The sequence below is a fragment of the Cryptomeria japonica genome, chromosome 8 (genome assembly GCF_030272615.1).
Source record: "Cryptomeria japonica chromosome 8, Sugi_1.0, whole genome shotgun sequence".
Classification (NCBI taxonomy): Eukaryota; Viridiplantae; Streptophyta; class Pinopsida; order Cupressales; family Cupressaceae; genus Cryptomeria; species Cryptomeria japonica.
The window spans coordinates 460580547-460724725 of NC_081412.1; the positions used below are offsets into that span (position 1 = coordinate 460580547).

Sequence of the window (144179 nt, forward strand, 5' to 3'; positions counted from 1 at the left end):
TTGAGCATCCCAGCCGCTTATAACATGCGTTTTTAAGGCAACAAACAAAGTCGGCCTTTTTAGGGTTTTATTACAATGTTGGTTTTCATCAACAAAAAACATCCCAAAATATTTTCTCGAGGGCTGCCGCCCCTGAACCCTCGCCGCGGGCTACCACCTGCATTCCCGGGGCCCGGCCTGGCCCCGGACCCCAAGGAGGATACGTGCTGAGTGTACAGTACTTTGCTGATCAGTTGCCACATATCAACATATTTTGTATATACGACCATGAATTTTGGCAAAATACAATAGTATGTATATCTCATAGGGGACAGTTACCTCAGGTTCATAGTTACTGTTGTCTGATAGGCAGCCTGATCTCCTTCATATATCTTTTTGTAAATAGTTAAGTTCCTCTATATTTAATATTAAAAAAAGTTGAAATTTAGCATTTCACTCTTCATCAATCCAATCCATCATTGTCTTAAGGTATCAATTAACTCATTTCTTTAGGAATATTTTTTTATCAAAACGCGCATTGTATCACTTCATTCAAGTTTACAAGTTCATAGGAAAGTGGACTTGAACTAATAGATGAACTAGTATAATCCAACGATGTAGACTAATGAGACAAATATAAAACATGATTTGGGGGCTTAGAATAATATAATGTCCTCTAGGTTATTTGCAATTCAATTCTTTGATTGGTTCAACATGTATGCATATGTGTAATTACAAACTTGAAACATAACTAGACATCTTTATCAATATATGTTTTTTATTTATTGTGTTTCATAGTTTGATCAATCTACAATTGTCCACTTAAAACTATGATTATTCAAATTTTAATAAAATAAGGGTAATATATAAAATCTAAATAGACCCTAAGGCAAGCTGCCGGCTAGCCATTGTCATAATTGGTTAATGATGCAACCTTACCAGTCTTGCATATTGCCATATTCTTTGCTACCATAAACCCAAAAAAATACATTCATAGACCATGATATAAATGTTGGGTTTTTTTTAATATTCAATTAAATGGAAAATATTCAAGGAAAGCCAAGTAGACTTGGCATCAGTATTACATGTTCCAATGTGATACATGTTAGAAAAATGATGTCTCAAACTTGCAATTATATAAAGTTTTCATTTGTAATAAGTACATTTGAGTACAGATTGGTTCAAAAAAATTCTTCAAAACTATAGTTTGGCTAAATAAGCATATTGGTAAATTCTCATTCAAGATCATTTCTGGATTGGAAAATATTAAAGTTTTTACATTTAAAAGTTCCGAAGTTCAGTTTTAAGGCCTTAAAAGGCATTTTTGGGGCTTGAAAATTGTTGAAACCGACATTACAAGTTATAGCTTGATGGAGCACTTCACAAGTTTTCTAGTGGTCCAAATATTTTGTGAATCAAACTCTCAAATCAAAAATTTATGGCCTCTGAAAATTAGATCTCCTGAAATAGATGTAAAAACATGAACACATAAATGAGTTGCAAAAGGGAGACATGTGTCAGTATGTGTCCTGACACATCATAAGACATCTTGGATTGAAAAAAAGTTGGACACTACTTTTTGAGTGGTTTCATCTCATGATTTTGTAATACCGTTTGACAGTTTCATGTATTGTGTCTCTTATATGTCACGTGCATGAAATGGAGGTTGAGTGTAAAAGTCTTTTAGTTGTTACCTTCGGATATCTTTTTATTGATACTCCAATGAAAAGCTTGTTCTATAACTATATTGTAATTTTGTCGATTTCAAAATGATATATTGAACGGCTTTTGGAGTGGGGTTGTATTCTAAAAGGGTTTTCTCCATGTAAAACACTATGACATGGTATATATGATATTTATGTTTATTTATGTTTAATTTCTATAACTGTTGTAAAATCCTATAAAAAAAATTGCTTATACTCCTCTCAACATTAGTGTAGGAAGTTATTCCACTACTTTAGCTTCCTTACATATTGCATATTGTCATATCCTTTGCTTCCCTACACAAAAATAAATGCATTAATAGACCATGAAATACACAAAGTTGGTTGTTAATTTTTATTTTATATTCAATTAAATGGAAAAGATTCAAAGAGAGCCGAGTAGACATGGCCCCAATATTACATGACCCAGTGTGGTACATGTATATTTTTCTGGAATCCTATCCTCAAATAATATCAGAAATAAACTAATATCAATTTTTCTTTGTCCTTAGGTACTCACCCCACCACTTATTCTGCACCAAGGATGTATTCAGAAATAATGAAGAAACGATGGCGTGCTTACTCTACACATTGAGTCAATGGAAAAATTGAACCAAAAATATGCAACCTGATAGACTTCAAAAAAAGAAAACAAGATGTGCAACTTTTATGAACAAGATGAAATAGCCATTACTGATTTGTTACATTAAACATGACCACATGCCCTGCTTCTACAGATTTTAGGATTTGCATCCATTCCCAGCAAGTTACACAGATTGTGTTTAATACAATAAATTAATTACTGATAACATTTCAGGTTAATTACAAAACCCTTTCTTGTCATTTTCATGTCCCAGGTTTAATACAACATTTGGTAGGAGTTATTCTGTCCTGTTCTTCCCTGAAGAATAAAGATATTTGAGCTGAAAATTACAATACAAAATACCACGATGAAGAATTGTCTTATATCCTAATCTCCATTGGATAGCCAATTTCCACCTATCCAAAGAACGCTTGACTTCTGGTTTCTGAGATAAGTCAATGCATTCATTCCTCTGCAAACAATGTATCCTAAAGAATGTGTTTATTTCAACAGTAACATTGTGCCATCCTTCTGAATGAAGTCTAGACCATTTTTGAAATTGATTCAGCAATACACAATAATCATTGTTTTGTCTCATTTCTGTATCCTGAAAAAGAGCTGATATGAACTGTAATCCATCATCTTCATCACATTTGTCAATTATCTCTAATAGCAATTCATCTTCCTCAATTGTTGTGGGAAGCTTAGCAAGAAGATTTTTACATCTCCCTAGAAGCCACTTGGTGACAGCAATATCATTCTCAAGAGATATTTGCAATCCCGAAAAGGCAAGATGCCCAATTCTCTTACGAAGATTTGGCGGTGTAGCATAAAGCCGTAATGCAACTAACAAGGAAAACGAAGGCTTCCCATCGCATTGAAGATAAAGGTGATTCTTCTCCCACAATCTCGAGGTCAGCATATTTTCATCCAAGTCAATATAAATCTTATCATTTGGATTGTCCTTAAGAACAAATCCATAATGCTCAAGAAGCTCCAGGTTTGTGTATACACCATAGCAAAGAAAGACCTGCCATGCATATATTGGCATCAGACAATAAAAATGAGAATCAAAAGGATGTACAAAGAAGAAAAAAAGAGACACATGATTGAAATTGTTGATATAGAACAGTCTTTGAAATCTCCCTGGAAAGATGTGCAGGTATAGGAAGGATGGAATAGGCTTGTATTTTGGAATCCAAAAAATATGTTCGTCACAAAAACAAGAATTCACCATGCAATAATTTAAGGAATGATGAACAGGCTAAATTCAACCAAGATTGCAAGACCTATTTTTCACATCCCTACACAACCTTTATTTTCTAATGGGTCAGCAAACCTTATTAAACACCACTCCTACACAGCCTCTGTTTTATACCACACCCGCACAATCTCTGGTACTATTTTATTTGAAAGCCCTTTTCCACATGTACAAATGAATCATGCATTAAAAAGAAAAATCAGATAAAGACAAACCCTTCGCATGTAAAATTAATTTCTCTTCGCATTCATTCCCATGCAAATTTGCTTACATCTTAATTGTTATCAAGAGGATGTACGAAAGCAACTAAAATTACAGATTTTTAACTTGTGCTGTACGAAAGTGTGAATCTGGTCTCACAGTTGAATAATTTAGGACTCACGTTATTGGTTCCATAATGCAAGTATCTATATAGCAATAAGTAATCAATTACAGATTAAGGTTCTCCATTAATAGTGGAGTCTATCCCAACAGAATGAGAAGCTGCCTCAACCATGCAGCAGGGAGAAAACAATGTCAAAGAAAGAAAGAGCGGCATCCATCTTAGGACGTGAGCCACCAAACATACAAATGAAGTTGGAAAAGCTACAGCATCTCTTCTTGCATTGAATCACATGAATAGTAGAGTTCAAGTAGGTATCAAGAAGAGATGAATGGTGTTGAAACTCAGACATGGCAAGCTGTTTTTTGACTACTCAGAATGGGTAGAAAATCCCAGCCAAAACTCAGCAATTGAAAGAATATATTTAACATATGAAAAAAAATTGGTTAATTTTCTATTTTCTTCACAAACTCAACCAAGTCTGCCATCTGAGACTCGTGAGCTCACAAGTCTCAGATATTAGACTTGTCTAAGTCTGTGAGTTTTGGTTGCAGACACACCAGGCCTTTTCCAGACCCAGATTCATGAGTCCTCACCAAGACACGTTGAGTCTCAACACAATGATATCATATTATCAACTAAAGAATGACTGTAATTCTTTAACTGATGCAACTAGTTGAAGAAAACAAATGGTAGAATTATCTTGCAGTCACACTCAATCATCAGTGTGTTCCAATACACATCCTTTTTCTAGGATTAGGTGTGCCATTCACCTTGCAAGTCCTAGTAGAGCAATATTGTAATCAGAGTATCAAAACTCACTGTGAGTCAGGCGTGTTTCCCGAGTTGGCGAGTCAAGTGAAGCTCGGCGAGTTTTGGTAGCTCGTGACTCGAACTCGGCGAGTTTTTCGCATAACTCGCATGACTCGCGAGTCAGGCGAGTTATGGACAAATTCGTCGAGTCCGAGCTCCAGGACTCGCACCACGGCAGGTCACGTTTTGACTTGCAAAAAACAAAAAAAAAAAGGTTTTTTTGACGGTTTTTTTTGTATTTCTTTTTCATTTAACCCTAAAAGGTCTTCTAATTGCTAGTTGTGAGAATAAGAGAGGAAGAAAAACAAGAGGCCGTAGGTTTGCAACCAGCAGGGAAGAAGAGAATCAAGGAGACCACAAATCACATTGGGGAGGCCATAGGCTTGCATTGAGAGCATCAAGGAGTCCATAGCAAAAATCTCCAAATTTCAAGGGTTTTTCTATTTCGCTGAGTCATTGCCGAGTCATAGCCGAGTCACGAGTCGAGTCGGCCTTACCGAGTCTGAGCCAAGTTCGAGTCTGGGAACTTTGATTGTAATACAAGGTAAGACTATATAATCACAAATAGTATTCTCTGTGTATGTCTCCAAAAATCATGGAATGGGACAAATATATGGTAGCTGGAGGCACATGTGGAATGGAATATTCTCTAGGACAATTGGCAATATTGATTGTAAGAGGCATCATGTGGGAGATTGCATTGTAAGGCATTATTGGAGACTTGGCATTTGCATGTATGCACATAGAAAGAATCTATCACAAAGGGTTACATGTAAGACAATCATTGTGGAGATTACATGTCTTCCACCAAATGGGGTGCTTCGATTTCATCCCTCACCTTGTGGCATTATATCAGACCATGCTCATCCCGTTTAATCCTTTTGTGAGGCTTCTTTTTCCTATCTATAATATGATGTCATTTTTGGGGGGGGAAGTGTAGGACCTTCTAGAAAGACTCATGTAACTCCAGGACACATGTCATATGGTTTTGTAAAACCAATTCATGGTTTTGTGCCTTGCTTAGTCTATATAAGCATGCACATGAGTAGTGGTATTGTGCAGCAGGTAAATGCATTGGTTATGCAGTCAGATTTCCTCCAGGATTAAAGAGTGTTGATCTCATGTTGCTCTATGCTGTGATTTAGCAATATGGTGATGGATGCATGGTTGCACGTTCTTGTAACAGATTTCTAAAGTGATGAGACAATGCTTGACTAATCACAGGTCGAAAAGCATGTGATAGAGATAATGATTTTCTCTTGTAGAGCATGGGCAAAATTCTCATTATATTATAAACATGTTTTGATGTTAATATGACGAATTTTAGAGGCCAGGTTTTTCAACTTGAAAGGGTTTTCCAATGATATATTGGTCTCTAATCTTGTGGGATGTGCTTCTATTTCTTATCTGTCATTCTCTATTCTTGATCTTTCTCGTAAGTGTCATTTACAAGCTATTAAGCTGCTGAAATTTTGTTAGATCTGAAAACTCATAATACTCTCCTGATAGGATTAATGTGGAAATTGTTTCTTATTTCCTAACACCTTACATATACAACCTTAATTTGTTGATGGATAGGAATGGCCGATTGGAATTGTGTACTGTTATATATTTACCATTGTTATTGACTAATGTTGTTAACAGTGCATAATCGATATTCTAATTCCATCTAAACCTCCTTGTATTGGAATTTATCCTCTTGAAACTGCAGGCTCTATTGTCTTGATTGGCAAATTGTGATAATATAGATGTTGATAACATCCCATGGTTGCCAGGAGACAGTACTGGTACTGGTACCGGTGCGTCTATTTTGAAAATACGAGACTACTTGGAGATGCCATTTTTTTTAATATAATATAATTTAATAATTAATAAATTTGTTAATTTATAATTTTATACATAATAAATATGCAAGATGTATACTGGACCTGCACTTTATCATAACAGCTTTTGTAATCCTGATTAGAGGTATCAGAGCAAGTTTCATAATTTCATTATAGTTTATACTTGTGTTTCTTAGTATGCAGGTGAGAGTTGAATTTAATGAAAAACCCCAGAGGTACTATGATACTTGCAGCAGTATAGGAATGGGAAATGCTCACAAATCTTTTCTTGAGAAGCATTGATTTTTCAAAGTCCATTACAGTTGCATATGTAAGTTTTTAAACAAACTTGGTATAATTTGTTTTGGCACACCATATAGTTTTTTCAAATCAGCTTGTGTCAAATACGTAAAGCTCCTGAAAAATGAATGTATTTAGGTCTATACCTGTGGCTGTTGGCATTTTTAATGGCTTAATTTTTGGGGTCTTCATTTTAAGTTGGGGGAGACTCAAGAGACGACAGCAGGATGTCCCCTGCAAGCAGAAATGTATCCGACCACATTTCTGGTACTGGAGACACGTCCCAAGGGGTCGGAGACACATCCCCTGCTAAGATATAACATCCTACTGTCTTAATTCTATGTGCACCTAATAGTGAGGATATCCAATAGGTCTATCCTTTTTGTTTCATATCATTGTCCTTCAGTAAATTTGCCTCTTAAAAATTTTCTAGTTGTGTCAGTTTCTTAATTTGAATTGCATCATCAAAATCAATACTTTCTTCAATCTGATCAACTGTAATTATTATGAATTATCACTTCCTCACTCTAGGCTAATACCTCCTTGCAATCATCTTTTTCCTAGAACATGGCACTAAACAAAATCTTTGTGTGTAAATTATCAATGTAATAAACATTACTAAGTCACATTTAATGTTAGGCTGAGTTTCATATCAGAATGTTTAAGCAAGAAGAATGAAGCAAGTTAACATTACCATCCACAAATGAACAAAAGTAGGTGAATGGGACTTGAATTGAGCATTCAGTTCCAATAGAGAAGCACTAGGGTAAGAAGACTGTTATAAGAATAGCTGAAACCAGTATATATTTATATCATAATCAAATGTCTATGCTGCAATCAAATCATTTGAAACATTATTTTTATTCTTGTGAACATTGTTCAACTCCTATATATGCATATGCAATGTAATGTCCCCTCTCCAATTTAAAACCCTGATTACACAAAAATACATACAGACCGTTATTAATAACAGTCACATCTATGGCCTGTGAGCATGATCAGGTGTAGAAATATATGTTATAAACATGGCACCTGTGTATTCTCTAGCATAGTGCGATTACTAGCCTTAAGGAAGAATTAAATAATATTATAAAATAAAATTATAATTAAAGTTTTTTTTTAATAATAATAATCAAAGGACATTTCAAGAGGTATGTCTATTAGAGGAATAATCTATTTAAGAGAGTCCAAGCAAGGAGGAGGCATCATTGAGAAAACATTTATTATATCATTTCTACCCCTTGTGGAGCATAGAACTAAGGTTCAATTAACTAGAGGACAAAACCCCTCTAGGACTGGAATTGGGGGACAATAACCTTCAATTCCTTAAAAGTGATTTCACATGATGATCACCATTGCACAAATCTGATCGATCTCATATTGAATTAAAATATCCTTTCAATCAGCAGCAGGTTGTGGCATTCTAACGTGGATATCAGGCAGATTTGGAAGCATTTCATTAAAAAGTAGAATGCTGCAGGCTTAGAGACAAATTAGCAGCTGCTGCAGAAGATAAATTTGGTCTTTCTGAGCTACATTCTAAACATTATATCTGAATTAGATAATGAACTATTAAAATTTCTGGGTCAATTTCATATTAATGTTTAATTGTGCAAACAATAGCCTGTAATGGCATGGTTGATTTGTGGTGTTGTGGTTCTTGCCACCAAGGTTCAAACCCCTGCTGGGGTGATATTGTTGAGTGTTCTGTAATATCCACCCCTTGGACACTACAATTTTTTTAGTTTTTTATCATTCACAAGTACCACTTAATTAAACAAACTTATGCTTAAGCTCAAAGGTGGTAAGCTCTTGAGGTCAGGGTCCCTATTAGACCTAGACTTAAGCCTCAAGAGTGCATTCCAAACTGACCCTGCCTGCGTATCCCATCGAGGGAAGTCAAAGGCTACGTAGTTCGTTCTTCAATTTTAGAGGGAGATCATTCTCTCCTCTCATATGAGATCTTTGATCTCTCTTTGAACCAGGACTATGTATTAAAATTAGCCCAACGATAATAAAGCAATATCTAATTGCCTCCAAGTAGTGTACACACATACACAAATACACAAGGGTTATTACCCTTTCAAGATTCCCAATTCCGTAGAGTGACTCGAGCATTCTTCCCATAAACATAAGGTGGCTAGCTCGCACACATCACACATGTGTTGACTAGCTTTGACTTAAGTCACATATACAACTGTCTAGCTCTAGCATACATCCCATATTCATAGGGACTAGCTTCAATATACATCTCTCATAAATAGTGACTAGCCTCAGTAGGCATTCCATATCTAGTGACTAGGATTTACACAATGAGGAACTGGCATATCTTAAACAACTAGCTACCACTTGCCCATAGTGCATCCCAGATAAAAAGAAATGTTGGCGCACTATGCACTACACTGTGGGACACATTCTTCTGTCAAGTCTTTTGCACCAATGAGCAAGTGGGAACAAGGCTCAATGTATCCCATACTACACTGGCTGTCTATCCTCATCCTATTTTAGCCCGGGGACACGTCCTCGGGTTACATAGCAATTAATTAATACATTGTCGGGTAACAAATATTATCAAACATAACAATAGACAATTATCAAACATAACTACATCATCCCCCCAAAAGAAACAGTTGTCTTCCAGACAACAAGTAAACATCAAGTAATATCTAGAAAGACCAATGATAGACAATGACTTGGACCAGACAACCCCATTTGTAGTGTACCTACCAAATCAAATGGAGGTTTGGGGGCAACGCCCCCAACGAGGATCCTGGGGCAACGTCCCTCACAAGGTCCCGGGGCAGCACCAAAACCAAATTAAGACCATCAAAGCCACACGAAACTTCATGGCACACATCATTTTTCTGACTTTTTAGGACACCAAAAACAATGCTGCTAAAGCCAAAAAATAGCAATTTCATATCAAAATATTGTCCAAGTCGTACTCTCTAATGGTTCCAAGGTGACACGTTGATCCACCATGTGCTGAAGACGTATGGAAGGGTGGCACTGAGATGAGTGTACGGTGTATGACCCAAAAATCGTTACCACATGATGTTTGGTGGGGTCTATCTTGTTCGACCTAGTCGGCACCTCCATATATGACATAACGCTTCCTCACGTATGGCTCGCTCACGTATGGTAAAGGTCGTATGACTAGACTCCCTCAACAAATGGACTCTTCAACTTGTTTTTTCATACGGTGTTTGTGTTCATACAGCATATTTATATACGGCTTGGTGACCTCTTTCATGTACGGTTTTGCTTCCTCTCTTGGTCTTGGCTTTGCCCATATGGCGTACACCAATCTTGTGTTTGTACGGTGGATGACTTATGCCAATCTTGTGTTTGTGCGGTGAATGACTTGCTCCTTGCATGACCCCTTCCTGCCTTCCATACGGTGTATGGAAATAGCCTCATAGCCAATCTTCGTGTTCCCTATACGGTGTACGGACTTTTTGTGTAGTGTTCTTGTATTTGACTATACAGTTCCTTCTGTTTAATTTTTTCTCTCAATTCCATATTTTTTGATAGTACACTTGCATACGATTTGACACTATACAGGTATGGTTTCCTTTCATGCAAGCTCCCTTGTTTGTACCGCACATTTGCATACGATTTGACTCCATACAAGTATGATTTCCTTTCATGTAGACTCCCTTGTTTGTATCGCCTTTGTTCTCCTTCGTGGGCTTTTCCCTTCCACCTTCCATCTCCATACTACCAAATGTATCATCCATAACTTTAAATGCTTTCATCAGTTTCTCTTCACCGAGAGTTGTAGCTTCCAAAAAATTATACTTGGTAAAAATACCTCGCAGTCTTCCATTTGTCAGTGGAATAGTCAATTCAAGGAACTCATCTCATCGTCAGAGCAATCTTCCAACTCGAGCACCCCTTCACTGTTAGGTTCCATGCCTTTTCTCCCTTTGTCCATTCCTAACTTTCCACCCTCTAACTCTGAGTCGGAGGATGCCAATTCTTTACTCACCGCCTGATTCCTCAAGTCAATGACGTACTTCCTCCTGTCCCTCTTGATCGAGAGTGTGTTCCGCTTCCAATTATGATTCATCTTGGCAACAATCAGCCATCCCCTTCCAAGGAGTGCATCGTACCCCTTCTACAACTAGAAGATGACAAGTCCAACAGAAATTGTTGTGTCCCAATCATTACTTTTTGTGCCATCAACATCCCCAATGGCTTGATTCCATGCTAGTCGGCAGCCACAGTGTTGGTCTTCCAAGGCATTTCCAAGTTTCCTTCGGTAGCACATTGACTCTCAAGCCAGCGTCGAGGATGGTATTTCTTAACTTCCTCCCCATTATCTCCATCTCAACAACAGTCGACTTCCTCCCAAAGCTAACCGCCAGCAACATGGAATCACTCGCCTGGTTATCATCAGGTGATCGTTCCACTACCAACTCCTCTTGCAGCTTACATTCATTCTGGCCAACTGTGTTGTCATAGACAGTGTTGGTAATTGCTATGCTCAATTGTGGCATAGTTTGAAGAAGGTCTAATAACTTGATGGGTATGGTTGTCTGTAGCACCTGTTGAACTATATTCTTCTCTAACTACCACAATGATGTACCTACAATTCCATTGGAGGTTACTCGTTCCTTCGCCAACACTTGTTCTAGTTCAGCTTTGGCTTCTCGAAGTCGTTCCTTCTCCGTACAAGCATCTGGGTACATTGCCTTCTTCATCTATGCTATCATGATTGCTAGAACTGCCCTATCTTGTTCCTCGACGCATATTGATACCCTTCTACTTCGGGCATTTGGTGTCTTCATGGTCACCTGGTCCACACCATTTGCACAATATTTGAACATTATCTTTCTTGTTATGGCAATCTCTTGCAAAGTGTCCCTATTCGCTATATTGTCGGCACTATATGATAGGACGTCCTCTAGAGTCGTATTGTATTTGGTTTTGCCCTCGTTGATTTCCATTGCCACCAGGCGATACATTTTGTGGTTTCGATGGGCTAGACTCTCCCTGTGTGAAGAGTACTTGCGTACTTCTAGTCTTCAAATTATATGGACACTACTTATTGAATGACCCATCACTTGACAAATCTCACAAAACATCTTTTTAGGACAATTACCTTTCGTGTGCCCCTCAATTTTACACCCAGTACACCATGGTTCATTACTTTATTTATTGGTTCCTTTCTCGGCCTTCAATTCTTTCATCATTCTTAACATATCCCACCAAAGGGCCTCTACGGTTTTGGATTCTTCATTAGTGCTATCTTTGGTGCTCTCGTCGTCGTCGGTCTTCCTCTTCCCTCGAGAGGAGGTTTTGTTTTCACTCTCGATGTCCATCGCCCGATTGTAAGCATCAGCGTACGAGGATGGAGGCACTACTATCATCTTCTTGCATAGCGAAGGGATCAATCCCTCAGTGAAACACCTCTTCTTCAACTCGTCGACTGGCTAGTTCTCCATCTTGTTCAACAATTCTTTCAGCCTACGATTGTAAGCATGTACACTCATTTTTTCCCTGCTTGGTATTATAGATTTCTACTACAATCTCGTTGTCATCCCTCAAGAGTTTGAACTCCTTGAATGCCTTATTTAGATTAGTCCATCTCGCCTTGCGCTTAGTGTCAAGTTTTGTGTACCAATCAATGGCAATCCCCTGAAAGGTGGCGGGAAATGCCTTCAGCTAGTAGTCCTTGTCATTTTGGCCATTCGCCTCCCATATCATTATACATGTCTTGCAATGGCGTACGAGGTTCTCTGATCCATCCCCTGTAAATTTCGGGAGTTTCTGCTTCTCCTGGGTGTTCATCATTGTTTTCACTTGGAAGGTACCATGTGTATTCGCCTTGTGTGCCAAACCTGGGTGGGCTATCTCGACAGCTACGTTCTGGTGTTTTCCCTACACTGTTAGCCACGCAGGCATCCTCTACACATCCACCTTCAATGTCCCCAACACTCCGAGTAATTCTAGGTGTGTCGGACCTAGGTAGACTGCTTCGACTGCTACGTTTCGACGCTTTCCTTGCACTATACGCCACGTGCATGTCCTCTACACTTCCACCTCCAACGTCCCAACACTCCAAGTACTTCCACTCATTCTTGTGCTCCCTTCGGCCGAGGGTCTGCAGATCACCTAATCGCTTGGTCTTGACCACCCTATGGCCTCTTCTCACCTCTAATGGGGTCTATAGGCATGAATCACTCAAGGCCCACCCGACTTCTTTTAAGGCAACAACGCCAAAATGTTTACCGCTACAACTGATAAATTAAATACAAGTAATATTAATAATGTACATGACAAAGCATGCCAAACACAGCAGTAAAATATATATTTATTCGCACATACAATTATTACAGAGAAGAAACCAAAGATGGTCAGCCAAGGATTACAATAGATCCAACTATATTGTACCTCCTTCCTTGGCAGTACATAACATATTTAAAGGACCCAACAGTTGTCGAGAGGAACACAACTGTCAACCAACCGACACATAACTACCCGAGACTGACAAGCCACTTAATACAATTAATTAATACATTGTCAAGTATCAAATATTATCAAACATAACAATAGGCAATTCATGTCGACTACAACAAGCAAGCACACACACCGTTGATGCAAACACACAAGTAGGTCAAGCTGGTCAAGCTCCTCAAGCAAGTTAAGCACCTCGAGCACCCAAGAAGGCAAGCAGCTCAATTAAACTTCAATAAACTTCAAAATTAGCATTGACATCAATGACAAAAATTCTAACACACTTCTCAAGAGTTGTTCAAAATTTTGGTTTAGAAAGTTATCAACACCCCAAGCCTTATGTTTTATGTTGAATCAAAGAGGCCAATGATTTGCTCATTACTAGGCAATATAAATTTAAGTTTGTTGTTAACCAAAGTTTTGGTGTAGTGAATGTAAATATTGTTCCTTTGGATGTGTCTGAAGTTGTATTTGGCAGCCCCTACATGTATGACAAAAAAGTTGTTTATTACCTAAAAGAAAACAAGTATAGATTGAACAAGAGTAGACAGAGCTTCATGTTGAATGCTTACAGAGGCAAGCAGCGACCCTGTAATGTCCCCTTCCTAATTTGCCCTAAAATCACAACTACAACAAATCAGGTTAGGGTTACATCTTACCAAATAAATCTCTCTTTAATGATGCAATCCTAGATTTGAATCCTTCAATCACAACATGAACAACATATGCAAATATACACATATATATGTTTAATCATTAGGATTAAGCAATTACATCATATTCATAGATTATCAATAATGCAAGCATATTAGGGTTTGGGAGAAGGGACACGATGGGTCTGCCCAAAGCCATTTCTACACCAAGCCCAGGAGTGGATGTCTACCACAGCCATCTTGCTTGGTGGCTTGTATTTACTTTCTCCATCAATGTCTCATCTCCCTAAAGACACTTGATATCTTGTGGAATTTGGGCAGGGGTCATAAGTGGATTACTTGGCTCTCTACATAAGTGTCCTTTGGTCACAGGAGCCATTTCGGTCAACTCTAGAATGACCTACTTACTTAGCTTTGTATAACCCTTTTGCTTACCCCCAAGCCCTTCCTACAAGGTGGGTTTCAGTCAATCAAGCACATCTCATATTCTATCATAAGGACGTACACTTAAACATTCTTTATTATGCATAAACAACATGTATACATATATAAGACAATGATTGGCAGAAATATCAAGTATACCACTGAATATATGTTTGATAATAATAATCTGAAATGACTAGAATTCTGGTGTAATGAATTGGGACTGGCTTTTCCTTGTGATTGCTGCTTCTATCTTATGGAAATGCTTTTGCTGTCTGATCTGCTTAATGGATTTGACCTGCTTTGAAAGGTTCGATCTGCTGGACTGATTTGATACATTTTTAATGATTTGCTGATCTGCTGATATTAATCCTGATGTTCCTGAAGATGTGTTTTGGGATGATTGATGATTGATCTTAAGTAGATTATTATTATTAATTGGTTCTATCCCACTCCCTATTTGGGGATTAGATTAGAATTCCTTGAGCAGATCAAAATATCTTATTTCTTCCTTCCTTTTTTGGTTCCTTGGAGTCGACCTTCATTTATATCCCCCCTTCCATCAAATGAAGAGTCTTCTCCAAAGATAAGTCACATCTTATCAAAACAAATGACTTCTCCTTTAGTAATTGCACCTCCTCTTTTAATAATAATTATTGTTACCTTGAATCAATTGCTGTCACATAATATGAAACAAATCCCTCTTCCCATATGAAATCGCTGTTGATTTTATAGATCAGACTGAAAGCAGCAAACAGAAAATAAAACAAGAACACAGCGGTACCCTGGGAAAACCTCCCTCTTGGAGGTGAAAAAACCCAGCAATGAATATCTCAAATTAGATTAGATCAATCACAGTAGCAGATTTTACAATATCCCTGATTAGGGCAGATGCTAGGGCAACTTATCTTGCGCAATATACCGAAGGGTTTGACCTTGAACACCTTGCTGCTCTATACAGTCACTGTCTATAGATTCGGCAGCCTAGAGGACAAGTTCGCCAGCCTTGAGTGAGGTTCGCTCAACCAAGGATTAAGTTCGCTCTGCTCAAGATGAAGTTCGCTAGACCAATGAAGAAGTTCGCTCGGCCTTAGATATTATTCGCCTGACTGAAGACACAGTTCGCTTGCTGAAGTTTGCTGATTAGGATGTAGATCGCTGACTATGAATGACAGAGATAATTCGCTGATGATTATATCTTGTGATCCTTGGTTACATTGTTTATATATGATATGATGCTCATCATTATCCCTTGGTCGGCCTTGCATATTTTGGCACCAAGATATAATTTGAATTCACAAGTTACATATGGGTCAGGACCCATCTACAAGATACATATCAATGAGTCTTACAAGTTACAAGTTAAATCAATCACCCAAATAGGGCCTGCCCCAATTTGAGTTAACATACAAAGTAAGCTGCCAAAATGCTAAGGCCGACAGGCCAATTAGCATTTAGGTGTACTAGGTCAGCCCTAGAAGGGATCCGACCTAGCTACACATAAACAATCGCACCATTTGCCTCTTCAATAAATCATGCATTATGAAAATTAATCTTAGCATGCCACCATATTATTTATGGATATATGAATTGTATAAAATCGCTGCCTGTAAATCACATAGCCATTTCCTATGAAAGCGCTGCCTCTGAAAATGTAATCACAACTGTCACTATCTTTTGTAATGACTCATTGTAATCACTACATTATAATCTGATCGCTTTTTGATTCTATTAATGCTTATCTTCTTTGTAGTTGGCCTTCATTAACATATTTAAGTTTATTTCACTTATGAATATATCTTTTTTATGAATGGGGTCAACTAGACCAAACATATTAATCAACTGCCTTCACTGTCTTTAGTTTATGAAGTCACACTATCGGCCAGCATGTTGATTTGTTTGCCACCTTTCTTATCACTGCTCTAACAATGGTTTATCTATTTGCTGCATTCTATACTTTAATCTTCATCACTGAGTTTTATTAATGCTTGATCGCTCCACAAACATTGCTGATGTGTATATCCTTATTCTTCTTAATACTATTGACCACATCTTTAAATAAAGAACCTTCACTTAATATTTTCATTCAGGCCATGTGACAACTGACTTATGTGCCATGCATTACTGTGTAACATATTTGCTGATCGATTAATTTTCTGTTTCATTGATTTTAGTTTTACTATATTATTCTGTCTTTTAAGAATGATTTTAGGAGGTATTAGGCAGGAGCATGACAAATCCAAGGTCCTGAATCCTCAAGTATGGAGGAAGCTCAATAGAAGCACCAAGATCATTCCTCTTAAGTTGAGAACAAAGAGACTGTTGTTATAGTTTCTCTAGCGACTTCAAGCTTTTTAAGTTTAACCTAAGTTACCGGGTCTGCCCTTGGACCCCCCTAGTACCGGTCCTAGTTTGAACGGGTTCCTAGTTCGGGTTTGGTTCGGACTGGGTTCGACCAGGGTTCGAAAAATCCAGAGGTGGTCCGTCCTTGGTCGAACCCGGTTCGAACCCAGGTTGAACCCAGGTCGAACCCAAGTCGAACCCAGTCGGACCCTGGTCGAACCTAGTCGGACCCTGGTCGAACCCAGGCGGCTGGGCGGCCTATTGACGTGTTTTTTATGACGGCGTCCAACACAGAATAAAGTTGCCAAATGGTCACTTCACTCTCTCTTGATCAAAGTACGATTGCATGCTGATATAGTAGAAGAATCAGACAACCGACTCCAAGGTTCCTTTTATGCTGCGGATGTGACTCAGTTGGCTGATGTGATTGCTGGTAATCCAAGGGGCCTTGCGTATGTTGAAGAAATCTATGCAAGCTCGAGAATTTATCGACGGATGATTTGCAATGAAGCTCTAAGTTTTAGATTTTCGGACTATGAAATATGCAGAAAGTAAATGGGAATAGGGTAGAGGGAAGCTAAACTAAAGGTAATCTAATCCTAGGAACAAGGAGACGGGATAACTTGTGCAAAATCCAACCGCGCTTCGCTTCGCCAGCAAAGCACAACTTACACGAAAGCAGTGCAATCTTCAGGGGGAGTGCTAAAGATTTTCAAATTGTCAAAAGAAACCATCAGATAGAACAATCTCTCCTAACAATCGAAGTTAGACATACACTTATAACGAGGCTCAGACTAACTTTGCACGGTATGCAACAATCAGCTACACACCAAAAGTATGAGCAGGGACTTGGCAACAAGCGATCCTATCAAATCCAGTTCATCTAATTGCATGAAAACAAATCTAGTCTATGAAGAGAATGAGACCATGCAAGTTATGAAACAACACAAGAACACACCAACAATTGAACAATGTATTAAGTGTTTGCTTCAAAAACTCCTAGCAACAATCTCTGACTATAGTCTCTCCTCCTTGCAAATGAGGGAGTCACCTTCTTATATAGGCCTCAAGCTCAGATTACATGCAAAACCCTAATTAGGGTTTGCCCAAAAGATTCCCCACACATGATGCAACAAGGTGGGAATCTGCATTAACTAACCCATTATGCCCATTTACAATAAATTTAAAAGGGCCTAAAATAGCGCCCATGATGATGATCATGCCCGAAATATAACTGACGTCGTCATAAATACCCATCATCCTTCAAGCGACGGCGACATGCAAAAAGAATCCGTCATAAAACCATTATGAGGGGACGACATGCAAGAAGATTCCCTTATCCTACGGTGGCATGCGTTGACCGGTCCTGTGCTTAGTCAATTGTTCCCTTCAACCATAAATACGCCATCATGGTTCAGTCAAAAGACTCTCGTCTAAAAACGGACGGCCATTATCTCGCTCATTAATGGCGTAAGTAATGAACCTACCGACGACGGCCTCCAATTCTCCGATGGAGACACTTGGCACATTCTCGATGTTGAATTCCATCAAGGCAATCTCCTCTTCACTTCTGGAAAAGAAACTTTCCCAATCTGTCATGGCTTCTTGTGTTTTCTTCATCATACCGGAGAATGAAGAAACATTTGCAAAATGTTCCTTGGGAAATGAACCGACGAAGAAGAAATCATGCAACTGGGATTTCAAAGAATTCACTGTTATTCCCCCGTCGCTGAGTTTTCTTGAAAATAAAGCTTCCATGGCACTGAGGATTTCTTCCTGTATCCCTCTGATGGATTCCTTCAAGGTGACGGAATCAATGCTGAATTTATCAAGGGTGTTTTTCCCTGAACAGATGGCGTAGAACCATTGGGGAAAGTCGTAGGCTTCATTCTCCTGGATTACTTTCCCGTCTACCAGTGTTTGCCTTGGAGTTCTCATCAGAGCCTTGAGTCGAGAAATGGTTAAATCTTGGTAGACATCAACGTCTTCCCATAGTCCTTCCGCCGTTTCCAATCTACTTAGAAGAGCCACGAACCTTGGATGGAGCTGCGCTAGATCTTCTACAAATCTCCCTGCCTCAGTATAAACATCATCTATCCATTCTCAGGAATTTTGTGCCATTTCCTTTGTAAGTTCCGCATCGTCAATTACTTCCTTAGGAAGGAAGGGAGGGGGAGTGGCTGAAGGACCTGCTTCCCTGATAGGCTTCTTGAAACTCCTGACATACTCGCATAGAAGTTCGTTTTCCTCCTTCAGCCGCTTGCACTTTGCTTTCGCTTTCAACAATTTCTCCTTCATGGCAAAGGAGGAATCGTCGAAATCTCCCCTTACTTGACCAGTGGAAGCATGGCCGAGATCCACCTGTCTGATGACGTAATCCTCCTGCCTGATCTCACTCCTATCCCTATCCACAGCAGGTTCAGCAATGTGCAAAGTTCGGGCTCTGGATTCTTCCCTGACTACCTTGGAAAACTTCCGAGGGGCCTTCCTTTCAGGTGGCTGATCCATCCTTTTCAATAATTCTTCTAATTCCTGAGCAGGATTGGGCTCCCCTCTTGCTTCATTTCCCAATCTGCCTACCAACCAATCCGGCGCAGGGATGGAATGGCAATACTCTCCTGCATGCATCTGCTCTTGAGATTCCTCTTCCATTTCGCCAGGGATAGTCTCTACGAAATTATCCTGGCGAACCTCTTCCAGGTGTGGGGAAACCTCTTGTCTCTGACTCTTCGGCTGATGACGGCCCTGTGAAGCATTGATGCTAAGTATATCAGGTGTTGGAACATTTCCTGGAAGTGGGCCTACGGGATGTGGGAACATTTCCACTTCTTGTACGCTTACGGAGCTGATTGGTGAATGTTCCCTTCCTGTCCTCGTCCTCTTTTGTGGAGGCTCCTCCTGCTGGGCATCCTGCTGAACGTCCTTCGTCTTTGCTATCCTTGGCCTCTTTGGGGCACTCTTTCCTTTGTCTACCCGGGCCTCTCTTCCTGCCTGACCTTGTGAAGAGTCCTCAGTTGCCTCGCTGTGAGAATCCAGATTTCCCATCAGCTGATATGTCAGAGGGACATGGTTTTCAACCAACTTTCTTGTCTGCCTGTCAATCCAGTGCTTAGTGAATTTTAGCACTGGCCTAGCCAAAATGTTCAAATCATCTACCTCCGGCTCCAACCAATCTAGCAACAGGATAGGTTGATCTTTTATCCTCTCGAATTCGAGTTGCATCAAATCCGAGTCTTCCTTCCCCTGGTCTGGCACCTGATGGATCTCACTTATTCTGATGATGTTGAGGGGCAGTCTGGAGTGCATCCTTCTCCGGACCTCAAAGTCGTCCTTGGCACCGGCCCAGTAATCCTTCAAGTGAAATCTGTGTATGAATTTGACACCGGCAACTTTCCTGATCTGGCTGTAGGGATCATATTGGGCCCTGGAAGTGTAGAATGATAGTCGGTAGAATGCCAACTCGCCTGCTGCACTTTTAGCGGCCTCCAATCCTGGACATATCTCCGTGAAATCCCCCAAGACAACTGGAAATTCAATAGACTGCTTCTTCTTCTTCTTCTGCAGCTGGTCGTAGGCAGTCAACTGCCTCATGAGCTCGAGCAATATAAGCTTATCTGACAAATATCTAGGCAATTTGTAAGATTGGAAGGAGAAACCCTGTGTCCTGATGTAGGTGAACTTGGGGAACTACAAGAACATGGCGCCATATTTCTGGACCAAAGCACTTGCTTGCGGAGACAACCTCATGTGCAGCTTATTTTGCATAAGTCGTGTCAGGTACATGGTGAAAGTGTCATTCGCCAACTTGTAGGAATTCACGTTGTGGAGATGTAGCTGAGGATAACATTCATGCACTTTTAGCTAAGCTGGCCCGCAACCCATGATTCCTCTTGCTGGTAGCCCATCGAATCCACTCCTTCGTGCCAGCATATAGAACAGATAGGAACTCATGAAGAAGGACTGAGACTTTTTCTCTTGCAAGTTCTTCAGTTGTTCGTGCAAGTAATGGCTGATCAATCTGGCCCAGTCGATCAATGTATTAGAATTCATGATCTCGCCAATGTAGAAGAACATCCAAGGCTCGAAGTTTACCGTGTGCGAGCATCCCATTACTCTGCTCAACATTTTTATCATGTCCACATACTCCTGCTTGAACTCGAAGATCGTGAGAGTCTTGGGCATCTTGGAAACGTGCACTCTAGGTTTCAGCAACCATTGCTTGTTGATCAAATCAGCGCACCTGGTGGGGCCTGCTTCATAGACTGCTTGGGCTCCACTGCTGGTCCTGTATGTCATGGAGTAATGTGAAGGGATTCCGAAGGCTTCACCAATCACCTCTGGAGTCAATGTTGCCAGTAACTTGCTGTCTGGCGTTGAGATCGTCTTCCGCTCCAGATTGTAACGCGCTGCACATTCCAAGACTAGATCTGGGCATTGAATGGCGGGAGGAAAGCCAGCTGCTGCAACTATTCTACTTCTCACAATCTTGACAGCTGTCAGAGACGGATTGTGTCCTGCAGTTCCGAACATTCTTATCTTGAATGCAGCCCAGTTGAACGTGCCGAAATTGGTATCATTGATCTCTTCCCATCTCGAATTCAACCGAGAATGAGGAAGAAAACACTTTGTCTCTGCTTTAATCATTGCTTGCCTGGAAATGTTAGCTGTCCTGCTAGGTTCCGCCATCCTAGGAATATTTCAAAATGATGAAATAGAGACTAAGTATAGAAAACTTTTCACTTCACTACTCTTTCTTTCTTGGATCTCGCACGTGAAAAATGAAATGTTATTTCCAACTTATATACAATTCCCAAGAGGTACCAAATAAGTAACTGCATTTATGGCGCGTCATACTTTCTTTAATTATGATGACATGCGAGGCAGTTTCCCATGCATGTGAGTTCGAATCTAGAACCTTCCTTAAAAGCTCCCAGTCATGCGTCATATTTTGGAAGATTCCTCCCGCTAACTCGTTGATTCTGTTCTTTCCAATTTTGGAGGGAGACTGCAGGAACTCTCTCGTGATTTGCTCAATTCCACTCCGACTTGTCATCTCGTGCCGTAGAAGGAACTTTCCCAGCTTTTCTCCATATCCCTATTTTTTTAGGGATCTTCCTAAATTTTAGGAGTCAGGTTCATTAGATGAGGAATTTCGTCCTGATTTGGAATCTATAAAAATTTCCATATTTGGCCAGGATTTGATGTCTAAAAATAGCAAAATTGAAAATTCGCCCGAGGGGAATTTCTGTTTTTTAACCTTCCTTGACTCCTTGGATTCCGTGCCTTAGGCAAAATTTCAAATTTTTTGCTTGGGTGAAATTTTACCACGCCAAGGATTCATGAATTTTCTTTCTGTGAATGGCTTCTTGGATTCAACGCCCCAGCCTATGCCCGAGCGCATTTTGGCCCTGTCCATGGAATGATGGATTATTGCAGTTGTGAAAGCATTCCTGGTTTTAGCGCCCCAGGCCTGACTTGGGCGCATTTTTGCCATGTCCAAGGAATGATGGAAAATTGCAGTTGTGAAAGCATTCTTGGTTTTAGCGCCCCAAGGCTGACCTGGGCGCATTTTTGCCATGTCCAAGGAATGATGGAAAATTGCACTTGTGAAAGCTTTCTTGGTTTTAGCGCCCCAGGCCTGACCTGGGCGCATTTTTGTTATGTCCAAGGAGAGGAGGAAAATTGCAGTTGTGAAAGCATTCTTGGTTATGTCCAAGGAGAGGAGGAAAATTGCAGTTGTGAAAGCATTCTTGGTTTTAGCACCCTAGCCTATACCTAGGCGCATTTTGGAGATGTCCATGGAGAGGTGGATTTTTCCACTATTTCAGGGTCTTCATTAGGATATATATATGAAATATAACATTTAAGTATAAGTGGATACTTTAAGTTATATTTCATATATACTTTCAGGATGTTTGAGAGTGGTTTTAGGTCCATAGGAATCATAATGCAAATTCTGGATTTTGGAAGATCTTCCAAATTTCCAGACTTGGTCAAATTTCAGGCCATTTTCGGATCAGGATGACATTGGTGGATTGATGTGAATTTCTGGACTTGGATGATCATGCTTGCTTTCCTCTTCTAGAATAGGAGATCCAAACTTAGCCAAATTTTGACCACTGTCTGTACTGAGATGCCACTTTGGGATTTTGAAGGTGGATTTTCCAGACTTAGAACAATTTTGTGCCTTCCACTTTAGGGATGATTCTCATACTTAGCCATTTTGGACCCCTACCTGTCTGCTTTCAACTTTCCAGATTTAGAAGTGATTGTGCATGTTGATTCTTCGCTGTTTTCTAGCCTGATCCTACCACAAATAGACTTTCCCGAAATAGAAACTTTCCAAAATGTCAGAGTAAGAGCCTAAAACAGGACGCAGGAATGACTTACTATAAATAGAAACTTACTAAAATAGAAATTACTAAAAATAGTAAGTTTGATTTTTGGCGAAATGGCGACATTCTGGGACTCGGAAAAATCCCTAAAAAATAGGGACTTTCTAAAAATAGAAAGTAACTCCGTTTGGGCTCAAATTTTGCTGGGAGGTCCCCTGAAGGGTCCCGACTCCATTCGTATGTTCAGTTTTTCAAAAACCCTAACAGGGACCCCTAAAATCTAGGACAGAAGGCAAAACCCTAGAAAAAGGACAAAACGGGCCCTAGACCTCACAGAATTTGCTGGACAAAGAAGCAGATTAACCCCAACTGACTCCCAAACACCTGCAACGCAGAGAGATTGAAGAGATTGCCGCTAACACACGAAAACGAAAGCCAAACGACCAAAAGGGCCAAAAAGCAAAGAGGGGCCCCTATCTGGGATGGGGTGATGTGTGATTAGGTCACAACACGGCCCAAAAATGCAAATTATATGCAAAATTTATTTTATTTTTTTTAATTCCGCCTACTAAAAATTGAAACTTTTATCCTAAAAGTGACTTCTAAAACATTATATTCACTCATTTCACCTCATTTGTGTTGCAAACATATGTTTTATGAGAGCAGGTTGAAGAAAGGGTGAACAAAATTTGGCTTCCAAGATCAAAGAGGAGTTGAAGACTAATGTTTGTTTTGTTGTTTATATGATGCTATGTGACATCTAAGTCACCAGGTTCGAATTCAAATTCGAAGTTCAACAACTTTGAAATTCGAATGAGGTTCGATGAGGGAAAAATTCGAAATGTATAAAATTCGAATTAAATTCGCCATATGTAATTTTTAAATTGTTTTAATAAATATATGTAATATATCTATAAAATTGCCTAAATAGTTTAACATCAATAAATAGATTTGAAATCGTTACAAAAAGATGACATATTTATAAAATATAAACCATAGGAAACATATGCTAGGGCACGAACGACAGGCACTATCACGGGTCCGCGACTACTTCTCCTGCAGGCCGCGACTCACGACAGACTGAAGATGTGTTTAAACAATATTAACAGAAGAAGAAGGCCAAAAATTTATAAAGAACAAAAATAAAAAATAAATAAATAAAAATAAAAAAAATAAAAAAATAAAAATTTGAAGTTCCACGAATTTCAACGAATTTTTTTTTTTTTTTAAGCTCGGCGAATTTCGAACTTCAAGGATGAAATTCGGCCGAACCTGGTGACTTAGTGTGACATGCAAATTTTTAATTCATGCTTATAGGCTTCACAAATATCAATATATATATACATATATATATATATATATAAAGAATTTACATGTTTTTGTACTAACGACCCCAAACCCCTTTTCAAAATTGTGCCGTACCGGCGTACCGGGTTCTTCGAACCCGAACCGGTAGCTTAGAGTTTAACCATTCAAACGAGATTTTCAATATTTGGTTTAATTACTGGAAGGTTCGGTGGCAGCCATGTCATACGTTGAGGAGGGTTCATCCCTCATTTTCTAGTCTCCATAGCCATTAAGTGACAAAAATCTCCATATTGGCTAGGTGTGATCCAAAAACAGATCACAAAATGAGATAATCATACTATAAATGCATGAAGAAGTAAAGCATAGCTAATAGAACACTTTTGTTTAAGGGAGTAGCTGCCTTTGGACAGAAAATACAGTATTTTTTGGTAGTTGTGGAAAACCATTGGCTCTGATGGATAAATTGCACAACCACCTGTCTAGACCAAGTGACAGTTTCCTCACACAACAAAAAAACAACCTGTAGCATTTCAAAATTCCATACTTTTCAACTTCCTAGAATACTTTCACCACCTAATTTGGCTTGAAAAAGCATTAAAAATATTGTAGCTGCATTTTTAGCATTAGATGGAGGACTTGAAATGAATTCCATGAGGATGCATTTGTTCCAAACAAATAGAATGTAATAGGTGAAACGAAACTGAGAGAGAGTGTTAGAGAGTTGTGAATGAACTTAGGAACTGAACATTGTTGTTTCAGGCTGGCTGTGTGCCCAACACGCCTAAGTTTGTCTTTGTCATTACAGATAGTTGGCAAGGAAATCATTTGCCTCACTTTTGCTGGAATTTGCTCCTAGAATTCAGGTTCTTTATGCTAAAATCCATGTGTCTTCAATTGTCCTGTTGTTTGCTCAGATTTTCCTTCAAGTTCAAATTTATTTGATAACCTAAAAAATACAGTATACTTAAATCTGTATGTTAACGACTGTTGTAAGGTATAACCATCATAGTGTACAGATCATCTATATTCATATCATGCCTTGTTATCATTGTCATCTCTTAATGTTGTGTGGTTGGTCTTTGCATCTATCCTAGTGGTCAATTCTGTTAGAGAGCTATTTTTAGCTTGTAATATTGAACTCTAATTTTCATAAAGCCTTCTTTTGCTCCAAAATATTTCTATTTGGCCATGTAATAGCCTGTTGTTTTCATAAATCATGGAAGAAACTTTCCCCACACTTCATTTGCCACTTAATCATGATGGCTGTTTCTTAGAACAGTTTATCCAATGTTTCCAGTCCATCCCCTGCAGCCCCCAGGTCCAGTCCAGTTTAGACTGGGTTCACAGTCCCAGGCCAATTCATTGTGAGTCCAAACAAGATACCACACACCGCTTGTGGATCCATCCCTGCCGAACACGAGCATACCCAAAACGTGTTTGTGCCCAGAAATTCACTGCTGGCTGAACCCGGGCTGAATTTGCAATTTAAAATTGAGAATTAGGACAAATTTAGGGCATTCCCAATTAGGGGACATTACAGACATGAATATTATAATATTAAAATATTATCTATAGGAATGACATGGACGAAAAGATGATAAAGTCAAAATGGAAATAAACAATTATTCAAAATGAAAACAAAATTATATAAAAATTGACATAAAAATAAGGCCACATCATAAGATAAATGTTACATGTTGAGGAATACAAGAGTTTGGCAGTAGTTTATAGAAATGACACTTTATAGAAATGACACAAGAGGCCCTGTTAGTGAAGCAACCAAGCACCTGCAGAAAATAGAATAGGTATTATGGATCCCTATCCTTTATCTAGGCAGGAAAAAACCTTGTTGAGGCTCCTAAAAGCCCACTTGATTACTCTTCCTCCACCAAAAGATCATAAATCTCAAAAACACAATCCAACAAATTTATCTTTTTTGTGAAAATCATTGCATGCTTGGCCATACCCCTCGTGAATGTAATGCCTTTAAGAGAGAGTCCAAAAGCTTCTTAATGATGGTATTCTTCACATGACAAGCGACATTGAGTTTCCTCTTTGTCTTGTCCATCTCATAATTGATTAAACCCATTATCAATTATGTTGCTCTTCGTTATGTGACATCCATAGCTCTATATGGGGGCTCATTGTCATTCTGTTAGAATGTTGTCATTGATGTCAAAGCTGAGAATGTCATTAGTTGTTAAGGAATTGGATAGTTGTGATTTATATCAAGGAGCTTAACAAACAATCCAAATGGAAATATCGTCATTAATGTCAAAGTAAATGGATGAGATTGTTGGTGTCATTAAGTCAGAAGAGAATTGATGTCACTGAGCGAAGTATAATGCTGCGGTCATTGAAGGAAATGTTAAATGTAATCCCCATGAGCATGATCACATAATGCTTAACTAAGAGAGTCATTTCCCCTTCAACCAAGTACATACCCTGTATGAAGAAATATGCAACCATGAAACTTTTAATACAAATAGTTTGCAGCAAACTTATTGTGGCATATGAACTATTCACAGAATAATTCATCGTGAGAGATATATGATAATAATGTAAAGGAGTAATTTCAATTCTGATTCAGAAGATGAAGATAATGACAAATGCAGTATTTAATTGTAAAGGAGACCAAGACAAATCTGAGAAAATAATTAAGTATGGTGACTTCAAAATAATGGTCGATTCACTAAGGAAATACACAAAAATGAAAAGAATAACGACTTAATTAAAGATACTGGAGTATTCTAGCATTGCTGTATGGAGAACATGGATAGGAGAATCAGAGTGATCTATTTAAAGAAACATCTCACCAAAAATAGTGACTACATTCTGGCAGCAATCATGTTTAAGAAAAGTATCAAAAGCAACTATATTAAAAACAGACTGAAGAAGTGGTTTGATTAGAACAAGTAGAAGAAGGCAGCAAATATATTCTACGAAGAGTTCAAGGAAGAACAGCAATAAAGAGATCTGAAAGAAATTGATATAATGCAGCAATTCCCATACCTTAATGTGCAGCGATTCCTATAAATGTGCGATTTATTTTGAGCAGCAATTATTGATTATCAAGAGCAGTGAACAACATGTATAAAGTGCAGCAATGTGTATTTGTACAATAAAAAGAAGTTATTAATAAGGTGGTGCGACTATTCATAAACATTGGTTAAGTTATAAACAAAAGTGAACATAAATTATAAGTGGCCGTTTAAAGAGTTTAGTTATGTTTAAATGAATAAGAGCAATTCATATTAAGGAGCAAGCCCGACAGATTAAAGGAGGAGCGGTTTGATTAGTATGTCTTATCCATAAGAGAAGTCAGCAAGTAAAGACAAGATGCGACTTGCTTGGTGAGATTCATTTAAAGGTAATATTTTATTAATTGTAAAGGAAATACCTGTCAAAGAAGTGCATGACCTTTTAATGGTCAAAGGTTGCAAATAACAATTTGTAGAAAGGATACTATTCCAAACAACTCAAAGAAAATAATTAATAAAGAAATGACATGACTATTTGAATAGAAGATTGTTTCCAAGAGATATGACTCTTGGAATTCGGTGGTATAAATTAAGAATAATAGGAATGCAAGTAAGCGTGTGATTATGGGTTAAGTAGAGGAGAGTAACGTGTATGGTGTGAGTACGGATCAAGAGCATTTAGTCACATACATCAAGGGTTTCACACATAGAGAAATGAATTGATAGAGCAGATTTATGAGTATATAGAAGACTATTGCAGACTTATTTTGAAGGTTGTATGGCAGTTTTGTATGCAGACATGCAATCAGTTTTGTGGCAAATTTGTTGTCACCATAATAGCAGATTTGTGAAAGAATTCATAACAGATATTGAAGAAGAAATTATGTCAGATTTTAGATTTATGAAGAGATTATAGTAGATTGGTAGAAAATAATACAACAGTTTTGTGGAAGGGAGTTATACTAAATTGAAGATCATCCATCATCCGTTAAAAGGTGGAAATTTGAATGAGGGTTGGTGCCTCTAGTGAGTTGGTGCTCACGAATTAGAATGAGGGGTCGGTGCCTCTAGTGGAAAGGTTCTCACGAATAGAATGAGGGGTTAGTGCCTCTAGTGGGTTGATACCTACGAATTGGTAAAAGAGTTTCTTGTATATAAGGAAGCTATTTTGTCATGGTTTTCTCCTGTAAGGGTTTCCACGTTTATATCTTGTGTTCAATTTGTGTTCATAATAGTTAGATCTCATGTGAATGCTAGTATGCAATGAATATGTTTTGAGATAAAGTTATATGCTCATAATATTAAGTTGAAAAAGAAAAAGTTTGTTATCCTGATTCACAACCCCCCCCTTTCCTCAGTACAACCGTTATACTAAATTGAGAATCATCCATCATCCGTTAAAAGGTGGAAATTCGAATGAGGGTTGGTGCCTCTAGTGAGTTGGTGCTCGCGAATTAGAACGAGGGGTCGGTGCCTCTAGTGGAAAGGTTCTCACAAATAGAATGAGAGGTTAGTGCCTCTAGTGGGTTGATACCTACCAATTGGTTAAAGAGTTTCTTGTATATAAGGAAGCTATTTTGTCATGGTTTTCTCCTGTAAGGGTTTCAATGTTTATATCTTGTGTTCAATTTGTGTTCATAATAGTTAGATCTCATGTGAATGCTAGTATGCAATGAATATGTTTTGAGATAAAGTTATATGCTCATAATATTAAGTTGAAAAAGAAAAAGTTTGTTATATTGATTCACCCTCCCCCCCCCCCCTTCCTCAGACAACCGTGTTCTCAACACATTAATGGCAATACAATCTCAAGTGCAACCATATAGCAAAATAATAGCCTTTGCTATGCCTACCCTCACCTATATATTGGGGGGCAACAATAATCTACCTTGGAGGTGTGCATCCTCTTCTTGAGGATGCCCTTTGTCCTTAAGATATCAGCATAGCAATATGGTAACATCTTAAAGGGGGGAATATGGCCTCCTTTTGTTTTGGTTTTCATTGATGTGACTCCTATGTGGTGGTGGTGGTGTTTTCATGATGCCCTCTGAGGCATGGTTATTGATCTATCTTTTGCAATTTGTGGTGATCTATGAATCACCCAACATAACACAACTTCTTGGCGAGCAACATTCATATGATTCACCTTGATCACCTAGCATAATGCAGCTTGCTAGTTTGTGATCAGTGTTGTTATTGTTTACGCTCCCTAAGGCATTGGTCTATGAATCACCCAGCACAACACAACTTGTTGGCTAGTGGCATTCATATGATTCACTTTGATCACCTGGCCTCCTTTTGTTTTGGTTTTCATTGATGTGACTCCTCTGTGGTGGTGGTGGTGTTTTCATGATGCCCCCTGAGGCATGGTTATTGATCTATCTTTTGCAATTTGTGGTGGTCTATGAATCACCCAGCATAACACAACTTCTTGGCCAGCAACATTCATATGATTCACCTTGATCACCTAGCATAATGCGGCTTGCTAGTTTGTGATCATTGTTGTTATTGTTTACGCTCCCTAAGGCATTGGTCTATGAATCACCCAGCACAACACAACTTGTTGGCTAGTTGCATTCATATGATTCACTTTGATCACCTGGCATAACTCAATTTGCTAGTTTCTGATCGTTATTATTGTTTATGCTCCCTGAGGCATTGGTGGTCTGTAAATCACCCAGCATTATGCAGCTTGTTGGAATTCATATGATTTACTTGATCACGTAGCATAATGGAACTTGCTAGTTGTGATTGGTGTTGTTGTTTACGCTCCTTCGAGGCATTGGTGATCTAAAATCACCCAGCATAACACAACTTGTTGGAATTCATATGATTCACCTTGATCACCTAGAATAATGCAGCTTGCTAATTTGTGACCATTTTGTTGTTAGTTTATGTATCATACAACTTGCTAGTGGAATTAGAAAATGTGTTTTAGCATCCATGGTTTGTAATGTCCACCCCTGACATTTTTTTTAAACATTGAAGTTGCTGCCCTGTTGTTTCTTTTATTTTAAATTAACTATGTTATGATATTTCTTTGTGTTCTTTCAAACTAGATAGAAGATGCACAAAGGGTTTCATGTTTGTTTTCACTCATCATGTTTGAGATACAAGAGATACATTGCATATTCAATTTAGCAATTTCTCTTTCATGAGAAAATCATAACATAAAAGAAGCAAATCATAAAATATTCTGAAATTCAGACTTAAGCATGCAAATTAGACCTGGTACATTCATCCAAGGGCAGATTTTCAGGTCTATACAACAGCAGACCTGATTATGCAATATCCCACAATTGGCACAGCTTCCTAGGAGAGGCGATTTGCTCCTGAAAAATCAGACATTCTCCAAAAACACAAATGAATACTCAAAGATGGTGCTCATCTGTAAGGAATCTTTGGAAACAACACCCAGAACAGATCTTTGATGACCAACGGAGCTACAAACAATTAAAGCTTCCAGCCACAGTAAAAAGAGAATTTACAGAAACATAAAATACATATCAGACCTCTGTAAATGTGTGCAAACACCTCCAAACAAATACCCAAAAGTAGCAAATGATCAAACACACCCCACTGACCTGCAAACCCACTTCAAAAAACACCAAAAATCTTCATTCTAACTCCACCAAAATGATAGAAATCAAGAACTCTGTGAATACCAATGTGACCCCTAAAGTAGAATCACTCCTTCCAGCTAGGGTGGATCTCTCACCACTAAAACCAGCAAGCAAATATGAAGGGTTTTGTCCTCAGCTAGCAGAAAATTAAACCTGGAAACAATCCAGAAACATCCTATTATGTTGTCAAAGAAAATATGTCCAAATGAGAGCCCAAGAGGCGATTATATAGGAGAGGGAAGGAAATTAGGGCAACTGAATTTGAAATTACATTTCCCTCCAAGAAACCCATGCCCAATTCATGAGATTTTTAGTTATTTTTAATTCCTCATGCCTCTCTTACTAGGCATCCACTATTGGAGGCTAAAATTTGGCCTTTGAAAAAGAATTAATCAATCTTATTTCTAGCCATTCCATAAGGACATAACAAGCCCCCTTTTAAAAACAACGTTGTGCAACAACTAGGCCAATGGGTACAAATCACTTAAATCATAAAGTGACAATATAAGAGACTTTGGTGATTAAAATTAAAATATATTTCCCTGAACATAATGAAACTTCACCCAACATCCAAATATGATATATTACACTATTGGAGAAACAAAGGCCGGCCCAACAACTACAAATAGACACTAAAAATAGAAACTGCTAAAAACAATAAGTGTGCCCAAACACCAAACTGGCCCAAATGTAGATACACTAAAACTTACTACAAATAGTAAGTGCTAAAAATGGTCACTACTAAAAATAGTAACCCTTGCCAAAAAGCATCGAAAACCACCACCAGGCCCTGCATAGGACTTGAGTCCCCTAACCAACTCCACTAAGCCTACAAGAACTCTATAATAGGCTAATGGACTACCAAATTGATTAGGTGCAAGAAGGGGGCATTACAATCCTCCCTCCCCAAGATTGCTTGTCCTTAAGAAGTCACAACTCTAGATATTGTAATATCTACTCACTCTCCCAAGTAGCATCCTCCACCGATAAGTTCTTCCACTTCGCTAGGTACTCCTTGACAATCCTCCTCCATAGAGTACGCTATTTGTAATCAATCACCACCTCTAGTATCAATATCAATTTGCCTTCCTCATCCAAACGAGGCAACTCAGCCGAAGGAGTCACATTCGTCCAAGTGCCTTCTTGAGGCATGACACATGGAAAACATTATGCACCCTGCTACCTTCAAGTAGCTCAAGCTCGTAGGCCACCTCTCCAATCCGCCTAATGACTCTAAAAGGATCATAGAAGCGATGCTTAAGCTTCTCTGACCCACTCTTCTTGAGACTGGATTTTCTGTAGGGCTGCAATCTCACATAAACCATGTCCCCAACCTCAAATTCCTGCTCTCCACGATGTCGGTTAGAGTACAACTTTTGTTGATTCTATGCATGTTGTTTATAATCTCTCGTAAATCTCATAATATCCTGGCTCTCTTGCAAAAGATCTCTTGCTTTGGGCACTCTACTATCTCCAAATAACAAATCAATAAAATTGGGAACCTCATAGCCAAACAAAGCCATGAAAGGAGACATCTCGATATACATGTGATAAGTGGAGTTGTAGCAAAATTCACCCAAATGCAATCACTTAAGCTACGCTTTCTGCTGCCCTAAAACAGTTGTGTAGGTAACCTTCCACCTATTTGTTAACGATCTCAGTTTGTCCATCCGTCTAAGGGTGATAACTAGTGCTAGGAGTTAACTCAGTACCACACGACTTGAATAACTCCTGCCAAAACAAGCTCATAAATTTGTTGTCCCTGTCACTAATGATGGTCTTAGGTGTCCCATAAAGTCTAAACACCTCTCAAGAAAAAGTCTGCCGCCTACACCACTGCATAGCTTACTGAAATAGCAAAAAAGTGAGCAAACTTGGCCAATCCGTCCACTACCACATAGATACAATCCTTCCCTTGCACCTCAAGAAGCCCTGTAATGAAATCCATCGAGATATTCTCCCACTTCTAAGTAGGAATTGGTAGGGCCTGTAGTAGACCAGAAGGGTAAGTATTTTCATTTTTATTCTATCGACACACTACATTCACGAACATACTTAAGGATATCATTCTTCATCCCTTTCCATGAGAATCTCTCACAGATTTGACTATATGACTTGTAATAACCAGGGTGATCAGCAATTGGCCATTGGATTGTCATGAAACATTTTTAAGATCAGTTCCTTAAACTTACTTTCGAGCACCAACAATATTCTTCCCTTGTAATAAATGATACCCTCTCTTACCTCATACCTATCATCCCGTAACAAGCCATCAAGGATGCTATTTGCAAGTGGATTCTTGGCATATTCTACTTGTATATTCTCCCTCCAATCTGCTGCTAACTCGGAAAATGAGCATAAATGTGGCCTTCTTGACAAAGCATCAGCCACTATGTTCCTTTATCCCTTTACATATTCAATGTCAAAGTCATAGACTTGCAGCTTACTAACCCATTGTTGCTTCCTCTCATTGAGATCTCTCTGATTAAGAAAATATTTGAGGCTGTTATGATCTGTTTTGACTACAAACCTCCCTCCAACAACATATTGTCTAAATTTGGCTAGGGTGTGTATTATTGCCAACATCTCCTTGTCATAGATAGAGTACCCTTTTCCACCTGCTCTCAGCTTCCTGCTTTCAAAGGCAATTGAATGCTTATTCTGCATTACGAGAGCCCCTATCCCTTCACCCGATGCATCACACTCAAGCTCAAAGGGCTTAGTGAAGTCCGGAATAGCCAAAACGAGGCATGAACTCACCAATTACTTAAATCAATCAAATGCTTGCTGTGATGTTTCAGACCAAACAAATGCTCCTTTCTTAGTCAAATCGGTAAGAGGGGCAGCCAACTGAGAAAATCATTTGATAAACGTCCTATAGAACCCGCATAATCCAAAGAATCCCTTCAATTGCATGAGGTTAGTAGGTGGAGACCAACCAAATGTAGCCTTGATCAACACTAACTCCCTTGGAGCTGATTATGTGCCCAAGATACAGTAAATTTGTCATACCAAATTCACACTTCGACTCCTTTGCAAACAAAGATTCACTCACAAGGATACCCAACACCTTGTCCAAATGCCTCAAATGCTCTTCCCATGTCCTACTGAAAATGAGAATATCATCAAAGAAGATCAAGACAAACTTGTGTAACTACTCCTGAATATACTGTTCATGCATCACTAAAATGTAGCAGGGGCATTAATCAGACAAAATGGCATGACTAGAAACTCAAAGTGACCAAAGTGGCATCTAAAAGTCATCTTCTCAATGTCCTCCTCTCTAACTCTAATCCAGTGATATCCTGATCTCAAGTCTTGGAAAGATACACTGCCCCATGTAATTCATCAATGAGCTCATCTATGTGTGGAATAGGGTACCTATTCTTAGTAGTCTATTTATTCAATGCCCTATAGTCAATACACACGCATAATTCCATCCTTCTTCACCAAAACTACAGAAAAAGCAAATGGACTCTTACTTGGTTTGATATGTGTTCAAATAATTTGAAATTAAACAGAGGAATCGAAGTTAAATAGAGGAAACGAAGGCTCCCTAAATAGAGATTACAAAATGATGTTTCTAAAAAGAAACAATTGGTTAACTAAAGTTAAAAATAGCAACAAGCTATTCTAACTCTAGGACTCTAAAAATAACTTAAGATGACAACTAAGATGACCATTATAAAAATAATATAACATTATATTAATACCCTCCCTTAATGGTCATCGTACTAACTACCCTACAGAAGACACTGCATGTCTCTTGATCACAAATGCAAGGAAGGCTGCCCCTCTCCTCAGAGTACTCTATTGTTGTTGAGAACCTCCTTGGATCTAATGAATGTTAATGACCAAAAGTACCAAAATTTGTCCAACCTAATGTAACCCTCACACACGAATTACAAAACCGTCACACACGAATTACTAAACCGTCACACACGAATTACTAAACCAAAAAAAAACCTAAAACCACGATTTTGAGGAAAAATCAGCAAACCCTCCAAACAGCAATAGACACAATTTTGTCAAAAACCATAAAAAACTTTTGCAAATGAGCATTGAGCCTTGTTCACTCGCCCTAGCAACTCCAAAACAGACTGGAAGAAACCACTATTGCAAATGTTCGCCCCAGCAACTCTAGGTGCAACCCAAAACAAACTGCAAGAAACCATGATTTTTGTGGAAAAAACAATCAAACCCTTAAAAACTGAAGTTACAAATCAACGTTTTTTGAGGAAAAAAAGGGTAAAAACACACAAAAAAAACTTCGCATGGCAAAACATCAGACATCACGCAGCAAAACATTACTCCCTGATTTTTGAGAAAAAAATAAAGTAAAACCCTCAATAATTTTTTTGGAGAAAAATAAGAAAACCTAGAATAATTTTTTTAAGGACAAAAAATTATAAAAAACCCTCTCTTCACACAAACCAAAACGTTGGAACAAATCAGACCAAGAGTCGCTACAAATATGCCAAAAAACCGTCAAGTTACAAATCACGAGCAAAAGCATGAACAAGGCATGTGGAAATACCAGAAATCCATCACAGAGAAGAAACCCCAAACAAATCGCGGAATAAACAGAGACGTGGGCAGGAGGCGCAGAAAAAATTGAAAACATGGCACAAAAATCTGCCGGGAAAATCACAAGTCGCAGATAAAAAACCGGCTTGACTCAAATGAAAAACGCCGAGCGGGAACAAAAAAAATTAACCAGTCGCGCGAAAATCACGAAAAAATACTTGTCACAAGCCCACAAAAACAAGCTCGTGAACCCAAACCCTTGCGCCAAAAAAACAATCGCGACTCCAAAAATACTAGGTTGCACGGGAAGAAACAAAACTTTCATTCTTTTCTTAGATGCAAAAAACGCGCAGAAGACATCATGGGTAGAAGCAAACGTGGGAAGAAGAAATCTTCCGTCGCAAAAAAAACTTCATAAACTTCCGCACAAAAATGAACTTTCAGATGTGTGCAGATACCAAACTGTTATGCCCTCGCAGAAAGTCACGGAAGTCACCAAACATGAACCCCGAGGTCTCACACGATTAAAAAACGCAAATTACAAACTTGAAAAATAACCCTTCAAAACAAATTCTGAAAATTCACACGCAATTGCAAATTATTGAACCCTCCCAAAAACCTAGGCCCTCGTGGACCCAAACTTTCTATGATACCATGTTCAAATAGTTCGATATTAAACAGAGGAGACGAAGGCTCCTTAAATAGAGATTACATGACGATGTTTCTAAAAAGAAAATCGGTTAACTAGAGCTAAAAATAGCAACAAGCTACTCTAACTCTAAGACTCTAAAAATAACTTAAGATGACAACTAAGATGACCGTTATAAAAATAATATAATATTATATTAATAATATGCCCCACCTCCAATAGCTCCTTGATTGCCTTCTCTATTTCATCCTTGTGTCTTTTGGGATGCCTGTTGAAAAATAAATTGAATGAATGATTCAATAATCAGATAATCTATTCAACAATTTACAAGCGTATATAAAGAGATTACAAGGACGACGTTCTCAATTAAGAAAAAGTCGTTTAAAGTGAACTACTAAAAAGCTAAACGCTAAATAAAGCTTAAAAGCTAATTAACTAAAAAGAAAAAGCTAAATACTAAATAAAACTTAAAAGCTAATTAACTAAAAAGCTAAATGACCATTAAACAAGGAACTAAATATAGGTGACTAAAATATAATTAAATATTCTAATATTCTCCCTTAATGGTCATTCTATCTACTAACTACCCTACAGAAGACACTGCAGGCCTTTTGATCACAAATGAAAAGAACACTCTGCTGGGGTGGAGACCCCCCCTGGATCTGAAAAGTGTTAATGACCAAGAATACCAGAATCCATCCAACCTGACGTTGGGTAACCAAACTGAAACCTGAAACCATGATTTTAAGGATCCGCAAACCATCCAAAATTGAAGATACAAATCATCATTTTTGTGGAAAAAAATGGTAAAAACCCTTGAAACGATTTTTGTGGAAAAAATTGAACAAAACCCTGAAACTTCACATGGCAAGACCCAAAACACCACGTGGTAAGACACCAAACATCACGCGGTAAAACATTAGACATCATGCGGGAAAACACCAGACAACATCACGTGGTAAAATAGCAGACATCACGTGGTAAAACAACAAACCTCACGCGGCAAAATAGCAGACATCACGTGGTAAAACAAGACTCCCTGGTTTTTGAGGAAAAATCAAGCAAAACCCTCCCATGATTTTTTTGTGGAGAAAAATCAGAAAAACCCACGCAAGCTTTGCAGATGACAGATAATAATTTTTAAGGAAAAAATTCTTAACCCTGCGAACAATTTTTGAGGAAAAAAAATGTGAAAACCTTGGGACGTGTAGGACGAGGTCTGGCCTAAATCAATCTGATCAAGGCAACGATATTCAGATATCGTGAACATGCACTGTTTCCAGGTGTTGTAGTTGAGGCCACTGAACTTCTGACTGTGTTCCAACATGATGTTGGTCAAAGATGCCATCACGAAAATGGAAGTTGAATGAGGTCGATCTGATTCAAAAATCATAATTGAAGCAGCTGCACAAAAAATATGAAACCCTAGAGGAGAATTCTGGCACGAATTCCAAGGCGCGAATTCCGAGGTTTGGAAGAAACCAAGAAATTAAAAAAATTCTGCAAACTTAAAACAGCATAAATGGTGCCAAAAAAAAACAACAAAAATCCCAACGTCCACAGAAATAGCAGAAATTGTGAACTGTTTTTAAATTTTAAATTCCAAGGCAAATTTGTTGGCACTAAATTAGAGGTGCGGAAAACAAGCACCCAAAAAAATATGAGACCAACCCAAAAAAGCTTTCGAAAAACCCACCAAGAATCTGAAAACAAAATGCAGATCTGATGGCTCAAAAATTGAGGCACGGAAAACGATGTACCCAAAAAAATTTGACAACCCAGTTGAGATCTCGAAAAACCCACGAAGAATCTACAAGCAAAATAAAATTTCGACTTGAACTGAAGGGTCAAAACCCTAGTCGAAAATTGCAAAAACCTTAGTAAAATTTTCAATCTACAAAAAAAAACCTCCAGGCTATAGGCTCGAAAATCTCTAGAACCCTAGAAAAAACATAAACTGCTGCCCAGCACAAAGAAATTCGCCCAAGAACCAAAAACCCTTGAAACCCTCAAAAAGCCTTCAAAAAAGCAAAATCGTTTTTTAATAAAAAAACAATTAAAAAAATCTAGAAAATATTCAAGAAAGAAGGCCATGAATTTTTATTAAAAAAATTGCCAAACTTTAAAGAATCCCATTGACCCGCTCTGATACCATGAAAAATAAATTGAATAAATGATTCAATAATCAGATAATCTATTCAACAATATACAAGTGTATATAAAGAGATTACAAGGACGACGTTCTAAATTAAGAACAAGTCGTTTAAAGTGAACTACTAAAAAGCTAAACGCTAAATAAAGCTTAAAAGCTAATTAACTAAAAAGAAAAAACTAAATGCTAAATAAAGCTTAAAAGCTAATTAACTAAAAAGCTAAATGACCATTAAACAAGGAACTAAATATAGGTGACTAAAATATAATTAAATATTCTAATACCTGTAAGGTGTGGTAATAATTGGTTTAGCTCCCTCCTCTAACTCGATCACATGCTCAATGCCTCTATCAGGAGGCCTTCCTGAAGGGATGCTACTAAATAACTTGCTTCACTTAGTAAGCAAAGCCCGAATATCTAGTGGATATGTCCTCTTAACCTCCTCCATGACTATAGGCATAACAACAAACTCCGCTGGCCACTCAACTTGATCATGGCTAAAAATCCTCTCCATACATCTAAAAGATACAACTCGTAATCCCCCATTGGACATACCCCTCAAGATCACATTCCTACCCTATGATCTGAATTTCAGCTCCAGGGTCCAAAAATTAAGAGTGATCTCACCAAGAGATCGAAGCCATTAAATCCCAAGCACTGCAAACGTATCTCCAGTACTCACCACATAGAAGTCATCCGTGACTTCATAATTTCCTAAATGCATTCTCAATTGTGGGATCATCCTAGTGCAGGTGATTGTGAACCCATCTGCAACCATCACTCTAAATCCATCAACCTCCTGAGTCTGAAGCCCTCTACGTGCAACTATCCCCTCAATAATAAAATTATGTGTATCCCTTGTGTCGATCAAAGTCACTATCCGTTGTCCATTAAGAACACCTCTAATACGTAGGGACTCGTTCTTTTAGAAACTATGTAATTGGGCTAACTTCCCACTGTTCTCTTCAAACTTTTCAACCTCTTTTGTGGTGTCTTCTTCCTCTTTTTCATTTGAATCAGACTGCTGGTCTGATTTTTCTGATGAAGATTCCTCTGCTGAATAGTATTCAATCTTGCTCACCTTTCCCTTTAATGCACATTTATGACCCGGGTTCCATGGTTCCCTGCATGAGAAGCACAAATTCCTCTTTCTCAAGTCATTGAGTATATCTCCATCAAGCCTAGTGACTGATTTTTTTTGCTGGTTGCTATCTTTGGTGAAATGTCTCTTGTCCTTCTTGTGCGAAAAGGGTTTGGATTGAAATTTAGATTTAGGGACAGCCTAATCCATACTCCTTGCTTTCTTCATGGCTTCATGCAAGGTTGGAGGGTCAGAAGCCTTGATCCACCCCTTAAGTGGCTCCATGAGTCCTTCACTCAAAAAACACCACCAATCTCCTTTCTATAATTCCTAAAACCATAACACACAGCCTCTGAAAATTTGCTATATAAGCATCTACTGTGCCATATTGCTTCAGTTGTGCAAGTTCCCTGAAGTGCACCTTAAGGTCCTATTTATCAAATTTCTCAATGAGTTCAATAGTAAACTCATCATAGGTGGTGATGGACTTGTGACCCAAGGTAATGAGACCATGATACCACCATTTGTGTGCAAATCCATCCTAATGCAAGGTGGCAAATTTAATTGCCTCATCTTCAGCCATGGGTTTAAGAGCTAAACAGTTAACCAACGTCTGCACCCAACCTCTAGCTGAGCCCTTATCACTACCATTGAAATGATCAAGGGTGACCTTCCCCAATGCATATTGTAAGTCCCTTTGACAAGCTGGACCTCTATAATCTGCTCTACCTCCTCCCCTTCTTTTCTTTTGTTCCATGAATTCGTTAAAGGTTAGATCATCTCTAACTGCCTCCAGAAGACTCTCACATTCAATGTGGGCATGCATTAATTCATCAACCAATGAAAGAGGTGTCTCGTTAGCAGTTTGAACAGCCTCTCTTTGAATGAAAGTAGGTTGGAGTTGTCTAGAAGGAATACTTGAATCTGCTGTTGTAGGTTGCTTTTAACCATTATTTGGTTGTCTAGAAGAGCTGCTCTCTACATTGTTTGTTTGATTTCTCTGTGGTGCATCCTGATTACCCTGAATATTGTTTGGCATACTTTGATTAAACTTTCCCAACAATCGAGACATTATATCAATCATAACATCAAATTTCATTCCCATTTCAATATTTGGGCTCAAAGAACGAGCTCTCTCCTTGCCTTTATCTGCCATGTCCTCCGTTATGTTCTCACCGTCACTAGGAGATTCTTGATGCATGCCCAAGATCTCTGAAACTGTTTCTCCCTCAGGAACTTGTGGTGGCTGCCAATGCCCTTCTCTCTGTCCTCTGTTATAAAACCTTTGTGCCCTTTCACTCACAGAAAGTATGAGACTGATTGTGACTGATCAACACAGGCTGGCAGGATGTTTTGTGCTCTGATACCAGTGTAATGTCCACCCCTGATTTTTTTTGAAAACACTGAAGGTGATGCCCTATTGTTTCTTTCATTTTAATATACTATGTTATGATTTTTCTTTGTGTTCTTTCAAACTAAATAGAAGATGCAGAAAAGGTTTCATGTTTGTTTTCACTCATCGTGTTTGAGATACAAGAGATACACTGCATATTCAAAGATATAATTTCTCTTTCATGAAGAAATCATAACATAAATGAAGCAAATCAGAAAATATTCTGAAATTCGGACCTGAGTATGCAAATCAGACCTGGTATATTCATCCAAGGGCAGATTTTCAGGTCTATACAACAGCAAACCTGATTATGCAATATCCCACAATTGGCATGGCTCCCTAGGAGGGGTGATTTGCTCCTAGATAATCAGACCTTCTCCAAAAACACAAATGAACACTCAAAGATGGCACTCAGCTGTGAGTAATCTTTGGAAACAACATCCAAAACTGATCTTCGATCACCAACGGAGCTACAAACAATTAATATTTCCAGCCATGGTAAAAAGAGAATTTCCAAAATTATAAAATACGTATCAGACCTCTGAAAAAGTGTGCAAACACCTCCAAACAAATACCCAAAAGTAGAAAATGATCAAACACACCACACTGAAATCTGTGAACCCACTTCAAAAAAACCTGAAAATCTTCATTCTAACTCCACCAAAATGATAGAAATCAGGAACTCTATGAATACTAATGTGACCCTTGACGTAGAATCACCCCTTCTGGCTAGGGTGGATCTCTCACCACCGAAACCAGCAAGCAAAGATAAGGGTTTTCATCCTCAACTAGCAGAATATTAAACCTAGAAACAATCCAGTAACATCCTGTTTTGTAGTCAAAGAAAAAATGCCCAAATGGGAGCCCAAGAGGTGATTATATAGGAAAGGGAAGGAAATTAGGACAACTAAATTTGAAATTACATTTCCCTCCAAGAAACCCACACCCAATTAATGAGATTTTTAGATTATTTTCAATTCCTTATGCCTCTCTTACTAGGCGTCCACTTTTGGAGGCTAAAATTTGGCCTTTGAAAAAGAATTAATCAATCTTATTTCTAGGAGTTCCATAAGGACATAACAGGCCCCCTTTTAAAAACAATGTTGTGCAACTAGGCCAAGGGGTACAAATCACTTAAGTGATAAAGTGACAATATAAGAGACTTAGGTGATTAAAATCAAAATATATTTCCCTGAACCTAGAACTTCACCTAACATCCAAATATGAAATATTACACTGTTGGAGAAACAGAGGCCAGGCCCAACAGCTAAAAATAGACACTTACTAAAAATAGTAAGTGTGTCCAAACACCAAACTAGCCCAAATGGAGATACACTAAAACTTAATATAAATAGCAAGTGCTAAAACGGTCACTACTAAAAATAGTAACCCCTGCCAGAAAGCATCAAAAACCACCACCAGGCCTTGCACAAGCCTTGAGTCCCCTAACGAACTCCACTTAGCCTACGGGAACTCTATAATAAGCTAATGGACTACCAAACTGATCAGGTGCAAGAAGGGAGCATTACATGGTCATCTAACATTACACAACTTGTTAGACCCATGGGGGCTTTTGAAATGTGCATGACCCCTAGCAACAAAGCAAGCTAGTGCCAGAGTACCATAATTTGCTTGCATTCATTGTATTCCTACATTGTGTTTATTGGAGCTCCCGCAAATGTCTTCTTGTATGTGTTTTGTTATATGTCTTGAAAAAATTTCATAGTGTGTTTGCTATATTCTAGGGATGATGCTTGGTATTGAGACAACTTTTCATACCAAGGTCTTTGTTGTGACCTTTTCACACATCGCCCCATTTCAAATGGGGACCCCCTCTTTCTCCTTTCAATTTAGTTGTTTTTTCAGGGTTTGGTTAGTTCAGCTTCAATTTTGAACTCTAGTTGCAAATTTTGCCCTTAGGGTACCACCCGATCGCCAAATCCTTGTTTTAAGCTTGCCATTGTGTTTTAGGGTTGAAGTTGTCGAAGGATGCAAAAATGTTGTCAAAGCATCAAAATTGCAAAAGTTGTCATCTAGCAAGAAGGTTGTACTAGGTGATAAGTTGCTAGGGTGAAATTTTGTCTAAATGTTGAAGATCTCCAAGATGACTTTTGTGCAAGCAGGCTTGCACGAGGCACCCTAGTCACTCCTTGCACCAACATTCAATTTGGTGCGTGCTCTGCTGCACTATGCACCCAAATCAAGGGGAATGAAAATTTGACTGTGTGAAACATATTTGTGCACTTACATGTGCACTATGCACCCAAGATCACCTAAACCCTAAATGCACCCAAATGTGAGTGAATAAAACGCAAGACACGATGGCGATGCTTGGCTTGAGTGAATGACCCGAAATTTGAGGTGATGACATCAAAATTTTACTAAGTCCATGAACTTGCAAATTTGTGCAAGTGACCTTACATAATGCGCCCTTGTTGTGCGAGTCACCTTGCACAATGTGCCTCACACTGGGCTTGCACTTGAACATTGCCTTATGTACTAAGCAGTGAGATCAATACAAAGTTGTGTAGAATCATCATCACAATGCGCCCTAGCGAAGGAGGGGGATGGTTTTGACTAAGTATGGAGGGAGGATCATTTCACCACCTTGTGCAAACATGTGTATGGTGCGCTCATCTTGTGCATGCTCTACTGCACAATGCACCCAAGCTTCTTTACCTCCAAGCATGCTTAAATGATCTAAAACCTACCTAGAAGGCACCTAAGGCAACAAACTTGATCAAGAAGCCATGAAATTTGAGGACAATATTACAAAATTTGGCTAAGTATGCATATGAGTGCATAGTGCAAATGCACATGCACTATGCGCCCAATCTTGTGCATGCCTATATACACAATGCGCTCAAGGTAGAATAGGTTCTCAAGCTATCAAATTACCTAAAGTTCAAGCTTGCCCAAGTAAGGAATGCCTAGCACAAACTCACTCAAGGTGACAAATCTGGCTGAAAAGGGAGCTATGAATTTGATGATGAAATCTCACAAATTTGCGAAGTGTAGACCCCTAGCGCATAGTGCAAACGCATGTGCACTATGTGCCCATGCAAGTGTACCACCATATGTGTAATGTGCCCAAGGAGATCAGGTAGGGTGAAAATTAAACTAAGTCTTGAATCACCCCCATACATCTTGCAAGACAAATTTTGTGCACTAGTGCATGCACAATGCGCCCAAGTCAGGGAGGAGATAAAATGTGATCAATCAAAAAATTTGTGCACGAGCATATGCACTATGCGCCCTTCATTCAACACACGCACTCAACAAGCAAGTAATTTCAAATAGCACAAAGTCAGCTAGGGTTTATTAAATGAAACAAAATGTTTTAACCACAAAGCAAAGTCGGCCTTTGAGAAGTCGGCCTTTGAGAAGAGTGAAAGGACACAACCCTAAGTGCCTATATAATGAAAGGGAAGGTTCATCATTTTGCATCATTCAACAAGCAATTCAGATCCTAAATAAGCAGAGCGATTAGGAGCAGGTCTGAGATCTTTTTTTTTATCATCAGCAATCCTCTTCAAGGCGAATTTGATGTTCAATTTTGTGCAAATTTGTTGAAACATCAGGTTAGAGCAATTTTGAAGGCAGCCTCTATCACTTACTGGTGCGAACTTGCCCTAGTATTTTATGAAAACCCAGACTTTGTAAGCAGATTTGAAGTCTTCCTTCAGCAAATTTATCATCACCATTTAGGTGAATTTAAAGCCTAATCTTCTGCGATCTTGTTATATGCTTTTTAGTGGAAGATTTGTAAACGCTTTTCACCTGTTTTCAGGCCTTCAATAGCAGCAAATTTGCCCCAGCTGAGTGCTAATTCCAGTAAACCCTTGGTAATCATCATGACTGGTGCTGAGTGAGGTCATTTCCAGTCAGTGAGTAATTAAAATTCTGCCTCTATTTGGTGCAATTTTCTCCTAATTGCAAGCAAGAAGGCTGTCTTCATCATCATTTTGCCAAATCAAGCCCAGCTAGAGGTTAAAATCAGTCAAAATAGGTTTGATTAAAGCTAAATTCATTCATTCCTTCACTTAATTTTTTGCTGGTATTATCTTTTTTCAGGTCTGAGTTATTTTTTAGTTTTTATTTTTTATAGTTGATATATGCTGTGTATTTTTTTATGTCATGTTAGGTTGCTGAAACGTGATTTGCATCTCACACGCTCATCTTAAGATGACTTGTGAAGGTGCGAGAGGCCTTGAGTTCTATGGTCATCAACAGATTGTGGAGTGTATAGAAGCAATCCCACACAGAGAGAGCTCTATAAGTAAGAGCATTGATCCTTGATGAGAAATGGAGGGATAATGTGGAATATGTTTTGAATTTCATTGAGCCCATCATGAGCATGATTAGGTATGCTGATACTGATCACCCATGTTTGGGTGAGAATTATGATGACATGGATTGCATGGTGGAGAAAATAAGAGAAGTAATAAAAAGAAAAGTAAAGGACCCAACGAAAACATTTTTCAAAGTTGTGCAGAAAATTGTTGTTGACCATTGGAACAAGATGACCAACCCCTTACATCTCTCAGCAATTGCTTTGATGCCAAAATTTTATAGTGCAGAGATGCTTGCAACACCAAGGAGGGTGCCACCATATAGAGATGCAAAGGTTGCTTCTGGCTATAGGGCTGCCTTTAAAAAGATATATCAAGATGAGGAGACAAGAAATGTTGTCTTGAGGGAGTTTGGGCAATTTGTATCCACAAAAAATCATGATGTTGTAGCTCTCAATGCTAGATATGGGATGGATGCTTATGAGTGGTGGTATGTACATGGTCAAAGCTCCATTTACTTGCAGCCTCTTGCAATTAAACTTCTCTCCCAAGTATGTATCTTTTTATTTTTTATTTTTATAGTTTTCCAATTCCATTTGATGCTATCATATTTTTATTTTATAATTTATAAATTTCTAATTATATTTAACTTTTAACAGGTTCCAAGTTCTTCTTCAGCTGAGCAGAATCAGAGTACATACTCCTTCATCCACTCAATCAAACGTAATTGTTTGGATGCAAAGAGAGCTGAGGATTAGGTCTACGTACACTCCAACCTTCGTTTGTTGTCACATAAGGACCCTGAATATAGTGTGCTCCGTTTACTTGCAGCCTCTTGCAATTAAACTTCTCTCCCAAGTATGTATCTTTTTATTTTTTATTTTTATAGTTTTCCAATTCCATTTGATGCTATCATATTTTTATTTTATAATTTATAAATTTCTAATTATGTTTTAACTTTTAACAGGTTCCAAGTTCTTCTTCAGCTGAGCAGAATTAGAGTACATACTCCATCTACTCAGTCAAACGTAATTGTTTGGATGCAAAGAGAGCTGAGAATTTGGTCTACGTACACTCCAACCTTCGTTTGTTGTCACATAAGGACCCTGAATATAGTGTGGGTGCAACAAAGAATTGGGATCTAGCCCCTGGGTGTGCTGATTTAGATGCTACAGTTGCACAACTTGTCCAAGTCTCTATAGATGAGGCAGCTATGGAACTTGAGAGAGACATGGCTAGTGGTTGTGGCATTCCAATCGGTAGTGGTTCAATCGATGCTGAATTTGAACCACTTGATGACCTTGAGCTTGGGTTGGATGCTTCAAATGAAGATGAATATGGAGTTTAAATCCTATAGATGGTTTGTAATTTGAATTTTTATTGTAATGAACTTTCACATTTTGAAACTTGAATCAATTGAAACGTGAATATTATCTTTTTTGCAAATTATGAATATAATTTTAGTTATTACATTTACGATATATGAATATTTATTGGCATTGGCAATTATGGATTTATCATTTATCATTTATGTATGGAAAGTCACATTGTATATTTCATATTTGTATGGATTGTATCATTGTAATAACCAATAATGGTAGTGATAAATATATATTATAAAATTAATATATATATATGTGTGTGTGTGTGTGTGTACGGACGTACCCATACCTATACCCAAGGAAAAAGAAATTTTGCCGAATCCGCAAATCCATACCCGAATCGATAACTTAGGGAAAGAGTGATTGTTTATGCAGAATTAAGAGAATATTGATAAGATCAATAGCAACAACCTCTAATAATGGCCGCCACACACTTACTATATCGATTACCATCAAATGTTTACAACTCCGCATCCTTTAACTATATTATCTAATTGATAATTAGAAAGGACATAATAATATTGATATTATGGTTAGCGATCTGTTTAAGAAGACAACGATTAGTAAGAAGGTTAATCGATAACGTAACGAAAGGAAGCGGTTAACATAAAGGATCATAATACAGCGAATTAGCATTGAAATGGTGTGATCAGCATTAAAGAAAGGAAATGCAATTAAGACATGTCTTTTGGCATTGTGACTTACCATTCCAATAATATGATATAAGAAGGCATTTACAATCATTCACTAAGGGGGGTAAAAATTTAGTTTATACACTCCTATATACCTGCAGTGCCCATTCGAGCCTACTGTCAACCTAGTACAGGAAGGGTGATAGCCCATTCCATTGCAAGGTTAAAGGTGCATGATTACAAGATTATATCAGGAAAGGCAACAGAAACTCCAAGTTAGATCATACTCAAGACCAAGACATTCGCATCATCATTAAGCTAAAGCAGGGACAGCGATCTTATTTGCTCAAGATCTGAAAACTTTACTTTGTAATCACAGAGAATTTAGATTCATTACAAGAGGCAGCAATCAAAAAGGATCAGACTGTATATTCTTATGCCGGTTATATATCAGGTGAATCATAAGACTCCATAGCACATCTTGCAAATACATTCTCCTAATCTGTAATCACAGACCTTCTGTGGGATTGGAATTTACAATAGGATCTAGATCTAACTTCTCTTAGAACAATACATAGAAATTGGTATCAGAAATTACTACATAAGGAATTAGATATTACAATCTGAAAGAACACTTCAGGCTCACTAATTTGGCACTTATTGGGCTATTCTTCAAATAAGTTTTACATAGCAATATTTCCATCATATATTTCCAATCAAGACCATAAAAACCAGAAGCATAAAAGACTCAATTAACTGCAAATCAGAGGAGATCTTAGAAGGGACACTACAAACCATGTGGCAGACCCATAGTCACTACAGAGCACTGAAGGACCAGTTAAAGAGAGAACTATAGCATAAGCTATGAAGGATCTATTTTGTTTACTCTAATCTGAAGGCCCAGTTGAGCAGCAGCAATTTATAACATTGAGGCACATATTCCAAATATACAGATCAGAGGGAGCTAGCAAGATAAGTTCTATCTTTCAAACTACGCTTAGTATTATAAATTAGATATTATAATAAAATGTCTTCCGAATTGATGAAATTATATTTTCCAATTCTCACATTAAGTTAGAATTGTTGTCTCAGGACCAAATTAAGGTAAATTGTAATGTCCCCATCATTTTGAAATGCAAAAGGCAGTCAAACTCTAGCTTCTTAATTCCCTTGGTTAGAGTTAATAAATAATTAAAAGGGAATAATTATAATTGTTCATTAAGTCATTAAAAGGGGGCCATTTAAGACTTAACATTTAATGTCTAGGCGATGTCTTCATGGGGTGATATTTAATAATTAATGTAAACTTTATATTAATCGCCAAAGTATGGAAGTGTCTAGATGCAATGTATCTAAGGCTGGCAAACAATTATAAAAGGAGGATCAATGCAACAAGGAGGACATTCATGACATAAACTTTTTATAATTTTCTCTGTACAGATTTTGTTCTCAAACCTAAGGACGGAAACCCTGGTGGTTTTGGCTGTTAGGACGAAAACCCAGATCAGCCCACTTGGTGAATTCATCTCAGAATTCACAGTTGCGCTTCATTGTTCAGTTTGGACAGATACGTAGAGTTTCAGAGTTATATCTTCGCAGGTTGTAATATTGCCAGAAGGGTTTTAAGCATCATTCTATGTCATTCTGGTATGTACAAACCTATTGATAGGTTTTATGTGTAATGGCAGATTTTTGAGTTGTATTTGGACATGTTTGGCCTATCTATTTGATTGTAATTGCATGTTCAGAATTTCTGATTTGTAGCAGCAGACTGAATAATCTTGATTCAGATTTGTTCCATATATATGTTTGCATTTAATTAGGGCAGAATTCAGGAAATTATTTTTTTAGAATTATAGTGCATATCCTATTTGGGATATTTCAGTGGTATCAGAGCTGGTGATCTTGCCAGCCTGTTGGGATTTCAGCGTTGCATGTCAATTTGGTGGATACCCAGATCTTGCATGTTCGTTTAGTGAACTTGCATGGCAATTTTGGCAACTACCCAGATCTTGCATGTCAGTTTGGCGACTACCCAAATAGTCGCATGTTAAATCTGAGCAATTCTGGTTAGAAGATTTGGGTTGCATGTTGCTTTTAATCAGTTGCATGTCAAAATTTAAGGTTGCAAGTTACCCATAATCCGTTGCATGTCAATTTGAATTGGTTCTATGCACTCTAGGGAGTCAGGATCACACAGATATAACACAAGGAGTAGGTCGGGGCAACAACAAGAGGTTGTAATTATCCCAGGTGAAGTAGAGATGGGTGAAAGAAGAAATGAAAGCCCACCAAGGGACTTGAATAATCAATTGAATAACTTTCTGACAGCTCTTGCACAACAGCAGCAGCAAATGATGCAACAGTTCCAAGATCGTATGATCACAGCTATGGGACAAATGAGAATGGATCGTTCCCGATCAAGAAGATCTAGTAGTGTACCTAGAAGAGGCAATGTTGGACATGAAAATCAAGACTGGGCAGCCTCTAATGATGTAAGGACAGCAAACACACGGTCTGACAAACCTCTTCGCCCTACTTTTCTACCTAGACAAACTGAAGAAGAGGCGATTCCTGAGGAAGTAGCTAAGGAAACTCATATCACGGATGACATGATGGCTGCATATGATGACTACATGGCACTTCCGGAGCAGGTTAGGGGATTAATGAACCTGAATCAATTCATGGATCAGCGGAAGGAAAAGGCTAGATATCGCATGAACGAACAAAATGGAAGGCCTAGAGGGCAGGGTAGACTTGGTGCTCAACCAGCTGAATATAAGGATGCACTTAATAAAATTCCTTTACCCACTTTTGATGGCAGCGGACAGATAAGTGCCAGATCATGGGTACACAAACTTGACACCTTCCTATCACTCAAACCGATGGAAGAAGATAAGGCCATTCAATTTGCCACAATGCATTTAGAAGGAGTAACGTATGACTGGTGGCATCATGGGCTAGTCTCTCAAAATTATGCACTAATTCATTCTTATGAAGAATTTGTTAACAAATTGATTGCTCGGTTTGATAGAAAAGATGTGGAAGTCTATTATAGGGAGCTAGCACAGCTTAAGCAGTCTAGTCATGTTGAGGCATACATCAATGAATTTCAGAAAATTGCAGTTACGGTTCCTAACATGATAGAAAGGCGTGTTAGAATGCTATTTGTTGAGGGCCTGAGTGACAGATTGCGTGTGTTGGTGAAAGCTCACAAGCCTAGCACATTACATGATGCCATAGGTCTAGCATTGGACTTGGAGACTACACCTCCCTTCCAACCCCAGAAGAAGTTCTTTAGTGGTTCTCAGTCAAAGCAAAAGAATTTTAAACCACAAAAGAACTTCCCACCAAAATCAGATCAGGAGTCCAAAAGTGAACTTCGCAGGAAGAAGTTATATTTTAACTGCAAAGAACCATGGGAGCCTGGCCATCGTTGCCTTGGAAAAGGCAAGGTGCATCTGATTGAGGTGATTTCTGAGGATGAAGAACAAGAAAAACAGGATCATAGTTCTGACGAGGGTTCTAATCAAGGAGATCTGCCACAGATAGAATTGGAGGACTCGGTAGTGTTGATGTGTTTTTTATGCACATAACAATACAGAATAAATTACCAAAGTAATTTACCCTCTCTTGAACAAAATCACCTCAGATGCTAAGGATGAGATCAACTAATGTGATTCCAAGGTTTCTACATGTCAGGTCTTGACGAGTGGGTAAGTTCAGTGGTTGATGTGAATTGCTGTGTTTCACTTTGGGGACTTACGCAAATGTTTGGATTATCATGAATGATGTGGAATAGGTGTGCTGACAACTTAAGATTTATCAATAAGGCTCTGGATTTACTTCTTACTAAAAAAGGGGAAAAAAGAGTAGGGTTCAGGAAATCTATTCTAATCCTAGGAATGTAGGAAATGGTGAATGGATTTAGTGGAATCAAACCAAGCAAGGTCTCACAATCAGGTATTGAAACAAGCTTAGTGCAATCATCTAAGGTATACTTAATGATTTTCAAACTATTACCATCAAACGAAGACACCATCCAAGTTGATGCTTGTCAACGGACGCGTAATAGTTGAAGTTATGCTTACTCCAACTCCAGTTGACCACACGAGGCGCAGTTACCAGCGGAAAGAGGCTAGTGGTATGGATTAAGGATTCCACACAAATATATTCAACAAATCTTCCATTCAATCTAACATACATGAAAATAAATTCTAATCTAACTTGGAGGAATTGAGAACCATGAATGCAAATAAAACACTTGAAGAGCAAAATCACCAACAATTGAACAATGATTAGGATTCAAATAGCTGTAGCATATACCAACAATTCTACAAAAACTCTCTCTTACAAATGAGAGACAAAGGGGCATATATAGAGTCTCTTACAAAATGGATGGCCCAGATTGATCTAAGATCAACGGTCGAGATCATGCCAACAAAACCCTAGAATTGCCCTAATTAGGGTTACATCAAAAATGGTGCCACCAACATATGGCCCAATAGAAAGATACCTAGTCATCATATAGAGAATCTTCTAGAAGATTCCTCCCTGCATCTCTCTCTCTCCTAGCATACTCCAAGAATCTAGCCAAAACTGAATCTAACTCCTCCATGGAAACGCTAGGCAAGGTATCCTGCTGTAAATCAATCACATCCAATGAATCTGAGCAAGCATTCAAAGTGTTCTCCCATTCAGGTATGAGCTTCTGCGAATTATGAACATGAATCAACAAAGAGACCAAGTCATCTATCTGACTCTTCTGCAAAGGGTCCAACTGGCAAAAATACATAAATTTTATCTTGTCTCTTAATTCGGCTAAGTGTAAACCACTAGCATCACTAACATCAACACCCAATAATTCCTCAATCGAGGCAAGGATTTTCATCTGAATGTCCTGAATTAATCCTTCCATCTCCATACAACTCGATTGGGCATTCTCATAAGCTGATTTCTTCAAAGCTAGTGCACAATACCAGCCATGGAAATTATATATGTCTCCACTATGCACAATGTTCTCGCTGACCAAAATGGAATTAGGAACCTTCTTCAATGCCAGGAGGCGTGGAATAGTCTTCTCTTGGATAGGCCATAATTCTTCCCAAACTCCCTCCAAATACTGGATTCTGAATACAAGCGTTGTTGTCTTATCATATGCTTGGGCAAACTGAGTAAGGAAATCATCTGCCTGCCTTCTTGTGCTTTCAATCCACTTTTCCACCTCGGAGTGTGTACCTCTCGCTACCTCGTAGTGTGAATGTATTCCATGGTCAGCTGCAATAGGGGAAATAAGGGTGGGATCCCCACGCCTTGTCCCTGCAATATACTCTCTGAGTCTAATATTTTCTTCTTTGTACCTTTCATTCTCCACAATCGCTGTGTCTAACTTGGCATTGATTGCTTGGAGGTTGTCACCAATCTCCTGAAATTCCTACCCTGCGGATGGACGACCAAGGGCAACTGAAGTGATCTGGAAATCCATGGGAGTAGCAGTGTCCACTGTCACGCCTTCTCTAGGAACAGCAATCTGCGCAATCCGCATTCCTGTCTCATCTCTAGCTATGTGCGACAAAATCTCCGCTCTCTTGGGCTCTTTCTTCTTAGCACTCCTAGCTAGGTAGTCATCAATATCCTCAATAGGCTGTACTTCTATCATTTGTTTACTTTTTTCCATACTCTTCCTCAACCATCAGGAATAGCGGTCATCTCCATACCATCATCAAGACATATTTCTTGATCAAGGTCCTTCAGTGCTGAGATAACTTCATCATTATCATCAGGATTATTCTTGGTCCAATCATATACATCATTTCCCAAACTAACTTCCAAAAGGACAGTAGGGGATCCCGACTGGTCATCATTCTCATTAGGAGGTGCAGATGTTGCTGTGGCATGAAATTCCTGAGTATTCTCTGGTAGTATCACTGTGTTGGAACACTGCTGAGTCTCCTTATTCTGTTCTGTTACTTCAATCACTTCGATTGATGAGACATTGGGAGGGGGTGAAGGAATGATAGTCTTCTGTTTCTTCTTCACATCCTCAATCTTCTTCTCTCTAGCCTTGACTTCTCCATGCATGTTTTTCCTTCTTTTGGGAGCTTGACTCTCTTCGTCTGCATGAATCCTGACATCACTGACAGTCCTCTGATTATCCTCGGAAGTAGACTCTTCCGTCTTCATCCTCTCATAAGTGAAGGGAACACCCATGTCAACTAATCTGTTCATCTGCATATCTACCCATGTGCGGGAGAAATTCAAGACTTCTCTCATCAATATATTCAGATCAGTCTCCTCTGACTCTGACCAATTTGGCAATAGGATTGCCTTCTTCATTTCATTCTCATAATGTGGGTGTGTATGATCTCTATCATCCAATACCTGAACAGGGATGAGGAAAAGTCCACACTTCCTCATGAAATCCACAGACATTCTGGACCACATTCTTCTCTTTACTGCTTGTTCATCCATTAAGTTAGCCCAATAATCCTCTATGTCAACCTTGTGAGTGAACTTCTCTCCTCTGATCCTTCCGACCTTCTTGTCTGGATCAAATCTTTCTCTTTTCTTGTAGGTAGCGAATCTGTAGAATGCAATCTCCTCACCTGCAGTGCTGGCAGCTATGGCGGATTGGCAGACCTCTGACGTCTTCCCAACTGAAATAGGGAATGTCATTCCTGCCCTGTGCTTCTCTCTTTGGATAACATCGAACTCTAGAAGCTGTCTTACCACTTCCAACAATATCATTCTGTCAGTAGGATACCTAGGAAGTCTGTAGGGTTCAGATCGAAACCCATGAATCCTGAGGTATGTGAAAGTGGGAAACTGTATATACCACGATCCATATTTCTCTATTAACTCTGTTGCCTCCTTGGACAATCTTCTGTGGATTCCGCCCTGCAGAATCCGTGTGATGTACATAGTGAATGCATCATTCACTCTTTTATAGTCTTCAATTCTGTGCATACTCAACTGGGGGTAGCATTCATAACTCTTAAACTGTCCTTGCCCATTCCCGACTTCACCTTTGCATATTAATCCTCTGTATGAAACAAACCGTGCAAGCAGGTACACCAGGTAAGAAGTCATGGCGAATGACTTGGACCTCTCTACATTCCTCCACTGAAAATCCAGATTGTCGCTTATGATCTTAGACCAATTCACTAGTGTCCCTTTAAGACAATCCTGGATGAAGTAGAACATCCATCCATGAAATATTGCTCCCTGCGGCATTCCCATCACTCTATTGAGTAGGAATATCAAATCACTATATTCCTCCTTAAAATCTACGCACATAAGTGTCTTGGGAGCCTTGGAATGATGATTTCTAGGTTCAATCATCCATTCTTTATTAATTAAACTCTTGCATACACCCATCTTCTTCGTGTATCTGTCTGCATAATCTTCCTTGGTCACATCCTTCATGTCTGTACTGCGTGCAATTCCGAATACTTCGGCAATGGCATCCTCAGCAAGGTAGGCGATGACAACACCCTTCGGACTCTTGATCATTCTTGTGAGCGGATCGTAACATCGTGCACACTCCAGGATCAACTCACTGCACTGTATGGATTGTGGAAACCCAGCGGCATGGAAAATGCCACTCTTCATAATATTCGCATATGCTGGAGAAGGAACCTGATCTCTGGATCCGAACATCTGACGCTGCATCTGGTCGAAGTCCAAGAAATGCATGTTGGTATCAGTGATCTCCCTCCATCTAGATGAAATCTTGAACTCTGGATAAAATCCAATCTCCAACGTCTTCAGCAGCTCTTTACTTTCCTTGTATCCTGACTTCGACATCGCACCTGTACGAAACTGGAAGTTAGTCCTAGGATAAAAATAAATACTTGTAATAAAATTCCTGACTTTCTAGAGATTTAGCTAGTTTAGAGCATGAAGTCAGGAAAATAATCCATACACTTGGTAAATTTTAGCAATTACGTTCAATGTGTGACAACACTAAGGCATGGAAGCCTTCCATAAAAATTCATTTATACCTCCTTACGCTTAGAAAATATGCAAGCAAAGAATGCAAAGGAGTATACCGGATTGATGATGACTTAGGAAAGGTGTGAAAGGTTGTGTTTTCACACAATGAATGTCTAAAGACACCTTCCGCGGTCAACAATGGAGGTCAAAATTCTGAAGACAACCTGAAAATTCAGACTTTTAAAATATGTTGTAATCTTCAAAATGTGCATAAAATCAATAGAAATCAGTTTTATTGATGAAAACAATCATTTTCTGGAATGTAAGTATGGCTGGTAAAAATTAGTTTTCTGAGGACAACTCTGAAAATCGAACACTTCAGACTTACCAGCACCTTGCAAAGTGGTTTAAATCCCTGAAAATGATGAAAAAAGGCTTAGGAAACAGCCCCAAGCAAATTCGCCAAAATTGGTTAGGTGGCTGGAAATGGAATTTCTGAGGACAACCGCCTAACAATGGAGTTTCAGACCTGCAACAGCGATAAAATGGTCTAAAAAAGTGCACAGAAAACTCCACAAAATGTCTCCAAATGCTAAATATTTAAGTTAGAATTGGCTGGGCAATAAAAACTTAAATCTGAAAATTAATGGCAGCCATTAATGGAGGTTAAAATCTGAAGCAAACCTCAAATTTGAAGCGAATCAGCAGGCTGAAAATGATGACAGCCAACAAACATGCATGAAAAATCCACCAAAAATGTGGCCTCCAAGCAAAATCGAAATTTTCCCAAGTCTAGAGCTAAAATGGAAATCTGAAAATTGATGCCAATGGTAGCTCGGATCTGCAATAATGGAGGATGGCAATAATCTGGAAAAATCGCCCAAGTTGGGATTGAAAACCCCAAACACAAAAATTTGCCTTCCTTAGCAAAAAAAATCAAAATTTTCAAAATTCTGAAAATTGTTGTCAATGGCAGCAATCTGCAGAAATGAAGGTCTGAACAACAAGCAACAATGGTGGAGGAAAAATCGCCCAAGGTCTCCAAACACAAATTCGCCAACTTTCACCAAAAATTGCTAAATTTGGAAAAAATCGCCAAACTTAGCAAAATCGAAAATCTGAAACTGGTCTTTAATGGCAGCCAAGAGGAATAAATCAGCAAGCTGGAAAAAAATGGAGGAAAATGAATCCTCAATCCCACACTTCACAAAATGCCTTGCTAAAAAAAATTCGCCCAACTTGAAAAAAAATCACTCTCATGGAGACACCTGGCAAAAATAATAATAATATAAAGCTGAAGTTCCTCTCATATACTTGCTTTCAGCTCCAACTTTCACCACACAAGCAATGTGGGATAAAAAAACACTTGTATAAATACTTGCTTGGTGAAACCCTAACTTGCTTCTAGAAGATTCAAACATTTTATAATTATTGCAAGTTATTAAATTTGCTTTTAAATTTTAAATAATCATTTAATAATTATTTAAAAGCAATCAAAATGGGGCTTTTATTTAAAATATTGCAATTTAAATCCAAAATAAAGCCTCCAGGGGAAAATTGCTATAGGTTGGGATTAAAAAAAAATCCCTTCAAAAATCACTTAAGTGTCAAAATTTGCCCCATAGGGGAAATTCGACCCATGGTTGGATAAAAATCCATGCTCAAAATCATCAAAATGCACATAAATCACCCTCCAGGGGAAAATCGATAGGAGTTTGGACAAAAACCCAGACAAAATTGCACTCAATTTGCAAAAATCACCCCCCAGGGGAAATTCGATGGGTGTCTGGACAAAAATCCACACTCAAAAAATCACTTAACTTGAAAAAAAATACCTCCCTGGTGGAAATTCGACCTCAGTCATGGAATTATCCTTGCACTCCAATCCGCACTCCCAGGGGAAATTCGATGGGTGTCTGGATAAATCCTGACACTTAGCCAAATTTTAGCATTCCCAAGGGAAAATCGCTCCAGGTGTGGATAAACAGTGGGGGAAATTAGTGGCCAGTATGGATTCCAGGGGAAACCCATGTGTAGTATGGATTTTGAGTGGGGGAATGGGTTGGGTAGTCTGGAATGTGAGGGGAAAATCACCTCTAGCATGGATTTTGACCCTTTAACCCTTGGAATATGGATTTCCCTTAGGATTTTAACATTTTAACCACTCAAAATTACTCAGCGACTTTAAATTTAACTGGACTTAGACTAATTTTCCAAAAATATGAGCGAAACGCCAGGAAAATGTTGGAATAAAGTGCGAAACCAACTTAAATATTACCTTAGGAGCGAGAAAACAACTTCAAAAGGTTTGTGAATATCTTAGCACTTTAAAATTATTGATGCGCATGTTTAAAAACACGTTAACGTTCAAATGCTCAAACACTTAGCAAAACTTAGGATCATAAAAAAAATATCATCTTTTGCAACTTGATCCTAACACTTCAAAAACCCTAGACGGCACTAGGCATGATCAAAACTCTGAGACTCGGGCACGGAAAACGCAAAATTGCCCACTAAGCAGCCAAAACCCTAACCTAACGACACAGGAAGCTAGCAAAGAGGGGGTCCCCGTTAGCAATGGGGCGATGTGTGAAAAGGTCACAACAGGTAGCTAAGGAAATTCCACACATTGTTACTCTATATGGAGTTCCACGTAGCAGACCTTTCAGGTTGAAGGGTGTTCTTAAGGGACAGAGGATGGTATGTTTGGTTGATAGCGGAGCCACGCATAACTTCATTGACGAGGGATTAGTAATGAGGCGTGGGCTTCAGGTTGAGGGGTTTCCTGGATTCAGCGTCATAGTGGCTGACGGTTTTCCGTTGACATGCACTAAGGTAATTCCTCAACTCAGCATACAGTTTGGTGACTACACTTTGACAAGAGATTTCTACGTGATTAACCTCAGTAACATAGATGCTATGTTGGGATTGGAGTGGTTGGAGTCACTTGAACGTTATGTTCAAGACTTCAAACAAATGCAGCTAGAGTTCATGGTAAATGGGAAAAAGACAATACTTAAGCCAATGGCAGATGGTGGACCTAGGGTGGTGTCAGCTAGAAGGATGGAGGCCCTTATCAAACACGGAGATGTAAATTGGGCAGCACAGTGTTTTGTTTCTTCTAAACTGATCTCCAGTGTGAAACCAGAGTACCATGTGGACATACAGACAGTGTTAGATAAACATAGTGCAGTTTTTGGAGACATACCTCTTGGACGGCCATCGGACAGAGGATTCGAACATGTGATTGAGCTGGAAGAGGGCTCAAAGCCCGTGATCACCACACCTTATCGACATCCACATCACTTTAAGGAGGAGATTGAGAAGACAATCAAAGAGCTTCTCAATATGGGACATATCAGGCCCAGTTCGAGCGCATTTGCCTCATCGGTAGTTTTGATTAAGACAAAAGTTGGGATGATGCGCATGTGTATAGACTATAGGGCATTGAATAAGAAGACTATAAAAAACAGGTATCCCATACCCAGGATCGATGAGTTGATCTATGAACTACACAAGGTCGTGTACTTCTCCAAAATAGATCTACGCTCTGGTTATCATCAGACATGTATCAGAGAAGAGGACATTCACAAAAGTGCCTTCCGTTGTTATTACAGGCATTTTGAGTTCCTGGTCATGCCCTTTGGACTCACAAATGCACCGGCAACATTTCAGTCTTGTATGAATCACGTGTTTCGGGAGCAACTAAGGAAATTTGTTTTGGTCTTCTTCGATGACATCCTGATTTACAACAGAACTTGGAGTGACCATTTGCATCACTTGGACGTGGTATTGGGTATTATGGAGGTACAGTCACTTTATGCAAAAGCCTCTAAGTGTGAATTCAGGATGACAAAGATCTTATATCTGGGTCATATCATTGGCACTGATGGTGTGAAAGTGCATCAAGAGAAGATTCAGGCAATCTTAGACTGGCCACCACCTACAAACATATCTGAGTTGAGAGGTTTCTTGGGGTTGTGTTCATATTACAGAAGGTTTGTGTGTGGGTTCTCTCAGTTAGCTTCTCCACTGACTAACTTGACTAAGAAGGGTGCATTCTCATGGTCAGAAAGTGCACAGTTAGCTTTTGATAAGCTTAAGGATGCTATAAGCTCATGTCCAATGCTGGCATTACCAAACTTCACGCAGCCATTTGTTTTGGAGTGTGATGCATCGGGGCAGGGAATTGGTGCAGTGCTAATGCAGAACCGGCATTTGATCACTTATGAGAGCAGAAAATTGAGGGACAATGAGAGACTTTATTCCACATATGATAAGGAAATGCTAGCGAACATGCATGCGCTAGCTAAGTTCAGGCAATACCTGGTTGGGACTCGTTTCATAGTGCGTACAGATCATAACAATCTCAAGTATTTCCTAGAGCAGAAAGATTTGAATGAGCGGTAAGCAAGATTCAAGCCTATGATTTTGATGTGGAGTATGTAAAAGGAAATAAGGATGTTGTTGCGGATGCTCTCTCTAGGAAACCTACCCTTTGTTCCCTCACAGAGATCGCAGTTGACTAGAAGACATAGTTATTGGTTGAGTATCCAAAGGATTCTTTTGCTTGTGATCTTACTGATGGTAAGGTGCAGGATGACAAATATGCAGTGATGGATGACATTATCTATTTTAAAAACAGAATCTATCTTGTACCTGGTTCCAAATTGAAGAAGAAAATATTGGAGGCACTACATGATTCACCTACGATAGGGCATCCAAGTTTCTTCAAAACTTATCGTTAGATTCGTGAGAGGTTTACCTGGAAAGGATTGAAGGATGATGTGCTCCAACATGTTAGAGAATGTCTGACTTGCCAGCAGAACAAGTCAGAACACACATTTCCTGCAAGTCTTCTACAACCTTTGCCGATTCCTGAACAGAAATGGGAAGGGATACCAATGGATTTTATCACAGGGCTACCACGTGTGCAGGGGAAAGATTGTATCTTTGTGGTAGTTGACCGGCTTACTAAATATGCACACTTCCTTCTTGTTCCTACCGACTCCTCAGCATTGCAGATTGCGGAATTATTTTTCAAGGAGATCTTCAGATTGCATGGATTGCCCATGCCCAAAACCATTGTAAGTGATAGAGATAGCAGATTTATGAGTATGTTTTGGCAAGAATTGTTCAAATTGGTAGGAATTGAATTGACACCCAGCACCAGCTACCATAGTCAGACGAATGGGCAAACAGAAATAGTTAACAAGTGGATTGAAGGCTATTTGTGAAATTATGTTTCAGGGCAGCAGCATGCCTGGGTAAGGTGGCTCTATCTTGGTGAGTATTGCTACAATACCACCTATCACATGTCCATTGGCATGTCACCTTTCAGAGCTCTGTATGGGTATGAAGCTTTATCATTTATGGATTTAGCATTTGAGGACAGTAAGGTCCCACGGGCTAAGGAGACTATACAAAACTATCAGGACATCCTCAAAGCACTCAAAAATAACATACATCATGCCCAGAACCAGCAAAAGATGTATGCTGACAAGCACCGAGTGGAGTGGACTTTAGAAGTGGGGGACTTAGTCTTTCTACGTTTGCAGCCATATAGGCAGTCTACATAGAAGATGAGTGGAGCAGAAAATCTGAAACACACTTTTATGGGCCCTACAAAATTCTGAAGAGAATAGGAGAGGTTGCATATGAATTGGAGTTACCTGAGGGCAACAAAATACAAAATGTGTTTCATGTCTCATTTCTTAAAAATGTTTTGGGTCAGCATACAGTTGCTTCTCCTGAATTGCCACCTCTAGATGAAGAAGGGAAATTGGTCTTGGTTCCATAAGGCATTGCAGATTGGAGAGAGAGGAAGTTGAGAAACAAAATGGTGCGTGAATATTTGATCAAATGGAAGAATTTGAGGATGCTACATGGGAAGGAGAAGAGATATTACAACATCCTAACTTGCAATTGCTGGAGGACCAGCAATTCCAGGAAGGGAGGACTGTAATGTCCCCATCATTTTGACAGGCAAATGGCAGTCAAACTCTAACTTCTTAATTCCCTTGGCTAGAGTTAATAAATAATTAAAAGGGAATAATTATAATTGTTCATTAAGTCATTAAAAGGAGGCCATTTAAGACTTCACATTTAATGTCTAGGCGATGTCTTCATGGGGTGATATTTAATAATTAATGTAAACTTTATATTAATTGCCTAAGTATGGAAGTGTCTAGAGGCAATGTATCTAAGGCTGGCAAACAATTATAAAAGGAGGATCGATGCAACAAGGAGGACATTCATGACATAAACTTTTTCTCTCTACAGATTTTGTTCTCAAACCCTAGGACGGAAACCCTGGTGGTTTTGGCTGTTAGGAAGAAAACCCAAATCAGCCCACTTGGCGAATTCATCTCAGAATTCACAGTTGCGCTTCATTGTTCAGTTTGGAGAGATTCGTAGAGTTTCAGAGTTATATCTTTGCAGGTTGTAATATCGCCAAAAGGGTTTTAAGCATCATTCTATGCCATTCTGGTATGTACAAACCTATTGATAGGTTTGATGTGTAATGGCAGATTTCTGAGTTGTATTTGGACATGTTTGGCCTATCTATTTAATTGTAATTGCATGTTCAGAATTTCTGATTTGTAGCAGCAGACTGAATAATCTTGATTCAGATTTGTTCCATATATATGTTTGCATTTAATTAGGGCAGAATTCAGGAAATTATTTTTTTAGAATTATAGTGCATATCCTATTTGGGATATTTCATAAATCCCAAAAGAGGACATTACGCTTAGTCTGCATTGTGAACCTTGGGGTTTTCTTGATTGATCTTAGCCCTTAGTATTCAAGATTTCCCTGTTCAAGAGAGGGTAGGATACTCCGTATTCTCTTTTGTGTATGAGGTGCATAAAAACATATCAACAAAATCCTTACCACACTAACTTGAAATCCTTGTTTGACCTGTGTATTTTCTTTATGTTTTGTGTGTCTTCCATGTGTCTTCCATATCTTTTGTGTGTCTCGCATGTATGCTTTGTGTTTGATCCATGTCTGCTTTGTGTTTGCTTCAAGTTGTGTATGTTTGATAAGTGTCTTAGCCTTGATTGCTCTATACTTTAACGTGTGTGAGTGGAAGCTCATACCCCCGCTAAAGTGGGGGCTAAATGTAATGTAAATTGTAAGCCCTTATTTTCATGTTGTGCTTAGCACCCATTTTGATGGTTGTGCCTGAATCTGTACAAAATGGCCTATCCCGAATCCAAAGCGACAATATTGGTCTCAACCCTAGTGTCTAGCCCTTTGTGTAGCCAAAAAGGCCAAGACACTCCTAATTTGGCTCCAAATTCAATACTTGAATGTCATCTTCAGGCCCTTAACAGCTGTATTCCTGTTGTCGGCCTCTCCTAGGTAATTGTTGGTGAAAAGGTGTAAGTCACATATAGAGGTGACTCCCTCCCTCATTTGAAAAGAGCTAACACTCTCTCTCTAAGGCTCTAATGATCCACCTTATCAAGCAATAAAGATCAGTCAAGTATTGAAAAGTCTAAGGATACTATCAAGCACACTATTATCTAAGTATTGAAGTAATTTCGATTCTTATTTGATTGGATTATGTGTTGTACTAACACTTGTTGTACTTCATCACCAACTTGTGTGGAACTCAAGCAAGGGCTTCATACCTAAGGTATCATTGTCAACATCCATTGTTTATTTGCCTCTGCTCCCCTGAAAGTATGCACTTGTTATTATCAGTGTCGTTGTTGTGGAGGTGGGAACACCAACACGGGGTTTGACTTAGGCAAGCCCCTATACAACACAACATTTTTCTCCTCTTTTCATGTGCACGGGTCCAGATCTGAAGATTGATGACAATCAGAAATTACAAACAAACAAAGCAAGTTACCTCAATCTTAGATTTTGAACAATGAAAAACCCTTAAGACACTAGTGCTAGGCACTAGCATCCTCCTAGTTTTGCCCCATTTTTTTAGGACAACAACCTAGTAACCTCCTAACCCCATTTCTGCCACTAGTATCTACAGAAGCCTATCTCTGGACCCCAGTGCCCAGCGCCCCTGTCTGGCACAATCCTCTCCAAATTCCTATCACAGATCCTTCTCTGCGTTTTACTTTCAGAGCTGCCCTCTTCTTCTGCAGTTGTGTCTTGTATTTTCTATATCCTCGTAAACTTGTTCAATTTTGTCATCATTAACTTAGTTTCTTGCACACGCTCAACCAACCCCAATCACACATAGCACATAACAGATTAGATGTGGATCCAAGACTGTTTGGCTCTCCCTTGAGGACTGTAGTCAAACCCATTCACACATATTCTAAAGATTTGTGGTGAAAAGGAGATTGATTCTAGGTTAATGCATATGTTAGCCTAGGATCACTTTTCCTACATATCAGCACTCCAGAAGTGAGTTTGGTCAGCTTGCCACCTACTGTGTTTTCTTTTCAAGTCGTTGCATTCTAGTTAGAGGGTATGGTCCTATACTTTGTATGCTATCATCTTGCCCATCTCAAGAACTGGGTGATCAGGAAGTGATAAGGATATTGCATTGCATTTCATTTTCAATTGAAAAAAATTTCAAAAAAAAAGCAGGGGTGTTTACTACACAGCAGCTCATTCAGATTACCAGGCAAGACTACATCAAGCCCTAATGGCTAGGCACTTCCCTAGGTGAAGCCCTTTCAAAGACCCCTGCTGCAGACAGGAGCCATATGCAAACGATCCGGGTGCTAAACCAGCAGGTTTCACACCTTAGGAATGCTGGAAATTTCATAAAAAGAATCTCCTGCACACAGATATATAAATTCCTTGCATTTATAATTGCTGTGTCATAACTGTTCTAGATCTCATGATTGTACTGATAAACTAATGTAAGCAGCATAGTGAGTTTAACTTCTATATATTTCATTTTGTGAAATTCAACTTCCACTGGGTTACTATTCTTCTTATATCCTTGGCACAAACTGGAGTTGAATTAATTTGTTTCAAATCTGTGATTATTTAAAATTCTGATGTAAACCCTAGATATTATTGGACTAATCAGCGGACCTAGCAAGAAAGGCCAAACATATATCAGTAATTCTCTGTGTTTTTTTTTTCAGTATAACTGTTTGACTGATTGAAACCCTAGTCCCAGTGGACATAACAAATAGGAACCAGAAGAGAAACTCTAATACTTTCTGCACAACTAAGTAAAGAAATTGGACAATATAAAAGGTAATAGCTTATTGGCAGCACAAATGAGTGTCAATGACAAGATAGATGGTCAAAAAACACAATGCAAAATTAGCTGGCATTCCAGTAACTTAAACAAAACTAGTGCTGAATTAATTAACTCTTAACATATTATGAACCATAGTTAAAAAACTCAAATTCAGCAGCCCAGAGATTTTGCTCAGACTTGGGACTTAGTCAAAAATACATAGCAAAAACTCAGCCATAAAAAAGGTGAATAAAATGAGTGAAAACTGAAACTGGGCATGCAATTTTTTTATCTTTTGGCTGCAGAAGAGTCTAGAAACTCAAGAAGACTGGGCCAATTTTGTAAAGAACTCCAACTGGACTCAGCGCACAAGTCTTCAAACTATGCTATAAACCTTGAGAAAATCAATGGATAAATAAAACAAGATGAAAATAAAGCGAAGGGAAGCAAACCTGTTCTCCTTGCAAATATCGCTTCTGTGCATAAAAGCAATATGCATCCAGTTCTGCCTCATATCCACCATCTGTCAGTCTTCCATTGAAGTCATTCCATCCTTTGTTTTCAATTTCAGGTGCTTCCTTAATGTTTTCTTGATGCAAAGAAGAATGACTTCTGCCTTGATAATTATTTTCGTTGGATGACTCAGAACTGATGGTCTCCCTTTCAAGTGTAGAATCATCCACAACTTTCCAATTAGCTCCAGGAGCAGCATAGTTGAACAAGTCACCAACTGGGCAAAAACAACCGGCAGCATCCCATGGTACATGCAGTGTACGAGAAGATACCTAGCAGCGACAGAGAGATTAAAAAATTATTTTTATGCAGAGTAAAAGAAACTAAAATTTGAAGTATTAAATTACATAATAAAGATAGAGAAATAATGGAGGGTCAAAATATTGCCACTCACTCACTGTTGCAAATGCCCAAAGCCATGATTTGAAATTCATAAATCGATGTTTTAACCCTATTTCATTCATTAGCACTTGTGCCTCCTTCCATTTCTGGTGTACTACTGCAGTGGCTCTTTCTGCAACCTGCACAGCATCCTCTACCTGGAGGATTCCATTAACAATTCAGCAATCTAACTAGATATAGAACAGCAATGCTAGAATACTATAATGCAAAGGATACAATATTATCACTGCATTTTACTTTCCTTTTTAAGAAATCCAAGACATACAAAAATACCTTAAAAAATGAAGCAAACCTGCAAAGCTTGTGATTCAAAATCAATAAAGCTGGCCAAAATATCATAACTGCGTGGCAACTGTAGCAAATAAGGATGCCACAATGAATTTTTCCCTCTTGCAACCTCACTCAATAAATAAACAACCAATACCTGTGAAAAAATGCACCACAGGTAACATAAGTTTGACATATGCAGCAGAAAATGAAATTTAGATACATTTCTTTCTATTTGCCATACTCATGAAAAACATTTAAATAAAATGAACAAACTGCTGAAGATGGAATACAATGTATCAAAACCTTATAGTGTTTCATTTTATAATGTAACAATGCATGTCTTTAACAAACAAGAGTTCTGCAGAATAAGAAGGTAGGGGTGTCCAATCTCACAAAAGCCTTTTATCTAAAATGCAATAAATAACCAGTTGGCTGATAGGACTTTTGTGATACAAAAGCAGATTCGGTAGGACTGTTAGAACCTTGTTTCATGTACTGAAAATGCATGTTACCACAGCACCCTATATATTCATGCTCCATACATACATGGCATCATAGTTTTAGGACTTGCTGAGTACTCTGCAGGATTTGCCCAACTTGCGAATCCTCAGGGCGGCCGAGGCGAATCGACCAGGACTCCTGAGCTGTGCCTGGCTGAGTACTCACGGCGACTCCCAAATCTTAGGCTTGGACTCCCAAGTCCTAAGCCTGGACTCTTCTAAACATTGTTACTGAAATTTCAAATTTTGAGAGTACGTGGGCCATATGACAAGTGTAATGTTTGAATTATGACAAATTGATAGTCATATTAGACTTTTATGTTCTTAAATGCATTGATTTCTTTTCTTTGTGTAATTATGAGGTTTTTTCTTTTGCCAAGTCTGTGCCGAGTCCCAAGTCCGAGTCAAAATTTTGGGCTGCTGAATAGAGTCTTTTGTGACAACAGCTGGTGATCAATTAGGATAGAAATCTGTGCATATCCTTGGGTAGTTTTATTAATGTTTTGTGCAAGCACAGGCAGGGAAGATCACCATTTCAGTCTGGGTGCAAACCTTATTTCCCTTCTTTCATGCATTCCCTCTTTCTCCTTTTTCCTTGTCAAGCCAGTAGAATAGATTTTATCAGTGTTGGGTTGGTTCAACAATTGCATTAGATTGAATAGGAAGCCGGCCTTCTCCGGAGTCTCAACCTCACTCTTGCAAGTCCCACACTTGGAAGGTTGTTCCATGTTTCACAAGGTTGATGATCAAGTCTGATCATCACAGGGTGCAAACTTTTGTGACAATAGAATCCAAATCCGAGTTTTCAAACTTTGCATGGCAAAATCATCCAATTTACTTAGGTATGCAATGTTCATGCTGAAATCAATCCTCTACATCCATGCTAAAATAATTATGATATTACAGATAAATGCTGCAAGTATTATTACCCTGAAAACAGATTTAGAAATGCATGCCACAATCATCATGATGCCACAATCAAAAATAGAATTACATTATGCTGGTCTTGTTGTGCAAATCAAATTAAGAAAATAAATATTTGGTATGCATAGCTGGTTGTAAGACTGCCAATATGGATTGAGAATAACCCAATTTCAAAGTTATGACACCTATATGGCATAGAGTCACATGATGCGTAGAGAGTGCACGTGAATTTTGCTCAGCATTTAAACAAAAAGACCAGATGGCAAATCAACTGCTAGGTACAAGGTCTTAAAAAAAAAAGAAAAATCCATTCCAAAAAGAAAAGGTCACCCCACACGGTCCCATTCATAAATTAAAACAAAAAGTTAGATGGCCCTCGATCAAAATGTTCAAAATACACGTTTTGAAAATGTTAAATGTAAACTAACAAAATGAATGCAAAATAAACAAAGATTTCAGGAATAGCTTCAATAAATCGGTTGCCTCCAATCAAAGAGCTATGACTTATAGCATATCAAAGGCACTATGATGTAGGATTCACCAGACGGTCTTCTAGAAGCATGACTATTATTTGCACCTAATGTGCACACGCAAACCTTGTTTTGCTTTCTCCTTGGCCATAAACTTAAATGCATTGCCAAAAAGTAATCATGTTTTGCAGTTCAGTCGATCTTCAACGATGAGTATATTTTACACACAAACCAGAAGCATGAATAGAGGCCGATTATACCAGTCAATACAAAGATAGCATACAAAACGAGTGTAATGTAGCCAAAGTAGTGAGTACTAGTGACAGGCTTAGTAACCTCCAGTTTGGTAGACACATCAGTGACCATCACTTCAAAGTTCAAACTCAAACCCCTATGACTTTCACATCAATGTTTTCTACAGCAAGAGCAGCGTAGGGCCAAAAAACGTAGAGCCGAGGTCATGCATTTCGTGCCATGGTTCAGTGCCCCAAAATGGCCAAATTTGTGAGCGCATGTGAGTGCATTCTCAGGGAGCTCAGAAACCAGCCCTTCGTTCAATGTTTGCTGGAGGCGAAAGGCCAGGCCGAGATTCATTGTCACCGCTCTTGTCTCTGAAAAATGAGGGCCTGCATTTCACCAGCATGACTGTCAACCATGACAGTTACAGGGATTTGCTCCACTTGCACCTCAAGATATGGGTGGACAAGCAAGAGTTCAGTAAAGCCATTGTCAGGTGGAGCGACCATATGAAAAGGTTATGGATGACTCTCCAATGGCTCGCCTCTGCCTTGCCGGAGAAATGTGCAATGTGTGACGTGGTTCAGGAAGGAAGTGCAAGTGTATGGGCAATTTACCAACCAAACAGAAACTCCCTGAGCAAGCTTTGGAAATATCAAAAACAGGTGGCAGCATTAGTGTCAGACTCCTCCTTGTCAGTAAAGTTATATGTTGCACATATTTTGTATCCCTTGTGTTTTGATCTCGTTGCTTAGCTCGCGCAAACTTACCCTTGGCAATGAAAAACAACCATGCATATCACCAAACCCCGGTGAAGAACAGTATCCATGAAGACTCCAAATGCTGGAAGGAAAAATTTCAGCACAGTTGTATCCATATGCATTCTCAGAAAACCTACCATTGTGACTACAGATTCTAGCATTTTACCCATTTCGAGAACAAAAAAGAACTAGAAATTTCAGTTGGATGGAAAATACTCGAAAACAAATGAGCACCTGTATAGAGGACAAATTGGGGTGATTTCCCACACATTTAGCGAGTTCTCCACCATCTGCCAGCAAGCTGTGTCTGCTCATCAATGCAGTTTTGGGGACTTTTAATATCAATTCCCCTTTCTCGGTATCCCGAGCTGCAGCCAGCCCTCTCCTGCCATATAATTTTACACAACAAAAACAGGCGTATTTTAGAGATTCCAGCATCTTTCCGTTATAAAGCTGCAGTTGGGTGATTTGGATTGTCATAACTTACCCACCAGCGTCGGGAAAATTAGAAAGAAAAAGAGAAGAGCCCAAGCAGGAGGTGTTATTGGGTCCGTCTGAGATGCCAACTGTAGCTGCCCATCTTAGAAATTTTTCTGCTTCGGCCGAAGAAGCCATGATTAAACAAATTTCTTCTTCAGTCTCGTCAACGAAAGACCATTTAGAAGATCATTACAATATCGTAATGGTGTTGGACAGAAATTTCTCTGTGAGGTCAAATTTTTAAGAGTAATAAATTTAATAAAATTTAAAACATTATTTATGGAAAGGTTCTTATTAGTACGTAATGAAAATTTATTTGTTGTTGTTATTAAAAAAAAATTATTTAGATCAATGAAAAGCAATTTTTTATTTTTTTTAATTTTTTTAATTTATTTTATAGTATAAATGCACATTTGTTAACATTATAATTTACAAAAATTATTTTTGTTGCAAACGATTGGCTAATATCATAATCTCAGGTTTTTAGGAATCACCACGCATTTTAAAATTATCTACCTTCTTTAATTTGAGTTTCTAAAAAACTTATATACTCCACAATCTTGTGAATCTAAAATAAGTGCTTAAATTTTAACTTCATTATTTGTTGTAATAGGTAGTTCTTTTAAGTAAACAAATGAACAAGATTAAAAAATATATATATTTTAAAAATATGTATTATATTTAAAATATTATTTAATTTATAACCAAAATAAACTAAATTTCAATAATATTTTTTTGACAAAAAAGATAAATATCCATATTAATTTAATCTTTTATTTAATTTAAACATAATAATTTATTAAATTTAATATAAAAGTAAACAAATAGAAGAAGGATAAATATTATGGACTTTTCTATCAATTTATTTTAAAAAAATTAATATTTTAAAACAAATTTAATAATATTAATATTTTTTTATCTATAGCTTTTCATTATTTAATTACATAAAAATAAACAATTATATTTAATTTGTATTTCTTATTTAATTTAAACATAATAATTTATCAAATTTAATATGATATTAAACAATCTTTCTAAACAACCCACAACATTTAATTTCTCCTTCATCCCAACCTATCTATACTTCCTTTTGATTAGTATCTTCATACTAGTATTATCTTTGTAAACACTTTTCCCTTCAAATTTCTCAAGTGTTATAACTATTATAACCTCTTATATTTATATGTCTACTATCTATGATAATAAAATCCAAAATAGATTAGTAGCAATATACATTTTTAAAATTCCCTCAATTATCTTGTCCTAATGTCTAACTTCCTTCCCTATTCATATCTTGATTATCCTTTCTCATCCACTTTCCATTTACATTCTAATTAGCTTGTCTTATTTTTTCAATGATAAGTAAGTAGTTATTTTTTATACCCATGTTATATTGATCACATGAATGTTCTCAATCTTTTCATTATATCTAACTTTCAATTTTCTAAGGATTAACCCGGTACACTGTAGAAACCAAGGGTTAGATGTAACATAATCTTTAACTTCCTCTTTTCTCTTGACCAAGCTCGTAAGAGTATTTTTACTGTAGACCTAAACAACAAATGAAATAGGGTATTTTGTGCTCTCGTTCAAGAATTTTCACCCATTGAACCAATGATCCTATAATCAAGGTTCCCTTACTTCACAATTTGTCTAAGAGGACGAGGATCAAATGCTTTAGTTTGATTGTCCCTCCTACCATTACTTGGTATCGTATCTCTGCAGCAGACTTATGATTAGTTTCAGTTAGATTCTTGTATAGTCAAATATGACATATATATATATATATATATATATATATATATATATATATATATATAAACAAATATAAGTCACTTTGTTGTTGCATTTGCTGAAAAGTTAATTAGTATACGACATTTGGACACCAAAGATCATAAAGTCTTCATCTATACACTATAGTGTACAACCTCCACATAGCACAATTCAAATATAGTTGTTAATGTGTTATTCACCAAATATTTTATAATTATAGCCACATTAATGTTGCACTAAGAGAAGCCCTCATGTCACACAACAATGATCTAAAGTGGCCCAAACTTTGCATGTATTATGATAGAGTTTATAATAGACATAAAAAATACAACTCATGCATCTAATAGTAAAACTATTGGATGCTTGCACCATATAAACGCTATAGGACTTCTACGATTTGTAAAATAATCACTACTATATACCTACTCCCTAACAAAATGACATTGAACAACCAAATATTTGATCCTCGCATAGCAAGAAGGTTATCTACCAAAAAAATTGTAATTTATCATAGTCCAACACTATATTAGTTATATAATTAATAAAAAAAATCAATAACTATAACAAAAATTACTATTTCAACTACAAATCAAGAGGCAAGTACTCGCCACTATGTGGCACTTGTTGTATTAGTACTTACCTATTAGTACTATTGCAATCGGTTGTATTGTTTCTTTTTAATTCATTATTATTCAATTAGAATTATGTATTTTTGTTTTGATCTATGTTTTTTAATTTTTATAAAGTTAAAATGCGTCATTTTTAAGTTTCTAAATTATTTTTCTTGGAAAATTTACATCTTATTAACGGATTTTCCGGATTCACTATCTGAATGAACTTTTTTAGGCAATTTTTTAGGTATGTTAAAATAATATTTAGCATACTTAAATTTTCTTATCAAATTTATTTTGCACGTCCGCCAAACAAATATTTAACTCTTCCTAAGGAGATCGCCGAAGAGGTCAGACAAGATTGTGTTGTAGCTTTACGGCATGCTAAACCCCTTAGGAGTAACATTCTGAGGATTGAGCGTCTTGCCTTTAATGAGCTCATAAGCAATAATGACTTGATCATTACTAAAGACAACAAAGGCAACGCCACTGTTATTATGGACAGGCAAGACTACATCAATAAGATGTTGTTTTTACTCTCTGACTCTAAGAGTTACAAAAATTTATCGCACAACCCTTGTGCCAAAATCTTGAGAGAAAAGTTAAGTTGGCAATTTTCGCTTCCTCCTTCGATGTTGCCACTAAGAAACATTTTATTCCCACTAAGGAGGTGACCCCTCATATCTATGGGGCTCCCAAGATTCACAAACCTGATGTTCCTCTTAGGCCCATAGTCGACACCATAGGCTCCCCCACTTACAATTTGGCCTCTTTCCTTTCCAAATTAATTGCCCCTTTAGTAGGTAATTTTGAGTCCTTCATCAAGGACTCAAACCATTTTGTCCAATTTGTCAAGGACAAGAAATTGGATAGCAATGACCTTTTGGTGAGTTTTGATGTCGTTTCCCTCTTCACGAAGGTGTCCATCCCCGATTCCATAGAGATAGTTAAGTGCAAATCTAGTGAAGAGATTGCCACCTTGGTTGAGTTATGCTTAAGGTCAACATTTTTCTCCTTTCAAGGTATCATTTATGAGCAAGTTGATGGTGTTTCTGTGGGACCCCCTCTCTCCCCTACCATTGCCAACTTATACATGGTGAACTTTGAGGAGATCACCTTGCACTCCTTTCCACTCAAACCAAGGTGGTGGAAACGATATGTTGATGACACCAATTTCTATTGGCCGCATGGTCCTGACAAGTTGGAGGAATTCCATGCACACCTCAATAGCATTGTTTCGTGTATATCCTTCACCATGGAATTGGAATTTGATAACCAACTTCCCTTCTTGGACATTTTGCTCATAAAGAAATTTGATGGCTCCCTTGGGCGACGAGTGTTTCGTAAGTCGACCCACACTGACCTATACCTCCACTCCTCCTCTCATCACCACCCAAGCCATAAAATTGGGGTCATTAAAACCCGTGCCATGAGAGCCTACCAGATTTGTGATGATGAAAACTTTGTGTCTAGAGCTTGACCATCTTCGTCAAGTGTTTAGACTGAATGGATATTCAAGCAGACATATATCAAGAGCCCTCAACCAAACCAAGCTTCATTTCTTATCCCAAGCCAAGTCATCCCAGCCTTTGGCCCCTCCTTTGGTCGCCTTGCCTTTCGTTGATGGTATATCCCAGAAGATCTCCAAAATCCTTCTCAAGAAGGACCTTCGTTGTTCTTTCAAACCCTTTTCTACCTTGAGGCTTCAGACCTCCCCCCTCAAAGACCCGATAAACATCTTTCTTGACTCTGGTGTTTTACAAGATCGTCTGCTCGTGTGGAGTGCCCTATATAGGTGAAACAAGTAAATATTTTAACACCAGACTAAAAGAGCATAGTGTCGATATCAGGCATGATCGAGTCCTTAAATCAGCCCTAGCAGACCACTCATCCACAACTAAGTGCCACATTTATCTGGAGAGCCCTCAAATTTTGGCCAAAGAGGATAACGTTTTGAAGCACAAGCTTAAGGAAGCCATTGAGATTAGCAACCATCGATCCAACCTCAACTGTAATGAAGGTTGGACTTTGAGTCCGTCTTGGCAACCCCTTCTTTCTTTTCTTAGAAACTGGTCTCTACCCCCTTAAACCTCTGGCCTCTTTTTCTCAATCTCTTGGCTCTCTTGAGATCGACGACTTTCTCAAACTCTGTGCTCTCTTGTTTTCCCTCATTTCCTTTCCCTTTGTCTCTCTTGCTCCCCTTGTTCTATTTTCTCCCCTCTGCTTGGTTTCTCTCTTTAGGTCTTTGTGCTTAATCTTAGTTGGGCCTCCTTTCCTTTTTCTGGTTTTGTGTTTTTGTTTTATCTTCTTTATTCTTCTTTATTTTTTATTTTTGTTTTTAGTTCTTTTTAGTTTTGTCATTATTATTTTTTGTTGCTTTTGTTATTCTTATTATTACTTTTTGTGTCTCTTTTTTCTTATTGTTATTCTTTTCTTTTTAATTCCGTCTCTTTTATAATAACAACAACAACAACAACAACAACAATAATATTTATTATTATTATTATTATCATCATTATTATCTTTCTTATTATTATTGTTGTTGTTGATGTTGTTGTTGTTTTTGGTTTTTTGTTTATTATTGTTGTTGTTGTTGTTGTTGTTGTTGTTGTTTTTATTATTATTGTTATCCTTTTTTTTTAATCGATAAAATGCCATTTTCTTTATTATTTATAAAAGTAAGATATTGCATTGCTTCATTACACCCATCTCTGACTCTTTGAGGAAAAAAAACCAAAGCCCAAATGCTAAATATTCATCAAACCCCCATAACCATCAAGACCACCATTCTCCCATAATCGGCAAAAAAACTAGAATCAATTGCCATGCTCGTTTCCATCACACAAAAAAATGATACACTCTATCTGCAACTACAACATAATACATAGTAATGTTCATACAGCCTAATGTATAGATTTTCACACAAAAAACTGGAAAACCCCAAACCGCAAACCCAAAAACAAAACCCACTCCATAATCACAATGACATTTACACATTTATAAAGAGACTTTCCAAAAAGAAAAACTTTTTTAGTTTTGTTAGTAGAGAGTCGAAGCAAGATCAATTCCTATCACCTCTCGAGAATTAAGGCCAATTACTGCCCTCGCACCCTCCTGTGCTGACGTCGAGCATGACCATGATCACCATTTGTATTCCTACCACTCGCATTCACCACTGAAACCAAAGCCCCACCACCCATAACCATCCTTTGTCACAAAAGGTTCTTCAAAGAGTCCCACACAAGCACCGCCTTCGCCCTTCATTCGGCTTGATTAAAGTTGGTCGGCCACCGCATGAAGGTTCGTCATCCATTGGTCTGCAAAACACTCATTGACATCAAAGCCTGCTCCTAGAATGGCCCATTGCAGAATCGAGTTCAGACCCACCAACCACTCATCATCCAGTATAGCCTGCACAACCCATTCCACATTCTTTGTAGAGTCGCCCAATTCTAGCCCCCATGCCACCACCATAGTCACTACATCCATATTCGAATGAAACATGTGTTTCACATCCAGAAACACCTCCCCAAACATCAACTTCATAATATGGATGAATTCATCATCCTTAACCTTGAACAAATGCTTCATTCAGAGCGACGAAACAAAGTTGAAAAAAGCAGCCTGCGGCCTGTCAATATAAAGAGGGAAATTCGCCTCCATCCTCGCCAACCACCTCAAATTGTTGTCAAGAGAAGGAATGAAATGAATGCCATAATATCCACCGACTGTTGATTTATCAATCGTCCCACATGTGTTATCTTATCACTTAAACACATTCCTCTGCCATTTCATAAATGCATCATAATGAGAAAGAGTGCCAATTCAGAAATCCTCGAAAAACACGGTATGGAAATCTTCCACACGAGCTTCATCGATCTCGTTAAACCCAACCGCCCATTTTGACAGAGTGTCAACCATGTCATTTGCTGACCTACAGACATGACCCACCCAGAAGGATTGAACATCTACCAACTCATCTCTAATTACAGAGATTAATTTACTCAAGTGACATGCCTGGCATTCACCCACAATAATAGCATTAACGATTATCAAAGAGTCACCTTCGATATGAATTTTGGATAAGCCCAAGGATTTAGCAAAACGGATTGCCATTAAAGTTTCATTCCTTCCGTAGAATTATTAGTTTCATTCTCAATTCTTTGAGCCTGAAAGCCAGAATATCTCCCCTCCAATCTTGAGCCACAAATCCAATCCCCGATGGCCTCAGATTGACTTTAGAGTCTCCATCGAAATTAATTTTTACCCATCCTTCCTCTGGTTTACACCATTCTTCCTTTAGCCTACTATCGTGAATCGGATCCACCCGACCAAGCCCATTCACGGGCCATTATTGTTATCCTTATTATTATTATTATTATTATTATTATTATTGTCATTATTGCTATTAATATTATTATCATTTCTTTTTTCTCTATTTTCTTTTTTATTAGTTTTGCATTCTTGTCTTTGTCATCTTCATTATTATCATCTTTTTTATCTTTATTGTTCTTTTTTAATCATCTTCTTCGACATTATTATTATTATTATTATTATTATTATTATTATTATTATTATTAGTTTTATTTTCATTTTTCATTTTTATCTTATTTCATATTTTTGTTTTATCATTTTTTCTAGTTTCCTTTTCTTGTTATTATCTTCCTTGTCTTTATTCTTTTCATTATTTTTCTTTTTTCATTTGTATTATTAGTGGTTTATTATTTTATTATTATTATTATTATTATTATTATTAGTAGTAGTAGTAGTAGTAGTAGTAGTAGTAGTACTAGTATTAGTAGTAGTAGTAGTAGTAGTACTTGTCGTTAGGCAATACTATTGTAATGGAAATCCATTTGACATGTTTAAATGGTTATTAAATAAAATTATTTAGACCAATGAAAATAAAATATTTTCTTTTCTTTAATTTTTTAAAATTTTATATATGATATAGATGCATGTTTTTTAACTTTATAATTTACCAAAATTATTTTACTTGTAAATGATTGCCTAAGATTCTTTTGGCTCTTATAACCGGGTTTTTTGGAAGCACGCTCCATGGAAGATATGAGTATTTAATCTCGCCTTAAGCTTCTTCATATTGATTTTTAGCTTGTTTTGTATCACATTGTTTTCATTGTTATTCAGGATTTTTGGGATAATCTATGTTATTTTTGGGAAAGTTCCACTTTTCTCGATGCCACTCCTCCTTGTTAAGCTTTGCTCTTTTGCTTTGTTGTCTGCCATGCATAATCTTTTCCCTTGACTATCGGTGTTTCATTTTCTGATTATCAGAAGCAGCATAATCTTGTTTCCTGGAAGCAACATTATATCTCTTATTTTGCGGGCAATTCCATTTTTCTGGATGCCACTCCTCGCCATTGCATGCATAATCTATTTGCCTCATAATCGGAGTTTTATTTTGCTATTTAAACTGCTTATTGGAATCATATTTCATTTAGAAAGCTTCATCGATCTCTGCAGGGAATACAAAATGTAAGCCTTATAGTACAACATTTTCAAATTTATTAACTTTCTCGTAATACTTTCTTCTGTTATTTATCTGAACATTGTTTACGGTTTGTAGATCTTGTTTTACTTATATTCTCAGCTATTGTTTCTATTGCATTGTTGTTTAGGGTTTCTCGAAACCAAATGATGCAGTGGTTCACTTTCTAGCTATGTTGTATCTTGAACTACCATGTCGCCCTCATTTACTAAGCCGATTTCTCTAACTTCGCATATTTTTCTTATTAGTCAATTTATGGGCGGCTCTAAGGTAACATAGTCTACCGAATGCTAAAAAGCATGGCCCAACTGGAACTCGAACTTATGACCTTCCCTGTGGGCATGGTGAACACACACTCAAAAATGCAAATTTAATACGCACAAAGATCTTGCTTGGGTTTCAGATGGTTTCCTGCTATCTTTCAAATGCGATTACACTTAACAACATGCTTGAGTGTTTCATATTATTGCTCATTTTTCATATGGTTTCCTTCTGTCTTTTCAAGATAGTTCTTTTTTACATTTCAAGTTTGTCATAGTCCTTCAGGATCATCTTTCAGGCATGAGGTTTTATGTTTGGCCCAATTACATCAAGAATTTCACCCAGCCTCATCTGGCTAAATTTCAAATTCTAGTTATAATTAATGAATATTGTTAATAAATGCATCTAATTGAAATTTAATTGACATGTTTACACTTATATATTTTAATTACATAATTCTTATGTTCACTATTTTGTATACAAATTAATAATGCATCACCTCAAATGAGTATTAGTTACATTAAACAAATACAAATTTTGTTAAAACTCAAATTAAAACTTTTGCCTTACCAATATTTCACTAAATTTCAAACAATAAAATAAAACAAAACAAATTTAAGAAAATAACATACTAGTTACAATAAATAAATATTTCTAATAATTATAACAAATATTATTATTAAACTAAAAATTATTAAGGCAAGTACTCACCACTATGTGGCACTTGTTATTATGGTTTTTGTTTTTATTATTTTTTCATGATTTGGGTCATCTTTTTTCTTTTTTAATTTTCCTTCTTTTCTTTTGGTTCTTTCCTCGATTGATGTGCTACTTATCTCTCTCCTCCCTGTCCTTCTATATTTACCTGCATAGATTTGCAACAGTCCATTTTTCTACTCCTTGAGCTTTCTGTTATCATCCTGATGATGGATCACAGAGTATGATCTGAAACGTCAATGCAAAAAAACATACACAATCAAAACCAGAAGCGAACAAAATTAAATTCTATAACTTTTAAAAAAGAATTTAAATTTAAATTTAAACAAAACTTTTTTCAAACTTTTTAAAAATTAATATATAATATATACAACATTAAAATATAAAAATTAAATTGGGGTAAACCTTATGTAATTTAGTAATATAATTTTCTTAAATATAATGAAAAGAATTTCATTAAACATTATATAATATTAATATAATACTGGGAATAGCATTAAGGAAGGATGGAGCGAGCGTGAGAGTTGCAGGTCTAAGCTAGGGCATTAGAGCCCTAGCCCGTGGGGGGTCTGAGTTGGGTTGTGCACAGAAGGAGGGGTTGTTTGTTGCTTTCGCGAGAGTGGCAGTTTTTGCAGAGGTGACCGATGGCTGTGTGGTGTGGCATGGGTAAGAGTGTTGGAGCAGGGTGTGTAGGGAGTCAAGAGTTTTGTGGTGACGAGGGGAGGAGCTTGTGGGGTGAGGAGGGTTGAGGTCATTTTCTCTCTTTGGCAGAGTTCGGGAGGAGTGTGTGATGGGTAGGGTTTTGGGGAGTGGGGTCTTTGTGCTTTTCAGTGTTTGGGGAGTGGCTTTAGCTGTAGCGATGGATGTCATCCCCTCAAGGGGAGACCTTGAGGGTAGCCCCTGTTTTGGATTTTCCTACAGCTTTGTGTTCAAAACTGTCGAGCCAAGGTACCAAGTACTTCAAAAATTATCTATTTGTTATGGAATTGGGGCATGTTGATGCAAATATTCCCAATGGGTTACGTATTATAAAATTTAATGGGTGTCTTGAGTGATGCAAAGAGAGGTCCAAATTGGTTATTCCTCTGGAGATGACTATCGAGGATGTTGAATACTTTTCTAAGCATTCATTGTATTGCAAATTTCTGGGAATGAGGGTTTCTTTGCAGTTTCTAGAGACTTTGGCTAAACAGACTTGGGTGTCGAAGGGAGAAATGGGAATTATGGTGTTGGAAAACAATTACTTCATGGTTACATTCAATTGCTTGGTTGATCGCAATAGGGTTTTTGAGGGTGGTCCATATTTTACACTTAGGTGGGTTTGTTCATCAAGCCTCGACATGCAGGATTTAACCCTTATGAGGAGCTTCTGAACTGTGTTCTGGTGATGGTTAGGTTACCTCAGCTACCAGTAGAATGTTGTTAGGAGGATGTCTTGCGCATGCTAGCTTCATTGCTTGGGAAACCTGTTGGGTCTTCGACGCAAACCTTTGGGAGAAAGGTAATGACTTTTGCCTGAATCTGTGTTGAAATTGATCTTAGTAAGCCTTTGCCTGATGTTATAGATATGTGCGTGTGCTCTTATTCTTGGGTCCAACAGCTTGACTATGAGACTTTATCCTTCTGGTGTCGCCTATGTCATGAGTATGGTCATTTGCATTTGCAACGCAAATGTTCTAGGTCTAAACCGGTTGAGCATCAACCTCAACAGTCCTCTTGTAACCCTATTGGGGCTAATAAAGGAAATGCTTCCATGCCTGGAGAGGCTATGGGTGCAAGGAGTTTCGTTCCAGTTAAGACACGAAATAGGAACCGAGGTCAAAAGAGGACTTTGAAGGAGAGGCAGGAGAAGGATTCCTTTAACAAATTTGAAGCTTTGGATGATCTTAGCTAGCAGGAGGTGAATCCAAGAATGCTTCTTTTGGAACAAAGTGCAGAGGGGTTGGTACCTGGTAATGTGATCTTGGATACTATGCAGGCCCAATAGGAGGTTGGGAGCCAACAAATTGATATAGATCATCAGCTAGTGGCTCAAGAGGGACCCCCCTCTATTGTTGAAGTGAAGATGGTTGATGGGGAACCTTCTCCTACAATACAAAAATTGGGCTCTGCTGGGGTTAAAAGTAACAAGATTTCTCTGCATATCGGCCTTCTTCAGAAGTGAAGATATCTAAGGCCGATAGAAAGAAGGACTTAGACAAGATCAAATTGATGGGGGAGAATTTAGTTGGTTCGGGGTCAGTAAAGACTTTGGATTCTCATTTTTCTAATCCCTTGAAATGATTGTTCTCTCATGGAATGTTAGGGGCTTGAACAATAGCCCTTGACAAAATGTTGTTCGGGAGTTGATTAAGAGTCATTCGCCTGATGTCATTTTCTCGCAAGAAACTAAATTATCAGTAGAGAGTATGTTTGGTTTGTTGCCCAAGTTGTGGGGTAGAGATGAAGGTCAATGTATTGGGACTTATGGTTCTTCTAGAGGTGTGGCTTGCCTATGGAACCCTTTGAGGATCCATACCATATGGCGGGTTTCCTCCAAATCATCTTTATCTGGGATTGCTTCTAGTCTTGAGACTAGGGAATACATTTTGCTTACTAATATTTATGCCCCTACTGATCTTCATGGTAAGTAGCAATTGTGGTTTCATCTTTCTTTTATGTGTAGTTTATTTCTTTTTCATCTGTGGATTATGGTCGGTGATTTCAATGCTATCGTGGAGATGTGTGAGAAGAAGGGTGACATTATGCGGTTGGAGCCTTCTTCCATCCTTCTTCATGATAGAATTTCAACCCTCAATCATGTTGACATTAAGCCCAGTAATGGCTTATTCACTTGGAACTGATGAAAACTAAGAGCGGGGGGGGTGAATTAGTATGCCGAAAAATACTGAACTTAAACACTTAAACAGTCTAGAAGTAAACTGGTAAAATAGTTTAACAAACAAACCGGTTAACACACATGAAAACCAAATAGCAAATAAGGCATTCACCCACAAGAGCAATAACACCATAACACAAGATATTTGACATGGAAACCCAAATGGGAAAAACCACGGTGAGATGAAACTCACAAGTAACTATCTGGAGAATAGAAACCAGACCGGTTAAGGTCATACAATGTTATTTACCAGAACAGATCCTGTTAGGAATCTCAATCTCTGTTAGGAGATAAGTCGATTAAAGACTACCTTGCTGGAGGATTTTAGATCCATAGATGTGAACCACCTCGTTAGAGGATTTACAAAAGGCTTTATGGGCCTACCTGGTTAAGGGCTTCAGACTTGCCGAAGATGTCAGTAATCAACAAGTGAGTGATCTAGCAGATAGCACAGATTGCTTGGTTAGATCTTTGATAGCTCATTCTTAATGCATTCGAGCATTACTTCAATCTTCAACACATTCACACTCTACCTTCTCGTGCAGACCTAAACTTCTCTTCATTGATCGCACTTACAAAAACTCATCAACCACTTTCAAAAACCTAACAACTACATAAAACCCTAGACATGATGTCCTTATAAAGGAATCTGATTTCATGTCGGTCCAATAGGATTACAATACAATTTCCTAGGTTCAGTGCATCTAGACATACGACACAAAAAGCACCACCAAAGTGTTAGCACCGCCAAACAATCGGTGGATGGTAACTTATCACAAAATGTCGGTTGGTAACTCATCACCGAGTATTACCGGTTTATACAAAATACCAGTTTACGCAAAATACCGGTTGCTGGTTTGACAAAAAATGAAGACTGGGAAATATGTGTTCTGCCACTTTGATCCTTCGTACTGCTTGAGATCCTTGAACCGCTTGAGATCGGTAAACACTTTCTGCAAAACACCAATAGTCTAAAGACTAACACATGATACCAGTTGGAACAAATACTAGTTGAGCTTAGATCATACATAAAAACATGTGATCTCAAAGCAAGTGTGTGTCCATCAATGACAATCACGACATCAATCATCAAAAATGCCAACAATCTCCCCCTTTGGCATTGATGGCAACACTTAGGAAAATTTTGACATCTAAGTGTTTTACAACAAAAATACGCCATAATCAAAATTACTCCCCCTAAGCATATACACTATCCCGTTTGCAGAAAATACAATGTATACTATTCCTTATCAGAGATAAACATGAAAGTATACATCAAAACATCAAAAATTTATATACTTCTCCCCCTTTGCCAATAATGACAAAAACATTGCAAACTAACCCTAGTTTCATTAGTATTAAAATAATAAATGTTTATGACAATAAAGAGTAAAACTTGTCAAAAACCGATTTAAAGTCCTGCAAAAATTGCTTCATGGATAAGGACCATGACTCAAGTAGGGAGGTAGCCACCTCTTTCTCTGTCTGCATCTAAGAGACCTGTTCTTCCATGGCATCTATCGTGCTCATCTCTTGAGTGACCGCTAGGGCATCTAGATTTAGATAGCATTTCTGGAGAATTTGCAGTCGTGGCAGTAGGATTAGTTGAAGTTCTTGCAAGTTATGTGTTTGGTTGCTTATCTCTGCCTCAAGTCTTGCAGACTGGAGTTGAAGCCGGTGAACAGTTTGACCATATGTGGAAAAGGAATCATATGGCATCTTGAAGGTGCTAATAAATGACTGCATATCAGATTGCAGTTTGTTCTTCTGAGTGAGCATATCATCACATAATAAATGAGGTTGACAAATCTTGCTGAGTAGTAGATTGCCCTCATCCATTGCATCTCTGATGTCCTTTTGTTCCTTCTAAAGTTCTGACCGAAGCTCATTCAACTTCTTCACCAAGGCAATGTTCAGAGTCTTTTCATGCTCCTTTTTGGCATTTGATTTTGCAACTTCTTCCAGGCTTTGGACCTAGTCATCCACAACTGTACATAGAAGCTTTAATTGGGCAAGTGAGGAATTGGTACTGGGGAGGTTTGTACCGGGTATCAGATTGGTGAGTGTTTCCACCGCAGTTTGGATAACATCTTCCTCCTTTTTCCTCCTTAGAGCATCCAATTGCTCTTGAGCAAGTTTAATGCTCTGCAACAGCTCTGATTTGTTTGCAGATTGGAGGTCAATGGGACTGGTAATGTTAGCCGGGTTGGCTTGACTACCAGTTGCCTTTGGAGTCTCCATCTGAGTGCTATGTGCCGCTTCTCTTTTCTGCCTTCATTTTCTCCTCCTCTTTCCACTTCACTTCATCTTCATCCTTCTTCTTCTTCTCCTCTTCTTTCTTCTTTTCCTCTTCCTTTTCCGCTTCCTTCTTCTTCTCCTCATCTTCTTGTTTCTTTTTCTCCTCTTACTTTTTCTTTTCTTCCTCTTTCTTTTTCTTCTCATCCTCTTTCTTTTTCTTCTCTTCCTCTTTCTTTTCTTCCTCTTTCTTTTTCTTCTCACCCTCTTTCTTTTTCTTCTCTTCCTCTTTCTTTTCTTCCTCTTTCTTTTTCTTTTCTTCCTCTTTCTCCTTTTCCTGTTCTGCCTGTTTTGTCTTTTCCATCTCCTGTTTCGTCCTTTCCTCCTTTGCCTGTTTTCTCTTGTCTTCCTCCTGTTTCTCCTAACCTTCTATTTCTGCTGGTGCATCCGAAGTAACATCCTCTACATCCAGAGTGTCAACATCAATAGTGTCTACCGGTTCAGTAACCGGGTTTCCTTCATTGTCGAAGACCTCGTCTGGTTTTTTGATTTTTGGTTCCTTTTCAGCTTTTCGGTTTGCCTCAGATACTTGATGCAATCTTAGAGCGGCTTTGGTATGAGAGTATCTTTCACCACTTTAGAGGTTTTTCCTTCAAGCAACATGAGTCTTCTTCTTCTCACGAAGAAGAGGCCTTTAAAGTTCTCCATGATTTCATAGAGATCTGAATTAGATACGTCAGGAAAATATTATGCAAATATTTCCTCTCTTATTTCCCATTCTTTTTCAATGGCAATGCGCCATTTGATGTCTAAAGAATTATACAAAGAATCTAGTGTCATAGATTTGATGTCTGATGGTGACCGGTCATTAACACATAAATACTTAATGATTTCCTATTCAACTTCTTCCTTTTCATCATTATTGAAATCATCAAAATGATCTATTAAATCATTCAACAATTTTCTCCTAATATTCTTAATGGTTCTTTGACAATGTGTCAAAGATTTGTAAGAAGACATGTCAATATTTACCGATGCCGATGTTGTCGGTTCATTCTTAATCTTTTTCTTGGCTTGCCTAGTCTTCTTAGGTTATTCTTCAGACACAGTATCCTTTGAGTCTGGTGAATTGTTCTTTGTCTTCTTCTTCCTCTCGAAGACTTTGGCAGGTGCCACTTCCGATTTTTTCTTTAGTGGTAACCGCTTGGTCACTTTGGGACTTGTTGGGGTAACCGGTGCCGATGGTGAAGGCACTGCCTTTCCCTTCTTTATTGAGGGTTCTTTAACTGATGTAACCCTTTCTAGATAGTTGTCGGTTCTCTTTGCCTTTGGATCAAGAGGCGAGGCAAGTAGGATAGAGGCATACCCATCCAGCATATCATTCATTACCTCATAACCCATTGGTTCCACTTCTTCCTGTCTAGGCTCAACTGCCTCCATTATGCACACATCAACTTTGATGGTGAAGCAGATGTCCTCCTCATACTTTTTGACTATATCATCGGATATTCTTATCCTTTGGCTCATCTTACGTTTGAACTCATCAAAGTATTTGTTCAACACTTCCGGATAACCTGTTCCAACCGCTTGTAGGCTTTCCTTGATTTGCTTTGACACCGATTGGTCGGCAGACCACTGAATATCTCCGACTCCTGGGAAGTAACCTTGGAAGTAGAAGAACAACCCAACCAATAGTTGTCCAAACTCAAATCTCAATGTATTGTCCTGTTTGATCGACTTGAGGTTCAATAGAAGTTGTCTTTGCATACAAGTGCACAGATCAAACGATGCATCTTCCTTGATCATCCTGTAAGTGACATTTACTATTGTAGCAGAGACGGAGTTAATTTTGCTAGCAGAGAAAGTCTGGTAACCTATCACCATGCAGGCATACTTGACCAGATTGTCCTTGATTGAGTCGACAGTCATTCCACGTGAGTCACTCACTAAACCGGTGATCTTGGACATTTCAGTCTTGTTGACCTTCCTTGGGGCTGGCACTTCCCCAATGTTACAGAAACCGGTGACAACATGAATCGCTTTTGGTGTGATGTCATGCGTCCTCTCTAAATACATCTTATCACCGTGAACTCTGCTCAGAATGATGCGAATGTGATCATCTGAAAATTCTTCAAGAAAATAGACTGCGTTGTGGAGTTTCTTCTTTTCCAGAATGCTAAATTCTAGTTAAATCTTCTTATCCTTCTTGCAGAACAAACTCAACTGGGAATGGATCACAAGAGACCCTAGGTCTTCAATTTTACAGTCTATGTAATCGAAAATGCCTTCTTCCACTATAACACCAGCGGGTATTTGAGATAGGGCATTGTATTTTGACTTCTGTTGAATGAAGTCTATAGAATCAATGGGTGCACTAGAACTAGTATGTGATGTGGAAGTCGTGATAAACAGAGAATTTTGAGAAATACCTTCGTTAATCAAAATTTAGGGCTTCACAATTTGAATTTCGCCACACACTCCTTCGGTTGCTGAATTGTCACTTTGTGTTCTACACTCCTCCAACATATGTTTGCTTCAAATTCTTCTTTAGGATTTTGATAAATTCTTTGAATCGCAGTGTAAATCGCTTTTCTTCGCTATGCACTTGAAAAACTTATTCGCTCAAAAAATGATAGTGAGAAATTATTTGAAAATTCCTTTTAAACAACTTCTCCACCTACCATAATAAATGCTCCACTATTAGGGCATAAACCCTAATTTGCCTTTTACCGTTTCCGATCTTCTGCTAATCTAACAGGTATCACATACCGGTTAAGGTCTTTTATCAATGTAAACCAGGGGTTCAAAACATTTCATCATTTGCTCCCCCTAATCTTTTTCGATGCTTAGTTTGTCGATTCTGAAATTTCCACACTAGGTTCAGAAACCGGTTCTTCTTACAACACTCCTGGTTTCTTTTTCCAAGTTTTGTTCATATCCGCTTGAACAATTTCAACATCAATCTTTCCTTCCGGAGTGACCGATATGTCATCTGATATGCTCTTTCTATTTCTGCAGAATCTTGCTGAATGACCCGGTTTGTTGCAATGATAGCAAACCATTCTAGGTGCTCTCCAAGGTCCATTATTCATGTTTCCATTCTTCCTTCTGCATGTTGCAGCAGTGTGACCATGACCATGACAAATCCAATAGTTTTCTCTCCATCCGATTGCTGCTTGATAGCCATCGCTACCCAACTGATGATTATAGGTATTAAACCGGTTTGGGTTCCGGTTCCCAGAGGGTTCAAGAAAAACTCCTTGATTCCTTTGAGGATACCTTCTAGTATTGTGCATGACAGACCTTCATTCAAATGCTCTATGCCCAAACTTGTTGCATGCATAACAATTACCATTGTATCTATTGGATCTAGGCTTATCATTTAGAAAATAAGGAAAATTGTTGTAAGCCTTACTTCTACATACATTAGCAGTGTGTCCTTCCTTGAGATAGTTAAAGCAAACAGGTTTGAACTTTTGCTTACCTTTATCCTTTGATGCCGGTTGTTTCTTTGATGCTCCATCTTTTGTTCCAGAGGTCTCACCTTTCTCATAATCAGAGAAACCAAGCCCATTGGTATTCTTTATCGGTTTAGCTGATTCTAGCTTCTGCTCTAGCTTGATAGTGCTCTTATTGAATTTGGCAAGTACTTCCTTTGACTCAGTGAGTTCTTTGGAAATAGCAGCATTGGATTCCTTCAAGGTTGCATTCTCAGAGATAGCCATGTTTAGTTCACTTTGTACTCCTTTTTCCATTTTACTTTCATGAAGACTAGTGGTAAGTGCACTGATCTCTTGCTTCAACTTAGAGATTTCATGATCTTTGTCTTTTACCAGATCTTCAGCTTTCCTTTGATTCTCAAGCTCTTGACATATTCGGATAGTCAGTCCTTCCAACTCCTTTCTCAGGTTGGAATTGGATTCATTCAACTTTTCTACTTCTTGAATTAGGGCTTCCATGTCCGCTTCATCAGAAGAACTATTTTTAGATAGCTCCATCAGTTTTTCAGCATACTCTCTTCTTTTTGCCTAAGAGGACTTATATTTGACCATAAGTTCATCATAGGCTTGCTCAGACTGAGTGAGCCGATGAGTAAGTTCCCTCACAGTGTATTCCCCCATATCTCTTTCCAAATAATTAGACTTATAGAAAGGTTGGCTCTAATACCAATTGATGAATACTAAGAGGGGGGGGGGTGAATTAGTATGTCGAAAAATACTGAACTTAAACACTTAAACAGTCTAGAAGTAAACCGGTAAAACAGTTTAACAAACAAACTGATTAACACACATGCAAACCAAATAGAAAATAAGGCATTCACCCACAGGAGCAATAATACCATAACACAAGATATTTGACATGGAAACCCAAATGGGAAAAACCACGGTGAGATGAAACTCACAAGTAACTATCTGCAGAATAGAAACCAGATCGGTTAAGGTCAGACCGGTTAAGGTCATACAATGTCCTTTACCAGAACAGATCATGTTAGGAATCTCAATCTCTATTAGGAGATAAGTCGATTAAAGTCTACCTTGCTGGAGGATTTTAGATCCACAGATGTGAACCACCTTGTTAGAGGATTTACAAAAGGCTTTATGGGCCTACCCAGTTAAGGGCTTCAGACTTGCCGAAGATGTCAGTAATCAACAAGTGAGTGATCTAGAAGATAACACAGATTGCTTGGTTAGATCCTTGATAGCTCATTCTTAATGCATTCCAACATTACTTCAGTCTTCAACACGTTCACACTCTGCCTTCTCTCACAGACCTAAACTTCTCTTCATTGATCACACTTAGAAAAACTCATCAACCACTTTCAAAAACCTAACAACTACATAAAACCCTAGACATGATGTCCTTATAAAGGAATCTGATTTCATGTCGGTCCAATAGGATTACAATACAATTTCCTAGCTTCAGTGCATCTAGACATACGACACAAAAAGCACCACCAAAGTGTCAGCACCACCAAACAATCGGTGGATGGTAACTCATCACAAAATGTCGGTTGGTAACTCATCATCGAGTATTACCGGTTTATACAAAATATCGGTTTATGCAAAATACCGGTTGTCGGTTTGACAAAAAATGAAGACTGGGAAATATGTGTTCTGTCGCTTTGATCCTTCGTACCGCTTGAGATCCTTGAACCGCTTGGGGTCTTCATACCGCTTGAGATCAGTAAACACTTTTTGCAAAAACATCGATAGTCTAAAGACTAACACATGATACTGATTGGAACAAATACCGGTTGAGCTTATCTCATACATACAAAAATGTGATCTCAAAGCAAGTGTGTGTCCATCATAAAAAATGCCAACAGGAACAACCAAAGGATAGGGGAGAATTGGATTACGGAGAGAGTGGATCATTTTGTGGTTTTTGGTTTTTGGGTTGGCAGTGGCTAGTCCACTTGCTCTAAGATCTTAGATTAGAGAGGATCGGATCACTGGCCCATTCAATTAGTGTCCTCTTCTGCTGGGGTTTCTCGAGCTCCTTCATTCAAATTCCATCTTATGTGGTTGCGAGACTTTTCTTTGCAAGAATGTGTTGCAGATTGGTGGAAGAAGGGGAGGCCAGGCTATGGCACTACTATGTGCACTTTTGCCAAGCAGCTGCAATTTGTTAAGTTTTAGCTTAAATGGTGGAATCACCAGTGCTTTGGTAATATTTTTCATGCGAAGGTTGTCACTCAATTAAATTTGGATGGTGTTACAAGAGAGATAAGGTAGCATGGATTGTTAGAAGCCTTGCTTAGGGAGGAAGCCAAGGCAATTAAGGATCTAGAAGAATGGGAGCTTAGGGAGGAGATTTACTGTAAAAAGAGAACTTGAATTGATTGGCTTCAAGAAGGGGATAAGAATACTGCTTTCTTCTTCAATTCGGTGAAAGCTAGAAGGCATGGTAATTCTATACTGATTCTTGTTAATGATAAAGGTGAGCAGTGTTTATCTTTGCAAGAGATTTATAGGGAGTCTATGCAGTACTTTCAATCCTTATTTAGTGAATATTCTCAAGGGGAATCTGAAGAGGAAAATCAGGTTCTTGCATGTATTCCTTCTATAGTTACTAGGGAGATGAATGAGCACCTTATGGGATATATTCGATTGGATGAACTAGAGAGGATTGTTTTCCAAATGAAGAAGGGGAAAGCTTCTGGACTGGATGGCTTTTTGATCAAATTCTATCAAGAGTTCTGGGATATTATCAAATTGGATTTATTAGAGGTAGTCCAAGAATCCCAGAGGAATAAACAGATGATTTGGGCTTTGAACACAACTTTCATTTCTCTCATTACCAAGTGTGATGAGGTTGATTGGTTAATTCAATTATGTCTTATATCTATCTGTGATTTGATTTAAAAGATAGTCTCTAAGCGGATAGCTGAAAGGTTGAAGAAAGTGGTCATTGCTACTAAGATCATTCATTGTATGGTTGCTTCTAAAGAAAAAGCTATGTTTATCAAGTTGGACATGGCAAAGGCTTATGATAGAGTCTAATGGTCCTTCCTCTAGAAGATTATTTGGGCCTTTGGTTTTGTTTCTAAATGGATTTAATGGGTAATGAGTTGTATTTCATCTACCTCTTTCTCGGTGCTAATCAATGGAGATCATACTGAGTCGTTTGGTGCTTCCAGAGGTCTTTGACAGGGGGACCATTTGTCTCCATATTTATTTATCCTTTTGGCAGAGGGTCTAGGGAGACTGATTAAGTATAATGTGGAAATGGGTATTATTCGCGATTGGAGTTGGGGCAATGATATACCTCCACAGTCTCATTTGTAGTTTGTGGATGATACAACCTTGATGGGATTGTCCAGGATCAGAGAAGCCATAAATTTGCGTAAAGTCTTGGATGTCTATCTTACTACTTCTGGCCAGTCGATCAATGAAGATAAATCTCCCATCTTCTTATTCAACACACCAGGACCTATTCAGTTGAGGATAGCTCACATTTTGAGATTCTAGGTTGGTTCTCCTCCTTTGACTTACCTGGGTATTTGTATCACTACTGGTAATCCTCCTAGGGACTCTTAGCAGTGTATCCTAGATAAATTTTACATGAAGGTTGAACATTGGATGCACAAATGGTTATCCTTTGCTAGGAGGGTTCAACTAATCAAGTCGGTGGTTCATGTTCTCCCAATTTATAAGTGTATGCTCTAAGTGGCCCCAATATGGTTTGTGAAGGAATTGGATTCTTTGGTAAGGAAATTCTTATGGCCAAGCAACTTGTCTTCCCTTAAATGTAGTCTTGTCAAGTGGGACAAGGTGTGTAGCCCGAAACAATTGGGTGGGCTTGGCTTAAGGTGGTCTACTTTATTTGGGGTGGCTTTGGGGACAAAATTGTACTGGAGGTGGTGTGTGGAACAAGATAGAAGTTGGGCTAAGACTTTCTCCTATATGTAGAGAATTCTAAAGGAGGAAATCCCAATATATCCACTTGTGGGAAAAGGTTTTGCGAATTTAGAACACACTTAAGAAAGGGGTTGCACTGATAAAGAAAGGTCTATTTTGGATTTGTATGAGGGGGGAAGAGGCATTTTTTTCGTCAGATTATTGGGATGGTTACCCTCCCATTACTAATCAATTTCCTAATTTAGTGAATCTCTGCCAGAGGTTCCTTGAGGCAGGGTGGTCAAGGGTGAGCGATTTTAAATCGGTTTATATGTGTGAGTAATTGGAGATGGTGCGGTGGAATGTGTCTGATGAATGACCGACGATGGGTATGGAGGAGGATTGCGTTGAGCTTCATGGCATTTTGATTAGTAGACACTATAACTCCCTCAAGGATAGGGATAGGCTAGCTTGGTCTCCAAATCCTAAGGGTGTTTATATTGTTTCCAGTGGGTACCAGGAGTTGTTGTCCCATAGATTGGAGGGGAGGGAGGTTTAATGGTGGAAATATGTTTGGAACAAATTCTCTTAGCTGAAGTGTAACTTCTTTGCTTGGAATTTAGATTTGAATAGATGTCTGACCTAGGATAATATCTGCAAGTGTGGGTTTCATGGTCCCTCCATCTGTGTTTTGTGTGGCAATGTTGAGGAGGATTCTACACACTTGTTCTTCAGATGTCCCTTCTCAATGCAGATTTGACATTATTGTTGGGGGGTGTGGAAGCATCCTTTTGTTCATGTTGATTATTTGGTGGAGTTTTGGAGTAGTATGGGTAAGCCCCCTACCTTGTCCTCTTTTCTCCAAATTGTGTGGCACATTGGGCCCGTCTTCATACTTTGGCAAATGTAGCTGGAGAGGACCTGAAGGATATTTCAGGAAGATAGGTTGATAGTTAAACAAGTATAGTATAGAATAATAGGAATTATCCAGGAGACGATGGAAGCTAAATGTGAGGTGAATTATCCTTTGGATAGAGGAGAGGATGAAATTGTGAGTAGGTTGGGTTTGCAAGAGTTGTCTCCTGTCTTTGCTTGTGTTAGGAGAGGTAGACGTGATATGAAGAAGGTTCAAAGGGTAGGAAGATGGCTACATCCACAAAATGATTTCATAAAGAACAACACAAATAGATCCTCTCGTGGCAATCTGGGTCCTGCTGGGATTGGAGGTGTCAGTAGCGACCATCTAGGTGATGTGACTTTCTTCTTTGTAGTGCATGAGGGTAGCATGCTAATAATTATATGGAGGGATTAGCAATTCTCTATGCCCTAGAGCGGGCTTATGCGTTGGGATGGCGTAAGGCTATCTATGAATTAGACTCATAGATTATTGTTATTTTGTTGATTGAGCAAAAGGTTGTTGGGAGTAATTGGCAGTTGATAGGGGTTGTTCACCAGATTTTGCAGATTAGTGTTATGATGGAGAAAGTGTCTTTCATCTACATACCTGGTGAGAGGAATAGAGCGTTTGATTGTTTAGCTAAGTGGGCTTCAGAACATGTTGGTGATTGGAAAGTTGAGGGCATCTTCCTCCTGATTATTATCAGGACTTACATAGGATCTTTGCTAAGGATATGGAAAGTTATGAAGTTGGATGATGGCTTTAATTGCTTGTAGTTTTCTCTTGGAGCCTTGTGACTCTGGGTTCTTATGTAATGTTTGTTTTTTATTATTAATAAAGTTTTTACCCCTTTATTCAAAAATAATATAATACTAGAAAAGATGCACGCAATAATATAATATAATATCTTAACTTTAACTATTTCTTTTCAATTTAATATTTCTAGCAAATAAATTTTCACAAACTTTAATCAATTAATTAATTAATAGTCAATTAATCCTTTTAGGTTATTGTCTTATTCAATTACATTTATACACTTTGGTTCTAAAAAATTGATGGCATGCAAGTTAAATTTTTTTTATTAAAAATGCAAAATAAAAAAATCATATTTTGGCCCACTGTTATAGGGAATAGGTTTTTTGTTTTCCCTATACAATATTTTGTTCAATTTCACATCTAATGCTTACATACTACACTATACAAGTCTAACTTTAATAAAAAATATATATTTACAATATCTTTTATATAAACAGATTTACTAAAAAAACATTTTAATAAAATCTTCATTTATTATTAATCAATTTCTCACTTAATGGTGTGCAATGTCATATAACTAGGTATCTATTGGTAACTCTATTTATCATAAATTACTTTCTTCATCATAAATTACTATGTTGAGTTAAAAGAACTCAAAGATAATAAATTTTTAACCTTTCTCATTATATAGTGATTTTACAATATTTTACAAAAGAGTTAAATTTATTAATCTAATAGATATGTCAATATGTACTTTGTCTTTCCAATCAAGAGTTAGATTGTTAGGTTAGGCTTATGAATTTAAGATTAAGATTCTGTTCAACATTAGGGTCAAGGTTATACTTAGATTTGTATAATTATGTTCAATTCATGTTAGGGTTACAATTTAGAATACAATTATATAAGGGTTCAATTAAAGTTACACTTAAGATTATGGTTATATTAGAAACGAGTTTTATGCATAATTTTTTTAAGTTCATTTACTTTTTAATGCCAATGGTGAAGATGATAGTACTTAAATTTATTTTTTTCAGTCAATAATAAAGATTTTTATTAATATATAAAGAAAGAAGTTAATATTACAAAAAAGGGCCTAACTTGTGCCCAGAATAACCCATACACTATTGACTGTCTACAACCTACCCATTTACATAACATAATCATTGAATTTAGAATCTGCACCCTATACCCCTTACAAAATCAGAACTTAGACATAAAAAAATAGGTTCCACTATCCTTATCGTTAAACTTTCCTAATATTGTCATGTGTCCATATCAATAGAAAAACAAAATCACCCTTGAGAGGGCTAGAAGCTTCATCTGTGAAAAAACCAGAGAACCAAAAGCTTACTGACAGACACCCTCCTATCCAGTCGAAGAACAAAAAAAACCCAATTTTATAGACCTCAACCCTGAGCTGGTCGTTGTCTCACACTTCGTCGTCGCCTCAGAATGAAGCTCAAATACCATGGTCTCTGATTCTCCCATGCACGGTAGTGTGCTCTTATAGCTTCCATCAATGAATTCCATTCGACCCGGATATGACTCAGATAAAGTCTTTGGTTTACCATATTTGGCCATCACAGAAAAGGAACAAAACCCAACTCTTCCACCACAATCTAGCTCTCAAAGCATTTGCCAAGATCAAACCTGTGTTTCGGGTGCACCCATTCCAGGATAGAGTCCATTCCAGTAATAAAATTATGCTCGAATAGTGAATTCATAACCCAACAAATGTCCTCCTCGGTAATCCCCAATTCAAGGTCGCAGGCCAAAATCATCACTACAATATCCACATTGCACTTCCATCGGTGAGTAGCTTGCTGGAAGAAATAACCCAGCGTCCCCTGCACCGCATTTATCAACTCCTCTGATGGGCATTTGAGAAGGAGCTTGAGTCTATGATTCTCAACCGAACCATAAAGCACCTTCTGTTGCTTCTGCATTTGGAAGGTAAACATGGCCTCCATCTGACCACCAAACAACACCTGCACATAAGAACAAAAAAACAGCCAAATAGAAAACTGAAGATGAAATGACAAGTTTTTCTTCTTTAAAAAGAAAGTCAGTCCGTGTGAGTAATCAACCCCATTATTGTTGCGATCCCTGATATTAAATGCTCGACGCTGATACAATCACATCACCACCTTCTCTCATAGGGTGAGTCGTCATAACAAGGAACTTGTTGTAAGAACCCACATGTTTTGGTTCACATCACTGCCGCCACTGCCATCATGTGTGCACACCACTTGCAAAAAATGAGGAGAAAACAATTAAACTGCCAATCACTGCAAAAGCAAGGAATAAAAACATAAATTTTGTGTTACACAAAATGCACACTTGCACCCAGAAACCAAAGTCTATCGATTGTTGTCTGTATAAATATGTTGACACCGCCTTGACAACATATAAGCATAATTTTGGGGCAATAGTAAATAGAAAGAATTATTCTAAATCCAGCTCGCCATCAAAAACTTCAAAAAATGCATCCTCTTCTTGATTGAAAGACATGGCCCATTTAGATAATTTATCCGCCACTGTATTACCCTCCCACCTGATATGACTAACCACTACATCTTCAAATTGATTCAAGTCCTCTAAGATCAGAGAAATAAAATTTTGCAATGTCATGCTTTAATTTCACCATTTTTAATAGCTTGGATTATGATTAGCGAATCCCCTTCCAGATGTAATTTTTTAATCCCCATATTCTAAGCACATCGAGTTGTGAGCAATGCTGCATATGCTTCCGCTTCATTGTTAGTGCCCTGCTTAATACATTATGCCCCAATTTTTACTAAACTACCACTATGGTCCTGAAACACCACTCCCACACTAGACAAACCCCCTCCAAGTTGAGAAACACCATCAAAATTTGCTTTGATCCACCCCCTTTGGGGTGGAACCCACTCTATGGATGAATTGAACTTCTTACTCTTCTTCCTATTAGTCCAAGCCCCATGCTTTACTTTTACATTAGGCCATGATTTTTGGATTTTCATGTCCTTTATAGTAAAGGGGATACTCGTAGAATGCATCTGTGAAATTGCAGCCCCCAATGATTCCTCAATTGCTTGATCAATTCTACTAAACAACCTCCTAACATCCTTAGACTTGTCTTGGAAGATCCTATTCACATTAAAATTCCCTGAATTAAGTTTTTGATCGGGTTGATTATTTTGCCTTTTCAGCTTTACAGTAGTGCAAGGTGTGCAAGCCAATTGTCAGCTCGACATTACCTCGACGGCCCATGTTTTGCGTTTTGGTTTTGGAGTAGCGCGATGGTGACAAATGGAAGGATGTTGCTAACTGGGTTTTTTTTGGGGCGCCCACCTTGTAGCGTCGCGCTTTTCTGTTTGAAGAGATTTCATAGCCTGCTGCATTTTCCTCTGCGTTTAGAAAAATCTTTTTGGTTTGTGCTTGTATGAAGATCGTTGCCGATAGAGATTGGAGTCTTGGGGTCGTTTTGCTAGGTGTGATTTGCAGGGTGACACGGCTGGAGTTTTCTATTCGGGGTTGTGCCTGTTTGGCGTATTTGGGAACTATTTCCAGAGCCGCAAGCTTTATTTATGTTTGTTTTTCTCCCTGTTGTAGGGGTTCATAACTTTAGAAAAAAAGCAATTAAGTTTTCTTAGCAGGAATTTTGGCCTTTTAAAACTATTATTGTTTTCTGAAGAAAATTAATCAAACTGTGCCTATGGCCTTTGTGATATTTCTTTCAACATGCTCTGATGTATTTTTCTGTGCTTTCTATTATAATTTCAATAACTTTGGAAATATATATCTAAGATTCCGTCGATTAAACTATGTTTTGTACTTGTTATTGGGTAGATGCATGATGGGTATTTCTTTATGTTACAAGAAAATTTAATTGTGTCTCAATAGCGTTTCTGATTCAGATTTGTAGATTGTTGAATGGGCTCAAAACCATATGTACTTGGGTTTTTGTATGCTCATCTCTTCTTAAGAAAATGCTATGGCGCATAGCCTTAGTAGTTTAGTTTTTGTTGTTTTGAGTGTTTCCTCCCTTTTCCCTTTTCTCAAAACCACAAGGAAGAGTCAGCTTCTCAATCTCAGAGGTCATTCAATGAACCCTGCGCAATTGGTCCCCCATCACTGAATTTCCCATAAGGTTGTTTGTTTCCAAGGTAAAATTTAGAGTCAATAGTTCTTTTTCTGGCACGCCCGGTGGGACCCGAAGTTCAAATATAATCCTGAGCTAGTTTATGAGTCATAAGCCTGTCACCAGGAGTCAGACAACTTTAAATCCTCACCTTCTCTTTCCACCTCTGGTGACCATTCATTCAGCCACAACGCCATCCACACAGAGTTTTCCCACAGTCGTCCACGCTGCAATGGCACACGTTCCCCCTAGAAATTTTGTGACTTGGGATAATGGGAGCCCTCTCATTCCCCCAACTCCGCCTGTGGTCTGGGGAGCCATCCCGGCAGCTGCGCTCAAAGCCGTACCCAAGTTCACAGGAGAATGTCATAAAACTCTCGAGGAACATTTGCAGGATGTAGCCACTGCCTGCACTGTCCATGGGATTATTGAACAGAATGTGGATCTAAGATTGCTCGTAGCCTCTTTTAAAGAAAGAGCTTTGGATTGGTTCAGGTCCTTAGGCCCCAACACTATAGGAGACTGGGATCATATGGGAGATCAATTTTTTTCAGAGATTCTCGGATAAGGCCTACAAGTCGTCCCTAATGCACCAATTGATCATAATAAAGAGAGCCCCAGTGGAAGCATTAACTGATTTTAATTTGAGGTTTCAGCAAACCAGGCAGAGGATACCTTTGTCTGCTCGCCCTCCAACGGATATGGCTTTCGTATTCTATTTAAAAGCTTTCAACTCTGACATATCAATCTTTAGGAGGCAATACTCTCCCACAAACATTTGACATAACAGTCCAAGCAGAAAATAACCTTATCAATGTTGAGAAGCTAGCCCCTCACCCTACCATGCTAGTATTCCCTAAGATATCCACTCAAGTCTTAGAAGCAACCGCTCCTAGTATGTCTGCTCCGCAGTCTATGTATTCATTTCCTGCTCCCCAAACGTCCTCTCTGGTTGCTGAAGTTAGTGATATGAAGAATCTTCCGAGGTTCTTCTCCAATGAGATTGTCAATCTAAAAAGAGCCCAAGTCTCGCTTGCTAAACCCCCTTTTCAACAAAGTTTCCAAAGAAATCGACCTCCATACCAACATACGAATCACCGTGCCGATAAATCTCTGCAACCGAATGGCCAAATAGTCCCAGTTCCAAATCCGTTGCAAACTATCTACCCAACCACTGGTAGAGAGCTGACAGTGGGCCAAAATAACCTGGCAGATGACACCAATTCTTGGTGTCTTCCGTGCAACAATGCTCATACTCTGAGGAACTGCCCAAGAGGAAATTTGCTATAGAAGGTCGCAGAACAAAGGAATTTAAGTGTGACGGTGGATGAGTCTGCATATATATCTCTGGGTATGGACAATACAACTTTTGTCGCTCAGATGCAAGGGATGTCATTGCAGCAAGAAGCAGAGATCTCCCCTGATCACGCGCTTTTTTCATGGATGGAAGATGAGGATGCAATGTTGACCAATGGCGCAACCACCTTAAAGGATGGAACCCCTCTCGTGCACTCAGATTATAACCTCCACTATAAAAGGCATTTGACCGGGGAAAGTACTGACAATTCGAGAGCAATTCCTGTGGACAAGCCTCCTGAAAAGCTGACCATTAACTCGGCCTATCCGAGAAAAGAGTTCATCCCTTATAAACCGAAGGAGCCAAAGATTCTCACACCTTAGGTGTTGGATGTGGTGGAACAATTGAAGAAGGCCCCAACTCATGTCTCTCTGTGGGACCTCCTAAGTATTTTAGAGCAAAAGAATCGACTAAGAAAGGCCTTGTCTTATAGTGGGAAGGATGCAAGTGGGATAATTCCACAATCTCTTCGGGTTGACGATATGAGTCTCCAACCCATAGCAGGCAAAACGTACTCTCTGACCGTATTGACAAATGAAGACTCACCCCCTGATGTTCAAAGAGAAGGTAAGCCTAAGTCAAATCCTTTCTACCTTACCCTTATTGTTGGAGATAAACTATTGCATAATTCTATGATAGATTCTGAGGCTAGCACCACAATCATGCCTAAACAAATCGCTAAGGTATTAAAAATCAAGTATGACCCTTTGAATAAAGGGGTTATGCAGCTCGACGAAAATAGGGTCTAGACGGTAGGTCTTATTAAGAACCTCCCTCTCACTTTGTTTGTATGTCCAAGTGTTACGATGTCTCAAGAAGTGGTGGTCATCGACATCCCGCCTGTCTTTGGGCTCTATCTTTCCTGAGACTTCACCGCAAAAATAGGAGGCTATATGTCACTAGATTGCTCTCATCTCATCCTTCACACCCTTCGTGGCACCAAGTTAAAAATCCTCTCAGAGCCCCTCCATGTTGAACATGTAGCTGGCCAGGCCATGATCAATTTTGAGCCTACAGACACCTCTATATCAAATGATAAACGAAAAGTGGTAGAGTTCTTAGAAGATGAAAAGGTAACTAGAGAGATTCCACCTGAGCAAGAAGTCTTCTTGAATGAGTTCATAAATTCGGACCCCTTCTCTAACTACCACGCCACCAACTTGGGTACCTATTATATTTTTGAAGAGAACCAAATCATCCCAAAGCTCACTAAAGAACGGTTCTCCGAAGAGCAGTTATCTTCGACACTATGGACCCTGCACTTCGAATAACGCCAAATGCAAAATGGGCTCTGGAGCGGGAATTTGTGTCACCCCCCTTCGGGCAAAAAAATCTTGAAACCTTTCCGATTGCAGTTTGCATGCTCTAACAACGAAGCAGAATATGAAGGACTGATCCAAGGTTTGAGCATGGCGGAAAGGATGGGCATAAAAAGTTTGAAATTCCTTGGTGATTATGAGCTAGTGGTCCATCAAGTTCGAGGGGTATCTAGTGCCAAGCACATCCGCATGAGGTCTTACCACGTGAGGACATGGGATCTAATAGAAAGTTTTGATTCTTTCAATATCGTAAGCAGTCCCTGGAAACTAAATACCATAGCCGACCGAATGGCCATAATCAAAGCATAATTCGACCCTGCCACCGACTTACTCACCAGCTCCCAAGAAGTTAGTATGCTTGTCCGCCCGGCTATCCCTGATAATGATACTCACTGGCAGGTTTTTGAGAGCGATAAATAGATTGTTTTGTTCATCCAAAGTTTGAGAGAATTCATTGATCAGGTGTAGCCTAGGGTAAAGGAAGCCTATGGAAATCAAGTCATCCAGCTGAGGTCGAACAAGCTCTCCAATGGTTTAATCACTTTGGAGAACCTATTTGATCATGAGGACGTCAAAAAGGATAAGCGGAAGCTCACAACGAATAAAGGAGATTAAGCTAAAATGTCGGTAGGCAATGGAAGAGTTCTCAAGGTAGGAAAAGATGTTTCCCCCGAAGATAAAAAGAAATTGGCCTGATATTGTGATGAGTATGAAGGTGTATTGGCTTGGTCTTATGATGATTTAAAAGGATATGATCCTAACATCATTCAACATACCATTGAGCTTGCAAACGAAGCCAAGCCGGTCTGACAGAAGCAAAGGCCGATTAACCCAAAAATTGAATCTCTCATGGCCCAGGAGCTGAAAAAGTTGATCGAATCAAGGATCATTTACCCCATAAAACACAGTACATGGGTGTCGAGTCTTGTGCCCGTAAAGAAAGAAAAATGGAGATATCTGGCTCTGTGTGGATTTGTGGAATTTGAATCAATTGTCTCTCAAGGATCACTATCCTTTGCCATCAATGGAGCAATTACTGAGCATGGTGGCGGGATCGGAGATGTTCTCGATGCTGGACATTTTTTTGGGATACAACCAGGTTTGGTGGTTGATCCGATGTTAGAATCCTTGCGAAGATGTAGTCCCTGAATTCAGTATACTAGTTTGTATCTTCTAGGATCAGAACTATCAAATTAACCCACAGCAGGAACTCCGCAGCAAGCTCGACACGATACCGATGAGAGGACAATGTCATTGTTTTCAGCCCACCGATGAGCAGGTGCCAAGCTACCTCCTCGTTGCAAGTGATGAATCGCTCTAGGTCAGATGGCAGTGGGAGCCCTCAAAAAGGGATGTAATAGGCAATCATATCTTCCAATTTGCCTAGGTAATCTTGGGAAAAGAGAGTGTTGGTCAGCTACGAAGCTAGCAGCCCAAGTTGACCGTAATCCAGTACTGAGGCTATGAACCGTGAGTAGATATCTGTGTTCACTCGGTACCGGTCTGCATTGTCAATAAAGTCTTCTCCGAGTATCCACTTAATCGCGGCTATTATCAGTGGATTTTTCCTATGTGTCATTGACTGTATTCTCTGATCAGAGATATTTCCTAAAAAAGCGACCTATGCTTTACTGCTGACAAGCCTAACTAGAGTATCCATGGCTATAGAAGCTCCGTCATTAAAACTTGCACTGTGCAAAAGGATTGTCTGAAAAGACATATTTATAGCAGAATTTTAGCAGGAGATGACAAATGCTTAAGGCATATGCCTTCCCAAACCCCAATGCTTCTTGCATGTTTCCATTAATTCGCATCAAGCAAATGAGCTTGGTTTCAGGATGTTGATGTTTTGTTAGGTACCTCAAAGAGGTCGATAGCAGCCAAGAGCCATGCGTATGTACAGGTACATCATGTTTTAAATATCAAGCTCCACTGGACTATCTCAGCTCGTATGAACTTTACTGCCTGCTGACTCTCTCGATCAAAGAAAATATTTGTCCGATTGTATTGTTCTCGAGCAACAACGGGTTAATCAAATACAATCTTGGGAAGCGGGAAAGACAACACTCGTCATCCACGGGAGTTTATTGTAGTTGCAATTTGAGATGGCACACATGTGAGCGGGCATTTGCCATTGAGCATTCACTATTGTGAAAATCTAGGTGTGCTTTGCATTTAAGGCTTGAAGTCACTCCTTTTTCTTCATTCATCTTTTAAAACCCAAGTGTTTATCTCTCCCGATTTTAGAAGGTTTTCGTAGAAGGAAACAAGCAATTTGCCTATAATGGAATCCAAAGCAACTTCCATAGTTTCTATTTTTGTAAGTTTATGGGTTGATGTCTTCGAAGAGTTATTCTATTCTTCTCATGCCATTCCTCTGAGGGTGGAGTATCCAAGGATCAAGACCAGGACCAAGACGACCGCTCAAAATGCATCCGTCATTCTGGACTCCTTGGAAAATATTTTCGAGCCAGAGGTTCGTAAGCAGCCTAAGAGCCTCAAAGAGGCTGCATGCTCTAGGATGCTCCATCATAGAACTGACCCTCAATCCATGGTAGTTCATTTCTGGAATAGTGGAGCTCTCCAGTTCGTGGTTCCTATGGTCTCATACTGCCCCAATCTCATTGCAACTTGCACTGAGGTTTTTGATCCCACTACATGCTCTATCAGTGGCTCCCTCTTGAGGTTAGTAGTATCTCCAGAGGCCATTAGGGAGATGATGTGTTGCCTGATCTTTGAAGGGACAAAGGTTTTCTCAGAAAGCTCTATGGAGGAATTCTGGAGCACTGGGAGAGACACTTTGACATTTTGTCAAAGCACTCTCAATCAAAGTTTGTCTTCCGGACTTCCCAAGTTTCCCATGTTCTATAGCGATCTAAGGCAAGAGGATCTCAAAGATATTTCTTCTACCCTCGCCTGGCTGGGTGGTCATGACAATGACCAGGATATCACAGCCGCAATGATGGGTTTTCTCTTCAAGTGTAGGAAACAAAGGGAGCCGTTTCACTTTGACTTCTTTCTAACTATTTCAAGGGCCATAGCCAAGCAATTATCAGAGTTCCAACAATTGCGGCGTTTCAGGTTTTCCTCTGTATTAGTCCACCTATTATTGCACCAAAATGAGGCCTTCTTTAGTCAGTTCATGCAATTGGCTATTTGTGATGAGTCCAAAAGTAGAATGCTAGTGTCCTGCTGGACACTCCTTTTGCCAGCTTCATATGATTCATACCAATTTTTAGACCTTTTTATGACTCTTGTGCTCAAGGATCTTGGCGTAATCCCCAATGAACCATTAGCCCATTTCTCCCAAGTTCAATTGAACTGGATGTAGAATGAACGTCCCCCTTGTGACTGGTTCTTGGGTCTTGACTTTTCTTTCATCCGAGTGCATGGTTTCTCTGAAGAATCTTTCCGATTGCGTACTTATATGTCACTGAATGGACCTTGGCTCTTGAAATCATGAGGCAATTGGTGAGGATCAAAAGGGCCATTAGAGCAGGTAAGCATGATACCTCCATCATTGAAGACCACAAGGCTATTGGTCCAATCACTCTAGTGCGAAGAGGTCTTGACGTCGAAAATAGTGCAACTCGGTTTAGTGGTGATTGGTGACTCCTGGAGTTATGACCTTGATGGCTGCCTCAACAAAAGGAAGAATGTTGTTAAGCATGAGCCTCAGAATTCATGGGTAGAGCGTACAAACCTCCAGGTTGATGAACCAAGCTTGTATGTGGGCCCTGATGACTTTCCTATCTTAAGACGCCCTCCATGGCTAAAGTTTTATTCCGCCCTGCAAAAATTCAACCCCGCAAAGCCTATTCCTTGGGTGATGTTAGAAACTATGAGGACCTTAGCCTGGCCCAGGAAGAAAAGGGAAGACTTTTGGGTCTACCGGCAAGAGGTAAGTCAGCTTAGAGCCAACATTGGAAATGCCCCTTTGGATGAGTGTTTTGAGCATGAGTGGTGTAAGTTTAATAAATCTGATGATGAGACAGGTGACAGTTCCTCACACGGGGACTTGTCTCCTGAGGTTGCCCGCAGTAGGGGGTGAAGGTTATAAATATTGAAGGGCAAGGTCCAAAGCCACAAATTCTCCCTCCCTTGGATAGTTCAACTCACAGACCTTGTTCGTAGGTTGGTAAAAGGTGGCCCGAGAAGCAGTCGCATGAGTCCCCTCCAAAAAAGAGGCAGCATCCTAGCGCATCCGGGGGGAGACTGCCCTCTCAAACCCTAGAATCATCTTCAGATCTTCAACATCCAACACTTTCCACTGCTCAGGTACGCCCTTTTTTCCCCTCATCTCTTGCTCAGGTTGTTTCTTCCACTATTCTCGTTGCCGCAATGCAAGCCCCAGTCCCTACTGCTCTCACCTTAGCCCCGACGGGTATGCCAGTTGATCCCGAAGATGTATTCCCATAGGCCTCTGTTCCTTTCCCAGCTTTGGTTTTTGTCTCTGTAGCTTTTCCCTTGCCAATATCAGAAGCAACCTTTGTGTCGCGTAGGCTAGGTTTTAGAGAATCTTCCCCTCAGGTTATGGGAGTAACATCCTCAAGCCCTTTCCCGTTAGGAGCTTCCTCCTTTGTCCCTTTATTTTCCCCGTCAGCTCTGGCTCACCCCATCTAGACTACTTTTGCTGGACCTATTTCACAATTCCCTTTCATAGTTCCCCCAGGCGCAACTTTTGCAGGCCAAGTTATTGATAACCCCGATGAGTTCCAGCAACAGGTTGCTTATTCTAGAACTGCTCACCTTGGCAAGACGGGCAAGCGAAAAGAAAAGGAAGGTGTGTGTCCAGTCCACCCTCATCTGTAGATACATTTCAGCGAGGAAAAGGATTGCCTTTACTTTGCAAATCTTTTCCCCAAAGTTGACAAGCCAAAATCTTAGATGAGATCAAATGATTATACATTACATTATATCGGCGTCAGCCACCAAAGTGCTACATCATCAGATAAAGTAGAGATGATGGAGGAGACTTCAAAAGATATATCCATGGATTTTATCAAGAAGAGACACCGTCTGGAGAAAATCCAGGTAGAGAATGCTAGTCTCCGAGATTCCCTCACTCAGCAGAGAAAGGAGGATAAAGCCCGGAGCTCAGAAATCAATCGTCTGCAAAGCTTGCTGGCCCAGGCTAATTCGGAGAAAGGGAAGCTGCAGTCGGCTTTCAAAAATGTGAGCTCTTAGTTAAAAGGCCAAGAGGCAACAAGAAACGTGGCTCTTAAGGAGTTGTAGGAGAAGGATTTAGAGATACAACAATTAAAGGCAACTTCTAAGGATGTTGCTCAGGTGCAGATGTAACTGTGTGAAGAGATCCTTCTAAAGGAAGGTTACGCCCGCCAATTGAGTGAGGCTCAAGTGTCATTGTTTGAGGAAATGATGAAATTTGAGGCACAGCTAAAAGAGAAAGAAGCTAGTCTCGGGCAATCCGGTGAGCGCATCTTAGAAGTGGAAACTCTTTTGCGCCATGAACAAGATCGTACATCGCAGCTGCATCCAACTGTGCAAGATGGAGAGGCCAGGATCCTCACCCTAGAAAATCAAGTGGCCATTGAACAAAGAAAATGTAGTAGATTTCAGCATAAAATGGTTGCGAAGGACGATGAAATCTCGTGATTGCAGTACATTCCACCTTCGGTGCAAGTTCTCTAGGACTTTTCAACCATTCTGATAGAACTGTACGTTTCAAATTGGGAAAAGATCAAGAAATATAGTCCCTCGCTATAGCCTGTGCTCAGATTCATTCGAGAAGCGCAATCCCTTTGTGTAGAGGCGGAAGCTCTGGTTGATAGTTCGATGGTAGTTTTGTCCCTCGAGATCCCCGTAGCTCAAGATTTGATTCAGATGTTATATGCAACTCAGGATGATGAACTAAAAGAGAAAGGAATAAATGATCGCAAGCAGCTGATCAAGAAAAAAAATGCTTTCATTAATCACCACAAGATGGTTGTGCACATATCAGTTGCATTAGAGCTATTACAAATTATTGTCTCCACCATCAAGCAATGGATCCAGAGGTTTGTTTTGCTAGGCTTGCCTTCCCCTTTATTTGCTAATGGTTCAGTATTAAGGTTTGAACAATTGTCGAGTTAGGTCGAGCACATGCAACAAGATAGATCCTTCACCCAGAGCTTGAATGACCTTGTCTCAATTGAGGATGTGGAGCACCTTCTGCATCTCCTTGCTCAGCTCTATGCTCTTTTGAAACTGGTCCATGATGAACCTGTAGGGTTTCCTTTCGATGAGGTCATCTGTTTGGATCAACACTATCAGAATTTGGATGCGCAAGCATTGCCTTCAGAGGAAGATTGGTCGATGCTACAACAGGTCTCTAACCTGCTCCATCCTGTCCTAATATAAGGTTTGGTCTGTGAGCCAACAGTTTTGGGTTCCCATATTTCGTAGGCAGAATTTCCCTTGTTAGTCACCAAGAAATGTTGACATTAAAATTCATCGAATTAAGTTTTCGGCCAGGTTGATTATTTTGCCTTTTCAGCTTTCCAACAGTACAAGGTTTGCAAGACAATTGTCAGCTCGACGTTACCCTGGCATTCCGTGTTTGGCGTTTTGGTTTTGGAGTAGTGCGATGGTGGCAAATGGAAGGATGTTGCTGTCTGGGCTTCTTTTCGGGGGCGTACCTTGTAGCGCTGCCCTTTTCTGTTTGAAGAGATTTCATAGCCTGCTGCATTTTCCTCTGTGGTTAGCAAAATATTTTCGGTTTGTGCCGGTATGAAGATCATTGCCGATAGAGATTGGAGTCTTGGGGCCGTTTTACTAGGTGTGATTTGTAGGGTGACATGGCTGGAGTTTTCTGTTCGGGGTGGTTATGCCCATTTGGCATATTTGGGAACTGTTTCTAGAGCTGCGGGCTCTATTTATGTTTGTTTTTCTCCCTGTTGTAGGGGTTCAGAACTTTGGAAAAAAACAAATTAAGTTTTCTTAGTAGAAATTTTGGCCTTTTAAAACTATTATTGTTTTTTGAAGAAAATTAATCAAAATGTGCCTATGGCCTTTGTGATATTTTCTTTCAGCGTGCTCTGATGGTTTTTTATGTGCTTTCTATTAGAATTTCAATAACTTTGGAAATATATATCTAAGATTCTGTTGATTAAACTATGTTTTGCACTTGTTATCGGGTAGATGCATGATGGGTATTTCTTTATGTTACAAGAAAATTTAATTATGTCTCAATAGCGTTTCTGATTCAGATTTGTAGATTGTTGAATGGGCTCAAAACCATATACTTGGGTTTTTGTATGCTCATATCTTCTTAAGAAAATGCTCTGGCGCATCGCCTCAGTAGTTTAGTTTTTATTGTTTTGAGTGTTTCCTCCCTTTTCCCTTTTCTCAAAACCATAAGGACGAGTCGACTTCTCAATCCCAGAGGTCATTCAGTGAACCCTGCACAATTGGTCCCCCATCACTAAATTTCCCATAAGGCTGTTTGTTTCCAAGGTAAAATTTAGAGTCAACAGATCCTACGGTTTCTTTCCTTCCAGATTTCCCACATCACAAGAGATGGGCATATATTCCATATGCTTGAAAAAGTTGATCTCTTGTTTAGCCTTGGCCAACTATAAAAAACATCTTTGAGAGAATTTGGCAATGGTTCGTGCCACTACAATTTACCTTTTACCATAATCCAACATTTCTGTGCTATCTTGCATTGTAATAAGAGGTGATCAAGATCCTCTTCAACTTCCCCACACATTATGCACTTGGTCGGTCCTGCCAGGCCTAACCATTTCCTTCTTTCACTTGTGAGTATTCTCCCTTTTAAAGCCAACCATGCAAACGCTCCTGCTTTGGGTAAGCAGTGTTTCTGCCAAATTAAATCATTAACTGTTGGGCGGTCTTCCACCACGCCTTCCAAAATCTTATAGCCTAATTTAATCGAGTAGTTACCATCCTTAGATCCACACCAAATCACTTTGTCTTGGTCTTTCGTGAGATAAATCTTTCTCTGATCCAAAATCTTTTTTAAAAGTAATTGTTGTTGTTCCGATAGACCCATGTCTGAAAGGTCTTTCTAGCACCAAACTTCACCCAATTGACTTTGTTTAACCACCATATAGTCACTGACCCTGTCACCCCAGATACTGCATATATGTGTTTTAATATCTGAAAAGTCAGCCATGTGTTTTATAATCGGATAGGCTGCCCATGAGTCATCCCAGAATTTAGCTGAATTTCCATTACCAATGTGTCATGTTAGGTGGTCTGTAAGAACTTTCCTGCTACTTGTTATGAAGTTCCAAATAGCAGATCCTTGGGGGATTTCTGATTGTGAAGATTTTGTGATTCTCCATTAAGTCCAAATATTTTGCCCTCATAATCTTAACCCACAATTGATTTGGGTTAGCATAAATGCTCCAAGAAAGTTTAGCTCCCAAAGCCTCATTCATGGTTTGCCAATTCTTGAGACCAACACCTCCCTTCACTTTCGAGCTGCAAACTTTTTCCCAGGCCAATAATGGGATTTTATCTTGCTCATTAGCTCCATTCCACAAAAAATTCCTCATTTTCTATTTAATTACATTAATGATTTTACAAGGAATTTTAAGGCACGACATTGAAAATATGGGGATGGTTGAGACTACTATTTTAAGCATTATAATTCTACCTGCCAAAGTCAACCATTTACTTTTCCACCCCTCAAGTCTGTTGAAACAACTCTCCACCAAATTTTTCCATATTGCTGACTTATTTTCTCCTCCAAAAAGGGGGACGCCTAAAAATTTGCTTGGTAAAGTTCCCAACTTCATACCAAGTATTCTACTAATCTCCCTCTACTTAAGAGGTGAAGTGTTGAAAAAAAATATCTCAGATTTGAGCCAGTTCACTCTTTGACCTAACACTTGTTCATACCTATCTATCACCTGTTTAATAACTCTAGACTCCCTTGTCGAAGCCTCTCCAACCAAAAATGTATTATCAAAAAATTGCAGGTGGGTCAGAGGATCCACCCCTGCAGCAATCCTTACACCCTTCCAACGACCAACTCTACACTCTTTGGAGATCAAATGCCCCAACACCTCTGCCATTATAATAAACAAAAAAGGAGAGAATGGATCCCCCTGTCTTAAGCCCTTATTGGTAAAGAAGAAACCCCGAGGGCTCCCATTGATAAGAATAGAGAACCAAGGGGATTTGATACAACTTTCTATCCAAGCTATCCAAACGGGGTCAAAACCAAATTTGGCTAGAACTTTTAAAAGGAAGTCTCTATTTACTTCGTCTTAGACAAACGAATGGAGTGGATTGCCTCATGTGCCAAAATGATACCTTCATATATGGATCTTCCAAGAGAAAACCCACTTTGTTTTGGGGAAATAACCTCTTCCAAGATGCATTTCAATCTATTTGCTATCACCTTGGAGATCACTTTGTAGATTGTGTTATACAAAGAGATGGGCCTGGAATCATAGAAGGTGGATATGTTTTCTTTTGTTAGAATCAGAGCTATGAATGTATTGTTAACATCCTTAAGGATAAAACCACATGTTCTTGACTCCTCCACAACTTCCCATAGATCATTAGCCAGAATGTCCCAAAAATGTTAAAAGAATAGAGCAGGAAACCCATCTTTCCTAGGGCTTTATCCGCTCCCATACCAAAAACTGCAAACTTCACCTCCTCCAAAGACACAACCCTTAGTAGCATCTTGCTATGTTGTTCCTTCACACAAGTGGGTATGATTTCCATGATGGATTGCAAATCCTAGTATGCCATTACTTCTCCATTGAAGGATATCAAAAAGTAGCTAACAACCTCCCTGTTAATGGATTCCTAGCCTCTTAGTAGCTCTCCCTCCATATTGTGTATTGAAAAGATCTTGTTATGATTTCTCCTTACCTTTACAAAGTTATGAAAAAATTTAGTATACCTGTCACCATCCTTCAAACAAGTTTCATGGGATTTCTGCCTCGAAAATGTTTCCTCTCTGGCGAAGACTTCAAAGTACTCCTTGTTAAGCTCCTTCTCTCTCAAGAATGTAGATTCATCCATGCCTTGTAGAATAATTTGTTCATGGAGTTGTTTTAACTCTTCCTCTAAGCCCAACTTCTCGTTGATTTTTTTTCGAAAGATTCTCTATTCCATTTCATTAATTGTTCCTTAACAAATTGGAGTTTTTTGAAGAATATAAAAGCTTTGTTACTAGATCTTTCGGGGGTCTGTTTCCACCAAACCTCCATCAATGATATAATATTGTTGTCCCTAAGCCACATAGCTTCAAATTTGAAAGGGCATCTATCAGGGCCTTTTTCATCTTGAATTCATATGCCAATGGGATAATGATCTGATCCTGTGAAGAGAGGTATATCAGCAATGCACGTCCAAGGGTAAGATGACCAATCACCTACTATAAAAAATTTGTCAAGTCTTTCTACGATGTTTAAGAAACCACTTCTTCTATTTGTCCAAGTGTAAGTGTATTCCCCAGTCTTGAAGGGGATCTTAATTAATCCCGACTCTGTGATGAAAGAGCTAATATCTATGTTACTCTGTCACATCCAACCATTGCCACCCATTTTGTTTGATGGTCTAATAAAAGAATTAAAGTCACCACCTATGAGAAAAGGTGTTTCAGTAACTTGTTTAAGGCATTTAGAAATATCATTCCACAACTATTTTTTAAAACATAGCTGTTTGGTCCATCAACATTGATTAAAAACAGTTGCATATGAAGTTGCTTAGAATAAATTATCACCCATTGCCACCAGTTTCCCTGGCTCATACTGCTAACTTCCACTAAGGACTCATTCCATAAAATGGCTAAACCACCCGAGGCTCCTTGAGCTTCAACTAAGACACATTTCCATTTTTTGAATCTACTATAAAAGGTATCAAAATCTTTTGACTTAATTTTGGTTTCCTATAAGCAAACAAGATCTGGGCCAAACTGATCAAGGCATCTCTTAATCAGTCTAACCTTGTTAGGAGCATTGCAACCCCTAACATTCCACGAAAGGAAACTCATTGCTTCCGAGAAGAGACCACGTCCCTTATCGATCTAAGTCTGATTTTAATTTGGCCAACAACACTACCTACTATTTCCAGTCTAACTTTGTTGGATTTAGGTCCTCTTTTCTTATTTTCACCTGTCTTCACTTTAGCATTTGGAGCCAAAGTCATTTCCAAAGATCTCTTCTCCTGAACCCCTCCTAGAGCAAGAAGCCCTAGGTCATCCTCTCCCTCCAGATTATCAGATAAATCTCCCTCTGAGTCTGTTGAAACCAAGTCCCTTCCACTATCTTTCACTCCTTCAAAGGATGCCTCTAGGTTTTGGATAGGAGAAATTTGAATGTCCTTGAAAACCATTTCTTCCAATGCCTGAACGACTATTAGAGGTTGAGAGGAAAACCTGTTATCTTGAAAGTGTGTTTGTTCTTGAGACCCCCCTATGGGTCCCTTGATCATGTCCTCTATTTGTGTCTCTGGGACTATTTTTGCTTCCTCATCAGCTATGTAGACATCTTGAGTTTCCTTTAAGGTGAAGTCACCTACATTTTAAAGGTGGTTAGCATCTCATGAATGTTTATCCTTTGGGCTTTTATCTGGAGCACTATAGCTAGAATCAGAGACCCAGTTGTTCACCTCTGCACATTTCACCATACTCTGCATTTGATGATCACTTCCTTGATTTTTGGTCTCTCTAATCAAAGATTCTAACCCATCTATAGTTACGAAGGGTTTCAGTCCCATTGTAGATGATTCTAAGGCAAATAGATCATCTATAAGCCTTTTCCTAAAACTATTTAAGGATATCGTGTTCAGCTCAGTTACACTTCCCTGCTTAAATTTCTGAAGCACATCCCAATCCAAGGCTTCCCATTGGTGTTCCCAATCCCTGGATTTCAATAGCCTTATTATATCCTCTGCCAAAACATTTTGCACTTTGAGTTTTTCCTTTGTCCTCGATTTTGCAATCCCCTTTAGGGTGTGCAAAGGAATTACAGTTTGAGAATGATTCCATCATTTCTTCAAGGACCACCTTTTGTATCCAGATCCCCAAACAAGTTTTGATTTCTAGGGTATCTGGTAAATGATGAACCAAATCCTAATCAATGCAGATCTGCGAAACCATACTGAAGTCCGCAGGATCTATAAACTCCTCAACTTTTCTGAAAATTCCTAGGTTTTCCCCTATTCTCCTTAGGGTTTATGTATCCTTATATTCATGAGGAAATCCTGGAAATTTGAGCCATAATGAACCCAATTGATGATTTATGTTTTTGGATTAAAGTTTGGTTTCCTTTTGAGAATATTAAAACCTTTACCATCCATAAAGAATGGTCCATCGTCTAGAATCCAATTCCTATCTACACTAGAGAGGCATATAACTAAGAAAAAGCCATTTTCTATTATTTTCAGTTCCACACCCTCTCCCCAAATGGAATCACACCATGCCCCGATCTTTGAAAAAGATGACCATGAGCCCCCCCATTTCAGGAAGAGAGTGTGTTCGTTGAGGAATATGATATTTTCACACCATTCTTCATTCAAAATTTCAATATTTAGGACTCTATTGAAGACTGAGTTTGGGCATACCTCTAAAACTTTCGTGGCTTCCATCAAAGGCTTCGGCTTCCAGAATTTTGCCTGCACCATCTTGAAATCCACCTTTTGTCGGTTGTTCAGAGTTTCATAACCTCTGAATCTTGTGTTGCTCCATTCCCTATCATTTCACTTATTAACTCCAATCGACAACCTTCTTTGCTGCATGGTCTCGGGACCCTTCCATGGCCATGACTGTTTTCTAAGTCCTGAGCGGTTGTCTTTGAAATAGCCGCGATTCCATTTCCTATTCAAAGACCATTTACCGTTGTGCCCGCCTCTGTAGTTGAAACCCTCGCGGCGTCTGAAACCCTGCCAAGGTCTATCCGCCATAACTCACTAGAAAAGCTTCTGCTAAACCGAAATGTTCAAAGGGTTTATGTAAAATAATAGCATTCTTAAGAATCAGGAATCCAATATTATGCATTATTTTAATGGCCGATAGTACTTAAATTTTGATAGACAAACATACTAGAAATAGAAAAGTAAAAATATTATTTCCATATGTCTAGAAAAAGCAAAATTGTCTAAAAAATAGAACAAATGGTTGGACAAAGTTTAAAAGAAAACATCATTACAAGATGATTAGATATAAGGAAGAAAATAGTAGATTTTGGGAAAATATGTTAAATTATAAATATATCACGTCTTTATGTGAAAATATAATAATTTTTTTTCAGTATATTAGAGATGTTTCATGTCTATGAAATATGAGAGAGTTTAGGAATTTGAAGTTTTGTTTTAAATTTAATAATGAGATTTTAGAAAAAAGAAAATGATAGTATATAAGTAGGGTATTTAACATTATAAAAATATATTAAAAGTTAAGAAATATATAAAATTATAGAAATAACATGTAAAATATAATTAATTAAAATATAAAAAATTTAATAAATTAAAATGATATAATTTAATTTAATTTATAATTGTATTAAGATTTATAGAAAGACAATGTCATTTAATTTTTAACAAGTGTCACGTAGTGGCTAGTCCTTGTCGTCTTTATAGTATAGCAATAATGAAAAAAATGTCTAGTTAATAAATGAGATAAAATATCAATTTGGACATACATTTCAACAATAGTTATATTATCTCTAACTATTGTTGAAACGTATGTCCAAATTGATATTTTATAACTCATCTATTAACTAGACAATTTTTTCATTATTGCAATACTATAAAGATGACAAGTACTAGCCACTACGTGGCACTTGTTTTAATCTATTTTTTAATTAGTTTAATCAATTAGTGTATAGAATTAAAAAAATTAAATAAAAATTTATAATTTAACATTAATTTTTATTTTAAATAATTATAAAAATGATATTTTTTTGTAATTTTATTGGTGACAATAAGTGTAAAATTTAATTTTTAAAAAAAGTACAATTTTTTTATGCATTCAATTTATTAGTTGTTGTATCTAGTCACTCACTAACACTCAATTTTTATAAGGAATAGTTATTTATTGACATGGAATATGTTATCAACTCTTTACTTCAAGATTTAAAACCAATTGTATATGATGTTTTTGTTGTAACTTACTGAAAGTCCAAAGCAATAGTTCCATGTTACCAACTCTTTATTTCTACATAAGATTTCATAGAAAAACTAAGTTAAAAATCTCGGAAATCAATTATAGATGATATTTTTGTTGTTACTTATTGAAAGTTTAGTTGTCAAATTGTACCATCGAATTTGTGCAAATGTCAATGCATTTTTATCTTATTTTAACTTTTGAAGTATTTTAACCTTTTAAGTGTTAATAAAACTTTAAAGTGAGCTAATTTACATGTATTTCAAATAAATTTTGATTTTTTATAAATTAATTTTTAATAAAATTTGAAATTATTTCTTATTTTAGTATTATTTATAAAAAATAAAAATATTTTTTTTCAAGAATTAATTTAAGATAAGTAATAATTGATATATAATAAATGAATCACCACTCTTGCTATTATGTAGTTAGAATATGATTATTTTTATTTATAGAGTGGAAGGAAGAGGTTGCCACATTTAATAAAGATATTATCATGCTATTTATTTTGCCATTTAATAATTTATGTAAAATTTATTAAAAAATTGTTACTTGAAGTTTATTAAGCTAATTATATTATTTATTTAGTTTTTTTTAAGTTTTTGGTTAAAAAGGTATTAGTATAGCTCATGTTTTTATAATAGTGAAAATAAATTGGATTTGATATTAAAAAAATCAACAAAAAACAAGAGATGCAATGTGTCAATTTCTAGAGAGAGAGAGAGAGAGAGAGAGAGAGAAATACATAGGGAGAGGGGGAGATAGAGAGGGAGAGGGAGAATAAGAATGAGATATATGTGGCACCATGATAGAGTGATAGAGAGATATAGATATAAGGACATGGAGAAAGGGGGAGAGATAGGTAGGCAGAGAGAGAGAGGAGAGGGGGAGAGGAGAGAGATAGGTAGAGAGGGTAAGAGAAAAGAGGGGGAGGGAGCTCAATATATAGAGTGGGAGAGGGAGAGGAAGAGTTATTAGTACTTGTTGTTATGCTAGTGCTATTGCAATTGGTTGCACCCAATTTTCATTAACTCGTTATTATTCAATTGCTTTTCCACCAATTATATCTATGAATTTTTTCTTTCAATGTTTTTTTTTCAATTTTTAAATAGTTAAGATGCATGATTTTTAAGTTTTCAAATTAGAGAAATTGTTTTTCTTCAATCTAATTGGCTCAAATAATTTGCATCTTATTACCAGATTTCTCGGATCCACTTTCTACATGAATTTTTGTAGGCAAATTTTTAGGTACATTAAAATAATATTTAGTATGTTTTAATTTTCTTTTCAAATTAAAAATTTAAATCTTTTAATGCTTTATTTTAGTTATCCTCATACAATTTGATAATATAAAAAATTGATAATAAATTTTGTCTTTATTATTGAAACTAGGTGAAAATATTTTGATGCTAATTAATTTATTATTAATTAATTATGAAAAAACTTGGTAGTTACCATTACAAGGTAACAAATCTTTTACTTTTTAAGTAATTTATAAATAGCTATCAGTTGGTTAGGTTAGCATTATGCTCATCTAATTGAACACTATTAAATTTTGATAAAATAACAAGATTAAGATTAAAACAACAATAAAATAATAATATAATATAATATAAAAAAAATATTAATATAGTCATAAAAATTATAAAATAATAATATAATACTTAAAATAAAAATATTTTAATAATCAAATTGATAATAATATAACAAGTCAACAATATAACATATTAGTAATTATTATAAAAAAAATATAATAATTTTAACATTAATAATATAAAATTAACATTTTTATAATACAAATAAAATATAAGATTAGATTATGCATAAGATTGAAGATCATTTCATTGAACAAATATTAATGTAAGATAATACGAAATAATAATGTTTAAAAAAATAATACAATAAATATTAGATAAAATAATATAACGAATATTAATACATTGTAATATAAATAAAAATTGTTCTCACTTCCTTGTCTCTTGCTATAGTAAATATTTAAATTTTCTCTTCCTTGTCTCTTGCTACACTAAATATTTAAATTTTCTTTACTACTATTTAAGTATAATTTATAGTTTAGTGTTAGAGTTTAATTAGGAGTAGGGTTCAATTAGGGTTAAGATGATTCAATTAGTGTTTAATTAAAGTTATTAAATGTTTTTTTGAGTTTGGATTAAATTATGGTTATAGTTCAAACATGGTTAGTGTAAGGGTTAGCTATAAAGTTAAATTGGAGGTAGGGTTAAGGATCAATTAGGCTTATAGGTGAAACTTTAGATTTAGATTTAGGGTTAGGGTTAAACTATGGTTAGGATTCAAAGAGGTTAGGAATATAATTTAATTAAGATTAGAGTTATAATTGAAATTAGAGACAAGACTTTTATTAGAGTTAAAATAGGGTTAGGGTAACAGTTAAGATTAGTGTTCAGTTTAGGTTAGGAATTATTATGTGTTAGATTTAAGATTCAATTAAATTTATAATTAACATTCAATTAGTATTATAGTATAAGATTACAACTTAATTAGGGTTAGGATTCAATTAAAGTTACAGTTACAAAATTATTAATCTCTTCTATTTGTTAATTGTTTGCAAAAAAACATACTCAATTACTATTACAAATCTAAATGGCAAGTACTAGACACTACGTGGCACTTGTTATAAAATATAATATATTTTTTAAATGAATTTACATTATATTAAATATAGGATATAATAATATAATAAGTTATATTATAATCATAAGTATCTGCCTTGGGAGAACTAATAAAATGAACTACATTGTATCTATATAATCATATTTATTAGCATCAATTATACTCAAAAAACAAATGTCTCCAAATCTAAGCGATTTTTTTATTTAATATAAATACATTAATAAAAGTTAATAATATACAAGAATTCATTACAAAGTGAAACCAAATGATATATAAAATTGATATTGAGTAAATGTATTATTTTAAATTTATAATAACATGATTATAAAATTGTCATGTTTACAGTAATGTTTGAAAGTAACTACTACATGAGATTTCTTATTATAATGAAGATGAAGTTAAAGCAACTTCCTTGGCAGTTCAGGTAGTGAAAAAACTTGGTGTGGTTAGTCTCCATCCTCACAAATAGTAACCCAAGCTCTAATTCATGGAGAAAAACAAAATTGGAAGATTGTCAAAGAAATTAAATGGATTAGATGCCTCCTTAGCGAAATTCAAGAATTCAAAAATTCTCATACTTTAAGAGATGGAAATAGGGAGGCAGACGAGTGCGCCAATCAAGCGTTCAAATTCGAGATGGCTGAACTTAGATTGAATACATTTCCCCCCAATGGCTAAAACATGGAATGATATTTGGTAGTTTGATTAGCAATGGTAAGATTGGTTTCATTAAAGGAGGAGTGGCATTATTGGTAGCATTTATAGCCGCAGGGTTGATGGAACGAAAGAGCTCCAAGTTGGTCGCATGAAGGTAGAAAAACTTATCAAATCCATGACGGATACACATGCTCCAAATCAAGACACTTTCAAAGGAAAAGGGTGGTGGTGAAGGTTTGCAGCTCAAGAATGCGAATAGGTGGTGGGTATTATCCATTTATTCCCGCCAGCCTCGTGCTACAGGTGCATTCAATGTTTCTTTGAGGGGGACATTAAGGTGGCTTTGTTTTGGCTTCTTCAACAAGCCTTAACCTTTGTTGATGATGAGTCTTAATAGAATTTATGTGTCGCCATACATTTCCAGTTATCCTGAGCATATTGTGAATAGAAATGTAGCCGAACTTTTCATTGAAACCCTCCAGAATAATTATGGCTTTTTGGGGCCATATATTGGATGAACAGTTGGCAAATATCTTTTGGTTCAAGGAAAAATAATTCTCGATGAGAGTGAAGATCGTATTTGGTGATGAATACCTACGAGGGGCGTTTAAGTATAAAACAAATGTTGAAGTTACCTCCATGCTTGCAGCGTGGTGTTTCAAACTAGAGTGCAAGAAGCATGTGGAATAGATAGTTAGAGGGTGCGTCCGTGAGGAGTGTTGTGGTGGCTTGGATAGTTTTCTGAGAATGTCTAGATGTGGCTCAGGTTTTGTGTGCCCTAATGGCACATAGATACATGTCATTTGGAATGCATGGAGTGAGCAAGAGCTCAAGTTGGAAGAGGCGAAGTGGGGTTCCTACGAAGCCAAATCTTCATAGGCGAGTGGGTCTACTTCCTCTAAATGTAAACGAGGACGCCTGAGGAAGAAAAGAGTGAGAAGCGGCCAACGAACCCTAAAGACAATGATGACATCGAAGACCTGGAGGAACAACTGAAATAGGTCGAGGATCCTAGTGGGAGAGGCAAGGAAGTAATTTCTGTGAAATGATAATGCTAAGTTATCTGATTTTTGTGATCATAGTTCTTAGTGTATGTTTGGGATAATGTTTGTAAACCTTATGTTTTAGATATGGGAACGAGATTTGTAACGATCCAGGGTGGTGTGGGAAGAGATGCAAGTTTTTTGGTTATTCTGATACTATTTATCTATTTCATTCAGAACTTGGTGAGAACATGAAGACATATTGAAATTTTTTGATTTAGAAATATAATTATCATTTGTCAATTAAAAAAAATAAAATCAATTGCTATGCAAAGATGTTCAATATCAAAGAATCTTTCCAAGATATTGATATTGACCTCTAAAAATAAAACTAACCCATCCCACTTATTTTTGAAGTTACAAATGCCCTAAAACATTCTATCATATCCAAACATTAATATAATGACATTTAAGTTAGATATTTTTTTTTCAATTTTCATAGTTCTCAATGCAAATAAATAATGAAGCATGATTGCTATAGTCTAAATCTTTAAATACTATTGCTAATTTTTTAACTATTATATTAATAAATTTAATTTAATCTCTATACTTGTCAAAATGCATATAACATCAAATAGAACTTTACTATAATCAATATAACTATTATATACATTTACAAATCAATATTTTTTTTATTACAAATAATATAAAAAATAATAATTACACACCACATATATATCACATACATTTCACTTAGTTTTTTAAACCATAAATTTTTTTAACAAATAAAAATATAATACGTTAATACTCTTATAGTATAAACTACATAATAAATACAACTACATTTTACTTACCTTACAAACTGTTGAATCTTCTGTAGCATACGAGAGAGTTTGTTAGGGGTCTTTCTATTAAATGAATGAACGGCCACACATGTTAGTAAAGAATTTAATATTGTTGACACATTTTATTTAATGGAATGAATTAAATGTATATAATTATGATTTTTTTACTTGTAGTCAATAAGAAAAAAAGAAAAAAAGACCAGTGTCAATGCACAAACTACACCAACTGTAACAAATGCCCTACACAGAGTCAAACACAAGTAACTCAGATATCAAATCCTACAAGTATGAATCAACCTCCAGTTTTTGTATCGTTGGGATCAACATATAGTCACCAGAATTTGAACCCAGAGCCCACTAGCTCATTTGGCACAACTCAGCCAAATGTTAACACACAATTTGCTTATTTTACTCCACCTAGTTGGACTCAGAACACACAAAATTATAACTATGGTAAATGTTAGCAACCCCTCATATATACAAGTACAAATCCATTTGTTGGAAATACATACATACCAAGTTACACCATTAACTCAAACAAAAATCCTTTCTCAACAAGTGCAAAATATTCAATAGCAAATGACGAACATGCAATCAGGAAATGACAAGAAAATCTATACGATGCAAGACTTACGTTCGTATCCTTTTGATCACACACTATACATATCGACTTTTCCTCCCCACTTTGAAACACCAAAATTCGATAGATACAAAGGAAAAGGGGATCCTAGAAATCATATTAGAGAGTTTTTCACCGCCTGTATTGAGGTTGCATATGAAGATACATACTTAATGAGATTGTTTCTCAAGAGTCTTGGAGGTTCTGCTTTAAAATGGTTCTCACATCTCCCACCAAAGATTACATCATGAGGTGAGCTAGCTGAACAGTTTATAGCAAACTTCTCACACAACATTGATACCCTAGTCACTTTGACAGATCTATGTGCTACACGACAAAAAGAAAATGAAACCTTTGCATCCTTTATACAACAGTGGATATCTCTATACTGCAGATGCTCGAGTAAAGTTCTTGAAATTGAACAAGTTAAGATTTTCACAGAAAACTTAATACCTCAAATCAAGTCTCCAATACAAATGTAGTGTCTTGCCTCATTCAAACAAATCATGAAAAAAGGCCCTAAAATGTGAGAAGGGACTTATAGAGCAAGGCATTCTAAAATACGGTGGTACAGTTAAAATGAAAATAATAAAAAACCAAGGTTTTGGTCCAAAAACAAGAATGTGACCAATGATGGTGTTGTGGACGCCCGCATAGTAATCAGAACTCAATCGGTGGTATCATTACAAGGACCAATTCAATCACCGGTGGTAAACAAAAATTAGTCTCAAGATGACACCATAGTCTCAACAAGTTCTAATAGAATACAATCCACAAATACAAGGTTTCCAAGGGTCAACACCCTAGAAGAAGAAATTATACACCACTTGGAGAACTGATTGAGTTGGTACTAAAGAAATTGATACAAACTAATGTGATCACATTACCAGAAATTAGGGTATATGAAGCAGGTCCATTCAAACTGACTTGGTGGAATGACAATGACTTCTATGATTACCATCTCACAAAGGGCCATAAGACAACAAGTTGCTATAAATTGAAAAACTTGATTCAAGATCTTATAGAGCAGGGAGACATCACAGTGGACACCAACAAATGATCAACAAATATAAATCATACTATCTTTAAGGATCCTTTTGTTAAGCATGACAAGGGCAAATCTTCCGACTTGGGAACATATGACAATACTGCAAATTATACCAAGGTCGTGTACGACTATACCATCAATGCTATCAATGCAGGAGATGAGATAGTTACTACCATCACTATAAACCCAAGGGATAGAGATTGTGCAGTAATCAAACGCCAATCAAAAGTTACCTTACAAGGAGTACCTTCTAATCCTCTTCCAACAACAAGAAATTACAATGTGTTTGATCAGTTGAAGAAAACCTCAGCTTAGATATCACTTTTTGAGTTGCTATGGACATCGCCAAATTATAGGGCTATTCTAGATAAGGCTCTTCAAGATTTAGTTGTTGCACATAACATAGATGAGAATACTTTCCAATCCATGGTGAGAAATTTGTCTACTTCTACATGTAATGCTTTCACAGAGCGAGATGTTTAGACAAGCATTTACATAATGAACCTCTACACCTAGAGGTGTATATACATAAGAAAAAGGTTAGAAGAGCATTGATATATAGAGGAGTTGGTCTCAACATATGTACACTCAGATTGCTTAAAGTATTGGGCTATTTTGAGTTTCATATTGATCCCACAAAGATAATAAATATCAAAGCATATGATGATGAAGAACGCCCATCAAAAGGTGTGGTAACTCTACTAGTACAAGTAGGACCTGTTACAATTGATGTTGCATTCCAAGTATTGGATAGACAGATTGGTTATAACATGTTGCTACCTGGAACCCATGGATTCATGCCATGAGGGTCATGCCATCAACATTTCACCAATGTGTCAAATTCTGATATAATGGCATTGAGATCACCATACATGGTGATCCAAACCCCTTCCAGAATTATAATTATTTGAAGGCAAGTGTTAATAACCAAGTACTTGTTAATCAAGTAGCTATGCTCACATCACAATTGGATTCATTATCTATCACTGATACACAAAATTCTACACCTCGTATACCTACGACATCCTTTTTGCAAATCAAAGAAGTAGGATATGGGGAGTATTTCATTGCAAAGGCACCACCATTTAGGCAACTATCTCTCTCTCCAAAATATTTTAGGAAACCTCAATCTACTCTAAGTAGACAAGACAAAGGGAAAGAGATAGTTAGATATTCAGACTCATGCTTATTCATTAGATGGGGATATTTATAGGAAGAATCTCTAGATGAGGATGTGAACCAATTGATATACATAGAAGAGGATGAAATGACTCTAATCAAGGTTCCTTTAGATCAATATGGAAATGGTTTCAAAATATTGTAGAAACATGGCTATGATGGTACAACGGACCTAGGACCACAAAGACAAGGAAAGATAGAACTTGTTTTACCTCAGGAGAATCCAAAGAATCAAGGTTTGGGATACAAAAACATAACAAAATCATCAAAGGCTAGACAACATACGCTGGATATATTAAATAGACCTACATAGGATTCTAAATTAGCACCTCAAGCAATTATTCAATGGTGGTGTTTGTCCAATCATATCAAAGAAGTGAATTAGTTGAAGATAAACCCACTGATGAGTTAGTTGTTGAGAGCTTAAAAGTCTTTACCCAAGATACTAATGTAGCACCATCCAACAATATGGAACTGGCAACATCTTCACATGCCAACATGGTGACAGAAATGGGTCTAGCACTAGCAAGTGATTCAACTAGAGAAAGACTAGAATGCCTTATCCTAGAAATGAGGGTTTTATCTACCACATAACAAGGATCTACAAGTCATAGCAATGCCCCATTATTTGTCAATACCACTGAAACTTCTCTGTCTCCTATTGAGGAAGTTGTTGAACTAAATGAAGAAGGATCAAACATTGGGACATACATTGAAAAAATAATTGACTCCCATGATTATGAATTCTTATCTACTCATAGTTGTAGCACATATTCAACATATAGAGATTATGACAATCAATCACTTGTGGATGATGGCATTATATATGAAGATAAATAATTGGATCTAGTGTCAATAAAGTATGTTTATGACATCCAAGTATGCATGATATCAACAACACCTCACACAAAAGAAAGTAAGGATTTGTGTCTTGTCCATCCACACTTAATTGACTAGTGACAAGAGGAACCACCACATCTGGATTGGTTTGAAAATGATGAAACTATAGCAGAGTTCCTAGGTGTTAAAGATGGATTTCCCTATGATGATCATAAAGTTAGATTTGCAATAGATCTGGTCTAAACAACATAATGTGGAGAAGTAATCTCCTCTACATCACAAGATCATGATGAAATAGACACGAGAAAAATAAGGGTAGATGATCTTCCCATTAACCAAGAAAGTTTTTCATTACTTGTTGAAAAGACATGAGAAGTCAATGTAGGAGAAGTTGAAGTTGTACACAAAATACACTTGGTTGAATCATTGAATCTTAAAGAGAAAGACAACTTTATTCAGTTCTTCAAGCAAACGTCCATAAACTTTGCTTAGTCTTATGCAAACATGCCTAGGTTGGATCCAGAATTAGTGCTACATCATCTACCATTATTGCTAGGAACCAATATGTATAAATATAAGCTTTGAAATATGCATCTACATATTGCATTGCTAATAAAGGTGGAATTACAAAAGTTATTAGACATGGGATTCATAAGACCCATAAACTATGCAGAATGGATATCAAATCTGGTACCAATGACTAAACCCACTGGGGGTATAAGAATCTACATAGATTTCATAGATCTGAATAAAGCTTGTCCTAAGGATGACTTCCCACTCCCCAATATAGACATGATAGTTGACTTGACTGCTGGAAATGAAATGTTGTCACTCATGGATGATTTTTTGAGCTATAATCAAATCATAATCACACTATAAGACCAACAAAAAAACAACATTCACCTATCCTTGGGGAACCTACTGTTGGAATGTCACGCCTTTCAGTCTCAAGAATGCCGACACAACCTATCAAAGGGTAATGATGACATTGTTCCATGACATGATACATGACATCATGGAAGACTATGTGGATGATATATTAGCAAAATCCAGAACCAGAGAAGGCCACCTAGATGTTCTTGCCAAAATATTTGACAAACTTGAATAGTACAAAGTCAAACTTAATCCAAAGAAGTGTGTGTTCTGTGTCACAACTGAAAAATTTATGGTTTTCATTATTTCTAATAGATGTATTGAGGTGGATCCCGTAAAGGTAAAAGCAATTCTTGAAATACCAACACCATCTACACTCAAGTAGTTAAGGGGATTGCAAGGAAGATTACAATCAATAAGAAGATTTATTGCACAACTAGCTGACAAGTGCCACCCATTCTAGCACTTATTGAAGAAAGGAGTCACCTTCAAGTGGACAAATCAGTGCCACAAAGCATTTCAGATATTGAAAGAATATCTCTTGATAACACCGATTCTAGTTCCACCAATTCCAGACAAGCCTTTACTATTGTATACATCAATGACAAATTCATCTTTGGGAGCTCTCTTGGTGTAGCTTGATGACCAAGAGAAAGAGAGAGCCATCTACTATATTAGTAGAACACTTATTGGATATGAGCTCAACTACACTACCATATAACAAGCATGTTTAGCAGTGATCTTCACATCCCAAAATCTTAGGCACTATATGTTGAGTCATAAAGTTCAACTCATTGCACACATTGATCCTCTTAAGTACCTTCTAATCAGAGCAACACTAACTAGAAGACTTGTCAAGTGGGTCATGATTTTGAGTGAGTTCGACATAGAGTATGTGAATAAAAATGCGATGAAGGGTCAGATTATATCTGATCAATTGGCAGGAGCTCCTTTACAAGACAATCACCCTCTGTTGATAGATTTTCCTAATGAGTTTGTGTTCACATTGGTAGGATCTACTAGTTGAAAATTATACTTTGATGGTTCCTACACAAATCATGGAGCAGGTGCTAGAATTCTCTTTATCACTCCTCAGGGTGATTCAATTCCGAAGTCATTCAAAATCAACTTTCCTTGCACAAATAATATAGTTGAATATGAGGCTCTCATCATAGGACTTCACATTGCCATACAGTGGAAGGTAACAGAGCTACATCTTTATGGTGATTCCCAACTAATCGTCAATCAAGTCAATGATGATTATAATACTAAAGATGATAAACTAATGCCTTATAAGCAAATGGTAGAATGTTTCAAACAACACTTTGGCCACATCACCTTTAAGCAAATTCCAAGGATGTAAAACAAGGCAACCGATGTAATGGCTATTGTAGGGTCTCTCCTAGACATGCCCAACAATGAAACTCAGTTTGAGTTATTAGTAGAACAATTGATGGTACTGGCATATGAGATTCCATCATTTGAATATGTGTGCATAATTGTGGGTCATGAATCCCCATGGTATAATGAGATATACACATACTTACATGAACAACACATGTCTCTTAACTTATCAAGAAATCAAAGAAAAACTCTCATTCGTCAAGTATCCAAAAATGCCATCATTGCTGACACATTGTATAGAAAGAGCCTAGATAGAACACTTCTTCGATGTCTAAATTTAGAAGAAGCATAAGTTACCTTAAATGACGTACATGACGGGATTTGTGGTGCACATTCTAGTGGTCGTGCAGTAGCAAAGAAACTACTAAGAGCTGAATATTATTGGCCTATTATGAAAAATGATGCCTATAAATATGTACAAAAATATAGATAGTGCTAGATACATGGAGATCTGATTCATGCACCTACTCAGGACCTTCAATCTATCACATCACCATGGTCATTCTCATAGTGGGGACCAGATCTTGTTGGTAAAATTAATCCTACTTCTAATGGACACAAGTTCATTCTTACTACCACAAAATATATCACCAAGTGGGTAGAGGCAATCCCTCTAACATTAACCACTGGTAAGTAGATAGAAAAATTCACGCTTAACTATATCATCTACATATATGGAGTCCCAATGTGTATAGTATCCGATAATGGGTATCCGTTCAAGAATCAAGAAATGCATGAATTGTGTGATCAATTATAGATACAATAAATATTTGCAACTCCCTATTAACCACAAAGTAATGGTCAAGTAGAGGCAACCAAATAAAACAATATTGAAAATCTTAATGAAAGGTGTCAATGAAGTAGGACGGGACTGACATCTATAGTTGAATCCTGCACTATCGACATATAGAATAGGTGTTTGCACAGTTACAAGCACGACACCATATAGCCTGGTCTATGGTTCAAAATTTATTTTTCCAATTGAAATAGAATTACCATTGCTAAGAGTCTCCTTGAAACACATCATATCAGAGGAAGACTACATAGTTTAGATGAAAAGTGACAGAATACCCTAAATCACTTGCAGTGCTATCAAAATAGACTAAGAAGAAGCTACACCAAAAGAGTAAGGCCAAGAAACTTTGAGGTGGTAGATATAGTCCTCAAAGCGAATCAAAGGAACCTAGTAGAGTGAGAAAAACCAAGCAAGTTCGAACCAAACCGGTTGGGTCCTTTTATAATAACAAGGGTTGTTGGCAACACTGCTTATAACTTGACTACCATGGAGGGAGATACACTCCCTGATCCCATGAACAACATGCACCTTAAACATTATCACATCTAATAGCAGGGTACTTTAGGTTCCCTTTTCACTGCATTTCTGCATATCTTTCCTAAGCATTGCATTACATATCATTTTGCTTTCAAAGATGCATCATAGTCGCATCATAACTTGCATCTTTATAGCATATAGTCGTCTCTTTAACATATGGCTGCATCAATAAAACAAGGTGATTGTCTCAGTTAAATCACTTGTCTGCACATGAAAGAAGTAAAGGTTATCTCATTTCTTAGATACTCAGACATGAAGTTTTCAAAACCTAAGGTCAATCTTCTTCAACATCACCTTGTGGTTAGGCTTTGTCTATGGTTGGGTAGATGTTTCACTATTGTGCCTTGTCTCCCAAGTCTATCAATTTCTATATCTCACACATTAATTGTTTGCTCTAAATCATTGTAGAAACCTAATTGATCATATGACTAGTGAAAAATCCAAAATTTTGCTTCAACATCATTATAATTGTCACACCCATGTAAGTTTCATTACTTACAAGCCAATGCAAAGAATAAAAAATAAAAAGAGCTATGCCTAATTACATATCAAAATATCAAGGCAAAAGAGCAAAGATATATAATTGAAATATCATGCATCAAAAGTGCAATAAAATCTTGGCTATGGGAACATACGAGTAACTCCATCAGGGCTATGGATGCCTACTGGTAATAAAGCAATATACGAGAGATTATAGTGATAACCTCATCAGGGTTATAGATGTTTGCTGGCAATGAGGCTTTAACCAAGATTCTTTTGAACTAAGAACAAACTATGTAGCTAGTCATATAGGATTCTAAGGGTCTGCAATGATCATAAGAGCTAGAATAAATTCAATTGCACACACATAGGCAAAAGAAGACCAAAAGTTTTAGGAATCAGTGGGGAAGTTTTTTGCATCTCCCTTTTACAAATCTTAGTCACTCAGTATGTTAAAGTGGTTGGTCCAAGGGTTCTTGACAATTGAACAAACGCCTATCTCTGAAATGTTTAATACCTTCAAAACAATCAGCGTATAAAGTGATAAACACAAACAATCATCCCTCTCCAAATAGGAAATGCATTTTCATCCCGAACATCATATTGCATAGCATAGTTTCATACCATATATATCATTGTCTTTGTTGGCTTGATGATGATATTATTGATGTAATAAGTTGATTGATGACTTGTATTGTGTTGTCATTGATGGCAACCATGTTTTGTCATTCATCTAAGTCATTTAGTCCAACCGGTAGAGGAAGCAGTTAAACAATGAACCGATAAACAATGACCGAGCTATGTTCAAACGATTGGTACAAAAGATCGGTGAAGAGTTAAGTGTCGTGGTTTGGTATGTATGTTCATGACATTGGTACGAGTCTATGGCTAGAACCACATCAACAAATTCAAATTTTGGAGCGAGTTATGATGTACTGAGCTATCAATCAAGAAGAACAGTTAACTGGTTGAGCAGTGTAATGCCCCGCCAGGAACCCTAAAGGAAAACAACACAACTAGGCAACTAAAGGGTGATATTTTTTTATAAAAAGATTAAGTGCATTAATTATAACAATAGCACATTTAATAACACAACGAAAGTCTAACATATGATTTCCTAAGGGTTACCAATGAAGATTAATTCGTAGATTATATTAACACCATGTTTAATCCAATTGTCCATTTAATTAGGTAAATTAAATGCTCAAGATTTAAAACTACACATACATCTAAATTCCGTAATGAAAGAACCAAAGTATTCCAATGCATTTATTTTTCCATATTTCATTTATACATAAGATCAAAGCAATTGAATTAACATACATTCCACTGACATAATATTACAATATCCATAAATACATGCTTCCAAAAATACCACGGAATCCACAAGTTACAATATCAAGGTTACATAAAAGTTTGATACAATGCCCACAAGGTCTCAACTGAACAATGATCATGAACAAGAGCTGGTACATGAATCACAAACCAAGAAACACCAACGAAGCCTTTCCTCGCCTGAAGATACAATCCAGAACATCCGATGGGAAGTGGCACTACCACCCGAGCATGTGATCTCAAAATGGAACCACCCCACCATGCTAGGAGATAGTAGAAAACCCTCAAGCAATCAAGATAAGACAAGTACGAAATAACTACATGACTCCACAAACATCCATGTGACTCAACTCATAAACACTAGTGACTCTAAGGAGAGAGTGTCATCGCATGGCTTACGGTGGTTACCATGGTAGGCCTCCATAGGTCCCGGCCCCCATCCTGGGTTATCCTGGTAACCTCTCCCATACCTTTGGCTCCATCTAAGTCTCATGCGGACCCTACCAATCCTTTCATGAAGACAAGGTGGTAAGTTTGCCATTCCAGGCCTTCTCACAACATTATGAGCCTTGTACTAGCACTCACCTATGCACGAGGTACATTATCTTAATTAATATTATAAACTACCCACCCCCTAATCAATTATTAGGTTATCACTTCTTAACTGACTTTCGACGGGTTATCATGCCATCCACTTTGGGTGTGGCCCCTGCTCGAAAGCTACTCTCTCTCATAGGACACTAGCAGGAAAGGTCTCTCTACAAGAACTCTATAGCGAAACAGACAACCATAACTAATCCTGACAAACCACATGCGAAGGATACACAATCACTAACCTAGGATTGACCATTTGGAACAAAACACACAATGGCTCACATCAACAGGGTTATACAACAACACCTGACCAAGGGGGTACAACAACATATGACATAATGACAACTCAACCAGAATTACAATGAAATTAAGTTTGATTGCTAATACCATTTACACAAGATCCTAATATAGGCAATCTTTTCTTTAAACAACCAAAAGCATAAATAACTTGCAATTAAAGATTTTTCCAGAAAATAGAAAACACAACTATATTAGTACAAGGAAACCAATGTTGTCATTTGTCCAATAAAGTTAAATAAAATCACATAAAAAATTAACCCCCTAATTATATGTTCATGATTAATTTACAAATAAACCCGATTAGATTATATCAATAATCTAAATTAAATTCCAAATTCCAAATTATATATAATAATATAATATAATTACATATATATATATATATATATTATACGAATATAATATTATATAATTATATCACATTAAAATATATAATAAAAAGAAGATTTAATTTTGAAATATCTTTCATTTCCAAAATAACATAATTAAAACCACAGAAAATACTATATATATATATTATTTTTTTATTTTAATTTTTTAATATATATATAATAGCCTAAAAACCAATAAATTCTATTTTCAACCAAAATTTATTTCCAATCAAATTTATTCAAAGGGAAATTAATTAATACATAATTTTTCCAAAATAATATAATAAAACAATTTCCCTTAACTTTTAATAACACAATAAATTTAATTAATGATTAAATTTATTTCTAAAATAACTAAATAATTCCACAGAGATACACAAATATTAAAAAGGATTGCCATAGCCAAGTATCGAAACAAAAATCAAACAAGAGGGAATGATTTCTCTGGTAAATCCCATTCCTCCCAAATCTTGCAATTTTCATGCACAATAAAAATCTTGGCAAAATTTGCCATAATAACTTTTCCAAATCTTCTCAAAATTTTATCTAAAAACACCCAGAAAATAACTTCTTTCCATAAACCAAAAATTAACTTCAGGAATGGACTTTAGCCAAAAACAAGAAATAATCAGACAAGATTTTATATTTGACAAACATCTTAACACACACATCATTCAGAAAGAAGAAATAAATAAAATATTTTCTTTAAAACAAACAATCAAACGAAGCCACCCAATCAGGTATAGCTTTCCTAGAAGAAATTTGTAGAAGAGAACCAATCCTTCAACAAGCTTCCAAATAAATTTCTCTTCACCTAAATCCCTGGCCTGTTTCCCGTGTCTCCCTAAAATAAAGACCTATTCCCCTTTTAAAACTAAAATTCTTGGTTGAATATATTTTTCCCAAAATCCTAAATTTAGTAATAAAAGCAATTTTATTTTCTTTTCTAATTTTCTAATAAAGGGATAAGTTAACATGCAATAATTAAAAATCATTTTTCTTTCTTTTCTTTTCTCATGCAAATTAATTAATTTTCTAAATAAAGAAATTAAAGCAATACTTCAATTCTAATTAATTTTTTTATTCATTTATTTATTTATTTATTCTTTTATTCTTTTATTTATTTAAAATTCTAGGAAACAATAAATGCAACTAATCTAATTTATTTTCCACTAAAATTTAAATAAAATATATTTCCAATATCATGCAACTTGCAACTTAATTTAATAATTTCTAATTAATTAAATTTATAATCTCAATGCATAAAATACATAATTCCCAAAAATACCAACTATGAGATAACTCCATAAATTTTATTAATTAATTAAAATCACTGAAACACACAAACTGAACAAACCTCAAGCAAAGACTCTGAAAAAGTGAAACGACAATACACGAAGGCCGAACAAACTGACAGGACGATCGACTGACGACACTCACAAGAGTGTAACTGGGTAAAATAGGGTCAACTACTACCTCCTCCACTTCCATCAAAAAATATAAGGCACACTCAGACCTGTGAAGCCAGGTGGAGACGATACTCGTACCTACCTGGTACTTGTACCTGCAATATCCTGCATCACCGAACCACACATGCATATATACAATATAGAAAACATGACATACACACCGATGAAGGAGAATCACGACGTTCCCTGTCTCACTGAAATGAGTGAAGGAAAATCGTCCCCTTGCATCCAATACACTTGCAGACACACAACATATGATTACATATTGCATAGATAAAGTAAAGTGTTAGTACATAGCAATAATCCATAAAATACCATAAATCACAAGTACTGAAATACTGCAAATAAATTATGCATCTCATATCCAGATAAAACATGAAATAATGTCATATAAGTTTGAATCACACATCATGGTAATGCATCCATTGAAAGTAAACAATAATAAAATATGAGTTTAATGAGTTCAAATGAGTAGGGGTACTATAAGAAGAGTTACTTAGATTGGTAAACCGATAGACTTAATGTTTTATTTTTGAGTTAAGTTGTTTGTGGTCAACATGAGTAAAGCGTAATGTGCAAGATTGTCTAGATACATTGAACCTATGAAATTGTTCCAAGGGTTCTTAGCCAACTTAGGAAAGTTGTTTATAAAAAGGAGTATATTGTGTGATGATGTATCATATATGAAATCTGTAGTGCGAATTTGATTGTGTGGTGAAAGGTGAAGCTCTGTATTAATGTTTAGTCGATGTTAGAAGTAGAATTGAAGCGGATCTAATCAGGCACATGGGTGCTATATGCAGATCAGTTAAACTTGTTGTTCCCTAGCAGTTGCAGCAAGATAAAATCCTCTCACAAGGTCACTCCTAACCAGGTGTGGTAGGATCCTCATAGGTTCGAAGGTTAAATCCCTTAACACAGCCATGCATTAACTTGTGTTTTTTAAATCCCATAGCTTGGTAGCTCCTAACAGGGTTGGTCCTAACATGCCTTATTGTAATAGCTCTTAACCGGGCTAAGACACTCCTAACTGGGTGTTGCCCTAACAGAGCAATTGTAAGACCTTAATCGATCAGATCCCTATCCTGTAGATAGTTGATCTTGTGGGTACTAATTCCCACCATGGTTTTTCCCATTTGGGTTTCCACGTGAAAAACATTGTGTTATGAGATGCATGTTTTATTGGGTGTTAGATTATGTGGTTATTTTCCTTGCATGCTTGTTAAGTTTCAAATTGATAAAAGTGGTGATCATATATGTGTTGTTGTTTTTGCTTGCACCGATTCACCCCCCCCTCTCAGTGCCTTATAAGTTTATCAATTGGTATCAGAGCCTGATTTCCTTAAGGCTTAACCACTTGGTAAGGATCCTTAAGACTATCATGGGGGATATGAGTTATAGAGAGCTTTCTGTTACAAGTGCGGTTGCCATTGCACCAAAAGATCAACTTGTTAATGCTTGATACAACCACTAGACTTATAGAACCCACAGGAGGTGGTTAAGCCATGTCACAAACCCAAGTGTTGTGCTGCATAACACAAGGAGACCAAGGGTGCACAACTTGGAACAATCCCCCCCCAGCGCAAGCGAGGGGTTTGAACCTGTGACCAAGCTCTGATACCACTTATGCATTATATCAAAAATCTTCAATAAAGCTCTACCGGTGAAACCCTTACCAGACCTACAAAGAAGGCTTACTAGAACATAAGATAGCATCCGATCATCAAGTCAATACCAACTAAATGTGATACGCATCAAAACACATGAATAACCAATCCAAACCAATTCCACCAACCAAAGCATACCAGAGCTTACCGGATCAATATCGTAATCCAACCACTCTATCGGAACCAAATGGAAATTGGTAAACAACCAAAACAATCGGTGTGGCCATCAATGACAAAACATCAATGCAACACATAATCAATTCCTCCAAATTGCCAACAATCTCCCCCTTTGGCATTGATGGCAACACTAGATGTGAAAAATATCCAAGTGACAAGAAATGCCAAACAAGTCTCCCCCCATGGAAGACAACCAACAAACTCCCACAAAATGATATAGCAATGAAGCTCTGAACCAAATATCTCTATACCAATTAACCATCCATAAACCTGAACCAAACTCCCCCAATGAGATACAACCAATCTGAAATTCTGTTTCTCTTCATTGTGCCAACAATCTTCCCCTTTAGAATGATATCTTGTTAAGCTCTATTTTTCACATATATATCTCTCCCCCTTTGACATCAATGCCAGAAATCTGACATAAACACCAAAGAGAATTCATAGAGCCTCTGAACCACACAACTAGCTACTCCCCCTGAGTAGTAGCACCAACTCATCAATCTAGAATGACTAGAACCTCTACAAATGCATATTGGACTAATGCTAATCAACATTAATCAAGTCTCTATCGGAGGGACATAAACTCCCAATTTGTCTCTCAAATGCTCAAATGATTCCTCAAACCAATCTGACTTCTTTTGCTTCCACCTTTTCTTTCAAAAAGTTATACTTGATTGATATGGGCTCAGTATTGGAGTGAAATACCAGATTCTTGATATGTCAATAGCTATAGAGTTATCACAATGAATAACAACTGGATCATTACAACTTACTTGTATAACCTTCAACATCTGCTTCATCCATAGAACTAGTGTACAATTAGTAGCAAAATACTCAGCTTTAGAAGTACATGACTGCTTCTTGTTGATCAATGAAACCAACTTTTTCAAGAAAGAATGCTCCACCGGATGAACCTATCTGGTTATCAACATCACCTGCCCAATCTACATCTGTATACACTCATAGTGTAAAGTCCTCATAAACCAAAAACCATACCAGAAAAACCTTGAAAATATCTAAAAATCCTAGCTACCGGAGCAAGGATTGAACATATTTAATTCCTTCCTTCTGAGAGTATCCTTTGTAAATCAATCAAGCCTTGTTTATCCTCATTTAGTTTGTTTCTAAAAACCCATTTAGTTCCAATGACATTCTTATTTTCAGGTTGGGGAACCAAAATCCAAGTATTGTTTTTCTTTATTTGATCTAATTCGTCTTCCATAGCTTTCATCCAACATTCATATTTATAAGCTTCAATTACTGATGCCGGTTCAATCTAAGAAATGAAACATACCTCTTGATTTGCCAATATTCTTTTTGTCCAATTATCTGATTCAACCTTACATACCTAGGAGTCTTCTGACTTTCTGGTTCTCTACTCTGATCTTCAGTTACTATTGAACTTTCTGATGATGCCGGGGTAACTGGTTCAACACATTGTTCTGGTACAAGCATTACTAGATTAGTTATGATCATTTCCACTGCTAGTTCTTTGTCATAATATTTAGCTTGGTCTTTGTACTACTCATCCACTTTCACATTAGAGCTCTTCATAATTCTCTGCAATCTTTTGTTATAACATCTATATGCTTTGCTCTTAGTTGAATAACCAAGAAATATTCCTTCATCACATCTAGGGTCAAACTTTCCAATTCACTATCAAGAATTCTGAAATACTGAACTTTAGATGTATGACCAAATCATAACTCATAAAGTGACTTACTGGTAAACCAAACCAGATCCAAGATCCAACAAATCTACATCGTTTAACCTTTAAACTAACTTCTCCAAAGATTTGAAACAGGCTTTCAGATCACTACCAGGGGAAATGCAAGATATGTCATCAATTGCCTCCCCTTAAGGCAAATTCCTTAGTTATCATATGAGTTTCCTATCAATGCAGGAACATTCTGCTCTATCGGTTGAGTAACCGGGGTATATCCTTCATCCAAATGAACATCTAGGGCAATTGATTCTGTCGGTTGAGCCTTAGAATTCATAACCCACTTCTTCCAATTCTCCTTCTGAATGTCATCAACCTTCTTTTTTCCCTTTTCATCAGATTTAACACTTCCTACTGGTAGGTTCTTGCTTCTGCAAAATTTAGCAATATTTCCTACTTTGTTGCATGCATAACAAGTAATATTATTCTTCTGAATTGCCTTACTGTAACCTAGACCATTCCTTGACTTGCATTGATTAGCCATATGTTCAAACTTTCCACATGCACGACATTTCACATTCATTCTACAATCTTCTGCTTTATGACCATACCTTTTACAATTTGAACATTGACTAGGAACTGCATTGTTATCTTGATTTTATCTATTTCTACAATGTCTTTCCATATGACCAAATTTATTGCAAACAAAGCATCTACCATTGAATTTATGTGCATTGGGTTGCCTTACCAGTGACCTCTGATTCCAGTTGACCTTCTGATCATTCTGCATACCGGATGTCTGATCTTCATTTGTAGTATCGAAGCTTTGACCTTGTTCAAATCCGAGTCCTCTAGTGTCTCCCTTGCACCATTTATCCTTCAATAGCTCATCAAGTTTAGCATAAATAACCTTGAACTTATCTTTGTATTCATTTGCAACATCCAGATCTCCTCTTAGGATTATCATCATTCTTTTCAACTCTTAATACATTCCTCAGATCTATCTTTCAGAGATATAGCAAGATTTTCTTCATTCTTCTTCCGATCTTCAATCTCCTTGCACATCCTCATAGTTAGGGCTTGCATTTCATTCATCATCACACCATTCTCCTAACTTAGCTTCTAACATTGTTCCTTAAGAGCATCCTTCTCTTCATCATCCTGATTTTGCATAAGTTCCTTCCTTTTAGCTTGAGCATTAGATAGCTTTTCTTGCAGAGTGATAATGAATTATTTTGCAGATCTAAGTTCATCTTCCAACTTTATGTTCTTAGATTTTTCAATGTAATGCCCCCGCCAGGAACCCTAAAGGAAACAACACAACTAGGCAACTAAAGGGTGAAATAATTTTTTTCTTAAAAAACTAAGTGTACTAACTATAACCATTGTACGTTTAATATCACAATGAAAGTCTAACATATGATTTCCTAAGGGTTACCAACGAAGATTAATTCGTAGATTATATTAACACCATAGTTAATCCAATTGTCCATTTAAGCAGATAAATTAAATGCTTAAGTTAAAAACTACACATACATCTAAATTCCATAATGAAGAAATGAAAGTATTCCAATGTATCCAACTTCCATAAAACATTTTAACATAAGATCAAAGCAAATGAAATAACATACATTCCACTAACATACTATTACAATATCCACAAATACATGGTTTCCAATAATGCCACAAATTTACAAAGTTACAATATCCAGGTTACGTAAAAGTCTGATACAATGACCACAAGGTCTCAACTAAACAATGATCTCGAACAAGAGCTGGTACATGAACCACGAACCAAGAAACACTAGCGAAGCCTTTCCTCGCCTGAAGATACAATCTAGAACATTCGATGGGAAGTGGCACTACCACTCGACCATGTGATCCCAAAATGGAACCACCCCACCGTACTAGGAGATAGTAGAAAGCCCTCAAGCAAACCAAGTAAGACAAGTACAAAAGGACTACAAGACTCCACAAACATCCATGTAACTCAACTCACAAAACACAAGTGACTCTAAGGAGAGAGTGTCATCACATGTCTTACGGTGGATACCATGGTACAACCTCCATAGGTCCCGGCCCCCATCCTGGGTTTCTCCTGGTAACCTCTCCCGAGCCTCCGGTTCCAACTAAGTCTCATGCGGACCCTACCAATCCTTTCATGAAGACAAGGTGGTAAGTTTGCCATTCCAGGCCTTCTCATAGCATTATGAGCCCTGTACTAGCACTACACCTATGCATAAGGTACATTATCTTAATTAATATTTATCTCACTCCCCCACAATATATTATTAGGTTATCACTTTTAAACTGACTTTCGACGGGTTATCCTATCATACACTTCAGGCACGACCCCCGCTCGAAAGCCACTCTCTCTCATAGGACACTAACAGGAAATGTCTCTCTCTACGAGAACTCTATGGTGAAACAGATGACCATAAACAATCCTGACAAAGCACAGGTGAAGGATACATAAACACTAACCCAAGATTGACCATTTGGACAAACACACACAATGGCTCACATCAATAAGGTTATACAACAACACCTGACGAAGGAGAAATAATAACATAGGACACAATGACAATTCAACCAGAATTGCAATGAAATTAAGCTTGACTACAAACACCATTTACACAAGATCCTAATACAGACAATCTTTTCTTAGAATAGCCAAAGGCATAAATAACTTGCAATTTAAGAATTTCCAGATAATAAGAATTTACAACTATTTCAATACAAAGAAATCAAACTTGTCATTTGTCCAATAAAGTTAAATAAATTCACATATAAATTAATCTCCTAATGTGTTTACAACATAAATATGGAATCTTAAATTATAAGCTTTTCCTGAATTAACTAAATTCTGAATTTAATTATATATATAAACAAAAATAATTCTTCAACTACCAAATTTTCACATTTATATTTTACAAATAACTAATTTTAATCCATAGCAAAAGAAATTACCTTAAATTAAAATAAGCTAAAAATAAAGCAACTATATATTAAAATATTAAAAAAAATTAAAAAAATTAAAATTTAATTTGTTAAACCCCCATTTGCTACCCTAAGGTAGCGGTGCTACCATATGGCAGCCAACGCCACCAATGGTAGCGGCTGCTACAGCTGCTGCCCTATGGCAACAACCACTACCTTTGGGTAGCGTTGCTGCCCTAAGGCAACAACCGCTACCATTAGGTAGTGCTACGTGGGTAGAGCCAGTGCCTCCCCACTTACATTTTAATTAAATTTTTTTTTAGATTTTTTTTAAAACATAAAAATGGATTCCAGATTCATTAGAAATTTTTGACAGAATTGACACAAAATAAATATCCCAATTCAATAAAATTCATTCCACACAATTTTATTCTAATTATTATTTTTAAAATTTTTTTTTGATAACCCAATAAATTTAATTCTCAATTAAATTTATTTCTAAAGTAATCAACAAATTTCACAGAGATGCCATTATTTAAAAGACTATCAGAACAAATCAAACAAGAGGGATAATTTCTCAGGTAAATACCCCTTTTTCACAAATCTTGCAATTTCCATACATCATAAAATCTTGACAAATTTTTCATAATAATTTTCCTAATTTTCTCAAAATTAAATTCTTCCCATGAACTAGAAAGAATCATCAGGCATGAATTTTAAATCAAAACCTGAATTAACCAGAAGAGGGTTTTGGAATTGACAATAATTTACACACACATCATTCAGAGAAAAATAGAAATATTTTCTAATAACCCAAAATCAAAGAAGCCATCCAACCTGGTATAGCTTTCCTGGAAGAAATCTGTAGACGAGCCCTAATCTTTCCAATAAGCTTCCAATAAATTTCTTCAACTAAATTTCTTGACCTGTTTCCTGTGTAACTAAAATAAAGACCTATTCCCCTATTTAAACTAAAATTCTAGGTTTAATAGCTTTTCTCAAAAAACCTAAATTTAGAATAAAAATAATTTTCTTTTCTTTTCTAATTTTATAACAAAAGATAAGCTAACATGTAATAATTAAAAACCATTATTCTTTCTTTTCTTTTCTCATGCAAATTAATTAATTTTCTAAATAAAGAATTAAAACAATACTTTAATTCTAATTAATTCTTTTATTCTTTTATTTATTTATAATTCTAGGAAATAATAAATACAATTAATTTAATTTATTTTTCTACAAAAATTTAAATAAAAATATATTTTTAATATCATGCAGCTTGCAACTTAATTTAATATTTTCTTTTAATTAACTAAATTTATAATCTCAATGCATAAACAATTCAACTATGAGATAATTCCATAAACTTAATTAATTAATAAATTAAATCCACTAAAACACTTAAATTAAACAAATCTCAAGCAATTACCCATAAATAGATCAAACGACAAAATACGAAGGCCGAACAAACTGACAAGACGACCAACTGACAACACTCACAAGAGTGTAATTGAGTAAAATAGGGTCAACTAATATCTCCCCCACTTCCATCGAAAAATATAAGGCACGCTCAGACCTGTGAAGCCAGGTGGAGACGATACCCCGTACCTACCCGATACTTGTACCTGCAATAATCTGCATCACCAAATCACACATGCATATATATACAATATAGAAAACACGACATACACACCGATGAAGGAGAATCGTGACGTTCGCTGTCTCATCGAAACAAGTGAGGGAAAATCGTCCCCTTGCATCCAACACACTCACAAACACACAACATATAATTATACATTGCATATATAAAGTAAAATGTCAGTACATAGCAATAATCCATAAAATGCCATAAATCACAAATACTGAAATACTGCAAATAAATTATACATCTCATCTCCAGATAAAGCATAATGTCATATAAGTCTGAAAACCACATCATGGTAATGTATCCACTGAAAGTAAATAATAATAAAATATGAGTCTAATGAGTTCAAATGAGTGGGGGTACTACATTCTCCCCCCCAAAACTAGGCTTACTCCTGGAAGCCTAAAATAGATAAGAATACAACTCTCTCATCTTTGCTGCATCCTTCCAAGTTGCTGAGGTCTCATCATTTGGGTCCCATAGGACCCTTACCTAGTTGATGGTGCGACCCCTGATGATTAGCTTGGTGGTCATCCACTACTGTAAACACTTTATGGGATCTCCTGTAAACACTTTATGGGATCTCCCTGCACCTCCCATTGTAGGCTCTGATGTTGCTGGCCTCTGACTACCTGTATTATGGAAACGCTGAGGGCACTGCACGACTCTGTGACCAAATTGCCCACAAGAGAAGCAAGCTCCTCTACCTGGTCCTCTATTACCTGTTGGCCCACTAGACTGCTGGAAACTTTCTTGGCTAGGGGTATGAGATTCACTCTGCAAAGACTACCTTGAAGGGCCCTGAAATTGTTTCAATTTTGATGGTTGTTGTTGTTGCTGCTGCTGTCCACCCTTAGGGGTGTCTGTGGTGTCCTAAACGGTGCAGCTGACTGGGAATGATTTCCCCGAGCTCTATTCCCACTGGAAGGTGCACTCCCTAACTGCACACCTGACTGACCACCAAGTGCATGACTAAGGTTCAGCTCAACTAATCTGGCTTTCGCCATGACTATCTCAACTAAAGGTGGCTCAAACACCCTCACTCCTCCACTAATACGGTTGTTCAAACCTCTAAAGAAATGTTGGACAAGCATAGCCTCGTCATTACTGATTCCGGCGTATTGTTTGAGCTCATAGAACCTGTGCTCATACTGGTCTACTGTCATCCCATACTGATGCAAGGCGTAGAACTCATCTGCTTGAGTCTTCCTCCACTGGGGTGAGAGAAATCGTGCCCTCAATCTCTCCAAAAATAGCTCCCATGTAATAATGTTAATGCATACACCGATCTTCTCCACCTCTAGTCTCCACCAGATCGAAGCAAAATTATTGAGACACATAATAGCACATCTTGCCTTGGAGTTGCTACTGTATGGAAATATAGCGAAACACCGGTCCAAACCGATGAGCCAGGTCTATGCCTCAAGACCGGTACCCATACCATCAAAGTAAGCAGGGTTGGACCTCATCAAGTCCTTTATGTGACCTAAAGAAAGTGGATCTCGGTCAGCTGGAATCTCTCTCCTCCTAGGTGATCTCTCCCTCTCTCTCTCTCTCTCTCTCTCTCTCTCTCCTCTGGAACCTGCTGAAGCGGTTCCTCAACTTGAGCATGAATACACTACTCAAATTCAGGCCTTTGGCCTAACCTAGCCAGAACCTCCTGAAACATCTATCTCAGCTCTTCCCTTTCAGAAACATGTTCTCCTGCATGCTGAGAGTTCTGATGAACAGACTGTTCCGGCACCAGATGAACGAACTGTTTCGGATCAACACTCACATGAGTGGGTGGTGGTGAAGGACTGTGATGGTCAGAACCATGGCCTAGTCCTCCACCTCTGCCTCCTTTGCGACCACCCGTATGGCCACCTCCTCTAGCTTTCCTAGCCATGACCTGGTACCATAAAAGAGAAAATGGTTCAGATCTATAGCAAGGATAAGACAAGAGAGATACAAACATTATGACCTAAGCAAGATGGTCAACTGAAAGGCACACTACAAATCCAGAGTACCCAATGTTGAAACTTGGGCTCTGATACCAAATGTAATGCCCCGCTAGGAAGCCTAAAGGAAACAACACAACTAGGCAACTAAAGGGTGAAATAATTTTTTTCTTAAAAAACTAAGTGTACTAACTATAACCATTGTACGTTTAATATCACAACAGAAGTCTAACATATGATTTCCTAAGGGTTACCAACGAAGATTAATTCGTAGATTATATTAACACCATAGTTAATCCAATTGTCCATTTAACTAGATAAATTAAATGCTTAAGTTAAAAACTGTACATACATCTAAATTCCATAATGAAGAAATGAAAGTATTCCAATGTATCCAACTTCCATAAAACATTTTAACATAAGATCAAAGCAAATAAAATAACATACATTCCAATGACATACTATTACAATATCCACAAATACATGGCTTCCAATAATGCCACAAATTTACAAAGTTACAATATCCAGGTTACATAAAAGTCTGATATAATGACCACAAGGTCTCAATTGAACAATGATCTCGAATAAGAGCTGGTACATGAACCACGAACCAAGAAACACCAACGAAGCCTTTCCTTGCCTGAAGATACAATCTAGAACATCTGATGGGAAGTGGCACTACCACCCGACCATGTGATCCCGAAATGGAACCACCCCACCGTGCTAGGAGATGGTAGAAAACCCTCAAGCAAGCAAAGTAAGACAAGTACGAAAGGACTACAAGACTCCGCAAACATCCATGTAACTCAACTCACAAAACACAAGTGACTCTAAGGAGAGAGTGTCATCACATGTCTTATGGTGGATACCATGGTACAACCTCCATAGGTCCCGGCCCCCATCTTGGGTTTCTCTTGGTAACCTCTCCCGAGCCTCTGGTTCCAACTAAGTCTCATGCGGACCCTACCAATCCTTTCGTGAAGACAAGGTGGTAAGTTTTCCATTCCAGGCCTTCTCGTAGCATTATGAGCCCTGTACTAGCACTACACCTATGCATGAGGTACATTATCTTAATTAATATTTATCTCACTCCCCCCCTAGTATATTATTAGGTTATCACTTTTTAACTGATTTTCGACGGGTTATCCTGTCATCTACTTCGAGCACGATTCCCACTCAAAAGCCACTCTCTCTCATAGGACACTAACAAGAAATGTCTCTCTCTACAAGAACTCTATGGCGAAACAGATAACCATAAACAATCCTGACAAAGCACAGGTGAAGGATACATAAACACTAACCCAAGATTGACCATTTGGACAAACATACACAATGGCTCACATCAATAAGGTTATACAGCAACACCTGACCAAGGAGAAATAATAACATAGGACACAATGACAATTCAACCAGAATTGCAATGAAATTAAGCTTGACTGCAAACACCATTTACACAAGATCCTAATACAGACAATCTTTTCTTAGAACAACCAAAAGCATAAATAACTTGCAATTAAAAAATTTCCAGATAATAAGAATTTACAACTATTTTAATACAAAGAAATCAAACTTGTCATTTGTCCAATAAAGTTAAATAAATTCACATATGAATTAATCTCCTAATGTGTTTACAACATAGATATGGAATCTTAAATTATAAGCTTTTCCCGAATTAACTAAATTCTGAATTTAATTATATATATAAACAAAAATAATTCTTCAACTACCAAATTTTCACATTTATATTTTACAAATAACTAATTTTAATCCATAGCCAAAGAAATTACCTTAAATTAAAATAAGCTAAAAATAAAATAACTATATATATATATATATATATATATATATATATAAACAATCTTATTATTTTATTTTTTAATTTTTAAAACTAAATTAAAATATTAAAAAAATAAACCAAATTTAAAATTTAATTTTTTAAACCCCCATTTGCTACCCTAAGGTAGTGGTGCTACCATATAGCAGCTAATGCTACCAATGGTAGCGCTGCTACCACAGGGAGCAACCGCTACCTTTGGGTAGCGTTGCTGCCCTATGGCAGCAGCCACTACTGTTAGGTAGTGCTGCGTGGGTAGAGGCAGTGCCTCCCCACTTAAATTTTAATTAAAATTTTTTTTATATATATTTTTTTAAAACATAAAAAATGAATTCTAGATTCATTAGAAAATTTTGATAGAATTGACACAAAATAAATATCACAATTCAATAAAATTCATTCCACAAAATTTTATTCTAATTATTATTATTTTAAAATTTTTTGATAACCCAATAAATTTAATTCTCAATTAAATTTATTTCTAAAGTAATCAACAAATTTCACAGAGACGCCATTATTTAAAAGACTATCTAAACAAATCAAACAAGAGGGATAATTTCTCAGGCAAATATCCCTTTTTCACAAATCTTGCAATTTCCATACATCATAAAATCTTAACAAATTTTCCATAATAATTTTTCTAATTTTCTCAAAATTAAATTCTTCCCATGAACTAGAAATAATCATCAGGCATGAATTTTAAATCAAAACCTGAATTAACCAGAAAAGGGTTTTGGAATTGACAATAATTTACACACACATCATTCAAAGAAAAATATAAATATTTTCTAATAACCCAAAATCAAAGAAGCCATCCAACCTGGTATAGCTTTCCTGGAAGAAATCTGTAGAAGAGCCCTAATCTTTCCAATAAGCTTCCAATAAATTTCTTCACCTAAATTTCCTGACCTGTTTCCTGTGTAACTAAAATAAAGACCTATTCCCCTATTTAAACTAAAACTCTAGGTTCAATAGCTTTTTCTCAAAAAACCTAAATTTAGAATAAAAGTAATTTTCTTTTCTTTTCTAATTTTATAACAAAAGATAAGCTAACAAGCAATAATTAAATATCATCATTCTTTCTTTTCTTTTCTCATGCAAATTAATTAATTTTCTAAATAAAGAATTAAAACAATATTTTAATTCTAATTAATTCTTTTATTCATTTATTTATTTATTCTTTTATTTATTTAAAATTCTAGGAAATAATAAATACAATTAATTTAATTTATTTTTCCACAAAAATTTAAATAAAAATATATTTCTAATATCATGCAGCTTGCAACTTAATTTAATAGTTTCTTTTAATTAACTAAATTTATAATCTCAATGCATAAACAATTCAACTATGAGATAATTCCATAAACTTAATTAATTAATAAATTAAATCCACTAAAACACTCAAATTAAACAAATCTCAAGCAATTACCCATAAAAAGATCAAATGACAAAATACGAAGGCCGAACAAACTGACAAGACGACCAACTGACAACACTCACAAGAGTGTAACTGAGTAAAACAGGGTCAACTACTATCTTCTCCACTTCCATCGGAAAATATAAGTCATGCTCAGACTTGTGAAGCCAGGTGGAGACGACACCCCGTACCTACCCGGTACTTGTACCTGCAATAATCTGCATCACCGAACCACACATGCATATATATACAATATAGAAAACACGACATACACACCGATGAAGGAGAATCGCAATGTTCCCTGTCTCACCGAAATGAGTGAAGGAAAATTGTCCCCTTGCATCCAATACACTCGCAAACACACAACATATAATTACAGATTGCATAGATAAAGTAAAATGTCAGTACATAGCAATAATCCATAAAATGCCATAAATCACAAATACTAAAATACTGCAAATAAATTATACATCTCATCTCCAGATAAAGCATAATGTCATATAAGTCTGAAAACCACATCATGGTAATGTATCCACTGAAAGTAAACAATAATAAAATATGAGTCTAATGAGTGCAAACGAGTAGGGGTACTACATTTTAGCTTCAAAATGTTCAAGAGAAACTTCAAGCCGTTGTTTGAAACACATCTCCATGCATTTTGGTTTTAGGATCTCCCTCAAGCTATTAGGCTTCCTCTGAGGAATAAGGCTCTGATACCACTTGTTACAAGTGTGATTTCCATTGCACCAAAAGATCGACATGTTAATGCCTGATACATCCACTAGACTAATATAATCCACAGGAGGCAGTTAAGCCATGCCACAAACCTAAGCACTGTGCTGCACAACACAAGGAGACCAAGGGTGCACACCTTGCAACAATCCCCCCCAGCACAAGTGAGGGGTTTGAACCTGTGACCAAGATCGGATACCACTTATGCATTACATCAAAGATCTTGAATAATTCTCTACCGGTGAAACCCTTACCGGACCTACAAAGAAGGCTTACTGGAACATAAGATAGCATCTGATCATCCAGTCAATACCAACTGAATGTGATACGCATTAGAACACATGAATAACCAATCCAAACCAAGTCCACCAACCAAATCATATCGGAGCATAACCAGATCAATATCGTAATCCAACCACTCTACCAGAACCAACTGGAAACCGGTATACAACCGGTGTTGCCATCAATGAAAAAACATCAATGCAACACATAATCAATTGCTCCAAATTGCCAACACTTTCTAATCTGCTTGCAGAATCCAAAGAAGCCCTAGGTGAGTTAAGGGTCAAGTATAAAGCTTCATTGGCTAAGAGGAGAGAGCTAGCTGAGCAGTTGTATGA

The 144179-nt window shown here is 37.5% G+C and overlaps 1 protein-coding gene across 2 annotated transcripts; it reads right to left on the reverse strand.

Moving 5' to 3' along the window:
- Positions 1-2325: 2325 nt before the first annotated feature.
- Positions 2326-68926, reverse strand: LOC131061687 (protein SET DOMAIN GROUP 40). 2 transcript variants are annotated; one of them, XM_057995505.2, is made up of 6 exons: positions 68698-68926; positions 68445-68595; positions 65341-65472; positions 65045-65185; positions 64586-64918; positions 2326-3295 (listed from the first exon to the last, which is right to left on the reverse strand). In XM_057995505.2, the coding sequence occupies exons 1-6, from the start codon at positions 68823-68825 to the stop codon at positions 2564-2566; spliced, it is 1617 nt and encodes a 538-aa protein (XP_057851488.2). In that variant the 5' UTR covers positions 68826-68926; the 3' UTR covers positions 2326-2563. The 2 variants fall into 2 exon arrangements, with proteins under 2 accessions (XP_057851488.2, XP_057851489.2); XM_057995506.2 differs by lacking the exons at positions 68445-68595; positions 68698-68926 and adding an exon at positions 67549-68131.
- Positions 68927-144179: the final 75253 nt, after the last annotated feature.

Bases quoted from the DNA above. Each gene is read 5' to 3' on its own strand.
- LOC131061687 (XM_057995505.2), bottom strand. From the start codon at position 68,825: ATGGCTTCTTCGGCCGAAGCAGAAAAATTTCTAAGATGGGCAGCTACA. The intron at 68,596-68,697 runs GTAAGTTATGAC...ATTATATGGCAG, and splicing joins AATTTTCCCGACGCTGGTGG to GAGAGGGCTGGCTGCAGCTC. The intron at 65,186-65,340 runs GTTTGCTTCATT...GGAATCCTCCAG, and splicing joins TTGAATCACAAGCTTTGCAG to GTAGAGGATGCTGTGCAGGT.